This window comes from Siphateles boraxobius, unplaced genomic scaffold (assembly GCF_051911475.1).
Source record: "Siphateles boraxobius isolate OS27281-9 unplaced genomic scaffold, OSU_SipBor_1 3, whole genome shotgun sequence".
NCBI classification, from domain to species: Eukaryota; Metazoa; Chordata; class Actinopteri; order Cypriniformes; family Leuciscidae; genus Siphateles; species Siphateles boraxobius.
This window is the reverse complement of record NW_027508919.1, coordinates 13,366,664-13,510,842: the sequence shown is the minus strand read 5'-3', so window position 1 is coordinate 13,510,842 and position 144,179 is coordinate 13,366,664. Positions and strand designations below refer to the sequence as shown.

Below are 144,179 nucleotides of genomic sequence, written 5' to 3'. Positions count from 1 at the left end.
GCATTGCCATAACAATTTGGTCATTGCCAAAGTCGCTCAGGTCTTTTTCTCAGATTACTGCCCATTTCACCTGCATCCAGCACATTGATTATGATTACTAATTGTTTACTTACCATCTAATCTACCCATACCTTGATATGTGGCCTTGTTAGAAGATTATCAATGATATTTGCTTTACCTGTGACTGGTCATATATAAACACTCAATGACCACTTTATTAGGTACACCTGTTCAACTGCTTGTTAACACACATATCTAATCGGCCAATCCTCTGGCAGCGACTTGATGCATTTAGGCATGTAGACAGTGTCAAGACTATCTGCTGAAGTTCAAACTGAGCATCAGAATGGGAAGATAGGTGATTTAAGTGATCTTGGACTGGACATGGTTCTTGCTACCAGATGGGCTGGTCTGACTATTTCAGAAACTGCTGATCAACTGTGATTTTCACGTACAACCATCTCTAGGGTTTGCAGAGAATGGTCCGAAAAAGAGAAAATATCATGTGAGTGGCAGTTTTATGGACAAAAAATGCCTTGATGATGGCAGAGGTCAGAGGAAAATGGACAGACTGGTTGGAGCTGATATAAAGGCAATAGTAACTCAAATAACCACTCGTTGCAACCAAGTTTTGCAGAAGAGCATCTCTGGATGCATAACACGTCAAACCTTGAAGCATATGGGCTAAGGCAGCAGAAGACCACACCGGGGGACAGTCCTGTCAGCTAAGAACAGGAAACTAAGGCAACAATTCGCACAGGTTCACCAATATGAGACAAAAACAAAACAAAAAAAAAACACTATACTTCACTATACATAAATGCCTTCACAGTCACCAGATCACAATTCAATAGAGCACAATAGAATATGTGGTGGAACAGGAGATTCACATCATGGATGTGCAGCCGACAAATCTGCATAAACTGATGTTATCATGTCAATATAGAGCAGAATCGCTGAGGAAAGTTTCTAGTACCTTGTTGAATCTATGCCATGAAGAATTAAGGCGGTTTTGAAGGCTAGGAAGGCTTCTGTTGATCTAAAAATAGCTTGAATCATGTCACATTGCACATATGAGGACAGAGTTTAAAACAACTAAAAAATATTCAATACATTTTTTGATTCATTAAAAACGAAACCGAAAATAACAACAATTGCTAACTAAAAGTAAAGTCAAATTGGAAAGAGTAAATACTGAAATTAAATTAAAGACAATAGACTGTGATCATACATACCATAGCTTGAGAACCAATAACCTATAGCTTCATGTGAATTATCAATAATTTTGGATGTGAGCATGTTTGGTTTCAACACATCAACATAATCGCGACTTCAGGGCAAGTTCTGTTTTTATAGAGCTTTGCGTTTGAATGCAATTAGAATCAGAGCCCCAGGGACTGACAGTCAGTTGATAATGCATATTTGTGTTGAGCATGACATTTTTCATGCACATGTTAAAAGCATCTTAGACATTCACAAAGTGTGATGGACTTGTAATGGAATGAAAAGGTGTGACGGTTCTTCATGGTTCTCGTCAGCAAGCGTAGGTTGTGTTCTCACCTCCAGTGGAAGGTGGCGAATTTTCATTAGATGAGATCACAGATGAAAAGGCTCTCAAATGCATAGTTCATTTACACAGGCATCAGACATTATTCTCTAATGGAGTCCTGTGGTGTCAGGCAGTTTGCACACCCACAGACTGAGCTTTCTAAACTGCATAAAACATTTAAATTCAAGTTATACACCATACAACATTTCGAACATTCTAATATGTTAGCTTTAATACTGAGGGCTTATTAAGCAGCACACGCCTATAACATACAAGTACATTCAGCTCCAGTCTAAGTAACCCCTTTCAGTACCAAGGACAGCTCCTCTCATAGATATCTTTGCCACTTTGCAGATATAGCTTATAAACAGTTTGAAGTTAAATAAAATGCATACATACATACATGTAAACAAGTCAAACTGGCTGCTTACGCCAGTGATGCACTGAGCAGTACATCGATCGTGAGATGCAAATTTGTTTTACAGCCCTTTTTTAGTTGATTTGACAAAATGAGTATCAGATGAAGCCATTTTCTTGGGTTCTGTTTACATTATGGCTTTGCGTAATGGCAAACCAATTATAATGTGTAATCACTCTACGATAGTTTCCTGTATTGTGAAACTTTGCTCGCCCATTACCTTTTTACTGAACCATTCAGAATTGGTTTGATTTTCAATTTCAGATTAATTGCATTTTTCAAACAGCAAATTGTACTCTGTCATTATCCTAATAATGGCTAATTGCATTTTAAATATGCGATAGATTATAAATTCATATAATGAGGTCTGGCAGTTCATTTGCGCCATAAATCTTTGTCAAGGTAATTTGTGTTTGTAATAATACTTGAGCTTGTGGGCTACTAAATTAATTAAAATCGATTGGGCCAAAAACATAAATCAAACTAATATATTTTCTAATTACAGGTTGTCACCTTTTGTGTTTCAGGTAGCTATTTGTCAAGTGGTTGTTAAAGTGGTTTGTGTGTTTGTGTGCACTCGAATACTCAACGGGCTTTGAAAATGAATCAAAGGTAGTGACGGTCCTGCACTGTGCAGGCCGATTAGTGCTTCGAGAGTGTTGTTGTGAGCGTGCACAGAAACAGGTACGTTGTGCACTCTGTGAACAAATGGATATGACTATAAATTGATTTCCTACTGTTAATTGGTCAAATATCTAGCAGGAACGAGATGCACTTCCTCTAAAGATTGTGAGATCACTCATCCATTTACAGTTCGGGCTGCTCCACTGACCTGCTGTAATGTACAGGATGTGCGTTCATCTGAGAGCACTAGGACTCCGCTTGCTCCACCTAATCTGATTTGTGTAGCAGGATTGATTACAATGTAATGTCTGTTTCTCTGGGTTAATGTATTAATGTAGCCAGCTCTTTGACTGCCTCAGTGCCAGACAGACACTAGGGTATCGATTTATGCCTTTTCTTGTCTAATTACTAGGACGGAGAGCTGAACGACAGGCTGTTGGGAAACCTTACCAAACTGCACTCAGCCAAGCTTGAAAATTACATCCATAAATGCAACTCTTCTTACTTGGTTGTTTTCAGTGCACAAGTCATAATGGCTTTGCAATAATGAGGTTTAGCAAGACTAGGAGAAATTAAGAGCGATTTGTCTTCGGTAGGTTTCCACCTCTAATTGAGCTGTGCAATCTGTATTAAGGTTGCAATATTGAAACCATTATGCAACAAAGACAATAAACATATCTGCTTCTTTTTCCATGACAATGCAAAACGGATTTCATTTAATTCTTTACCTTTTTTGCCCTCGTACAGCGTAATAGCAGGAGACGGGACTAAAACAGGGCTTCAAATGAAGAGCTTATGTTTAGCAGGCGGAAGCTGAGGTAGCAGAGATAATATTTCCCAATATTGATCTTTCATGCTCTCAATCCAAACTCAGAAACGTACCTGAGGGATCAGAACACAGAGTTAACAGAGTCATTAAACAGCAGCTGGATTGCATAGGTCAAGCCTGTGTATTCGTTCCTCTGCTCAAATGGCCATGTATCACGGCTGATAATCCTCATAAAGCACCTATCCAAACTTCAGATTGCCCTTCACATCTGAAGGCTTCTGTTCTGTTCAGCAACTGTGTAGAAGAAAAAGTAACATAAGAGAGAGAGCACTGAAAAAGGGGACTGAAAAAGACAGAAACTTACCATGGAGACAGAGAGACCAGAGATTAAGACCCTGTCTGCAGTGCCATCTAGTGACCATGTTAATATTAAAAACTGGGAATTTGTGCTCCACAGAGCAGTATGATTCTCTTTCTTCCCTGCTATTCTTCCTTCTTTGCTTTTCCTCCAGCTGCATTGTTGAGACTTGTTGTGCAACTTGTCAAACTTCTACTCATTTTCTACCCAATTTCCCCAATGCCACTCTGAGGGACGGATGGGGCAAATCACAACAGACATAAAAGCCTCTCTCTCCCCTGTCCCTAGCCTTCTTCTCGGCAGGATTCCTGTGATTTCATCATCTACATGTTTCCACCAACCCTCCTGTGTTCGGATTATGCCTCTTCAGGGGACACCTGGGAACCGAGAACACGAGTTGGGAGATAAAGAAGGAAATAGAGCGAGAACAGACAGGGAGAGGCACGATTGCCACGGGAACAACAGGAAAAAACAGACGTGGCATGGTGAGGAGGTGATAATGTCCGATGGCCTCTTGGATCTCCTTAGATGCTGATAGACCCCGGAGCCTGTGGCAAGGCGCGTGATGCGTATCCCCTGGCACCGACTCACGGTGGCCCTCACTCGCTCTCTCCTTGGCAGCACCCAGAATCCTCCAGGATTAATCACACCCTGGTTGCATGGCATCTGTCGCCCCCAGCTTGGCCAACTTCACAGCATGACATGATTAAACGTCCCCAGGCATGGAGCTCGCGCGGCGGAGTGCAACTCTCCAGCCCCACCAGCCTCAGATTGCTCACTCAGGGCAGGGCAGGAGATACAGAGCAGCATAAGTCTCCATACTCCCCGATATACACCTACAGAACTTAAAAAGGAGTGAGATCATATCAGAGCCCTGAAGCTTGTGTTTGAACACTATACTAGTTCTCTTTTTTTTCTCTCTTTATGCCTTTTTTCTTATATTATCTGGATTTTGCACTTTGTTTTTCCCTGTCTTTGTCTTGTTTAATTAATTCATACAGTGGAATGCATGACGCCTCTTTTGACCATAATGCTTTTGATTTAGACCTTTAGTTACTGTCAGCACAGCCTACTAAAGAAGCATACAATATTTGTGCTCTTCTTTTATGGCTGCCTTTTAGTCTCCGTCTGCACTTCAAAAAGGGAATCAAAGCCGAACAGCAAAGCAAGGTTATCTGCTGCAATCTCGCCTGACCCTCACACCGACAGTGGCATGAAAAGAATATTTGAAGAAACAAATTGAATAGTTAGTTCAAATATAAGTGCTGCAATTATTTTGAATACAATGCTCAAATGGCTTTAATAAACTCTAATAATTAACTTTAAGCTCTAAACTTTTTCCTGTATTTTTATACAAGCACAGTGACTGGAAGCATTTCTTCATTCTCCTGCTTATGGCTGCAGAACCAGAGCACATATTAATAATTCAGCAAGTTTAAGTTCAGTTAAAATATGCATTCTAATTGGGCCTAAGTGTAAGCACTCGACACTAAGTAGGTCTGCTGCCATTTTTCCTACCCTGACACATTTGATAAACTTGATCCAGTTTTATCATGTTGAAAAATGTATCTTAACTGTACTGGTGATTAAAAAAAACTGCTATCAACAGGATTGTTTAATGACACATTTAATTTATTCATGGAGCCAGGGGGTAAAACTAAGATGGTTTATGAGTAATTCAGACTTGAGGCTCTATATGCAGATTTTGCTGTTGGGCTTCCAGACAGTAAGAATTACCTCATTAATTGTATGTGTTTTTATTTTTATTTTTTGCTGGCTATAAAGTAGGATTTGTGCTCATTTACTTCAGACTGAATTAACTTCAGTCCAAATCCTAGCTTGAAGTCCTACCAGAAGTAGAAGGCAACAGTTAAACTTTACACTACTGTACACTTTTTAAAAATTTGAGATGTTTTTAATGTTTTTGAAAGAAGTCCCATTTATTTGATCAAAAACAGTATATATATATAAATGTAATTCATTGGATGTCAAAGCTGAATTTTGAGCTGCCATTACTTATTGTGACATGATACTTCAGAAATCAAGAAACAGTTCTTATTATTATAATTGTAGAAAGCAGTTGTTATGCTTAATATCGTTGTTAAAACCATGATATGTCTGTCTTTGATGAATAGAAAGTTTAAAAGAACAACATTTATTGTAATAGAATTTATTTGTAAAAATGTCTTTACCGTCATTTTTTTTCTGTTTTGATAAATTCAATGCATCTTTGTTCTAAAAGTATGTATTTCTTATAACGTCCTGGTTGCGTATGCAACCCACCGTTCCCTGAAGGAGGGAACGGAGGACGTAGTCGACGGTCGACTGAATTGGGATCTCGCTAGAGAGCCTGTCTTCTTCGAGTACTATTGAACGAGCCAATGTGGTAATTGGTGTGCGTGATTCGCATCACACACTCCGCCCCCGCGGCGCGGGTATAAATACGGAAGTGGATGCACGCACTAGTTGCTTTTCGCTGAGGAGCCGAGAGTAACCCGGGGTCAGCGGTGGTCCAGCGGTAGTGGCAAGGGGACTACGTCCTCCGTTCCCTCCTTCAGGGAACGGTGGGTTGCATACGCAACCAGGACGTTCCCTTTCAGTCGAGAACGTCAGACGTAGTCGACGGTCGACTGAATTGGGATCACCCATTGAACACGCCACTAACGCTGCCACCTTCCAGTGCCTAAACCAAAGCCTCCTGATGCCCCCGCAAACTTAAGGCGGGGAAGGACAGGGCTTAGGCCAGGGAAGTCACTGCTGTTCCTACAGGACCACTGGGAAAGCGTTCCCCGTACGTTGGAAGGAAGGGACGCTGCGGAAGCCACATCCAACCCAGAGGGAGGTAATGTGGAGAATACACATATGAACTGGGCGGAAACCGGGCAGCCTAACATATGGAATGTCACTGGGGTGGCTCCAGCCTAAGACGGGGGGAGACACACCGGAAAGTGACGGCAGAGAGACTCTGCCGAGGGAAGACACGGGCTCACCGCCGGGAGCCGTATCGTGGAAGAATACACATATGGGGTCACCGAAGGGACCGCAACATATGGACCCAGCCTAACACAGGTTCCACACTGCTTACGAGTGGTAGGCCTAATACCAGACGTTCCGCACGTCCGACGTCGGAGGGGTGTGGAGGAACTCAACAGGGTTCAATTTTAAGGGAACTCAACTGGAGTAGAAAGGCGCACGTATCCAGTCCATAGGAGGGGAATGGCGCAGCAAGCCGACACTTGAACCGGGCTCACGGTGAAACTGGCTTCATGAGAAGGGAGCCCACGTGAGGCAGCGGTTAAACTAGGTGTCGTCCAGCCCCCAACTCTAGAATCTGTTTTAGCAAAGCATATCGTCAACGCCCAGGCGGAGCACTTTACACTCATCATAGAGGAGCTCAACACCTAAGTGGACATGTTGCATCTCGGACCTTTGCCGAAATGAAGGCAAGCACTAAGTGCAACTTGCATGGAAACAGCCTTCCCTCTCTGCTGAATTCCAACAGATATTTGAAGAGCTGGTCTGAGGTCTATGACTTGCATTCTGTACACGTCCAAGCGAACGGACAGAGAAGCCAGGGCTGGATCTGCCTCCTCCAGGGCAGCGCTTTCAGGCTCACCACCTGCTCCTATTACGGGAGAGGTAGGAACCTTGGGCACAATCCGAGCCGGGGTCTCAGCTTGTGAGAGTTAGCCGGCCCAGACTCCAGGCACAATACGTTGACCGAAAGCGAGCAAGTCCCTACCCTCTAGTAGAGACCACGCGAGCAGGAGAACTGATATAACAGAATTTTTAACTCACTGCCTGCAGTGGCTCAGGGGCGGTCTCTGCAGTGCAGTCGCACCAGGGACAAGGCCCAAGAGGATAAAGAGGGACACAAGGATTTACAAGACCTTGCTCCTCAGGAACCTGACGATCAGAACGTGCTTCTGCATACTTCTGCAACACGATGAGCGTCGTTTAAACACCGAGGCAACATCATTTTGAGGGTGAAGGAAAACAGCCTACTGCAACCCATTTTGCAGGAAAGAGAGCACTGAAGTGATCGAAAGCTTTCAGGATCTCCTCTGGAGAGAAGACGCACTCAACGACTAGGTTCCACTTCTAAAGGCGTAAGCACGCTACCCAATTCTAGGGGGTGCTCGCAGAAGTGATGGTAACTATCACATGTTCTTGTGATAGCCACCTGAACCTCCGCGTTCAGATGTAAGACCGCCCGGAATCTCCGGGGGAAGAACGCGTGTGCCATCGTGCCCCGTCCCCGAAAGAGTTTTCAGGGGAAGTCAGGAAGGCTGTTGAAGGGAACCAGGTCTAGTTGGGCCAATAAGGGGCAACTATGAAGACCTGTTCCTCTCCTGACTTGGCACGTAGGTGCAGGCGACGGGCGCAAAAGACAGGAGCATTGCTCAACACAACATGTGAAGATCACTGGGCTTCAGGAGCATTTTCTGCTCAGCACTTGGGTGTGACAAGTTCACTGAGCTTCAGGAGCATTCCTGCTCAACACCTGAGTGTGATAAACTCACCGAGCTTCAGGAGCATTTCTGCTCAACACTTGAGTGCGAAGAACTTCACTGAACGACAGGAGCATTTCTGCTCAGCACTTGAGTGTGACAAGTTCACTGAGCTTCAGGAGCATTACTGCTCAACACCTGAGTGTGATAAACTCACTGAGCTGCAGGAGCATTTCTGCTCAACACTTGAGTGCGAAGAACTTCACTGAGCACCAGGAGCATTTCTGCTCAGCACTGCGTGTGACGAATTCACTGAGCTACCTGTGATGAACTCACAGAGCTACAGGAGCATTGCTGCTCAACACCTGAGTGCGATGAACTTCACTGAGTTTCAGGAGCAATTCTGCTCAACATGAAGAGTGATGATTTCACTGACTTGCAGGCGCAAGGCGACCATGAGTCGCAGTCACTTTTAGAAGGCTCACTGGGGTTAAACGCATTTCTGCGGGCCCCTGGGGCAGCTGAGACCCAGTGTTTGTCCAAGGGTAGTCCGCTCGGTTTACCCAAACACTGGCGGAAAAATAAAGCCGGGGGGGCAACTGAGCGGCCCCGGAATGGTCATGACCCAGCCGGACCCAGGGGATGGAGTCTCCACTTGCCCTGGCTATAACTGTCGTGAGGCTCGATGGCGGCACGATTGAGTAAGCGGGAGGAGTGGAACAAGGCGCCCTCAGAAGCGTCTGACTCCAAGGAGGAGGTGACGGGTGAGTTTGTGACATGCAGGGGAAGCTTGCGCAACGGTCGCAATGTCTAACAACTCGAGGCACGAATGCCCGTGTAGTCGGGGGTCGCCCAGGCCCCCGTTAAAACACGCCCTTTGTACATGGCCCCTCTGTTGAAGAGGGTTTCGCAGCAGACCGGGATGAACTATAGTCACACAGGGTGAGCTGCTCTGCCACGGTCACCTCGGGACTCGATCGTGAAGCTAGCGCTGAAGCGGTCACATATGGAGGAAGCCAAAGGCTGCGACTACCATATACCCCAGGAGCCTCTAAAAGTTCTTTCAGTGGGACCCTTTCTCACTTCAACACCAGCTGAACACATTCTCATTGGAGAGACATGTTGGACCGAGTACCTCTCCAAAACTAAGAAAGAGATACTCAGCCCGTGGGCGAGACTACTCTCTTCCAGTTGACCTGACGACCCAACGGGCTCTGGAGCACTCGAGGGGAAGGACACTGTACTGATACTCCACCCTTAGACGCAACACACAGGATGGCCTGCGGTGCGGGAGGTAGAGATCTGAAGCACATGTCTTTCAGGTCAAAGCTGCAGACCAATCTTGGGCCAAGATGGTCACGACCCACCCCCTAGTAGCACGAAGAACGAGTTTACAACTGGCCTTCGTACCGGCTGGAGGAGCGGCTATATCAAATCCTTCGCCAGCAGGATAAGATAAGCACGCACAAGTCAGGAGCACTGCTCAACACTCGGTGTGATGAATATCACTGAATTTTCAGGAGCACGTCTGCTCAACACCTAATGTGATGACTATCACTGACTTGAGCGGGGTAGCCGAGCCTGAGGTGGGGCAGCAAAGTAGAGAGAGTGGTGTTAGTGTGCTGTGCAACACTTACCTGTCTCCACAAGCGGCAGGGGGCGCGTGAGAAGGCGGATGACCGGGTCCACGAACGCACCAAGCTGCCTGCTGGCGACCAAGGGGAAGCTGAGGGGTGTAAGGCTATACAGGGTCACACCCGCCAGACTGGCCCTCTTGGGACCCAGGAACAGATGAAATTGCTTTCTCTTTGAAGTGTGGGTACCGCTTGCTCCGCTTTTTTTTTTTTTTTTTTTAGGGAGCCAGCGGCGGAACAGACACACACACAAACAAAGGCTCCACCCGGCCCTCACCCGGGGGGAGGGAGTGATCGTGCCACTCCAAGAGCATCTCATCCATTCCTGGGCGGCCCGCTCCAGAATGCTTTCGCTGTCGCTTGCCACCTGGCTTGGCAGCGCCTGGAGCGGGCTGGGCGTCTCTACTGCGGCCGACTCCATGCTGAGGCCTGGGTGGAGGCTGCTGCGGAGGGCCGGCAGGAGCGGCGGCCGGAGAACGCCCACGGCGACGAGCAGGCGGAGGAGCTGCCACCGGCGGCGGGTGGAGGCAGTAGCTGGCCACTGGGGCAGGATGTGCCGGATGACCTCCGTCTGCGCTTGAGCGGCAGAGAACTGTTTGATGCAGCTCTCCACCGCGTCGCCGACCAGCCCAACCTGGGAAATTGGGGAGACCAGGAACCGAACCTTGTCCGCATCCGCCATATCAACCAGGCTGAGCCAACCAAGGCGCTACTGGACCACCAAGGTGGACATCGCCAGACCGATCACGCACGCTACGACACCCGTACCCCGGAGGGTGAGGTCGGATGCAGTGCGGTGCTCACCTATGAGCGCACGGTCTGGATTACCCTCGTGCATGCCATGGGTGCCCTAGCCTGCAGCAACGCCATGGCACGCAAGAGGAAGGGGCTTGCCCACAGGCTTTGTAAGCTCTGCCCGTCGGAACAGACGAAACTCACAGGCCTTAGGGGGGAGACGAGGATCCCCCCAAAAGGCAGCGGCCGCCGGACACAGGTGCACCTGTGTCGACAGACCGCTCCAATGGAGGGACACCTCGCAACCCTTCACCGTTCCTCCATCAAGGGTAATGAGGGGGAAAAGCTATTCAGGCAGTTTCTGGCAGAGAAAGATGCTGTTCACCACCTGATAAGCTCTCCATGCATTTCGGGAAAGAAAGGCACTGGGGCGGCGAGCTGAGAACCAGCGCGGCCCGCCCCAAGATACCAAACTCCAGATTCCAACCGAGACTGAACGGGACACGGTGGAGGTTCCACTCGAGCCCGGCAGCCTCGGCGGCCCGTTTCAGCATAGCTGATAATTCTGGATCCGGCTCGGGCAACATTGAACTCCCGGAGGGAGACGATGCAGCCGAGTCATCATCTCTAGAAGTCAGCTCACCCTCCGATGCTGCAATCGGCGTCCTGTCCTCCAAGGGAGCCCCGAGTGAAACCGCTGGCCCACCCATTACAGATGGACCAGCAGACAACACAGGAGGCTCCAGTGGTTGCAGTGGAAGGGAGGAGTGAGGAGCCCACAGGGAATGGTTACCGGGCGGGACATCCAACACTATCCTCCGGTCACCCATCCCACACAGCACCCGAGGGTGGGGCATGGTAATGGGGACTCGCTCTCCGCGAACGAAGGCGAGTCTCGCCCTCAACACTGCGACAGTCATGTTCCCACAGTGAAAACATGAGCTGTCCACAAAAGCTGTCTCAGCGTGCTGTAAGCCAAACACGTGACACAACAGTTGTGACCATCAGAGAGAGACAGGGAACGACCGCACCCAGAAACGCACGGGCGGAATGATATCTTGAAAAAGACGCAAACGCACCCGTGTTGCTCTTTCAGAAAATAGGACCGTCACCAGTGCCGGAGCACACAGGGGAATGACCGCGGCAACACTGAACAGAGAACTGAAACAGTGAAGCACTCACTTTTCCGCCCTCTAACCAGCCATCAACACACACAAACATTTAGAAATTTGTTGCTGTTAAAACAGCAGTTGAGAGCTCAAAGCTCGCGATCACCGCTGCACTCGCGCTGTAGAACACCAGCACTGGGAGAGTCTTCCTGAAGAACACCGACACACTCGCTCGTTGTAGACAACAGCACTCTCAGAGACATCAAACGATCGGCTCCGAAGCGAAAGGCAACTAGTGCGTGCATCCACTTCCGTATTTATACCCGCGCCGCGGGGGCGGAGTGTGTGATGCGAATCACGCACGCCAATTACCACATTGGCTCGTTCAATAGTACTCGAAGAAGACAGGCTCTCTAGCGAGATCCCAATTCAGTCGACCGTCGACTACGTCTGACGTTCTCGACTGAAAGGGAACTCTTAAACAGTAGTGTATATATAATATTTTTATAAAGAAATTGAATAGCCTATCACATGTAGTTTGTAGTAGGCCTTACGTCTGTGATGTTCATTGTGTTTGAACTGATTTTAAGTAGGGCACACTTGATTTACTCAAAGATCTTGCTGTAAATGCCCTCAAGCAAGAGTATATCTTTAGAGAGCTTATATTTGCAGAAAGTAACCAATGAGAGTTCAGGAGAGGTTGTGCAGAAGTCCTTAAATGGAGGTGGTTTGGGCATGTATTATGTTAATTATTAACTGTGCTTTTCACCTTATGTACCAACAGAAGTAAGCTATTTTTTGTGTTTGTTTGGGCACTTATGATTCATTAGCCACTCTAGTAAATAACTGTAAGAATAACAAAATGCAGTAAATGGTCAAATACTTTGTGCTATACAAACCAGTGTTTATGTTACAATAATTTTTGTAACAAATTACAGTTTTCAATATCAAGTAGCATAACGGACAGTTTTTGTACAGCTAAAGTAACTGGAAGTGGATGAGACTAAAAGCTTTGACACAATCAGGTTACAATGACCCACTCTTACGTTGAGAATAAGGTGAATTGCCTATAGATTCATCAACATTAGAAGGAGGGTAAGAACAAATGAATGTTCATGAATCTGTTATAAATCCGGTTGCATACTTTTCCATGCACAACTTGAATTCCAAATAGAGCAATGAGAGATAATAGATTGAGAAACTTGTGGACATGCATGTTTAATGGAAAAGGATTAGTATGAGACTCCACTGTCATGTCAGTGTGTAATGCATTCTCTTGCAGTGAGTGTCTGACTATTGGACTTCTTATTGATCAAAGAGCAGAGGGTCATAAGAATAAACAATATAGATCCTTATACTTTCTGTCTCCCTCTCTTCTTGCCTATTTCTGGTGTGACTGTTGAAGCTTAGCAACAGCACGCACACTTAAATACATGAACGGATGTGCTCAAGGGTGGAAACGGAAGTCCACAATTATACTGTGATGAATGACACACTATTGAATGGTTACTTGCGCATTCAATCAAACACACATATATACACACACCAGTGGCGGCTGCTGGTCTTTCAAAGAGGGGAAGCTCATTTTCGGCCTACATCATAAAAAAAAAATCATTTATTTATACTTATATATATATATATATATATACTTATATATATATATATATATACTGTATGAATGACTGAACAAACGATCTAAAAAGAAAGATATTAAACTCCACAGAGGACATGTGGGAATTAGCTTAAACTGAAACAAGGAATGTTGTGTATAATTGTGTAAAATGTATGATGAAACTTGCCTAGCAATTTCGCCAACCAAATACCAAGAAAATAGGTTGCAGTAGTTTGTCTTTCGACTACACTTGCAAAATCCGCGATGGAACTGCATTCAAATAGCTTCAGCATCAGCAACGTTTTATAGTACAAAATCGCACTCAATCAAAAGGAGATGCAGTGTTTGGACAGACCCTCCAATCATCACGCAGAAGCCCAGAGTCCAGGACATAATTGATGATTTATCCAATGACTGTTTAGTTTCGAAGTACAGAAAAAACTGTTTAAAGTCCATTGAAGTCAATGGACGCTGGGCTTCAACAGGGAAATGCACTGTGACGCTCCATGAATGATGAGAAGGAAATCGAGTCAGCCGATCTGCTATATGTAGCTGATTCTGAATGAACTCGTCTTCGAGATGAACGTGTTCTAACGCATTTTTAGTCAATAAAATGTTAACACAATGGTACATATTTGACCATAATTTTTTTGACATTATAGGGGAAGCTGAGCTTCCCTTGCAGTCTTAAAGAAATCCCCACTGACACACACACACACATTTACGTTGGCATGGTAGGTGTGGAGTGATGGTTGGTCTTTCTGGAGTGGTCTAGAAGCTTTGATCCCTCTGTCTTCAGTACATTTTTCTTCTCACGGCTCGCTGAAATAATACATAGCAGGCAGAACACCACAGCAACTGTGCTTTGTTGCCATGGCAATCGCAAAGAAACTAATTATTACCTGGCAGGGTGGAGATAAGGCTTAGGAACAGAGAGTGAGTGTGTGCATGTGTTTGAGAGGCACAGAGAAGTGATAGAATGTAAGCGAAAGAAAATGAGCAGATATAGAGGCGTCCAAGCAGAGGATGAGAACAGTATACAAAGAATAACTCATATCCGAATGGAAAGATTAAGGCAGCCCACTGCCTGCAGGGCACAGTGCCTCTGGCTTTGCCTCACCTGCTGAGAGAACACACCAGCAGATCAAGAGGAGCTGTAGACTCATGCTAAAGACCTAAACGGAAATGTGAGAGTGGGGGAACTGAAAGAGAGAGGCTACACTTAAGATTTCATCCATGGGCTCATAAAAAATAAAAATAAAACACCAGTCTATCAAAAGAAGCACATGGTCAAATTCAGCTCAGAAAACAAAGGTACTCCAAGGCACTCGAATTATGTTGAAAAAAGTTAAAATGCCTTTATTTATTCATGGCTTAAGCATTACAATTCGTGACAGGTACACCTATGCGTTGCGGCTTTACATGCCTTCGTCAGGGTGTGTGTAACAAACAAAGTCTCAAGTTTATTTTAAGCAGCAATTAATTAGTCAAATTACAAACACCTGGTCGCACTGTGTTATGCCTGGTTCAGATTACACGATTTTAGCCCGATTTTGGCACGATCCGTTTGACGTAGGGTGTCGTGGGGATTCGTAAACGACAACGGGTGTCGGGATGCAAGATTCGATCGTATCATCTCGTATACTGTGTCATAGTGGGCGACAACCTACGTCGCATCTGCGATGGTTCACGGCAAAAAGACTAGCATGTTTAATTTTTTTAACGGTCGTCCACGACGGGTTCCGTCACATGTATGAGGTTGACCAATAAGCTTTTCGGTACACAACTTTCAAAAATGGCGAAACGAAAGGTAGACGATGGTGCTACTAGGTGGAGTTATGACATGGAGGAAAGGTTCGTAAGAAAACAATATTTTACCTCAAGTTCTCTTTGGAGGATTGACAGCCCATACTGTCCTCTTCGAGCATTCCAGGAACGTGTCTATTGTCGGGTTTTCTTTCTTTTTTTAAAGTTTTTCTGAACACAGGACAGCCAATACAACACTCACCGCTTCATCCATTGTTTGTTTACGTTCGTTTCCGGAAGTCACTCGCTACTAGTTTCGCCTTCTCAATGACATCACGCGCGTCGTTAAAGACGGCACGCGATGACTGGTCAGGAAGCAACGTGTAGTCTGACATGTTTCTTGTCCACGACACGACAAGATTTTAGGAGTCAAAACCGCGTAATCTGACACAGTGACTATCGTAACAGACAAAACAAATCGTGTAATCTGAACCAGGCATAAGGCAACCTAAAGAGAGAAAAGTTCAAAGAATATAAAATAAAAAAAAGCTATCTCACACGATATAAAGTAAAAATCGAACACATACATTCATTTTTTTTTAAATATATACACATATGTATATATACACTATTGATAAACAATTAAACCGAAATATTAATGAGGTAAACAAGTCAGAATACACAAATCAATGTTGTATATATTCAATGAAAAAAAGTTTTTTAAAACAAATTGCACTGGTCGAAAATACACAAATCAAAAAAGGCATAGTATAACTTATTACTCGAAAAAAATAAAGTATATTACAAAATGGTACATAATCTAATTCTCCGTTTAAGCCTGGAAATGTAGTTGCTTTCAGTGTATAGATCCAGAAAGACTCTTTGTAAAAGCCTGTTAACCCTATCTCCTTCTCTTATTGACTTAGGGACATATTCAATGCCGATTATCTTCAATGAACTTGGGCTACCATGATTTGCACATGAAATTCTGAAGACACTGAAGTTTATTCAAGTACACTGAAGTTTTTGCTCCACCAACTACATAAAGACATATCAGTGAATTGCATGTCAACTGTCTGGAACATGCAAACACAGACACGGCGCTGTTATACTACAGTAAATATCAGCAATACCACTTGTCTAATCAAATTAGACCCAAAAGGACCCAAACAAACTGGTGTGTAATGGGGTTCATTGTTATGGGAAGAAGGAGGCGGGAACCAGCGAACAATCAAATACATTTAACGATAAAATTAAAGAAATACAAAAACAAAAGTATCCGCCAGCAGCCGCTCGCGGACGACTGCTGGCTACACAAAAGAGAAAGAAAAAACAACATAAAATCAGGCCTGTTCCTCTCTCAATCTTCACAGTCGTCGCTCCTCCCTTTATGCTTCCGCTCCTCCGTGAGAGATGCGGGGCTGTGCGTCTCACAGGTGTCATTCATCATCACTTACGTCACACCACCGGTCTCGCGCCGTTCTCTCACGTCCCTTGGCCTCGTCCTGCTCGCCACAATGTGTAATTGACTACGGACACACTTGATATGTATTTGTGTTCTTGTTATGACTGTCTTTTGCATATGTATGTAAAGTTCTCGAGAATAGGCTGTCTTATTTATCATCAAAGGTCCTAACGAACTAGGGTTGCAAAGGGGCGGAAAATTTCCGGTAAATTTCCATGGGAAGTTAAGCTGGGGAATTTTGGAAATATTCTATATTAGAAACTTGCCATGGTGATAATGGGAATTAATGGGAATTAATGGAAACTAACTGGGAATTCATTGTAATGTAATCGATCATTGTATCATATCCAATCATAAATATAAACAGAAGTCATAAGAAAACATCCATGCAAAATGTTTTCAAAAGATATTTCAACAGATTTATTTGTAAATAGAACAGAACAAGTTTTAATTATTTTACTGAACAATCACTTGTTTCATGGAAGAATTTATTATTTTCAGTTCACCGGCAACTTACTTTCACGTATTTCGGGAGAAACTGATGAATTCACGCGCTGTAATAACTTAAATCCAACAGACAGGAATATCTGAACTGCGGCCCAAACACGGCATCCATCTCACGTTACAGATCAAGATAACTTATAAAGGTTTTTTAAACTACAAAACAACCTCACTTACACATATTTGAGAATCGGAATAGAAGTATAGAATAGTTTATGACATGGTAAGCAAGTTTGTTAATATTAATAAATGAAAGCGCTACATCTATCATACAGCGCTAGTTTGGCTGTGGTGAATCACGTGCCAAGCATGACGCGTCATCATGGAGACCGGGGGGGGGGGGGGGGGGTCGCGATGTCGGCTAAACATCGTGATGTCTGTCAGCCTAGTATGAATACTAATGCAATGGCATGAACAGATACATAAATAGTAGGGCTAGCTAAACAACTGGAATGATCTTGAAAACATATTGCAGGAGGCAGAGAAAAACAGACACATGAGGTAGCTAGCATCTGCCTTATGTGGTAAATAAAGTTATGCTAGCTTATTTAGCATCTAAGTTATCAGCATTGCTAATAGATGAATTCATTTGTATGTGATATTTGCAATTTAAACATTTTTATATGTTTATAAAATATATGTCCCCATAATATAATCAAAATTTACTTCACCTTGTTTAGTGCACAGGCTCAAATGTGTGCCTTCAATAGTCTTGTGCTTTGGGCTTCTGTACATGTGATGGAGGCATGCACAGTGCCAGTAGGGTGTGTGGTCTCAATAGCCATGCAGTAACCAGTGTTCTAAGTGCATGTGATTGAGGATTGGCATGGCTATTCAAGTGTATTTGAATGACGTCTGTTTGTTTTAGTCAAGATTATGCTAAAATATACTTTACTCAACTATATTTAAGTTCCCTATGAAGAGCCAACCCTCAACTTTGAAAATTCCCACTTTATTCCCGTTTATTCCCATAAATTCCTGTTAATTCCCTTAAATTCCCATTAATTCCCATGGAAAGTTTCCATCTTTGAAAATTCCCAGAATTTTGCAACCCTATAACGAACACCTCATTTGCTTAATTTACTCCATATGTGCCTTTAACCTTTTTAAAACATTTCTTTAGCTTCAATTTAAAAAAAAAAAAAAGTCATTATTGAACCGGTTGTAGGATGTACATTTTTGTATTTCAAACCTAATACATCTTCAGAAATAGTTACATTTCCATCTTTTAACGTGAATGTTTTCATTATTGTTCCACTTGTAGGATGGTAATTTCCTGTTTGTATTTCAAACCTAATGCAACAAATGTTTAATGTTAACTGACTCCATGCTACCCAGTAGTCTGGTCCCAATAAACATTGATAAATCAGTTTAATATCTTATAATTAAATTGTTTCATTTGTCAAACTGCAGTGGATAAACTATTAGACACTTTTTCTTTTAATTTAAGGGTTCCGCACAAGAGCAGGTATATTTCCCTACCTTCACATTTGACTGCTAATCATATGGCAGCCATTTTGTAGGCGGCAGGCAGTGTGAAGTGTGGCAGCACAGGGCAGACAGGCCTTAAAAGTCTTGACCTGTTATAGAGCGGACCACAGAGCGTGGCAGAAGGAGACTGGTGTCCATTTTGGGGGGAATTGGGGAGTAATCCGCAGGCACTCAGAACAATAAACGCCCATGACCAGCATGATGGAGTCAATATCCAGTCCTCTGAGCTCATAAGCCCACAGACGCCAGTCCACTGTGCACCGGAGCACAGAGCGAATCTCCCAAAGCATACCGGCTGCTCTCCTACTCTGTCTCATACTGATACAGACACATACACAGATACACAACATGGTCAGTGAAGGGAAAAGATTTTTACACATTCTGAAACGTATTTGAGCAGCCCGCACACAAACAAAACCAAGATGTAAGAATACAAAATAAAAAATTGTTTTCAAAGTTGTTATTCAAGTTTTCACAATGTAGGCTAGTGTGATTCATTTTGCACTTGAAAATCAAAAGGCAAAATAATTCACCTCAGCCTTCAATGAGCTGCCTATATCCCAGACCTATATCCCGAAATATCAAATGGCAAATCCCACATGGAGTGTGTACTGTTATAACCAACACATGGAAAGTATCTAGTGGTATTTCCAAGAAATTATTCTAAAAGCATTGGTAGCCTTCTGGGGGGAAGAAATAATTTTAAAAAATTGGCATGTTAATAGAGATGATCATGAAAAATAGAGTACACAAAGTATGTTAGCAAAAACTCAATATTTACTTGTGTTGTTCCAAACTAGTTAAACCAACTTTCTTATTTATTTATTCTTGTTTCTTATGTTTTCTTGCTTCTTCGTTTTTGATTGATTGATAAAAACGAGACCTGTTTCTTGAGCAACACATCAGCATAATAAAATGATTTCTGAAGGATCATGTGACTGAAAACTGGATTAATGGCTGCTGAAAATTCAGCTTTACCATCACATGAATAAATTACATAAAATATATGTAAATATGTAAATTATTTGAATTTAACTTAATTTATATTTTCAGCATTTGATCAAATAAATGCAGCCTTGGTGAGCATAAGAGAATAAGAAAAAAATCTTGCCGACTTTTGAATGGTACATATGAAAGCTTGGCATATAAGGAACAGACTTATTTAATGATTTATCCACCCTAGCTCTCCATTAGAGAAGTTGATGTCAAATTTGCAAACAGATTGTGCTTTTGAGATTCAATTCACAAATTAGTCTGAATGATTCATTCATAAATCACACTGATTCAGTTCTCTAGTTACATACACATTTGTAACAACACGAGGGTGAGTAAATGATGACAGAGTTTTCATTTTCAGGTGAAAATGCTGTCAAAATTCAATCTAAAATGTTTACATGATCTTAGATGAGGATCAGTTCTTGAAGGATCCATTAAAGCTCCAGTAGGTAACTTTTGTAAACAAATATTTGTTAAAACTGACATTATGTCCTGACAGTAGAATATGAGACAGATAATCTGTGAAAAAATCAAGCTCCTCAGGCTCCTCCCTGTGGTCCTATTGCCATTTACAGAAATACACCGCTCCCGGTCAGAAACAACCAATCAGAGCCAGGAGGAATGTCTTAGCAGTGTCAATCACGCTCGTGTACGCGCTGATCACCCCTCTCTTGCACAGCGTGAGCGCGTACCGTCGTTCGTGACTCTCCTGTTCGAACTCGTTCATCCAAATGAACGAATCTTTTTTCGAGTCATTTCGTTCATTCAACGAACGAAATGACTCGAAAAAAGATTTGTTCCTTTTGAAAGAGTCTTTTTCGGAGTTATTTCGTTCATTCAACGAACGAAATGACTCGAAAAAAGATTTGTTCATTTTGATGAATGAGTTCAACAGGATCACGAACGTGCATCACAGAACAGAGCAAGGCGAGCATTTGTGCTTATAAAACTTAAAGTTTTTATTTATTTTTGAAATGACCGATCGTTTCGCTAGATAAGACCCTTATTCATCGTCTGGTATCGTTTAAAGCCCTCTGAAGCTGCACTGAAACTGTAATTTGGTCCTTGAAACGTTTGTGTCCTATTGAAGTCCATTATATGGAGAAAAAGCCTGGAATGTTTTTATCAAAAACCTTAATTTCTTTTCGACTGAAGAAAGAAAGACATGGACATCTTGGATGACATGGGGGTGAGTAAATTATCAGCAAATGTTTTTTTAAAAGTGAACTAATCCTTTAACGTTATCTTACTAGCTATTTATAACTTATAGGAAGAGTGCAACGTTATAAAGTTGCATGTATTGCAAAATACATAATGATTTGTGGACCAAGTTTGTAGTCAAAGTATGGGCAGGCCATAGTCAATGTAAAGCATATTGTTGATTTTTCGTCCCTATTAGTGAATTTTCCATAACTGTTTATAATCCGCCGTCATCGGTGGTCCTGCTTACTAGCCTGCGCGTTCACGGCAGGCTCCGCTGTGGAGGGAGGGCTGTAGCGCAGCAGAGAGCAAGGGGGTTGGACCTTTAAGTTGTGCTTGTTCAAATTTTCAGGCTAAGTCAACATTTTCTCAAAACTCCGTACTGCAGCTTTAAACAGAATCTGTGCTCGTCTGTGTGCATATTTCTTCCATAAAGAGAGAGCGATCAGTTCTTAGTTTGCACAGCTATTAAACTTTTAAAAAGACTATCGTTGAGGATGTTTTATACATGAAGCATTTACAGCTGTAAGCCTCGACCTAGGTATGGCACTTATCAGAGAGCATAAATCACTCATTTCAGATTAAGTAATGTGGGACCTGATACTGATGAGCCAGACAGGCCAGCATGACAGCTGCTCTTCCTCACCACAGGGCAGCTACTTCCCTTCAAATGTGTAAAGCTGTCTGTAATGACAGGAAAGAAGTGCACTTATTCTGGTAATGTGTCCGAGAAGTGCACTGATGAAAAGAGTTCTCTGCTCAGGGTCTGAAGCCGCACAAAGGAACAAGAGACGGCGAGAGTAAAATGTGTGCTTTCGCCGGGGCTATTTGCCCACCGTATCCAGACAGATTTATACACTCTCTGTATAAATTAACCTCCATTGAAAATGAGTTTGCTACTTCTGCATGTAGCTATCCAAATTCAATTTTCTGTGGATAATTCTAATGTGGTGCACACGTAGTGAGAATATATTTGCATGCATACACAAGGAGAGGAGAAAGATCTGAATTGAGAACTCCAGTCGAGCTTATTACCCTCATGCCAAGAATGTGCCGGCTAGCAATTAATCATATTTTCGCTTCGGGTTAGAAAACTGATTTTGATCTTTTGAGTGTGTGTGTGTGGGGGGGGGGGGGGGGGGGGGGGGGTGATTTTGGGGGGGGGACACAAAATTCTCAGAACACAAAATTCTCACTCTCAAGATAATGGCAGAAAATGTAGTATCTACCTGCACCTGTACACATGTCCAAATGGTCTCACGGCTTTGGTGAGATAAAGGCTAATTGGCTTGTTGTGAACACTCCCTCATTTGCTCCGTATGACATAGGTGTCAATGGTGGAGGGAATCAGTGAGAACCAATGATCCTGCCCTGTTTCTTGGGCTGTGTTAATATTAGACACAGAGTTGTATTCAAATTTGGGCTTGTTTTTTCAAGAAGTTGCTTATGTAATTGGGCAGTCACTGTTTTTTGGGGGGGGTAATTTCCAGAATACAGCTCGCGCATTTGGGATTGTTAGTGGTTGGCACTCACTGGACAAAAAGTATGACCGCTTTATCATTATTTAGAGTGTGATGATGTTTCTCTGTCTGTCACTGGCACTGCAATCGCTGCTCCATCTGTTTGAATGTGCACTGTGAGTGAGGTGTGTGTGAGCAAGTGAGTGCTCTCCCCTTTCACATCAAAATGGTTCTGTTATTTGTGCCAGAGCTGCCTGTGTTTTAAAACTACGTTACTGAACCTTTTTTAACAGTCTTACAAAAAGATATTTTGACATCTGAAGTAGATTCAGCATCTTTATGTCAACAAGCAGCTTTTGATGCAACAGAAATGCAAGAAATTACGTAAATAATAATAATATTCATCGCCATCAATGCACATGTACTGTATTATATTTGTAAATAATATTAGAAAGCTAGGGGAAATAAAGTTTATGTGTCTAGTTTTGAGGACCGCAAAATCCCCATTTTTCCCATTTGTTTTTTGTCATTTGGTCCTTGAATAATGTGCAGGAGTTGGAGGACTTTTTGACAGGGACAAGAAACGGTTCACAGAATGAAAACGAACAACTTTTTGGCAGAACACAATAGTAAACTGGAACAAAATTCCTTTCAATCATTCCAGAGTGAGTTTGTTATTTTAAAATAAGTAGGCCCTAATTAATAAAGTTATTATTTTGTTCTGATAAATTATCAAATGACATTGATATCAAAGAAACCAATATATATATATATATATATATGTATATATATATATTTTTTTTTTTATTTTTTTTTTTACTGTAAACATTCCACTTCTGTTTGTAGCTTGCTTTTATTACCCACTTGAATGCATGAGAGAAAGCGTTTATCTGTTGTTCTGTGTATCCTTCAATTGAAGGCACACCGGTTGGCACCCTCTGCAGACCCCTACCCACAAAACCAGGAGTCGCTTATTTTGGGATTGCTTTTCCAGACTGGTTTGCATAGTTTGGTTTTGCTTTGTCTGACCAGTTCGATTATTTCTCTAGCAAAACTTGGATACACTGATTAGATCTTGTATGAAGTCTGTGCATGTGCGAGTGTGTTCGATTCTGGTGTATCCTTCAATGAATAGACTGTGATAATCACTGTGTCAAGCAGATGGGCTTAGCTGTAATTAAAATGTTCAACTTCAAATGCGATAAGCATTGTGTTTTAATGGAAACTCTGAGGATCTCAGCATTTATAAATGATTCTCTCGGGGAGGATCTAATGTGTTCACATTAGGTCATTGTTACAATTACAGTTTCATGTCTAGCATGTTCTTTGCACTCGTTAGTTGGAAGTCTACTGTACGTACTGTAATTTTCTAAATATGGATCTTATTTCCACTTACTATTTCTAGCAGTATAATTATGGGGAGGAAGTTAAACCAATTTATTTGGCACACAATAATGGTCGCATTAGCTGGTATGCATGTAGTAATGGATTTTTATTAATGTTCATTACTGTACTGATGTGTTAAAAAAAAATTGTCAAAAGAATGGGATGCAATAATATTACATTTCCGGGCAATAAGACAATCATTATTTCATGTAACGGCTGATTGATGATAAATGGTTAATATTAAAATTCTATACTAATGAAACAATTGCAAAATTAACTGCTAAAAACAAAATGTAGCACTTAAATATCTAACATCGGTCAATACTGTGAAACTAAATAATTTTAGCCAGTAACCACTATTGTACTGATATATCATGCAATTTTAAATAGAATCTCTGCTCCATTATCATTCATCGTGCTAATCAATAATCAACATTTGAGCATGTTATTTATTTTCCCCTCTATTGTGATTCCTATGTATGCATGTTTATGCTAAATCTGTGTAGTAACTGCGAAACAGTGAATAAAAACCACATCAAAGCAGCAAATGAATACATAGTAAAGTTGCTCTAGGCCCACTGCACCCATCTTGTATTTGAAAATGTCCAACTATATCTCAGAGTGACCCTTTCGAAACTTCACTGGAAACAAATTCGGTAGGAGGTAGAACAAACCATGTTCAATATGCGCTTTTTTCTTTCCTTTTCTTTCTTTTCTATTTTCACCTCCTCCATCACTGCATACCAAAATCCCTCTCCACATTTCCACAAGACTTGTACATTTGATCACAACAGAGGTCAGATTGGTCTACACTTCAGATTTCCCTTTGAAGCCTGCTGATTTACACTCTCTATGAGTTCTGGATGAATTATACATGCCTCTATGCTGTCATAATTAAGCTTCAACACACCTTTCATTTTATCTTTTTCAGTTGAAAAGTTTCACTTGGTTTCTCTTTGTCTTTGTTTGTCTGTCTCTTTATATACAACCTAATTTCAAATCCTAATTTTCTGTTAATTTCTGACTTTGTTTGTTTGTTGTTGTGCCTTCCAGCCAAAAAAAAGTTCTTCATTTTCTCTATGGTCATTAATAAACCAAGTATAATTTTGGAATTTTATTCTAGTAAAATAAAATCAACTAAAACCAATCCCCCACTGTTTATCCTTTACAGCAGGAGGAGTTAATGACCAGGACTTGATATATACATTGTAAACCAGCCCTACTGTCTTGAATCTATTGCTCAAAGTTGTGAAACCAGGGCGAGTCAAATATCAAATCGAGGAGTCACCCTCTATGAAATTAGCTTGGAATGAAAGTGTTATTGTCCATGACAGGCAATCATGTTTAGCTCTGTGGGAGACTTAGACGGGGATGACTTCAGCTTTGATCGTTTATTTTTTTTTCTCTTCTTTTTCTTCTTCTTTATCTTCTTCTCTTGACTGTGTTCAGCATAAAAGGCATGCTCTTGTGAGATGGTGTAGGTGGACAGCTTTGCTTTTTTGAAGGTCTCTGAGAAAAGGTCTCTCACTTCGGTGCTACAACTTAAAAACTTGGCATACCGCTCAAGCTCAATGGAGTTCTTAGAAAATGTGAAATAAATGAAATTACAGATTTCAAACTAACGCTCAGTTGACTCTCATCCAGGTTATTTCAGTTCCCCAGGGGGAAAAAAGTTGCTTTATATAAGCACTTCATTCATATTGAGCTTTTTAAATTTTAAAGCACCTTGTTTTTCAGAAGATTATGAAAGATTAGAACTGAAATTTAAAACTTTTTCACACCAGTATCTCATAATCTATTGCAATTGCTGTAATTTCCTAAGGTGATTTGGAACAACATATTTGGCATACTGTAATTTCAACATATGATCTATATCATACAACATATATTGAATATAAATAAGATCTAATAAAACGAGACAAACTATGCCCTGTCTCGCCAAAACCACAACTTGCTGTTTGTGAAAATATATTTGATATTAAAATTCAATATTGCAGTACTATATCAATAGAATATGCATATTTGCATTTATTTGAAATATATATATATATATATATATATATATATATATATATATATATATATATATGATACCCCCATTGACACACTCAAGTATTAACATTTCCAAAAACAGACATAAGCTAGGTGGAAGAAACTGAAAATATTTGACCAGCTATTTGTGAGTGCAGGATAAAATGGAAGAAACTCTTCATTGTGTTTATCACACCACATAATTGAGTCTAATTATAAATCCATTTATCTTTCTTTCCATCTCTTTCATTGGATGACATTCAATCAGTGAGTTACAAGCAAGGCCTCCATACCTCTCGTCAGCTGAAGAAATTGAGGACTAGAATTAGGGTTGGATTAGGGTGGTGACTCCTCTGCCAGGGCCACAAGTGCTTTGATGACACCACGCAATTGTAATGGGCTTTTCACGGTACGCACACCTAATCATCCATATCAAAACCCTTTCAGAAAGGCAAAATGGAAAGCCAGAGCCTCCCTTATTTATTTGATTTCTTTCACATTAAATTATATGGGATTTAGAAAAGGGATTAAATTTTTACACTTGTAAGAAGCCTTAGCCTCTTAATTAAGACAGAAAAATAATACTGCAATTATTTTGCAGTCTCTACTTCTTGCATTGTGAGGGCAAATCCATACAGCCATTGAGCATTTAGCTAATTATAGAACAGAGCAAACTTTCACTTTGAATGAAATGGACTCTGAAATGTCTGTAAGAGCATAAACTAAGTTAAAGTATTTATTTGTGGATTCTATCCTTAATTTCTCATTAATCCAGAAGCTGTAAATGTAAATGGCTTTATTGAGTTTAAATTCTCTATTCAGGGACATCAAAACAAAAAATATGTATGTTTTCAGTCACTTCAGAAAAATGTAAAAGTGACTGGAATGTTGTCTTAAGGGTCATTAAAGGATCAAGCTGTATGGAGGAATCTGCAAGCAGATGTTTCTGTGGCTGGGGTGGAGTCATGATGCGAATGTAAGAGTGCAGCAGCCAATGGGAGAGAAGGTGCTGACACAACTTCCTCCTCCTTTTGCTGGACAGAGTTTCATTATCCAGGTGGACTGGTAAGAACTTCTAGAAAGAATTTCTCTCTATATTCTTTTCAGGCCTTTTTTACTTTTACTGAGAGCTGTGAGAAGAAAGACAAAACAAAATGGCTTCCTCTAATTTACACCTCACTTACTTTGCTTTTCTTAATACCGATAATGACGTTAAATGAAATGATGTTTGTCTCCTGTTTTACAAAGAAAGTAATGAGAAATTAAAAAATATTTCTGGAACATTTCTTTTTTTTTAAAAATCTTGTACAAACTTCTATAGCTGTAAAAAGGTGCAAAAAGGCTTGAGAGTAATTGATTGGGAGACCAGTCATATTTTATTTTGTAAATGAAATTTAAGGGGAAAATGATTGATGGCAAAAATATTTATCACTTTGTTTCTCATATGGTCAATGGTGCAGTCTACAAGCCTTCTTTTTTTAGTAGTAGTTACCTATTCCTTCACCTTCACCTATACCTTCACCCGCTGTAACCAACATACTATGAAATTATCTCTCTTATATTGTGTTGTTTTAGTAGCCATACTAAGGTTGTATTCAGTCAGAAAACCGTAGGGGTACTTCACACATGGTGTACAGTCAGCCTGTCATATAGGCTACAGAAAAGAGAGAGGACATTAGAAAAGAGAGAGGACATTAAAGGAGGAGGGGAACCATGTTCTCCTTAAGGGAATATGAAATGCAAAAGGAAAAGGTCAGGCGTCTCAGCCCTGGCAGCTGGTATTTGCAGCTAAGTCTTCACCCATGACTTCAGTGGCAGCTCAGTGTACAACCAGGTGAGCTGAAATGCTCAAACAAGTGCCGAAACCTTTCCGCAAGCCTAAATACAATGCAAATAACAGAAAAGTTATTAGGGACTATGTCAGTATCAAAAAGTTTTTCAATATCCAAGAGGGATTTTCAGTTTCCTCCAGAATTGAGATGATGATTAAAGTCTGATTGGCCAGGAATCACATTTGATGTGGAGGTTAGGTTGTTTTATTTATTTATTTATTTTCTTTCTTTCATGCATTTTTAAGAACACAATGTTAGGTTGGATGCATTTTAGTATATTTTCTGTTAACTGAAGGTTCAATCAATTATAATACCAAGTATTTAATTTAAAGGTACACTATTTTTTTGTTCAAAATTAACTACATTTAAATGAGTCAATACATCATCAATCCTTCAATTTTAGACCTGACTGGATGGTTTTCACAGGACATTGCGTACATGTGTCACTGGCACAGAAAGTCGCGTCTCTAAACATGCATTTAATTCTCTTTCACGTCTTATTGCGCTTGAATGGTCGAACACAAACACTATTCTGTCAAAATGCCCATGTGTGGAGTACTCATGTAAACACAGCCTGTAATGTCTTAAAGGGTCATGAAACCCTAAACCAAATTTTCTGAGATTGTAACAGAGGTATGTGTGTTGAACACCACTGAAGACAATGTTAGCATCTGTTAGATTTAATAGTAGGGTGAAAATGGTTACATTTTAGTTTCTTTCCGCTATTTTCGTCTTCCGGATTTAAAATCTTCAGCACAGGCTGTGACGTGGCAGAGCACTGTATAGTGCGTTGATGACTCATCGGTCTCTCATAATTATTAATGAGACTGAGTTTTCATTATCCTATGAGAAGACACTGTCTCTTAATTATTCATGACACCACGTGGATCTTTCCAATGACAGACATGTAAAACTGTGATATCGCGTAGTAGAGGAGAGAGACAATCATGGGATGCAAGTGTATATTTTCGTGGTGCAAAAGTCAAAGTGGGTTGAATATATTTCCCCGTGATGCTGCCAGGGCTAGACTCTGGCTCTGGGCGGTTGGTTGGCCATCAACCACGGACATATCTAATCTGTACGTGTGCCGCAAACATTTTACCCGAGAGAGCTTCGAGAACTGGAGAATGGTGGCCTTCGGCCTTGTTCATGACCAATGCAAGTTACGTCTTGCGAGTAATGCGGTACCAAGTCCCGAGGACTTTTCTATCCCTTCAGAGGTATGTGCATTTCTAAAATGTAACCCTGATCGTTTTACTTGCCTTTTGTTAAATAAGCACTCGTTATTAAAATGTGAAATATTTCGATAATACCTCAATTGTATGCTTAATTAGTGTAATTAAATGATGTTTTATTAACAAGTTTCGGGAGGAGCAGGTGCAGATAATTAACCCAATCAGCACAAGTGGAGCTCAATCAGTAATCAACTCAGGACAAGATAAATAATAGCAGAACCCACTTGTGTTTCTTGACGGTTTATCAGCATTTGGCCCCGCAGTAGCCTACCTTCCTATCATGTCCGAATCGAGCTCTTCCCGTTTGATGAAGAATCTTTCGTCCGTCAGAATCAGGAATATTTGCCGCAATCCTCTGGTGTTATCTCGCGGGCGTCAGGCCAAACAAACGGGTCCTCGCCACCGCGGGCGAAACATCCGCAATCTACTTCCGCGTATTTCTTTAAACCGGAGCTTTCAATAATTCCTGCCATAGAGAAATGGACAATAAGGCAATGCCGCCCTCTTCACACGAAGGAACGGGCCCTCCTCCAAGGCCAGGCCGCCGCAGCAGGCCCTAAGTAAGCCGCGCTGCAGATTCAGTCCCGACCAGTCCACACTCTCAACGTCTGCCGGGTCAACTCCGTGAGTGCTCAGCTCAAAACCTTTTCATTTCCATCCCCGGTTGAACTTCGCATCGCTTCAGTTGTTGAATCACGAGCCAGTTATGCTATCTGGATACTCATTTTTGATCGGGGAACACTCGCTTTAAATCATTTCTGTACAAATGATTTGCCGTCATTAACGCGATGCTTCCTCGTGGCATAAACTCACACGTAAACAGTAGGTCTCGCATTACGTGCATATTGCACACAGAATAATCAAGAACCTATCACTAACACTGTCCTGCAATGTATCTACAAAAATCGCTTAGAAACTTAAAGTTATAGCGTAAATGTATTTTTATTTAATTTTTTGAAGTAGCCTAATTTAAAACCACTGGTTCACTATTGTTTTTCTGATTCATAACGAACAAATCGGCAGGGAATGTGACCCATAGCCATAGAAATAATTAAAATAAACTCATGTTGACGTTCCTGTTTGATGATCATCCAACATCAAACAATGATTACTGAATCAAACCGATGGGTCAGAGGTGAATATATGCAGGTTCTAAAACGTTTTAGTCTTATGTAAGCAGTCTAAACTGTTCTGAACGCGGACTGCTATCTTTGCTCGGCCACTTAAACTTCAGATGCGCATAATCCTGCAAGGATTAATCTCTCACCTCCTCTTCCTCGCATCTTTGGTTAACATGCAAGAAGACGAGCATCGGTCTGCCAGGCCCCAATCTCCTCCTCCCTTCACTCAGCCTCACACCACAGGAGCTTAATTTCTCCAGGTAAGTTTCTCCACTGCCACAGCAGTGATGTCTCCTCTGCTCCCGCTGGAGCTCTGTTTCTCTGGCTAATTTTCTCCACTGCCCCAGCAGTGATGTCTCCTCTGCTCCCACAGGAGCTCTGTTTCTCTGGCTAATTTTCTCCACTGCCACAGCAGTGATGTCTCCTCTGCTCCCGCTGGAGCTCTGTTTCTCTGGCTAATTTTCTCCACTGCCGCAGCAGTGATTTCTCCTCTGCTCCCACAGGAGCTCTGTTTCTCTGGCTAATTTTCTCCACTGCCACAGCAGTGATGTCTCCTCTGTTCCCACAGGAGCTCTGTTTCTCTGGCTAATTTTCTCCACTGCCACAGCAGTGATGTCTCCTCTGCTCCAGCAGGAGCTCTGTTTCTCTGGCTAATTTTCTCCACTGCCACAGCAGTGATGTCTCCTCTGCCCCAGCAGGAGCTCTGTTTCTCTGGCTAATTTTCTGCACTGCCGCAGCAGTGATGTCTCCTCTGCTCCCACAGGAGCTCTGTTTCTCTGGCTAATTTTCTCCACTGCCACAGCAGTGATGTCTCCTCTGTTCCCACAGGAGCTCTGTTTCTCTGGCTAATTTTCTCCACTGCCACAGCAGTGATGTCTCCTCTGCTCCAGCAGGAGCTCTGTTTCTCTGGCTAATTTTCTCCACTGCCACAGCAGTGATGTCTCCTCTGCTCCCGCAGGAGCTCTGTTTCTCTGGCTAATTTTCTCCACTGCCACAGCAGTGATGTCTCCTCTGCTCCCGCAGGAGCTCTGTTTCTCTGACTAATTTTCTCCACTGCCACAGCAGTGATGTCTCCTCTGCTCCAGCAGGAGCTCTGTTTCTCTGGCTAATTTTCTCCACTGCCACAGCAGTGATGTCTCCTCTGCTCCAGCAGGAGCTCTGTTTCTCTGGCTAATTTTCTCCACTGCCACAGCAGTGATGTCTCCTCTGCTCCAGCAGGAGCTCTGTTTCTCTGGCTAATTTTCTCCACTGCCACAGCAGTGATGTCTCCTCTGCTCCCACAGGAGCTCAATTTCTCCATGTAAGTTTCTCCACTGCCACAGCAGTGATGTCTCCTCTGTTCCCACAGGAGCTCTGTTTCTCTGGCTAATTTTCTCCACTGCCACAGCAGTGATGTCTCCTCTGCTCCAGCAGGAGCTCTGTTTCTCTGGCTAATTTTCTCCACTGCCGCAGCAGTGATGTCTCCTCTGCTCCCACAGGAGCTCTGTTTCTCTGGCTAATTTTCTCCACTGCCACAGCAGTGATGTCTCCTCTGTTCCCACAGGAGCTCTGTTTCTCTGGCTAATTTTCTCCACTGCCACAGCAGTGATGTCTCCTCTGCTCCAGCAGGAGCTCTGTTTCTCTGGCTAATTTTCTCCACTGCCACAGCAGTGATGTCTCCTCTGCTCCCGCAGGAGCTCTGTTTCTCTGGCTAATTTTCTCCACTGCCACAGCAGTGATGTCTCCTCTGCTCCCGCAGGAGCTCTGTTTCTCTGACTAATTTTCTCCACTGCCACAGCAGTGATGTCTCCTCTGCTCCAGCAGGAGCTCTGTTTCTCTGGCTAATTTTCTCCACTGCCACAGCAGTGATGTCTCCTCTGCTCCCACAGGAGCTCAATTTCTCCAGGTAAGTTTCTCCACTGCCACAGCAGTGATGTCTCCTCTGCTCCCACAGGAGCTCTTTCTCTGGCTAATTTTCTCCACTGCCACAGCAGTGATGTCTCCTCTGCTCCCACAGGAGCTCAATTTCTCCAGGTAAGTTTCTCCACTGCCACAGCAGGGATGTCTCCTCTGCTCCCACAGGAGCTCTTTCTCTGGCTAATTTTCTCCACTGCCACAGCAGTGATGTCTCCTCTGCTCCCGCAGGAGCTCAATTTCTCCAGGTAAGTTTCTCCACTGCCACAGCAGTGATGTCTCCTCCGCTCCCGCAGGAGCTCTGTTTCTCTGGCTAATGTTCTCCACTGCCACAGCAGTGATGTCTCCTCTGCTCCCGCAGGAGCTCTGTTTCTCTGGCTAATTTTCTCGGGCAGGAGCCCTGTTCCTCTGGCTAATTTTCTCCCGCAGGAGCCCTGTTTCTCTGGCTAATTTTCTCCACTGCCACAGCAGTGATGTCTCCTCTGCTCCCGCAGGAGCTCAATTTCTGGCTAATTTTTCTCCACTGCCTCAGCAGTGATGTCTACTCTGCTCCCGCAGGAGCTCTATTTCTCTGGCTAATTTTCTCCCCTGCCGCAGCAGTGATGTCTCCTCTGCTCCCACAGGAGCTCTGTTTCTCTAGCTAATTTTCTCCACTGCCACAGCAGTGATGTCTCCTCTGCTCCCGCAGGAGCTCTGTTTCTCTAGCTAATTTTCTCCACTGCCCCAGCAGTGATGTCTTCTCTCCAGTACCTCACTATTCAGAATTGATATTCCGGTAAAAAAAAAAAAAACCTAATTGATGATTTTCTCTGTCCAGCGCGCATTGGTCTCCCAGCGGACATAGTATGCATCTGTTTCCTCTTTCTCCATCCAGCGAGCATTGGTCTCCCAGTGGATGTTGCATGCATCTGTTTCTTCTTTCTCTGTCCAGCAAGCATTGGTCTCCCAGCGGACGTAGCATGCATCTATCTCTACTCTTTTCCATCCAGCGAGCTTTGGTCTCCCAGTGAATGTATTATGTACTTGTGCTGCGTTCTATTATTTATGCGTGTCGGAGTTCCGATTAGGAAGACAGACGTTGACTAGCAACACGCCCCCTTTCCTCAGATTTCCCAGCTCGGTAGTCAGACAACCGTGAGGACACTGAGCAAGAATTCCGATACGGAATCCAAGATGGCTGCGCCCTGTGTGACTTGTATGAATTGTTTTCATTGTTTTGGACCGCTTTGGTTGTTTAAATTACGATCTTAATCACTCGTATTACTGCGATACCTTACTGCGTCGGTATCACTGCCTGTGGGTATGGGAATCGGCCTTGTTCTGAGTGCAATATTGAACGAAACCTTGTTTCAAACGGGTGTTACTAACGTGGCTAGCGTTGCTAACAGAAGATAACTAAAACATGAAATAAAGTGAGAATTTAGAAGTTCAAACGGCTGCGTTTTGATAAGCGCCTGGTACTCGGCCAGTGCTACCATAGCAACAGCTTTCTGGGTGGCGTCTATGTTTTTCTCCGACTCGGACGCGCAAAACATACCAGAATACTTGAAGCGTAGAAGTGACGTCATATACGAGGGCCGAATCGGTTAGTTGACAAAAAATCGGTTCGTTGACAAAAACCGGTTCGTTGACATAATAGAACGCAGTGTTATCTCTACTCTCTCCCGTCCAGCGAGCATGGGTCTCCCAGCGGACGTACTATGTACTGTAGGATTACAAATTTATTAAAATGTTAATTTAGGTTCCAATACTATAGTAAATAAACTGAGAAAGTTTATTAGTGTGAATTTTTATAACTAAGATAAATGTCACAAACCTGCCTGTTCCTGTCTGTCCTGATCTCTCTATTGTAAGTTAAATTGATCAGAGCACTGAGAATATCACCTTTTGTCGTTGAATGGTCTGGCTGATTAGATTAGTTTCTATGCATTCGAATCACACTGTTAATGCCGATGAGATCAGGGCTGGGGAGTTTCAGGTAGCAGGGCGGACTCCTGTGCCTCATTTACATTCCCCCTTGAAAGATATATAAACTACAATGTATTTTGCCTTAGTCAGATCTTGGACGAAGCAGACTACAGCAATAAAGAAACCTGCTTGAAATATATCCCAACGTCTCCTGGTCTTCGCATCTGAGTTCCTACACTTTAGAAGAAAGTTCACTACAGTACTTATCTCTACTCTATCCCGTCCAGCAAGCATGGGTCTCCCAGCAGACACTGCATATATCTATCTCTTCCCACTACCTCTGTCCAGCAAGCATTGGTCTCTCAGCGGACAGCATGTATCTTCCTTTTTCATATTTCTGTCCAGCGAGCATTGGTCTCTCAGCGGACTCGACACGTATCTATCTTTCCTGCCCAGCCAGCATTTTCAAATTCATTCCACCTCGCATGTGGCCGGTAGAGCCCAATATCCTGACGCCATCGAGCCGCTCACGTCAGAAGCTACATGGGCCCTCCCGGTCAGCCGATTTTCGATTCCCGCTTCACTCACCCATTAACGCCACGGAGATATACTTGATCAAGCGATCAAGCTTATTGAAAAGCCAGCCCGCCAAATTCGCTGCATCTTTGGGGGGTCTATAGTCTGGCGGCTGTCCTTTTGCTTTTTGGGGGGAGTACTCTGGGTTCGGGCAGAAATTCCGAGCTCGGAGCCCTCCACCCGGACAGCACGCCAAGTACGCATAACCTTTACCATAATAATTATATGTAGATGTGAACTCGTGAAATGATGTTTTATTAACAAGGTTCGGGAGGAGCAGGTGCAGATAATTAACCCAATCAGCACAAGTGGAGATCAATCAGTAATCGACTCAGGACAAGATAAATAACAGCAGAACCCACTTGTGTTTCTTGACGGTTTATCAGCATCCCACCTCCACCCCATCTCCTCACTTTTAGTTCCATCTCTAGTTCCATCCACTCTTACCATCCTCTTACATAATAATTATATGTAGATGTGAACTCGTGAAATATATGTCATTGGGGTTCAGGGGGCACGTAGATCTATAGGCTATGCACAGAACGTTTTTTTTTAAAGCTCCAGTAGGTAGCTTTTGTAAACAAATATTTGTTAAAACTGTCATTATGTCCTGAAAGTAGAATATGAGACAGATAATCTGTGAAAAAAATCAAGCTCCTCTGGCTCCTCCCTGTGGTCCTACTGCCATTTGCAGAAATACACCGCTCCCGGTCAGAAACAACCAATCAGAGCCAGGAGGAATGTCTTAGCAGTGTCAATCACGCTCGTGTACGCGCTGATCACCCCTCTCTTGTACAGCGCGAGCGCGTACCGTCGTCCGTGACTCTCCTGTTCAAACTCGTTCATCCAAATGAACTAATCTTTTTTCGAGTCATTTCGTTCATTCAACGAACAAAATGACTCGAAAAAAGATTTGTTCGTTTGGATGAACGAGTTCGAACAGGATCACGAACGTGCATCACAGAACAGAGCAAGGCGAGCATTTAGGCTTATAAAACTTAAAGTTTTTATTTATTTTTGAAATAACCGATCGTTTCACTAGATAAGACCCTTATTCATCGTCTGGTACCGTTTAAAGCCCTTTGAAGCTGCGCTGAAACTGTCATTTGGTCCTCGAAACGTTTGTGTCCTATTGAAGTCTATTATATGGAGAAAAAGCCTGGAATGTTTTCATCAAAAAACTTAATTTCTTTTCGACTGAAGAAAGAAAGACATGGACATCTTGGATGACATGGGGGTGAGTAAATTATCAGCAATAGTTTTTTTTTCAAAGTGAACTAATCCTTTAACGTTATCTTAGTAGCTATAACTTATAGAAAGAGTGCAACCTTATAAAGTTACATGTATTGCAAAATACATAATGATTTGAGGACCAAGTTTGTAGACAAAGTATGGGCAGGTCATAGTCAATGTAAAGCATATTGTTGATGTTTCGTCCCTATTAGTGAATGTTCCATAACTGTTTATAATCCGCCGTCATCGGTGGTCCTGTTTACTAGCCTGCGCGTTCACGGCAGGCTCCGCTGTGGGGGAGGAGCTTTGGAGGGAGGGCTGTAGCGCAGCAGAGAGCAAGGGGGTTGGACCTGTAAGTTGTGCTTGTTCAAATTTTCAGGCTAAGTCAACATTTTCTCAAAACTCCCTACTGCAACTTTAAGCGGAAAATTTATTATTTTCAAATATATGCATTTATAGTGTGTATATAAACAACTATATTTTATAATGACATTACAATTAGACATCTACATTAATATGTTTTAAATAGAATTGCGATTACTGTAGGCTTTGTAGCAGGGCATTCAGTTACTTTTGAAAGGACTATAATGAAGTGTCAGTGTATTTCATTAGACTTTAACTTTGCCAGCTATAAATAAATCTAGCATTTCCTCACGTTTTACCACTGATTTTTAGTGACAGTCGATATGCATGGGCCACTGGCTGATGACAGTTCCCCCCTCTCCCCTGCTGTGACACACCCGCTCCCTCTCTTCTCACAGCCATCCACAACCATTTAAGTTGCATTTTTCAAAAATATTGTGAGCTAGACTTGAGCTGAAAGAGGGGGGTTTCATGACCCTTTTAGTGAAAGTAAACAGTTGGGTATAAACTGGATGTGCATCAGTATAATGGATCAGTGTGTTTGGGCTTAAAGTGTCAGCAGCCTAAAATAGCTACCTGCTGCTCTGTGTCATTCATTTTAATCAAACAAAAGAAAAAAATACTTACTGCTCTTGCCTGAATAAATTTAGCTTTAATGAGAATAAATTTATATTTGATTCATGCAGTGAAGACTATGCAATATTTTATTTTTACATTTGATTATTCAATTTCTGTACTAATTCTAACTACATGTTTAATAAACCTATTGTACCTGAAAAACTTAATTTGTTTAATTCTTACCTATTAATTGCAATTTGCTTCTTTTTTTTACTTTTGATAACATAAATGAGATCAAATAACACAAAATAATAGTATTGTAATATATATCATTATTGTGAAATAAAATTTCCCATATTGTGAATTTGGAAAGAATTTGGTCAAATAGCCCACCTCTATAAACAGTAGGATAACCATATTCATCCACAGTCACGCAGAGCCAAAACACAACCAAAACAATGTTCTTATGTAAAATGCAGTTTTGATTTTTAACGACTAGAAAGCCAACAATTACATAATGTACCTTTAAGGCATAATTCAGTTATGTCTTAAAAAGTGTCAATACTGGAACATCGAAGGTAATGTGTGCCTTGAGAAAACAAGTGATGGTTTACTGTATGCAGTCATGATATATTTCATAATATAGCAATAGTCTCTTATGACGGTCATTTAAAGTAACAACAGGTAGTTTTTTTGCTCTCGGGCTCCCCCTACACTTGGGAAATAGTATTGTCCTCTACTACTGTCGTAAACTGTCATCCTACATGCACGTGCATTTGTTGACAACCGTGACAGCCCTGAACACTGTAGGAGGAGGTCACATGCAAGTGTTCTCGCGTGTGAATGTCTTCATCCCAGGTACAGTGGCATATATTTCAGCATGTCATATGAATATAATTTCATGTGTTTTATTTTTTTTATAACGACAAATGATCGCGATGATCACTTTTACAAGCCAGCGTCATTATAGTAGCCTAGTCTATTGGTTACCGTCTTTCTCAATCTATATGATACTTCAATGCAATCACACAGAAGTATTGCACAAGAACAACATGAGGGTGGAAATTAGTCATCCGAAAAAATTGCGACAAGAATCCCGTTTGCCTCTGTATCTAGCAATAATCGGAAATTACACAATCAAGTAACTTTACACATGTAACAAATGAGAAGCTATGAACTCAATGATAATATTATTATCTTCCTCCTTTGTTTGTACATGTTGAGTAGACTACACTTTTTAGGTCAAACATTTGCTATTTGCATTTCCTCGATTGCAAAGTTCCAATCAGAACGAGAATGCTAAAAGAACGAGAATAGCGTTTACTAGCTACCAGATTGATAATTCGCTACTCTACTATAATTACTTCATTCATGAAGATAAACGGAGGATAAAATAGCTTCCATAACATAATCAGGCAGCCAAAAAAACAAAGAGATAGTATGCACGCAATATACTTACTGGTCCAAAAGCATGACAGCCAAGTCAGCATCTGTCGGGAACCCCTCCTCCTCTTTCAGCTCACGCCAGCGAGAAAAAGCTGGCCCAATGTTGATCCTCGTTCTGCCTTTTTATGCGATCACTTTCTCTTTTTCTCTTTTTGCTTTCCTCCGACAAAACCTTTGCTTTCTTTTTTCTCTGTGCTGCTTCGGCCATGACTGTATAAAATTTAGCTCGCACGTCCGACTTTAAGGAAGTGGGGGTGGTGGTGGAAGTGAAGTATACGCCGTAAAGCAGTCGAATTATGTAGTTCTCTTTGTTCGCCGGTTACTACCAGAAACCCGAAGTTTAAAAGTACAATTAAAAACGCTACAGACCCCGTCAGGCTATGGAAGACGTGTCATTCAAACTATTGTAAGTCGATGTACCATCACAAGAGACTTGGAAATGTATTATGAAGGTTGAAAAGTTACCTGTTGTTACTTTAATGTGAGCTCATGAACATTAAAACATTATATTCCTAATTTCACATGTTTCTGCATCACACACTTCTCATTTGCACTTCTCTAGTATAGATATTATCCAATGCATTTTTGATACAGATAAAAAAGGGAGAATCATGCAGAAGCATGCTTGCAAATAAAGGTTTGGGTTTGAGTGCACTGCATGCATCTTCACAGGGGTTTAATTTTACTGAGCGTAGCTGGTCTTTTCTAACTTCCCTTTGACATTTAAAAAAACACAGCATATTCAAATTTAGTGTGCACAGAGTCTTAGTTTGAGTCCAATAAACATTTTAAATGGGCATCGCTGTGATTTGTGTTTTTTCCATTATGAGAAACCATTTCATTCATTAGAGGAAGGTGGTTGTGTATAGAAAAAGGCATGAATATTTGTTTTGGCAGGACTCAAGTTAAGTGCAGATCTATTTGTGAGTCAATCTGTCTACTTTCATCTCTTCCCAGGCTTACTGTGGGATAACCGATAACTGGCTATCTCAGGTAAACTAGACCAAGAGACAAGGCTATTGCTGACCAGGCCCCCCTCTCTCTCTCTCTCTCTCTCTCTCTCTCTCTCTCTCTCTCTCTCTCTCTCTCTCTCTCTCTCTTCATCTCTCTCTCTCTTCATCTCTCTCTCTCCTCATCTCTCTCTCTCCTCATCTCTCTCTCTCCTCATCTCTCTCTCTCCTCATCTCTCTCTCTCCTCATCTCTCTCTCTCCTCATCTCTCGCTCTCTCTCTCTCTCTACTCATCTGTTTAATGGGTATTTGCTTTACACAGCCTGACCTAATATAAAGCAGTGAGGCGTGGAGGTGTGGACTGTGCAGCTGTAGAGCTGAGCTCAGGGAATGGCAGGGATTACTGGTCCACTCTGTGTACACCAGCAGCCTTTAGAGGATTAAAATAAAAGCTTCAGTCAAGTTTTCACCAACTCACCCGTGATCAAACATAGTTACATGGGTCAGTTTGAGTGCCAGCATACCAAATGATGTGAACAGATTCTATTCCAGAGATGAAAGATGAAAACAAACAAATCCACTATATCTAATTCAATCTAATGTCCTAAAGCCAGCATTGCAATGTTTATGTTAGTGATTGTCTTTGCTATAAGCTTTTTGAATGCTTAAGTTCATCATGCCCTGCTCTTTTGTGTTAACAACACGTAAATGCAAGCCAAAGATTAGCATGAAACCAGCATAAACCAGTATGGACTAACATGTAAATTCATGCAAGAGTACTGTATATACACTACCCTATAAAAGTTTAGGGTTGGTAAGATTATTAAAAGTTGTATTATTTTATATATTTTAAAATGTAAATTATTCCTGTGATGGCAAAGCTGAATTTTTAGCATCATTACTGCAGTCTTCAATCACATGATCCTTCAGAAATATTATTTTTTTATTATCAATGTTGAAAACAGTTGTGCTGTTTAATAGTTTTGTGGAAACCAGGATTCTTTGTTAAACTGAAGGTTCAAAAGAACAGTATTTATTTAAAATAGAAATCTTTTGTAACAAATCGATGTCTTTACTTTCACTTTTGATCAATTTAATTGATCATTGCTTAATAAAAGTATTAATTTCTTTAAAAAAAAACTTTCCTCAAAGTTTTGAATGGTAGTATATATGTACTTTTTGAAATATATTTATTTATATTTTTAAATAGATTTCACTATATTTTCTGCTATTTTCTTCCTACTTCCCTCACAGAATTGCGTGCATCATCATTTTACTGAAATGCCATTGAGGCGACCATTATGATGTGTCATTGCAGGGCTGTGGTAAAGCTGTTAGCGTTCTCAGACTTATGGACACTGAATGACTGTTCTTATACTCGGTATGCTGTTACAAAAACCCATTTAACAGTGATGATACCTTTATACAAAACAGAAGCTTTCTAATGGATGCTTAATGGAAAAACATTACAAAAATGGCATTTAATGCAACACAAAATCTTCCTTTTCATGCTGCATCACATATAATCATGCTTCGTCAGGATTAAGCCTATGGTTCCATTTAAATCTCTTAAGATTAAATGTGACATTTGTATCGAGATTAGTTTTCATTATCACTTAAACAGCGAGAACTTGTACATACACAAATATTCAGGCCACAGGGGCAGATGAAGAGGGCATGAGCTTCCTGGTAATGACAAGAACACAACAAAGTCCCAGAGTTCTCATGTAAAACCTCTGCCATGGGCAGTTTAGGGCCTCTGTGTGCTTTGGACTCATTAGAGCTAGTTATTGTTCATTTTCCCTGTTCTCAACAGACATAAAAGAGCCCTGAAAGTAAGAGGTTCAAGCATCAACAGTATAATTTAATTTAATCAGATAGATTCTTGGGGTATTCACAATTACCTTTGACACTATCTCTTCAGGCACAATATATATATGCTCCTTTCAATGTTCTAGTATTTTAATAAATAAGATCAGCCAATTGAAACTTTGCAGATACCCTTGTACTAATTTCCTGGCCCCTTGTGAAAAATCGCAGCCTCTTTAATTGCAGATGCAAGTAATAAAATCTTCATCTGTGCATTTGATTAAAAATTAATTGCAATTTAAAACATAAACTGACAAGCTGATTGAACCTGAACTTGAAATGCAATTTCTCATGTCCCCTATTGTATTTTCTCAGTGGCCCATTCCAAACTAATTATGAGCTCTTTTAAGGCACATTTCGCTCCTATCCCTCAGGATCGGTGCATAAAACTAAAATGGCTTTGCTTTACTTAATCCTGCAGAAAGGAAGGTTTTCTCAAATCGGATCAAGACTTAACTTACTGTTACGAAGGTTTGCAGATTAATGTGACAACGTGCACAGACAAATCATCAAATCTCGGGAGTACCAATGGAATTTATGTGACGTTATCACATATTGACAACAAAGCAAGCTGATGTTCTCAGAAAAGTTTGAGGTAAGCTTGTCTGAAGTTATTGTTTATTAACTCAAATCCAAGACACTGCTGATCATGTGATCTCCATGACACCCACCATGAGGGGGCGCCATGCCTCATGTAGAATAAAATAACCATGGGTATATTTTCATTTCATGTTATTGTACGTAACTTTAAACATAGTTGGTAATGGTATTATTGCTTATTTTAGGCTGAAACTTTTGAAAGTTGAGAAGATTACTTTGGAGCAGATTGGGATTGAAGATTGAAGCTTTAGTTCATAAGGGACAGGATCAGAATCAGTGGGATTTTGTGATACTGAGACCTTCAGCTCAAGTCCTATCAAACAAACACAAGACAGAAGGACAACAATGTTTGTTTATCTACAGAATGACCCCAGCCAAGTGAAAATCTGCAAACATCTGCTGTCAGACCAACTCTGTGTAGTGATACGGTGGGAACAAAATGGGGAAACTTTCCCCCCTTTTTTCTGTTTCCCAAACTATAATTGGCATACTTCTGCATCTCAAGGGACATTGATATCCCCAGCATTACCAAGTTCATTCATTCAGGATTGGCACTGTTTTCCATGCACATTGTGACACTTTTTCTTGACCTGAGTGAAGGATGCTGGGAAATGTGTTTGTGACATGTCTTTCCCACACTGTATCTGGCTTAATATTCCCTACAGAGCACTTCTTTGTGGAGCTCTGGGGATTTTTGTCAGGATTGTTTTTTTCCTCTTTCCCAATATGTGAGCCTCGGCAGAGATAACATTTCATTTCTAAGGAAGGCTTCATAAATGTAAATGTTCACTATACCAAATGGGAAGAATGCCTTTGAATGCCTGCAGTGTTTTGTTGTCAAGTGCTAAAATTTGGTACTGGAGGTTGGGTGTTCATTTTATAGCACATTTTTCTGCTGCTTGCTTCTAGTAGTCTGTATGGGCATTAAGCCAAACCTGGACTGTAAACGAGACCTGAACCTGAACTGACCTGACCAGACTAACCCCAACCCATCTTCTCTTTTTATTTCCTCTAAGACTGGGTACACCTAGAGATGGACTCAGCATGCCAGAGTCTAACTCAAAGAGTATGTGTACTTGTGTTTGTAAAACCATTTGCATTGGAATTATAACATAAAATAGTTATAATAATTGTTTGTTTTCATTAAATGCAAACTGGAACACAACGTAAATCTGGAGTTTGTGAAGAAAAAATATTTACCGTAAAACCAACCAGAAATTGATTGTCTCATTGACCCCGGGTCAAGACAGGTTTTTTTCCATGCCAGCTTATTCTTGTCATACATTATATTTCATATAAACCCTTAATAGCACATAAAAGTGTGTTTTTTTTCCCTAAACAAGGTGCAGATTAGATTTATGCCAAAGTCAGAGGTCTTGATACACAAGAAACCTGAAAGAAAAATGGACTCAAAACTCAGCCTTTACTCAAATCGTTATCCAAAATAAGGGTTTTTACAGATAGCGTATAGGCCAGCTTTCCAAGTGAATTTATATCATGGTTGTGTAATGTAATGTGTACAGATCAGGTTTTGAAATGTGTGTGTTATTTTAAGCTAAGTATGTTTGTGCGTGCGTGCGTGTGCGCATGTTTGTGTGTGTGTGTGTGTGTGTGTGTGTTTGTGTGTGTGTGTGTGTGTGTGTGTGTGTGTGTGTGTGTGTGTGTGTGTGTGTGTGTGTGTGTGTGTGTGTGTGTGTGTGTGTGTGTGTGTGTGTGTGTGTGTGTGTGTGTGTGTGTGTGTGTGTGTGTGTGTAAAGTTCACTGCAATGGGAACTATTGCTGATTGATACTCTGACCCTCAGGCCAGCCTCCACACCGCCAACAGTGTGTTCAGCTGTTAAATGAGAACATGCCTGCCAACCCGATAAGCTATGAAAAGCGTCCTCCTCCGCCACACGTGCACACACGCTCTCAGTCATGATCTACACGCTCTGTAGATATGCATATTCGCGATTCAAATTATATAATTTTTTACCATTTCATTTTTAAAGCACTGGCAAGCCATTAACACAAAAAGTGACTGAAACGCACAAGTTTTGGGAACATATGATTGGGAACACACCAATACCCACATGCTACAAGTCACACTCCCACCCCATTTTTCAGTCACTGAAGCGACAGTTTCTTCCGCTCTCCGTCTCGCATTTAAAAAGCACTGATATTAGCGGAATCGCATTAATGACACCCCCTTAATGGCGTGCTAATGATAAATATCTAAATGCTTAATGCTACATGATCGCCTGTAACATTAGCAAAGCCGCAGCTGAAAAGATTTAATCTCTAATGGGGGATCATTGCCCAGCATGGGACAGTTTCACTATAGCACGCTCGCTCACTCATACACACACACTTCGTTAGACACACTCATGCGAAAGAGCATCACTCACATCTACTCACATCACCGTTAATGCGAAGAGAAGATTACAGACGAATAAAACAGCACGTTGGCCTCATCAAGAAGATTCATTCTTACTGCTGCTTTGAAGTTTTGATGCCATGGCAGACAAGTTGTCTTTTGCTTACAGTGGGCATCGATTTTAATGTTTTTGCAGACAAAGTAAAAGCGATTCAGGTTTTTGGGAAGATAATTATGGGAGTGAACCAAAGTCGGTGAGTTATGTCTTAGGCAAGCATTAAACATATCTCGGATGGTGGCAAAACAGCAGTTCTGTGTCTCATTATGAACAAAAACTTGCCTCTCGGAGGCATCCGTTTATACATTTGTCAATTTTCTCTCGCTAATTACAAGAGAACAGACAGATAGATTGAATGTCGCCGAAAGACATAGAACACAAACCCATTTCCTGCCGCCTTTGGCTGCAAGGCCTGTGTGCCTCCCATGTTTAGATGAAACCAAAACGGCTGGGAACTTTGCCCTCCGTGTGTGCAGTCTGCGAACAAATGAGAAACCGAGAGATGTTTTCCGTCTAATAGGAAAAGCACTTTGTTTTTCACTGTCGGGAGTGAATCACCACCAAACAGCAGAATACAGCATTTTCATCTGTGCATGTCATAAAGTTCACACTGTGAGGTGTTTATGAGTAATTTTCGGAGTCAGATGCGCAGACGTACACTCGTACACACGTGTTCAAACTCCCCCGTAGCCTCTGATCGATGCTGTCATTAGCCCCACACATTGAGATGAAGACTCTTTCGCTAAAGGCAGTTTGCTAAGCAGCATGTTGTCTTAAGGGAAGGGAAATCATGAAACCGCCTTTGAGACGATGGTGCCAACAGCATGTTTGTTGAGAGAACTCTGCAGCGACAGAATTCCCAAAGGAGTGATGGATCATTAGAGAATGTTTTCGGGCCATCTTTTTGCCCTCCTATTCTTTTTGCTCTCCTATTCGTTTTATGTCACTTCTTTTCTGTGTTGTTTTGCTCATGAGTAGATAGCATCTCCGCAGATGGCTACATTCTTAATTGGAAGTCAAGCGAAAATATGTTGGCTTAATGTTTGAAGTTAATATGAATAAAACAGAGATTATGTCTTGTAGGACATGTAAGGAACACATAATTGAATTAATTAAAACCAAAAACAGCTACTTCAACTGCTAATGCTTGCTAGAAACTGTTTAATTTGGTGGATTAAAACCAGGCGCCCATCGCTGACACCGATACCGGGAGATCTTTACAGCATTTCCCCTGGAGAAATTAACATCCGTGGTAAAGGGAATCGTTGCTGTCTTTGAGCAGATATGGCTGTTGGTTCTGGGACATCTAGCAACTAAGCTACATGATATAATGTTTAAGGTAAAGTATACTTTTTAATGAGCACATCATCAAACCAATCTCCTATAATTTTCCTTCTCTCACAATTTTTCTCCATACATAAAACATCTTCTTTATGAACGACCCAAGGGATGGAGTAATATTGCTTTTTATTTATTGGAGGAGCATACTATGTCATTTATAATATATTATCTACTCTGCCGGCATGGAAACAGAAACATTTAAATAGCTATCTGTTTTTTTTTTTTATCATTTGCTTACTTTAAAAAGTATTAATTATTAAAAGAAAAAAATATATATTTTACCATACATTATTACAAAAGATTTTGGTTTCAAAAAAAAATATTCTTTTTTTGTAATAAATTGTATTTATTCATCAAAGAATTCTGAAAAAAGTTTCATGAGATCCAAATAACCATATTAGAATGATTATCAGCATTATCAATTTTGCCAAATGACATTTCCAAATAGTAGTGTAATGCATAATGATGTATAATATAAATATGATACATAATAATGGCTGCTAAAAAAGCGCTGAAGTACCTAAATAGTTGAAGTATAGTTTTCTCATCATATGTGTTATTATATCCAGGATTGGTTACATAGAAAGTGTTGCTCAAATCTAGGCCACCTTGTCCATGTGTCACTTATAAGAAGCAGAATGAAGTTTTTAAAATATTTGACCCCTCCTTCTGTCTGTGCACTGACCTCTGATTGGCTGACGTGCAAGCTTACCTGCTCATGTCTGCAGGGCCACCTGTACGCACAGACGAGTCCATCATCACCACCTGCTCAAGACTTGGACCCAGCTGCCTCATCGCATTAAATCCAGTCACAGAGCTCCATCAGTGGACAGCCTGTGAGGGCAACCCCAAACATGACAGGCCCTTTTTTTGACCTCAGTATGGCCCAGCTAAGCATTCATGCTAAAATACATTCTCCAATTTGTCCTAATTGCTTTTTGACCCCATGGGAGGCATCGAGTCATGTGATTTAAATAGGTCCCACCATTTAATAATAATATTTTTTTTTAAAAAGAGATTTGTATTGCACTAGCTCAAACATTTTGGAATATCACATTGTCTCCGGATCACTGCTGGCATCTAAATAAATAATTTCTAATCTATGACATTTCTGTTGTAGAAAACCTGCCTTTTAAATGTCCTTTTTTTCACATGCCCAGAGGCAGAAACTTGGTACAGGGTATGCTTCTTTTGCGAATATAACGCATTTAGATTTATAAAAATTCTTTCATTTATGTCTCTGGAAAAAAAAGCAGCCATCAGAAAAGACTACTGTACGGCATCTTTGCAATCCTCTCTGCATCAACAGCCCAGTGATTACTAGAAAGGTCTCATATGATTCCCCATTTACCAATGGCAGGGTGAATGTGCAAAGATTTATCTGAGTTTACCAAGTCCCAGCAAAAGGTCATTGAAAGTAAATTCAGATGCCAGATCTCACTCAGAAAGAGGAACTGAGAATGGAGCACTTTACAGTAAGGTTCAATTTGTTAACATTATTAATGTATGAGGTATCATGAAGTAGCAATGATATTAAGAACATTTGTTAATCTGTTAATGTTCATTTCTAATTTTAAATGTATATTTATAAATATAATTGATATAAAAAAATTTAATTGTTAATGTCTGTTCTTAGTAAATTAATGTTAATTTATACGGCTTGAAAAAATGAATTAATATATGTGCAGATTATGATTAAACTAGATTAATGAATGTTGTGAAGGTATGTGTCATTATTAGTTCATGATACATAATGCATTGACTAATGTTAAAAAATGAAAGTGTTACTCTGAGAATACATTGTAACCTTACAATTTAAGTCCATGCATTCAAAAGCAACACTTGACCTGCGTAAGTAAATAAATGAAAAAATAAATAAGACAAGCAGTGCAAAGACATTAACTCCAGAACTTTGATTAAAGAAGTTGGAGAGACAAAAATCTAATATCTAGAAGATGGTCGTATTCTCGGCCCTTTGGGTGTTTCTGGCAGTGCTTGCAGTGATAGCTTCAATATTATACACTGTAATTCAGGCGAGGGGGAATAATTGACCTGTCAAATCTGAGATAGAAGGAGTCCCATCACTCAGAGGTGACAGCACAGAACCTGGCTAATAACAACCAGCCTCTAGCAAAAGGAATCTTGTTGTCTTTTAAATTGCTACATTTTCCCTGAAGAACTATTAAACTATAAGGTATGATATATTTTATCTGTTTTTTTACTTCTTTTTTTTTTTACCTCAGATTGTAGCAAATACAATGCCCATTTTATTAAGAGAACCAGTGTTGAATTTTAGATACTCTTAAATGCTTGTCTAAGGAGGAAAACATATTAATTAGACCAGGAAATATTAAGTAATTTTTTTCAATGCATTGAAAGAGACTGAGTACTGCACATGAATAACACCTATGCACAGACATACATGTATTAGCCATTTATTGTAATAAAGTAAAAGTATGAATCTAAAAGCTTATAAAGAGGCTTGAAGCAAGAATTTAATGACTCTTTCTCTCTGTGCCTTTCTTACGCTGTCTTTCTCTCTCTGAAATGCTTTTTCTTTGACTGTGCATTAGGCCTGTGACACATGTACTATAGTACAGTGCAGTTATTGCAAGAGAGGAGGGTGGTTGGCGTTCCCACAGCACTGCGTTCCCTAATCATCCCATGCTGAGTGATGGAGCGTACGGTCTGCTCCGGGCTCAATAAAAGCAGCTGAAATGTATTTCAGTCTCAAGGCCAGAATAATGATCTTGCTTTTGCTTTTGTACGGAAGGGTGCATGAGCAGCGTATGTCATTTTCATCAGGCTCATTGTAAATCTGCTGAGGGAAAGGGAAAAGAAGAATAGGCAACCGAATCAAGAAATGGTGGCAACGACAGGTGACCAACTTGACATTAAGATTATTACTTAGGTTCTCTTTTCAGGTTACAGAAGAAATTTCTTTCTTGGACTTACGGCTTTTCCGAGAAATTGATTTTCAGAAGCTTTTTGTTGAATGTAAGATTATTTTAAAATCGATGGCAGAGAACACATTGTGCCATGCACTTCATGGAATGGTGGAGGCACGGCACCCGCAGGCTATTGTTGTGCTTTGTTTTGTTTCTTTGTTGTGGTTTGCTTTGGTCTTAAGTCTCTTGTGGGCCTGTTCTTCAGTCATTCAAATGGTGTTCCGATTGAGTTGGGTTATCAAACATGCATCATCAAAGTTTGCTAGCCCACACAAAAATCTTGCTGGGATATCCCGGAAGTTTTCAGCCTGTAATATTCTAAACCGGACCATACGAATTTAATAATTAGTCTAACAGGCTTAAAGAAATCAAAATTAGTGATTATTTACTCCTTATATCATTTCAAACCTGTATTAATTTCTTTATTATTCTACATTTTATATGAATGTAGTTTGTTGTTCTCTTCCATAGAAATACAATGAATGATAACTGGAGTTTGCAAGCTTCCGAAAGCACCATGAAAGTATATTATGACAACATTATAATGCTTTTTATGTGTAATAGATTAAAATTTGTTATTCTGTGATACCAAAAACAGTGACTGCTGCTTTCATATTATTCAATCCAGATTCCAGCAGAGCTAATACTCTTTGCTAACAATCTCAAATTTAGCTACAACTGCAAAATCAAACTGAAAGTTTATTGTTTTGTTATTATGGTTGTTTGGTGACCCAGAGTTCAAGCTGTGAATCCCTTCAAAAAATCCACATCGTCCAATTACAGTAAAACACTAGGAGGAGACCAGTGTTGACAGAGCTCTTATTTTACTTTAATCCCTGTTTTCCTTTAGCTTTTGATATGAACCAATTTCAAGTTCCTTTACAAAATACTGACTGAAATACAAGTATGTGCTGTATTGAAAAAAATAAAGAGAGAGACTGCCATTGAAATGCACCCTTAAATCATTCATTTCCTTTATGAATCGCTCAGTCACATTTATTAGTAGACTTCAGGGCTCTGTACATACATGTCTGTGGCTGTATTACTGTGCTCAAAACTTCAAACTCTCTTGCACGCATATTGCTGTGTGCGCATTTTCCATGCCTCTTAAGTAAACAGTATTTGTGTCACAACATGTCATAGACCTTATGCACCAGAGAAATAAGCATGCAGTCATCTTTAAAGTATTGTGTTTGAACTGCTGTTTTTGCGATAGCTTTGTATATTTCTATGGCAATGCTGTCAAAGAGTAATTAGCTAGTGAAGTTGATTTACTAATTGTAGAGTTAACGAAAGTTAGCATGGGCAGTGTATTGTTTGAAGCGGATGTCATAACAGATGTAGGTAGATAAGGAAGATTATAAAAATGAGCACCTCATTCATAAATCCATAAGATCTTACCTTCATGCTGTCAAAATAAAAACTGGAAGACAACAAACACAATGAGCGTAAAGATAAAAATGGTGATTGAGAAAGTGATTTTATGGAGTGTGTATCTTACACTGGCCTTCTTGCCTAGCACACCGAATGCATATTAAAGCAATTGTCATGTTGCAATAGCTTGAAATGACTGGTCATTGCAAGTGATCACATCACAACCCACAAGGAGCGATCAATCATTGACTAACTAGCAGAGAACAGGCAGCCACCCTCTCATCCGCCCACTCTGAGTGTAAAGGTCAGCCGTGCTCAGTAGAGGAATAGTTAGGCACTGTCAAATACTTCCACTTTGCTGTGATAAGCACTAGAATTAGCATGCTTGTGTTTGTGTGTAGGTGTATGCATTTCTAATTCAGTGCATGTGTGAAAGTGTGTGTGCATGTGATTGGTGAGGGGGCAGCTGTCTGAAGTTATTGATACTGGCAGAAACTGATCAAACTCTTCTTCTCTTGCTCCTGTTCCTTTGCTTTGGCCTGCCACTTTTGATTAGCAGCCGAAGACACACTCATCAGGACCTCACACACACACACACACACACACAAATGCACACATCCACATTTGTCCTCGGAAATAACTATGAGTGACACGTGTTTATTAATTATTTTGTGTTGAGAGAGCTTCATGGACAAACAGGCATGACTAATGCAGTTCCACTGTCAGCAGTAAATGACAAATACATGGAGCAGCAATATTTGTTTAGAGTGTTCAGTAATTTGACAGAACTATCATGTACACTTTTATTAATATGTTAACAGCAGTGCAGCACAGATAACACTGTGCGCTAGGGATTGTGTATTTCAGCATTCCCTAATAAGGGTCATTACATGATAAAGTATTTCCACGGCTGCACAAACCAATTTTCTCAAGTAAAATACTCTCAAGTAATCAGACTTTTGCCTGTCGGCATGAAGTCTGGGCCTGTTTGGCCTGCTTATTTTCACCAAACTGCCCATTTGAACAAAAAACTTCAACACACTCTCATGGCAATTCATTTTGGCAAATTGGTGGTGACTTCATATTAATTTATTGGGTTGTGGGGCATTTGTAACCTGTGACCTGGTTAGAAAGTTGCACTTGTAACCCGAAGGTCACATGGGTTAAATTCTCAATAGCGACAGGAAACGACTGAGGTGTCCTTGATTGTGAGTGACTCCTAACCCCCAGTTGTAATGAACTTTCAATGTTTTTGTCTGTTTGCATTACTCCAGTCAAGAACAAAGTATTTAGCTTCTGCCTATTGACCACAGATGTATTAATTATAAATGAATAGCTACCTATGGAAATGACTGCCAATACTTTTGGAGGGAACATTGGACAATTTAAGTTATTTTTATCTAAATTGTGACCCTGGACCACAAAACAATGTATTATGGGTAATTTGTTTTTAATGAGATTGATGAGATACATTTAGAAAATCCACTGGATCCACTCACAAAAATATTTTTTTATATATTTAAGGTAGGAAATTTACTCTAATCTTCATGGATCATGATCTTTACTTAATAACCCCATTGATTTCTGGCATAAAAGAAAAATCGATAATTGCCACAAATCTACCCGTGTGACTTATGACTGGTTTTCTGGTCCAGTGTCACTCATTTCTTTAAGTATAATTGTCCATCGTTTTCAAGGGAGAGTTTTTGATAACGTCATAAAAACACATATTCACATTTTTTTTTTAAGTAAGTTAAAGTTGTAATGTTATATAAATATATTAAAAAAGATATATAAATAAATAGTAAATAAATTCTACTGCATCTGAAGCTCAAATTGATTCTGCCAATCCTGCATCTGCCCTCAAAATCTCTCACTGCATACATCCAGCATCTTGTGAATATTACTTTGTTTCCAGACAGACTGTTGCAACTTTCTATCAGATTGAAAATGACAATTTCAGCCAGTTCCTGTCATTTTGCACAATATGAATCAGATGGCCAGTGGGTTTGCTGTCTGAGTCTGACACTACATTTTACTGTTCACCTGAAAGAAGATTCAGACAGAAACTCAGCACATTTTCATGCCACAAGATTAATTTTTGTCCAGGTGTCCTTTTTTAACCCAAAAATATGCCTGAGCATTGACATCACTTGAAGCGGCTTGGTTCTTGTCACCATAGAAGCCAGGCTATCTGCCTACACAGAGGGGTGGACTGGACACTGATGAACATGGTGGAGGGTATTGCTGGTATGCCCCATTGTATTGGACCAGAAGGAGCTGATGGTGAGCCAGGTTGGCAGGCTTCTATGGCAGGGTCTAGTGTCTAGTTGTCTTTGCACAGGTGTCCTGAGTGCTTGGTCTGCACTCAGTCATGTTTAAGGAGAAGTTTTGAAGGCATATGGAGAGTCAGTTTGGACCACTGGCAGACCCGCATCCCACCTATTAGACTAATTAGATTAAGATGGAGGGAGAAAGACTTTCCTGTCCTAAACCCAGAAAATCTGTACACATTCACATAAATGCTTGTTTGGCTAGAAAACACATCATAAACATTATTTTTAATGACAGTTCGCTAGTATGCAGCTCCCTGAACTAAGTTTGTAACATTAAGATTAAAATGGCAGGGTAATAAATCAATACCTCGAATCACATTTTACTTTAGATGACAATTTACCGCCAAACTATACAATCTTGCATTTTAAGGTTTTATAATTGTTACATTAGTGAAATTTGCCTCAAATCACAAGAGACGCATGATTTAAGCTAGGCTATTCAGATCAGTCTTACACTGGCAGGTTTAGTGAGTAAACCATACATGGGCAACAGTATCTTGAAATGTTCAGCACTTCATTATGGTGATGGAGCAATTGTGAATCTCAGGGAAATAGAAGCATTTTGCTAAGTAAAAAAACTGACTTCAACATTTTGGACAGCATGTGTTACTCTTTCTCTTAATACAGGGAGGATTGTTTCATTGTGCAGACAGCATGAGTTACTGAGAGCCTCACACCCATTAAACATAATGAATTCTCTTTGAAGTTTTGGCAGGTTTTTTAACGTAGTATTTTATTGTCATTTTAAACATGGGTAGAAATTGACAAGGTTCGATATGTTAACATTAATTAATGAAATAATGAAATAATTATAAAAATAACTTTTATATATAGATATATAATTTATTACTGTTGGCCAATGTTCATTTATATGTATGAATTAGAACATTTCAAGTTATATAAAATAACAATTAATGTATTATAAGCAAACGTGGATTAACAATGAACAATATTTACAAATTAATATGAACTTAAATCAATAAATGTTGTAAAAGTATTGTTCATTGCTAGTTCATGAAACCAAATGCATTAACTAATGTTTAAAAAAAGTTATATTTTATACATTTTGCTCCATTGAAAAAAACTCTTTATCTTCCTACTTTCCTTCCTGGATCTGAAAGTCCAGGTTACTTCTGAAGCCTTTGCACTTGTGCAGTGGACTTCAACCTCTTTATTTCCATTACAGCTGTTATTGTTATTATTTCAGACACCGCTGAAAATGGAAAGTGAGGAGAGAAGCAAGCAATCAGCCATGATGGTGGGGGGCCGCAAATCAAATCTAATGGAGTGCAAGTTTACGGATATACGTTCCACAGAATATACACATTTTCAATAGATGTTTTCAATTTATTTTTAGATTTCTTTTACAGTAAATCAAAACATGTAAATGTGAAAATTTTGAAAAATGGTGGAGAAAAAAACACCTGAATCATTGGCAAAAATGAACTGGTCAGTTCTAAACAAAAGCCAGCATATTCTCTGTACAGCGTACATTTGGGCGTTCTGCTTGCCCTCCTCAAAGAACAAGCATTAAGGCTGTAATTGGATCAGTAAAAGCTGGAGAAAAGTTGTCTCCCACAGCACGCACAAAGCCCAGCCCTCTTGTAACCTAAATTGTTAATGGAGACAAATGTTCTAGTGCATCCTGGGAGATTTCACTAATGGGGGAAATAACAAGGGGTAAAGCAGGAAGACTTTTCAGAAGAGGCTGCTCTTTTGGGGCCCAGAGACAGCTGGGTACTCACTGCTGATGCCCGAACTCCCCACGTCCCAGCTCCTTTAATACGGTGACTTAATCTAACTGACAGAACATCATCCAACTCTCTCTCTCTCTCTCTTCCTAGCTTTTCCTCCCTGTCTACTTTTCAAGAGAGCTAAATCAACAGTGTAAAGATACCCTCAAACCCCACACCGTTCTTAAGAAGGAGAATTCTGCAAACCTGCACTTTCATCACAAAATATATATCTCAGCACAACACTGCATCATCTCAGCATGGAATTTAGGAAGTTCTGGAAAGTTCAAATGGGAGACTTCAGCAAATCTTTTCTAACTATGAAATGATCTTGTCAACAAAACATGAGCAATGGCCTAAAAAGGCCCCTAAAAAACAGGTTAAGCCCTGTTTTATCTTTCCTGGAAAGAAATGTGATGAGTTTGAGCTCAAGAAAATCCTAGTTTAAATAAAACTTGCTTTGCTAATATGAAGTTACTTCGTTTGATTTAATTTGCTGGTTTCTTATCACATAGAAAACATGCTGCTGCACACACAACAGTCTGAAAAAGAGCTTGTGTTATACCTTCCACTCTGTCTGCAAGCACAATCAATGAACTGTTGTATAAAGCAGATAAAACTGACCATGGATAATTTATTGCAAAAAAATAAATAAAATAACAAGTGTGGCTAAATGAGTGTTAAATCAAGTTAGTTGTGCAGTAGTTTTATTAATCAAATGTATTATTTCTACGGTGTCCGAATCAACGATTGTCCGAACTGCGTTTTTATTACACAATTTTATTAAATTGTGATTTTATTGTATTTTGTGCAGTATTTTGTTGTAAATTAAAATAAGAACGAAAGGTAAGGGTTTTGGGTTACTTTAAGCTAAAAAGAAAATCAGTGAAGAATAAAAACAACCTTTTTCTGCTTTATCTTAAAACTTTAGTCTCTTAATATTTTCTCACCCTAATTTCTTAATAAGCACAAACTGTAACCCCCCACCTCTCTCTTTATTTATTTAATTTTTATGTTTGATTTCCATATTTGGATTTCTACTCACCCCGGGATAACTGTTAACCTATAATGAAGAAATTAGTCTACCCGAAAATTAGATTTCTCCAGAAAACAGCAGTTCTCTTGTTGACATCAGTGTGACTGTCTGAGTCCAGGAGGTACTGATTACTCAACTCAACTGATCTTTGATTTTCTCTCTCTTTCACACTTTAAATTGAGAAATGCATTTTGTATTATTTTTGTACGCTCATATTAGATTTTCTTTCCTTTTTAAAGTTCCTTTATATATGCTCTTCAGAAAAAATAAACCAGGTTTATATGAATGTGTTGGTAAGACAATCAGATCTTTTAAACCCGTTTTGCCTTTATAAGCAAGTTGACGTGCATTTAAACTGAACGTGAAAGTTACCTATTTCACATGTTTCCACGTCATGTTTTGCTTGCTTTCTCACTCTCGGGAGAGTTGCTAAAATGTTTTTGATCTCTACAGCATGAGATGTCTTAATTTCACATCGCCCTCGTGACATCATCTCCCCCCGCTTCTGCCGCGTTGTAATCTCTGAGCATCAGCGCGAAGAGAAGAGCAGGTATTTTATAATCTTCTCAGCGTATGAATGACATGCCGTCAGATATATTTAAAGCCCACAGGGATAAAACTAGCACCTCACCTTGAATGGATAATGCTCTGCATATTGATATTCTCTTTCTTTTTCTCCTTTGCTCCCTCATTTTCTTTCTCAAGCTCCATTTCTTTTGTCGGCACTCAACTGGCATTATGGGAAATCTGCAATACAAAGTCAGAAACAATTCAGGGATACTAAGACAGAGCAGTCCCACAGTTAATTTATTTCAAATTCAGCTTTGCTCTACCTATAGACTGTGGCCCTTATTCGCAAACCATCTGAACTCCTCACCCGTTCCCGTGCCTCTCTTCTCATCCATATTAGACAGCATGGAATGAAAGCATTATTAGAGCTAACTTTTGAAAAGACTCCACTCAAGAGAGCTTCTGTACAACAGCTCTGATTTGAATACATTTTGAATGTCAGTGTCAGAGAATTTAGGCATGATTTGGAAACACGATTAGACAATAAAGTTTTGAAAAGTTTTTCTTCAAGGTGCTTCATTATTTTCAGAATGTAAAACCTGGAGGATAAATTATTCTTTTTTGGAACATCCTCCACAGCTCGCAGATATGTGTCTGTAGAGTTAGACAGTTATTCCAGCATTGAACATAGAAGTCAATGCTTCAACGTAGAACGCACATCAAACCTGGGACTTGAAGGCTCATGTTCTGCTTTGTTTGTACCGTGATGTCATGTTGCTCGGACTGCAGGAGAACAAGCGTGACGTGCCAATGCAACACTGTTTGAGCATTGTCACGGCGTCATCAGGATATTGTTGGAACAATGTCAGGATATCGCTGATTGAGTGGTTCAAGTCCAAAAAGATCTATAATTGAAAACGAGAAAAAGAGAAGATTGTAGCCTGTCAGGCATTCTGATATCTTTTTAATTACATTTCTTTTCCCCAGTGTCTATTGGGGGAAGTGATGGTTATGATGATAGGCACAGCTCAGCTGCAGAAAGCTGCCTTCATTAAAAAGCAGGATCTTCAAGAATGTACTGTAAGACTAATTAAAATGGAAAAAGGGAAAGCTAGAGAGGGTGAGAATAAGATGGAGGAAAAATCTGCTATGTCTAAATAATTACTTTTGCCCTTCATTTGAAGTTTTATTTTGCTAGGAAATTCAACCTTGAAATTAAAGGAAACCCATAAAGGCTGGAAAATGCTGCTGATGAACATATAATAATAAAAGGCTGTGAATGGATTGTGTACCTGACCACGATTCCATCTCACTCTCCTTCTCTCTTTTTCAAAGAGCTTTGGTGACATCTCCAATGCTAAATTGGCAAAAGTTGTGTTTTCAAATGGCAACATATAAGACTAAGCACGAGTGTGATTCCCTTCGAATCATCTAATTCATTAATTGTTATGCTTCAAAATGTTTGAAAACAGAATAAGGGCATGAGAAATAATTAGGAACCTACAGCATGAGCAAGATGATATTTTAAAATTCAGATTTCTTGTTTTTAACATCATTATCAGGACATTTCTTCTCTCTCCCAAGGCAAATCCGATAACAACAAATGCAATCTTCTCGACTATTTTTTAAAAAAAAATTTACTGGAATGTTTTTTATTAGTTTATTTTCTTTTAATTTATCTTTTATTTATTAGTGTTGATGTTACTTCCTGTAATGAGTGTCAAAGTCTGGCTGTAGTAGAAGTACTATCTGAAATGTGAGGACTTCATGATAAGATTTTATTTTTTGAATATCCTCTGGCCCTTAGGAAGTGCCGATCATCTGACACAATTAGGCCAGCATGGGCATTTAGCGAGCCTTTGATGATGATGTAGTCATTTGATGTAAGGTTGAGTGCACGTTTTGAATTGTTTCTGTGATAGTGTTGAGAGCTCACATCCCCTTTAGTTGCCCACAGCTTGCCTTTAAGCTGAAGTGCCATTAGTAGCTTTGATTATCACCATATGGTCACAACGCAGACAATATAGAAAATGACAGTATGTCTTTCTGAGACTAGTGGACCTGTTAATATATATATATATATATATATATATATATATATATATATATATATATATATATATATATATAGTGTATATAGAGAGAGAGACTAAAAGGACCATTACAGACATTAAAATGATACTAGACCTTAGTGGAATAAATCTATGAGCTACGCATCTGACATAAGGAGGCTCTGTGGTGTCCAGTATTAGCGAGGCGCATGATTAAGGCGGACACCGCGGCGCTAGCAGAGCTCAGCTTTGGGTATCCTGCAGGGTGTGAGTGGATCTCCTCCCCTGAGGTCAGTGTTGGTTCAGCCTGAATGAACGCCAGCTCAGTGAACAAACTATGTTCTGTAAAATCATGTAACCCATCAATGGTGGAGGGGTTGATAGTCATGGCGCAGGCCAGATGGTATGAGCAGACTTTTTTTGTATTCCTATTGCACTGCTTTTGATGGAAATTTAGCTGAACTGATGTAGGTAAAATGAGTTACAACACTCTTTTTGGTAGCCCAAAGCAAATTATTAATGGATTACTGAAAAAAAAATTTTTTTTTTTTTTAAATTACTGAAAAATGTCAAGTTCAGTATAAGTTCTGTCTCAGTATACCATCATTTCTGATGCTAAACATTTTTTTAATTTGTAAAAAAAATATATATATATTACGTTAAAAAATATTTGTATTGTAATTGTATCAATTATTTTGCCATTTAATATTTTGGATATTTTCTTAGGAGGACAACTACTGAGATAGAATTGCATCTTCCGGATTCCAATATTTCTGGATGTGCACTGCACCTGCACTGAGGAAAATGTTGCACACACACACACACACACATACTCTTGCACACAAAAATTATATATTTTTTCCTAGAAATGGATGAGATGGTGTCATTGCCTTCCCAAAACTCAGCAAGCCAGATGGATCCGATATCATCCCCCACCCCCCAACACTTGTCAGAAGAGTGCTTACAGTCTTCACAGACCAGTAATCTTGTGAAAGCGAGGCAGGTTACTGCTGGCATCATATGTCACTTTGGGTAAAGTTGCTGTTGATTTTCACCCATTTTTTTCTTTCCCCAGTCAGAGAAAGGCGTGTTACTGTCATCGCCAGCTGTGGTGGCTCAAAACTCTCAGCTGGGTGTGAGAGACATCTCGTCTAATGGCTGAGGATGTTGCTCTCTGAAGCCTGTTATTGTAGTCACAAAAGTGCTTAATAACTGAGATTTCATTTTGGACTCTTGTTTCCTTTCAGGCGATACGCTTGCATCCCAGAGGAAATACACCCTGATTACTGCAGTCATAAATTACATGTATTGAATTATAAAAATGCCCATATTTTTCTCTCTGGATGGGACTTTTTAGATTATTACTATAATGACTTTGAAATAGTGAGTAGTCAGAGATATTTCTTTCTCCCGCTGAAGTTGTGGCCCCAATTTTTCACTTTTCTCTCTTTAGTTCTGTGAAGAAAGCTGTGACCAGGCACTTGCAACTGCGAAATGTATAATGACATGTGGGACATATGAAATATGATTCCCAGTCACACAAAGAATTAAATGAGGGGCAAGGAGTTCACCGTTTCTTAATTAGTTTGCAGTATATGCGTAATTATGGCTGAATTTTAAAATGCACTTAAGGCATTCCTCTCTCTATTCAGATCTAGTTCAAGGATGTCCTGCAGTAACACTGTAGAATCAATCCAATGTTAATCGACTGCTATAATCTAATTACTCCTTGTATCCACACACAATGAATAGCCGTTTACAAGGCTCAGAGGTGCAGGCAGTGATTACACAAGTGTATATATAAAGGCTGACGCAACTTGTTCGAAAATGAGTACATGTGACGTTACTAAGGAATGATCAATAGATCTGCATGTGACATTACTAAGAAATGATCAATAGATGCATTGTGTGTAGTCTCTAGTGATACTATAGAGGCTTTAACTAAAAATCCTATGAAGCAAAGAATGGTTCCTCCCAATCCACCTTCCCCTGTGCCACTGGCTTTGAATGTCCAGTATCTATGAGCAAGTCCTTCTAAGTTTTTTTTTTTTTTTTCCCTGGAATGTTATAACAAATAACCAACTTAGAGATATACTTAATAATAGGATTCAATCCAATTTAATGCTTGTGCAGTTGGCTCACAGCCTGATGATGTAATCGCTTGCCCATTCTATTGCTAAATCTGGCAATAAATAAATAACCTGCCAGGGAGAATTTGGGAATTGTTGTTAGTTAGGCTCTGGTGATTCAGGTGGTTATTGGATGTACACGAGCGGATCAGTGCGTATTTCTCATCTGGTGAGGTGAGGAATAAATGCCTTTTCTTGGATACAGAAAAGGATTGGAAAGGAGGGAATGGAGAAGTTATTAAATCTGAACAAAATCAATGTTTTACTTCATGTTTTGAAGGGATAGTTCACCAAAAAATGTAATTCTGTCATCATTTAATCACCCTCAAGTAATTCCTTACTCCTATGACTTTATTTTTTCTTCTTAACACATCATTTATTACAATGTCTGAGCTGCTATTTTTCATACACTGTACATGAATGTTACCAGGAGCTATTAAGCTCCAAAAAGCACTGTGAAAGCATCATGACAGTCTAAACGACTTTTACACACCATTCAAAATTATTTTTTTTTGGTTGTTTTTTTATACCCAGCAATCATGGGCGTAGATTACGCGGGGGACGGCGTACTTTTTACCCCCCACTTTTTACACAATGTAAATTCGTCCCCCGCACTTTTTCATAGGGCAAGTGTGTCAACGACAAGCTGAGGTTTTCACGGGTGTGTATACATCGCTATTTAAAATCAAAAGAGTCAAGGATAGTCTATACGTGACTTTCACGTTTCCATGGTAATCAGTCACTTGTGCATTAGCTTACGTCACGCCCGCGCCGAATCCATCAGTTTCATAGAGTTCAAAATGGCAAAAAACTCTTCACTCCTTTTTCACGAAAAAGTCAAGCACTGTAAGTAAGTTGTCATGTAGTATCCGAATTGTGTTGCACAATGATGAATAACTCCGCCTATTTCTCTTGTTAAATAATTATCAGGTTTTGTTGTAAATTCACTACCCAAACAAACATGAAATATTTTCAATCTTTTTTTACTCGTAATGCATTTTATTTTTTTTATTTTCACAGATATGTTATCAAAGCCCTTCAAATTAGAATAAACATGGTGAATGTTATTGCGGAATTTGTATTTTCATGCATTAACAGCCACGATCTGCTTGAATCAGGCAGCGTTGTAACATGTGTACCTGATGTTTATCATAATTTGTTAACACTTTACAATTAGATAAAAAAAGTTTGTAAACAAACTTTAAGTTCTCTTGAAAAAGCCTAACTAGAAAGTTTGTAGTAGTTTTAAAAGCTTGAAGTTTGAAGGTTTTCAATTGGAAAGTTTTAGTTTAGTAAGACAGACTTTGTTTAGTAAGAAAATGTAATTTTGCCAAAAGAAGAACTTTTATAAGTAAATGTTATTTTTAAATCAGCTTCAGTGTGATATTTAACCATATTATCATGCTTAACACTGATAATTGGAATAATTGTAATGCGATGATCAGATATCTAAATCAGAGAATATCAGAATATCATATGTTTGGTCAGTTGGATTATTTATTTTTAACAGCGGATTCGGGGCACTCAAAGTGCACCAGATTAGTGAATGTATCTTTAAAATGTAACAAAAATTCTTTCAGGGGGGCATGCCCCCGGACCCCCCTAGAGGTACAGAGATCCACCTACGAAAATACTGTGGTAACACAGTAGACTATATGATGGTCTATGAAAAATACACATTTTATTATCTTATTAAAATACATGATCAGGATTTTACCACCTTCGCCTCATTTTAAGCCAGGAAAAACCCTGCATGTGTAATATAAAGTACTGGAGAACTTTCTTTCTTTTCTCTGCTTTATTGCTTTAAAATAAATAGCATATTAAGCCATTTAAGCAAAAATCTGTCAACAAAAGTCTGAAGAAAAATAAAACTGGTATTACACTTGACATTCTGTCCCCCTCACTTTTGAAATGATGGCTACGCCCCTGCCAGCAATGATGCATTAAATTGATCAAATGTGACAGTAAAGACTTTTACATTGTTACAAAAGTGTTCTATTTCAAATAAATGCTGTTCTTTCGTACTTTATATTTAAAGAATCCTTAAAAAAATGATCATGTTTTCCACAAAAATAGCTCAACTTTTTAACATTGATAATAATAAGAAATGTTTCCAGTTTGCCAATTTCATGTTTTGCCCATTTCAATTTCAATTTCAATTGGACTTTGTCACTTGATGAGCAACTTTTCGGACCCCTGTAGTGATTTATTTATTTATTTTTCTTCAAAAACAGCTTTATTCGACATTTGACTATATATTATATTAAAATTACAATATGTGAGGAGGGAAAAGACTGCCCCTGATAACTTTTTGGATGGCCTTGTCCCACCCTCTCCCCAACCATTTGTTCCCATTCTCTCCGCTGGCTCTGTCCATTCATCTGGACTTGTCTGCCTTGCTGGTGTCTCACAGCTCCTCAGTTCTGCCCGCGCTGCTGACTCCCTCCAGCTCTCCAACTCCACCTCGGGCCCCTTCACCACCAGCACGACTCTGTGAGGTGGATCCCCGGGCTACACCTCAGGCCTCCAGGCCCATGTCTCCACATCTGCCTGTCAATCCTTCAGCTCTGCTTTGGCTCTGTGTTCTCTCAGCTCCGCCTGGTCCACCATCACTCGGGCTCAACTGAGCTCCCTCACCCCTTCGGCTCCACCCTCGTCACTCGTCATCCCTGTTTCACTGAGGACTTCCAGGCCTCTGGCTGCACCTCGGCCCTCCACCCCTTCAGGTCCGTCAGGCTCTTCCTTCTCACTAGCCTCGCCGTTGTCCTCAGTACCTCCGGTTTTGCCCTGTTCTAACAGGCCCCAATCTCCACCTCATTTGCTCAAGCCGGCAACATCGCCTTGGACTTCCTGGCCGGCGATGTCACCCCAGGCCATCATCCTGTTAATTCCTCTGGGGTCTTCACCTGGTCAATGTGATTTATGTTCAATGTCATTGTGTTTTCATTCATGTGTCTGTGTTTCTGGTGTTTTCCTTTCAGCTTAGTTCAAGATTACCCCCTTGTTAGTTGCCTTAGTTACTAATTCGTTTCACCTGTGTCTAGTTTATTTGCCTTAGTTTGTACCCTGTATATATAGCCATGTGTTTCAGTTGTTTTCTGTCGGTTATTGTCATTATTTATGTGTGGATTATGTTATGTATTCTCCTGAAAAATTCTCCTGAGCATTTTGGTTGTGTATTAAAGAATATGTGTCTTATTCAGGGTCATTTGTCTTGGATTGCACCACACATGAAGAAATTACATTTGAAAATATATTCAAATGCAAAGCAGTTATTTTAAATTGTAATATTTCCCAATAACCCTGTTTATACAGCAGTTTTTATCAAATAAAGGTGAACATGAGACTTCTTTCAAAAGCCTTACTGACCTCAGTCTTTTGAGCTGTGGTGAATATTCTGAGTCTTCCAAAGCCATTTAATAACTGTTCAGAATAGACTGGATTTTAAGTTGTTGTTAAGTGAAAAGTTTGGTTGCCAAACATAGTTTTTATTTATTTTATTTATTTATTTCCTTTTTCATAGACATGCAATTTTATAAAACATCCCTTCAAGGTATAGTGAAACATTAGTTCAGAATGAATGAGTGAAACATCAATCCAGAGTAGTTCAGTTCAGAATTGTTCAGGGCTATATTTAAGGTATGTATGTATTCATTCTTCCTTTATTTTATTTTTGCTTTTTTATCTACATGCAATTTTATCACACAACCTCTCAAGGTATAAAAGTGAAACATCATTCATGTAATAATACAGAGCCTGTACTCTCAGCTGTCATTGGTATTCCTCAGACAGAGATGATGATGGAATATGTCTATCGCATATTAGACATGTGCCAGTCATATTGGACACAATCCAATTTGGAATCCATTCAGAGATTGTCTAAACCACAATCTGAGATTTGTGTTCTGTGTATTTGTTTTATTTATTTTTTGGAGTCTTGAATTTCACAACAATCACACAGTCACAGAGTCTGGCTTCTATGAGGTGAATGTAGCACATCTGTTTACTCTGTGGCAATGGATGATCTATAATAGCAATGAAAAAGGAAAATGTAACTTCCCCAGTGCCAGAGAAATTTCATAACCTTTGTAAATTTTTACCTTCTACCAAATTATCATTGCCAAGCATGCAAGTAATTAGCAGTTTGGGAATTGTCACGTCTCTTTGGGCATAATTGAAACGCAGGTCATAATTATGGCCCACTACTTACACACTGTGACATTGTGCCAGGCACCGCCACCATCTCACAGTTACACAAACATACGCTTGTCTGCTACTGTTATTATCACTCATTACCTAAGACTCAAATGTCTGAGTTAATTACAGATTGTCAACACGCAGAGGCCAGCCTTGCTGCTACACTGTGTCCATCACTCCAGCCCTTGGGGTCTATATCCGCATAATCCATGCTAAGACAGGAGCGTGTCCGTGGGCGTCTATCTAGGATGTCAGAGCATAAATGACAGCTGCATGCCTGTAAGATCTAGTGGGATCTAAACGGCTGACAGTTTAGAGTCCACTAAGAGCCATGACCGTGCCATTCATTTCTCCAACAGGGGGTTCCCTTTGCAGAAAGGTATGGTAATAGATCATTTAAACACGCATTCGGGTGCATATGCAAACTTTGGAGGATGAGGAAAAATAATTCTTAAAACGTAATATAGACACAATTTGTTCAGCAGGGTTGATGGATACAATCTCATAATGAGGAATTGATTGTGTTCTTTATGGATTTTGTATTTTGCTAGTCTGTTAAGTATAATAGGCAGGCACACAACAGTGAGACATACTGCTGTTTATCAGTAAATAATGGTGAAAGAGTTTCTTGAAGGCTCATTGATTTATAAATCTAGAAGGGATGTTTAACAAAAGTTATTAACACCTCTGCCTGGCACAGTATATAAATCCACCCGTTCTCCAAATGCTTGTGGGGGTGCTGGAGCCTATTGCAGTGTCTCAGGACATACTTTGGATGGATGACTAGTCCATCACAATCGTACAGTTTACAGTACCATTCAAGGTTGGGTCAGTAAGATATATTTTTTAAGAAATTAATACTTTTATTAGCAAGGATGCATTAAAAAAGATAATCAAAAGTGACGGTAAAGAGTTTCAAATTGTTACAAAAACATATTTCAAATAAATTGTTCTTTTGAACTTTCTATTCCTCAAAGAATCTAGCATATATCTATCATTTTCCACAAATATAATAAACAACTGTTTTCAGTATTGACAGTAATAAGAAATGTTCCTTAAAGGATTAATTCACCTCAAAATGAAAATTTCCTGATAATTTATTCACCCCAATGCCATCCAAGATATTCATGTCTTTCTTTCTTCAGTGGAAAAGAAATTAAGTTTTTTGAGGAAAACATTTCAGGATTTTTCTCCACAGAATGGATTTTACTGGTCACCAACATGTTGAAGTCCAAATCAATGCAGTTTCAAAGGGCTTTAAAGCGCTTCAAAGGTCTATGCCCGATCCCAGCTGAGGAATAGTGTCTTATCTAGCGAAATGATCGGTCATTTTCTAAAAAAAAAAAATATTGATATACCTTTTATCCACAATTGTTGGTCTTGTGCTGGTCTGTGACGTGCTCGGCATTACGTCATCACGTTGGAAAGGTCAAGTGGAAGTACCGCCCCATTGTTTTAAACATCCAGGATACGCACATGAAAGGACCATTTTAAACAATAAACTGACACAAAGACATAAATATGTCATTCAACATACAGTAAAATTTGAACGATCCTCCTTCTCAACACTTTTAAAACAATGAGGCGGTACTTCCACTTGACCTTTCCAACGTGATGACGTAATGCCGAGCGCGTCGCAGACCAGCACAAGACGAACAATTGTGGTTAAAAAGTATATCAATTTTTATTTTTTTTAGAAAATGGCTGATCGTTTCGCTAGATAAGACACTATTCCTCAGCTGGGATCGTGCAGAGACCTTTGAAGCACTTTAAAGCCCTTTGAAACTGCATTGATTTGGACTTCAACATGTTGGTGACCAGTAGGCCTAAAGTCCATTGTGTGGAGAAAAATCCTGAAATGTTTTCCTCAAAAAACGTAATTTCTTTTCCACTGGAGAAAGAAAGACATGAACATCTTGGATGGCATTCGGGTGAGTAAATTCTCAGAAAATTTTCATTTTGAGGTGAACTAATCCTTTAAGCACCAAATTGGCATATTAAAATGTTTCTAAAATGTTTTTCTAAAGCCTAAAGCTCATCCTGGGTCGACATTTCATTCAGTAACATTTGGCAGTTTTGATTTATGTGCTGTTTAATGTTAATCAGGTTATTTTACATATGCATGACTACATATGATATTGTTTGTTTCTGCATCATCTTCGCATGTGTTTTGATCAGGAGATTCAGTACTCTTTCAGAAGATGTGTAATTGTGCCCCCTAGCATATAACAGTGGAAAACAACATCTGTGGCAGTCTCAGCCTAATGGTTAGAAAGTCAGACTGGTAACCCGAAGGTTGCAGGTTTGATTCTCAGGAAATGACTGAGGTGTCCTTGAGTTGGCTCCTAACCCCAAATCGCTTCCTGGGCGTGGCAGTGAATGGCTGCCCAATGCTCCGGGTGTGTGAGTTCAATTATTTGCAGTGTGTGTGTCTGTCTACTACTCACTGCTCCTAATGTGTGTGCACCAACTTGCCAACTTGGATGGGTTAAGTGCAGAGGACAAATTCCCGAGTATGGATTTCCTTCACATCTCTCTCTCTCTCTCTCTCTCTCTCTCTCTCTCTCAAATCTCGTAATTCAGACTTTATAACTTACAATTGCAATTTCACAGCATATCCATCAATTGCAATTTCACAATTGCAAGAAATAAACTCAGTAGGGCGAGATAAAAATTCACCATTACTACATTTTTTATTTTATTATTATTCCATGGTGGAAACAAGCTTCAATGAATATGCTACTGTTTGTAAATAAACTTTTGTCATTTTTGCTTAAGAGAAGCAATGAACATTGTTAGTCTGCACACAATGTGCACCTGTCTGCGTTTAACCAGGCCTTACACTCTGGAAGTTTTAGGGCAAGGAGAATATGGCAGTGTTGGTTTTCTCCGAGGTGCCATATTTGTTTTCCTGTAATGGAAATATTGCTTTTATCTCTTGGGTTATTGAAGATGAGTGGTCATATTTTGGGGGCAGGAGCACGAGGACGGGCCTAAAGTGTGCAATACAGTCTCTTCTCACTGTGGACAATTTGCCACTAAATCACTTGATAGCTGTACCTCTAATAGGGTTCATGAATCTGAGGTCTCAGAAGTGCTCACTTAAGAGGAGGAACACTAGAAGTGGTAGATGGAGAGGAAGGAGAAATCCAACACAATGCCTTTAGCACTTTGTCCCATCTCCACATCGCTTACCTTGACAAATAATGTTCCTACCTCAGTCATATCAGCGATGTTGAGAAAATCACGATCAGAGGGAGGGAAAGAGAACAGCAATTGTTTTTATGTTTCGTTTTCCTCTGCACTCTCATGGTCTTTTTCATGTCCACTATTGATAGAGGAGCATAAAAATAAAAAACACTTTATCCTGTGCCGCTGGGGCTGGTATAGCGTGTTATAATCAAATCATTACATTTATTAATGTTCAGATGGCTTTTTAATAGATTTACTTTATTATGTCATTCCTTTCTCTCATCAGTTCTCGGTTGCCGTTTTGTTTTGTTTGTCATTAATTTTTCATATTGTCTGTGCTGTAAGCCCATAGGATATCTGTCCTAAGGAGAAAACATAGAGCACATGGGAAACATTGGTGATATTTCTGCCACCCCCTCCCCACATCCCTCTTCTTAATTTGTTTTCAAGACCAATGTTCTGCCCTGCCATATAATCTTGGTGATGTGGTTTTCTTGCTGCTCTTTCTGTACTCTCATTTCACACAATTCAGTTTTTCTATGTGCCTCTTTCAACAGCCAAAGGTAAAGCAGCTCTTACAATGCATACATTTTGAAGTAGTTCATATTTGCAGACGGCATCAATAGAAATCGAATAATTCAACAAAGCCTCAAATCGCACATTGCAAAGTATTATATTGCCCACTAAGAGATGGTTATGCTTTTTCGGTACAAGTCAACAAAGACTCTAGCAGTTAAAGCCTGGATTATGGGTGACATTTTCAAAGTTTTAAAGACCAGATGGAATCAAAATGAGAGTTTTGTGGCTTTTATTTGCCATTTATATATGCTAGTGTGCTTCTAAACATTTCCAGATTCATAGTCTTTGCTACATTATAAATTTTTTTCATGTCAACAAAGGAAGGAAAACTTAAATGTAGCAATTAGCATGCTTTGAAATTTGGAGATAAGTGTATTTGCTTGCTTACAAAAATATTAGCAATATGTAAAGGACAAGGAATAACACGTGCAAGGACATTCCATGAAATACAGCTTTCCTTGTAAACATTTGAAGAAATCTATCTACCTCCCACCTAGAAAGTCTGTTGATTTATATCTTCAGCCAAAAAGTTAGTTCACACTTTAGTTTATTTCATGGATATATTATTCTCATTATCTCCCAATCCATATGCCTTTTGTCCGAAAAAATATTAAAATTATAATTGGACACAGGGATGATTGTTGCAAACCCAACTCCTTAAGTGAAGTGGTTTGAGAAAGCAGCTGAAATGGCAGGTGGCAAAATACCAATTATATCACAAAAACGTGTTTTCCTTTAAAAGTATGTGTCACATTAGTGGAGAGAGGGGGTGACAAAGAAACAAAGTAATTAGTGTATGTTTCTCCTCTCCCCCGCATCACACTTGTTTTTAAAGAGCTCTTTTAACCAACTGCCTATTTTCCATACTATACTAAGGATAAAATACTTTGTACAATTACATATCAAGCATGTAGGCTCAGTTTTAGTTAGAGATAGTACACAGCTTGACTTTATATTTTAAACTACTCAGTGTTATTTATGTATGTATTTACTATAGTATTTATTTATATTTACTAATGAATATTACCTACTCTTATTAAAGTTTTTAGGCCTGGTTTTACTGACGGGGCTTAGATTAAGCCAGTATTCGGACATTTAAGTAGCTTTTATAAACGTGCCTTCGAATAAAAACGTCTCAGGTTACGACTGTAACCATAGTTTACTGAGATAGGGAACGAGACGATGCGTCAATGATGCTTTGGGAACACTTCCAGCGTGAATGGGTCTGAAGCATCTATGTCAACTAGTCCAATGGATGAAATGATCGCCACGGGCAGGTGACGTCATGACCAGGAAGAGATAAGAGTGCATCCGGTGAAACCGGCATTAACTTCGAAAATTGCCAAAGCAAGTCAATCATAGGGATGCAGGAAGTATGGCAGGGCGATGCATCGTCTCATTCCCTATCTCAGGGAACTATGGTTACAGTAACCTGAGACGTTCTATTTCGAGGGAACTCGCGATGCATCGATGACGCTTTGGAAATGAGAATACCCAAATCGCCAAACTTTCAAATGCCTGAGTGTCAGCCTGTGGTCATCACTACACTGAGCACTTAGCACCTGAGACCTCGGGGCAGCGTCCAGGTTCAGGCTAAAAATCTGACGAATGTGAGTGGTGAGGACCAGCCTGCCGCATAACAAACGTCTGTAGAGAAACTCCAGATAATAAAGCTTAGAAGCCATACTCCTAGTAGAATGAGCCCTGACCACCAAATGGTTGGCCAGAGGACTCACAAGTAAGAAAAATAGTTTTGACTATACAATTGCTTAAAGGGTAGTTTTTTTTCCACGGAAAAGTCCAATGAAAATAAGTGTCCAGTGCTCGCACTGGGCACAAGAGGTTCAGCTTTTCCTTGTCCAATAAAAGGGGGAGGACAGAAACCTGCAGCACAATAGGCCTCGGAATAACGGTAGGCACCTAGAAACATATCCATGTTTGGGGTAAGAATGCCTTGACCATCCCCGGTGCACTCAAGGCAGGTGGCGACCGAAAGGGCCTGAAGGTCTCCGACTCATTGAAGGACGAAATAGCTAGCAGCAAGTAGTCTAAAAACAAAGACAATTCCCTGAGACCAAATCTAAGGGCTCGATGGGAGTCCCAAATAGGCCTACTAGAACTAATGCAAGGTCCCAAGCCGGCACCCTAGTGCAAGTTGCAGGCATCAGCCTCAAAGTGCCACAAAGGAAACGAGTGATCAGGAGACCCAAAAATGTACCACCCACCAGGGCGTGGAAAGCCACAATGGCCGCCACGTATACCTTAAGCGTGGAAGGACATAGACCTGATGCAAAGCTTTCTTGCAAAACTCAAATACTGTGTTTACTGAACAGTTAACCGGATTCCACTGACGCTGGTAACACCAAGAAGTGAAAAAACTCTCCAAGTGATTATAGTTTCCTCGTAGCGGGAGCTCTGGAGCTTAGAATGGTCTCAACAACCTCGGTTGAGAGACCACTCTCTATGAGTTGGGCCCCCTCAGGGGCCAAACCCAGAGATTCCAAATCCCCTCCCAGGGATGCAATATTGCGCCCCCTGCCTGAGACGGAAGGTCTGTCCTGATCGGGATCTCAAGGGAGGGGCGTCGAGGAGAAGAATTAGGTCCGCAAACCAAATGCGGCTCGGCCAGCGTGGTGCTACTAGCAGTAGGCTTATTCCATCCTGGTGGATTCACTCCAGAACTCCTGGGAGCAGAGCAACAGGGGGAAATGCGTACAGACGGGGCCTCTGTCACATCTGCACCATAGCACCCAGCCCCAGGGGGGCTTGTTGAGTGAGGGAGAACCAAAGTGGACAGTGCGTAGTCACCAGTCCCCTGGCCTCAGCCCCTGCCTCGACAGGGTGTCTGCTCCAATATTCTTGACCCCTGGAATATACACTGCCCTCAGAGAGTGTATTTTCCTGAGGGACCAAAAATAAGTTTTAAGAACAACTGAGAACCAGTGTTTCCTCCTTATAACCAAGGCGCGGGGATACTGCCGCGTTATCTTCATCGTAAGGAGTGGGTATCCCCTCGGGGATATCCCTCTGGTCCTGAGCCACCACTGTAAAGGTCTCACGTCCAGCAGGTCAAAGGGTATCTCATTGGACGCTGCTGCTCTGAGGTCTAACAGTCACTGTTCCAGAGCAACACATGATGGACCCTCAGGTTTGGGAGGAGATGTCTCAACACATTGAAGACGACCATCATCTTTAGGCAATTCATGTGCCAAGAGAGATGATGACTCCTCCACAAGCCCTGAGCTGAGCGGCCGTCCAATACCGCTAGAATCAGCCAGTCGTCTATGCAATTCAGAATGCGTATGCACTGCAGCCTGATCGGGGCCAGAGCTGCATCTACACACTTCGTGAATGTGTGGGGTAATAGAGCTAGACCGAAAGGAAGTGCCTGTTACTGGTGTTCTTTGCCCCCGAAAGAAAACCTCAGGAACCTCCTGTGCTGAGGGAGGGTGGAGATATGGAAGTATACATCTTTCAGATCTATCGTGACAAACCAGTCCTGATTTGAGTCCCGATCTGTTTGAGTGTCAGCATCTTGGACTTGAGTTCCAGCACCACACACTCCAACAGACGAAGATCTAGTATGTGACGCAGTTCTCCATCCTTTTTTGGAACAATGAGATAACAACTGCAAAGTCCTGACGCAATGTTGTGTGAGTACACCTGCTCTATAGCTTTCTTTGCTAACAGGGCCTTTACCTCTTGCTCCATTACCAGAGCCTGCTCAGGGTGCATTAACGTGAGCAACACCCCGTTGTAGCCTGGAGGATGAGAACCAAATCTGCCTCTTACTAACTGAAGGACCCATAGAGATATATTTGGCAGTAGCTTCCGCGGTGCCAGAAAATCTACCAAGGAAACCAGCCCCTCATGGCTGGCCTCTGGTGTAATTGGTGGCAGGAACCACCCGAACTGACTGTTTTCAAACTCCCCTCAGAGGGCGCATGTCTGACGCAATGTCGAAGTGACGCTGCGCCAGAAGCTCGCTGGAGACTGCTGCGCCCCGAAGCACCAAGGGTGGCGGGGTTGGCAGAACGGTCCCCTGAGGGCACCGAGATGGAACGGGCACCGTATAATGAGGTGTACACCGCTCCACCCCGGTTGGGGCTACCCTCACCGGTCTGACGCCGGTGGCGCTGGACCTTTTATTTTGAGCCGAAGCCTTCTCAGCGTGAAGAATGGTCCTCAGATCCGGCTTCTGCTTCGAAGGCTTTGGCTGCTGTGCTGCGTATGAGAAACTAAACGGCTGGAGCCTGTTGGAAACTGGAAACTCTCGACGACCGAAACAATCGTGTCGCCGAAGAGACCAGAAGGAAGATAGGAGCATCAAGAAGGAAAGATGTATCATCTCCTTGATCTCCGCCAAATTGAGCCAGATGTATCTCTCAGTGGCCACAAGGGCTACCATAGACCGCCAAATTGCTCTGGCGGTCTCCTTAGTAGCCCTGAGAGATAAATCTGTGGCCTGACGAAGTTCTCAAACCCCATCAAGCCAAACTCCCTCACTCCAAATCCCCCCGTAGGTCAGCCTGATATGCTTGTAGCACTGCCATAGTCTACAAGCAGGCTCCGGCTTGACCCACTGCCATATATGCTTTGCCCACTAGGTTAGAAATAGTTTCCTTAAATGGTTTAGTGGGCAGAGCCGACACTTTCAGGGAAGATGCTGAACCGGGAGACAGATTGCTCGCAAACGTCTGTCCCCATAGCCATACTCTCTCAACCCCCTAATATCTGAATAAACATGAACCTGAGGGCTGAATAGTCGTGAAGAGTATGGTTTATTCCACGATCTAGACAGCTCGCTTTGCAGATCGGGAAAAAATGGAAGGCCCCGTAATGGAGGTGAAACAATAGAGGGAAGGAAGCGCCCCTTTTCTCTGCTGGCCATAAAATATTTAAATGATCTACAGCTTTAGTAATCACCTACACCAGCTCCTCATACACTTGGGAAAGAGATGGTGAATCCTTTTCCCCCATGATTGTGTCACTTTTGAATGCTCAACACATCTACCTCCTCGATGGTAGAGCACTGAACCATTGGTCTCTCTCCCCGGGCGGAAGAAACCGCGGTGCGGGCTTCCGATACCGGAGAGAGAGCAATGGATCCCTCGGGATAAAAGAAATCCATTTGCGATCCCCAGGAATGCATTATCCGTCTTGCCTCGACAGACGCGGGTCCTGCACCCTGAGAACCGCGAGCCTGGCCACTTTCCTCGAAAAGTGACAGGCGGGAGCGGAGCATGTGAAGCGAAAGCTTCTCACAATGCCGGCAATCAGCCCCGCATGCTCCACTCCCAAACAAATCACACAAAGCTTGTGTGTGTATCCACACGTTAAATAACACGAGCAGGGAGAAACACAGAGTTTGTACAATTGTTTCGCCATAGTGTATAGATATATATATATATATATATATATATATATATATATATATATATATATATATATATATATCAGACAGACAACAGTAAATATAACAGATAGTTTGACACAGATCGCTTGCTGAGGCAACAGAAGCTAATGCCGGTTTCACCGGATGCGCTCTTATATCTTCCTGGTCATGACGTCACCCGCCCGTGACGTTCATTCCATCCATTGGACTAGTTGACATAGATGCTTCAGACGCATTCACGCTGGAAGCGTTCCCAAAGCGTCATCGACGCATCGCGAGTTCCCTCGAAAGGGAACATTACTGGGGTGCATGTTAATAATTTTAAGATATTTCAGTGCAAGTTGCTTTCAGTTAAAACAGCTCAAACATGCATTTTAGTCTGCGACTAGTTGCCCCAGGGAGCTGTGTCTATAAATCCGGGGGTTATTTTGATATTTTCAGTTGTCATTTAAATTATCAGTAATTTTTGCAATGTCATTTTTATTAGTTTTTGAAATATTTCTATTTAGCTTTATAGTATTACAGTTTTAGTTTTATTAATTTTAGTACTTCGAGTACTTGTTTTCCAATTTATTTATTTTTTCAGTTAGTTGCCAAGACTGCATTTTTTAATTTTCATCATTTTTATTTCAGCTTTATTTCAATCAGAGAAATGTTTTAATTGTTTTAGTTAACAACAACAACACTAGAACTACTGAGTCAGTCAACTACTGTTGTCATAAAATTTGCTATCATTACAGTGAATGCTGTACGTCTATCTTTTCATATCCTTTCACGTCTATCAACAGTAGGCCCTACTTCTTCTTTTTCATGTTGTTGTTGTTTTTTAGTTCTTTATTATCACATTTTCGTGTTATTGATGATGATGTCATTTTATTCGCTGTGCGCTGTTTTTGTTATACACCAAACCTACCCTTTTTTGATACAGCACATTTCTTAGAGCTCCCACCTCGACCATCACATTTGAAACGTGCCCTTAGAGAGCCACTCACTCTGACCTTCTCACAACTAACATCATTTTGAAGCAGCTGACAGAATGTGACATAAAATGGCAGTCTGACCTCACAAGCCTATTAGAATTGTTTCTGTTTTTCATTCACTGAGCAAAATGGAGAGACCCAATGTGAAATTTGATGTCTGCTCAACATAAGAGGAAAGGTTGCATTTGAGTAGGTTGGCAAGTGAAATATTCCACAGTCTCATAGTGGTGCTCATTGTTCGGCTGTCTGTAAGACTGCATACCAAGACATAATGATTCAAAACTAAGTGGGGTGTCCCCGCGCAATACGACAATCGTAGCAGGAATAGGACATAATGAGATGTAATACTGTACGTTTCAAACCGCCGGGTTTGTTGATTCAAGACAAGCAACCTGTTTCTTATGCTGAGAGGATCGAGAGTCCGTGTCAAGTGTTTCGAAATTGCCTTCTTTCTCCAAACTTATTTTATAGTGCCATTAATGACCTGTGCGGCAGAAAGGGTGACCTGTCTCACTCTGTGACGCGTTTTCAAATAGCTGTATAATGAGCTCTGTCAACCGTCTGCTTTTGGGATCTGAAGATGACTGCTTTTGGCTCTTTCTCACTTCAAACCGTGGTGAAATAAGCCACCTCACTGCATAATGAGAGGACTGATTATCTTGGCATTATTGTTCGTGTCGTAGCACTATCTTTGAAGAGGAACGTCTGCTCCCAACACCTTAAGATGTCACCTATGGTGATTAAAACTGGGCTGAGACAGGGTTTGGGATTGTGTCTGCATGATGATAAAAAGCACATATGACTTCTTTAGCACCTCACTGGCACCTTTAGTCTGTTTTCCCCGAAGTCGCAGGCAGGGGATCGTATCTTTGAACTTTCTGAACGCCTTTTGAAAAGCTCTGAAAATTGCTTCCCAAATGCTTTTGGGCCATTGGTTATTCAGCTAGCTGCTGCATTTCTAACTATTCACATTCATATTGGAATGAAGAATAGAACATAAGCAGTATCACAATCTCCCGATACTGAGATCCGTAGTAATGCTAAAAAACCCCAATGACAATCCAGGTTCTCAAACTAATTTCTATGAATAGCAACAGACATAACTCTGTATCTATCGACCTTTCTTTCCTCGCGGCAGCTTACAAGCAAGCCAGAGCTTAAAATGTATTTTTAAGTGCTTGTATCATAACATCCTGCTCGTGTAGACATACATCATCACAAATATCCTATTCAAGAAAAAAATTTGACACACAGACAAATACAAATACCAGGCTTGTGGAGAAGGTAATAACCAACCTGTCATGTCACATACACTGTTCACTAGATTATGAAGTAATTGAATCACAGTTGGAACGGCAGGGACCATTATACCTGTGAGAGATGTGCAATGTGGTTAAGTCATCATATTTATTGCCCTCACTTAATCTCTTTTGCTCTCTTCCCTTCAATAGCGGTAACCTCCCTGCCCCCTCCTTAACAAGCTTAACCAAAGGCCGGGCAGCATCCTCTGTACAACCAAACATCTTCAGTTCCAGCCAAGGTTTCAAATGATTAGCAACCAAGCAACCACCCCTCAAGGCTTGGATCTGTAGCAATAATACCCAGGCAAACCTAATTACCTAAAGAGATCAACCTTCCCCTTCTACACACTCCACGCTCCCATATCAGGTAAATCTAATAGTAAGGTGCAATATCAGAGAACAATGGCACCATTATTTTTCATCAGTGTTTCTCTGAAACCAACACCTTCGAGCAGCATTTAGCTGAGAGCCTCCTTCTGTGCCACATTTAATCGTGGGTGCCTTTTCCAGATTTCCTTTTGGTCATGTTGCTGCAAGAGGATTGAATTATTGCCTCAAATTCATGAATATGAATTATTACATGGTTTTCACTATCAGTGCTGTGTAAACGGCAAAACAGATGGCTCTTCACTTTATCACAAGTGTTCAATGACTCTTTAAAACTTCTAAGAATCTTCATTGTGGTACACAGGTGTTCACTTAATATGATATTTTTTTTCCCCCCAGAAGAAATGCTAAGAGCACCTTTACATCTATTTTATTGGCCCTTTTCTCGCTATCAAGCAGTATCACACGAGCAATAGAGTTGATGTTTCTTAATATCTGCTTGTGACTTACTATGTGCTTTCAATACTATTTCGACTGTGATTGCTTTTACAACAGTATAATAAACAAGAAGTTAAAATGGTAACACTTTAGAATACGGTTCCTTCGTTAATGAATAACTACACAGAAACAAATGAGTAACACAATATTAACAATCTAGTAACTACTATTAACTAACAAGAAATTCTGATTAACGAATTAGTAAGTAATAGCACACAGATGAAAGTGGTAGTTCACTATTAACTAATCAATAACTACTATTGTTTTAATGCTTCCCAGAGAACTACTGTAAGAATCATGGTGACTAACTAGTAATGATTCAAGTGTTACTACATACTTCTAAAGGAATTACTAATTATTTGGATCCGTATTTCTAAAGTGAAGATCATGGTAACTAATTGGTAATGACTCAAGTGTTATACTTCTAAAGGAATTACTACTTATTTTAAGCTTTTGAGGTTTTTGGTGAAGTTTTAAATAGTAATTCCCATAGAAGTATGTAGTAACACTTTAGTCATTGCTAGTTAATTACCATGATCTTCACTTTAGTATACGGATCCAAATAATTAGTAATTCCTTTAGAAGTATGTAGTAACACTTCAGTCATTAATTGTTAGTTACCATGATATTCACTTTAGAATATGGATCCAAATAATTAGTAATTCCTTTAGAAGTATGTAGTAACACTTCAGTCATTACTAGTTAGTTACAGTAGTTACTGATGAAAAGCCAATCCTAAAGTGTAGAATCTTCTAATCCTTCACAAGATATTTTCACACACATATATGAGCTTTAACATACATAAAAACATATTTTTTGTGAGCTAGGTTAAATAATAAAATCACTGTATATGGTACTTGGATGGCTGATGAATCAATATGTGCCAGTCGTCACCATGACTCTAGTGATTCAATGCCAGTCCAGAGGAATCCTGGAAAATTGGCCACAGGACAAGTAAGGTCCAGACTACTGCCTTTAAAAATCCATTTCTTTAAAATTATTCATTTGATAAATAGTTTTCTAGGAAAGAGCATAGGCTAATTATTTCCCAAATCATCAAGTCTGCAATGCTATTACATATTGATAAACCTTGTGTATTTGTTTAAAGTAGCAGTTAAAATGTTAATGTAGTGCTAGTCATTTGTCCTGCATTAGTTATTGATTAGTTTTGCATGAATTATGAAACTTTTTCAGTAGTTCTCTGGGAAGCATTAAAAAATAGTAGTTTTTGATTAGTTAATATTGAACTACTACTTCCATCTGTGTGCTATTACTTACTAATTAGTTAATTAGAATTTCTTATTAGTTAATAGTAGTTACTAGATTGTTAATATTTTGTTACTCATTTGTTCCTGTGTAGTTATTCATTAACGAAGGACCGTATTCTAAAGTGTTACCGTTAAAATTTATAATGCAACTCCTCTTGACTGTGTTTGCAGATTGTGAAATGTCAGTTTTATAGTTATGGGGATTTCATTTAGTTACAAAGAAGTGACAGTCTATGAGTGAGGCACTGAATCAATCATTCAACCGATTAATTCAAAAATGCTGATTCATTCAGGTACGACACAAATGACTGGCTGCGTCCGAAATCACATACTCTCTTGAGTAGGTACTTATTTTGAATAAGTAATTACTTGGTAATTAAGTATATTCTATATAGTATGCATGTGTGTATATGGATGTCATTCAGACGTTATCATGTGACCTTCCAGCATCAGTTGTGTCGCTTCACTACCATTCACAATCTCTCCCGTGGCCTCCTGGGATAGTAAAGTGTCCATCGCATACACACCTCAGAATCTTGCAGGAAGTAGTAAGTCATCCGGATCCTTTTTGCCAACTCTTTTGGCAGTGAATTCGGACATACTGTACTTCTTTTGTCACATACTGTTTTTCACCTACTATATAGTATATAGTATATACGGATGCGAAGGATGCAGCCACTGTGTTTATGAGTGAGTCATTAAGTCATTCACTTAAATAATTAATTCAAAAACATGGATTCATCCAGAAACAAAATGCCACTATTGTGCGTTTAGGAGATGCACAATGATTGTAATTTTGTTGAAAAAGTAACTGGTGATATTGTGTCTAAAATGTAAGTTACTTAATATTAACTTTTTTATAAACTCTTGCTGTTTATCCAAATATCAGTTATAATTAACCCTTAAATGCACAAATGTTTTGCCAATCAATATTACATATTCAGATCTTTAGCGACCCGGATCTATATCTAACATGGATGAATCGCTACTGTACGTGTCGCGATAATATAAAATATCGTGATATTAGAACAACAATTACAGCAGAATAAAATAAAGCATATTTTGTTACCTTTTGGATCTGGCTCATATTTTGCGATCTCAAACATATTCTCTAAAAAACTATCATATTCAACATCTTCAATTCAAAATTTTGATCGCCAACAGCTTCTTCACCAGATACACCATCAAGTGATGGTGACACTAATATTTGATTGCGTTCAGTACTTGCTCTGCAGTAAATTGCTGAGCCATTTCACGTTTTGCTGATGATACTCCCTATTCGTTTTCTTTCTGCCTGCGGTGAGTGCATTGTGTATCAGAAATTGCCACCTTTTGGAATAAAGGTGAATGGCACTTATTTAGTCATCAAAGATTCAATTATTTTGTGCAGAAAAACTATACATGCACTGTTACACACCTCTGTTAGTGACCCTTTAAAAAAATTAAATTAAATGAATGGGAAAACAAGCATTCTTTAACAATTTAACAAAAATTTCCTTGTTATATTGTTTATAATGATTTGATTGAGGAATACTAAGAAGGTTGATGTCTAACTTCAAAAAATGAATGAAGAGAAAGGTAGAAAATGATATCCCCGGTCACTAAAGACACAAGGTATGCGTTTAAGGGTTAATATTCAGTTCATATTTTAAATGTATTCAGTCTATTTGAGTACAGACATTTACTAATATTTTAATATTGCATATCCTGCTGGTTAGTGGCCGTCGTAAATACGAGTTAAACATCATCTTTGTCTCGATATCAAGTGTAGTCTAGATTATTTTATTATTTTCATTACAGTCTTTTTAAGGGTATGTTTACACGGCAACAATATGCTTAAAACAGAGAAGTTTTCCTTTGAATTTTACGCATACTGACTACACCATTGTCAAAACGATCCCCATTCACATGGATTCGCAAAAACGACTAAAAACGCTGTATTCTGCTGCCAGGTCGTTAGATGGCGATGAAACACTATAGACTGAACACGTAAGACGCATGCGCATGATGTCATCGTCTTCAGAGATTCACGTTTTGGCTGTTTACACAGAGACCGTTTTCAAAAACGTGCACTTTTTAGACCCGTTTTCAAAAGTCTGTTTCCCAAAACGCTGTTGTCGTGTAAATGAACGGCCAACATGCATTAAAACTTTTACGTTTTGAAGACTTGAACAGAGGTCACTCTGAAACTACAGTGGGAACAGGTGAGATAACAATATGATTTTCACCTGACAGTAATGATAGTACGCTTAGTCTTCACAGAACAGACATGTTTTTTTGTTCAGTGATATTGTGGTTAAATGCAGCATATGATTAATATATATATATAAAAGAAACATGTGAAACCACCTGACTCAAATTGTTACCATATCTGAGCAGAAAGAGTTTATTATTTCTATATAAATATTTATATTTACAACTTTAAATCTGGGATTGATATGAATCCTAAATGAGTAAACACTGATGCACCGACTGATCAGTATATAAACAGAAAGCAAGAATGTGAAATTATCCTTCACATTATCTCTCTTTTATTCTAAGAGAAAGTGACATTGAAAAAAGAGACCTGCCACTTCCTATGCCCACCATAATTGGCAGTAATGCTTGTTTGGCAACTAGTCCATGGTTGCCCAGCAACTATGTTTAAGCTTTCAATTTACAAGCTAACCAGAAAATAGAATTTTTGTCATGGATGTTTACAGCAGATTGAAAACCGCCAACAGTGTGTTAATTTGTGTTTTATTTAGTTTGCTGACATTAGTCTGACCGGTAAAGCTAATTGAGGGGATTGAAGAAAACCGTCCCTCTGTTCTTTTACCTCTTGTCAGTTACTGATCTGGTCCAGTGCTACCACAAACTGTTACAGCATAGGGTTCAAAGATGGGTTTGCCTGACTTGTGTCTCTTTTTGGCAATTCTTCTACATTTTAAAAATAACGAGAGGGAAAAAATTACTTCATTGTTTTTCTGTGTCATGTGTGTAGGAGGAAAATACACATGTTGATGTTTATTGCCAAGGCATTGTTAAGCAAATTTCCAATTTATATCTGTCGTCTTTTATCTTATTACACCTGCAATTATAGCACTAGATCTAGTGCTAAACTGCTTTTAAAGGTTCCTAGAGTACGTTTTGAGATTGGTAAAACTGCCTTCTCTTCCTATGCTCCCTGGTTATGGAATGAGCTGCAGAGTATAATAATGATAGAAACACTCCCCTCTTTAAAAGTTTTTTAAAATCTCTTATCGACCAATTTAAAGGAAACGTGTGCATGTTTTGCTAAGTAGCTATTGTTGTCATTTTATGAGTTCTGGGTAAAATGTTATGTACGATTCTTAGCTGTATGTTTGTGTGTTGTTGTGAAACTTTTTGTGCTGCCATTTTGGCCAGGATTCCCTGGAGATGTTATATCTCAATGGGACTATCCTGGTAAAATAAAGGATAAATAAAATAAATGAAGGTTGGTGTTGACCAATAAACCTTTTTTGGACAAAAACAAAAGGTGCAACGTACTCTGGACTTTGTAAAGCTTGTCCAACTTTTCAGATACAATGTCTTGCTTTTGTGCATCTTTGGAACAATGCAAATATTATCAAAAACATTATTTTACACTTTTTGCCAGTTGCGTGCCTGAATATGTGTATTTATGTGCTTGAATATGAAAAAAACTCATCATGCATTATTCATCAACCTAATATGGGGTAGTCATCAGAATGAGAGGCACACTGTTGAATTATGAATATGGAACACATCACTGCATGATTATCATTCAAATGTGACTTTAAGAGGTTAAGTAGTTTAGTATCCACCTCTGAGGTGAATTGAACGTGATTGCATTGGTTTCCTGAAATGTGTGCTTTTTCTTGGGTTTACGAGTCAAAGAAGTTTTAACTTGGCCAGCCTGTCTCCAAATCCAGGCAAAACAAGACAAGTCAAAGTGCCAAAGCTGTACAACAACTTCAGCCTCAACGGTTGTGATATTAATAGTTCAACTCTTGCAAAAGGAAAAGCCAACTGTTAAAAGTTTGACTTTGCAGGTAAAGTTTGAGGTTTTGTTTTAAGAGGCAGATTTTATGAATAAAAGGAGAGTGTTGCACACTGAGAAGATGTCTAGATTTTTAAATAAAATTTCTTAATTATTTCTATGTGTATACTCAAGTGAAATAACTCTTTGATAAAAATATATTTAGCAACTGAAGACACAGATGTGTTTAAAAGATTTAGTTCTGCCACCAGATCTATTCTTATTAAATGTATAATACAAAAGGGGTCAGTTTGGTTGCGTAGCTTGGCTCTGTTAGTCCATTCTGGTGGATGCCAACTGTGCCATTCCATATATACTGTGTATGCATGTATATGTATGCATTTGTGTGAATAGGAACTCATGCAGATGCAGACAACAGTGGACACACCTTTCCAGCACTTTGCTGCATATACTTATGTTTTTGTGTCCACAATTCCCTGGCCTGATCAAAGTTCACTGCGAGCCCGCAGGCAAGTCACCAGAGCTCACACCATTCAATAAGTTATTAATACTTGATGCCAGCGGCCCCTGTGCATTATTTAACAATAAATGATAACGGCTGCTCTATTATAGATTAAAGGAGAAGGGCTGCCTTTTTTTAATCACACTTTTTCGAAAGGCCACAGGAAAAGAACTCCATCAGAGACAAAAAAGAACAGGAAGTGCTGTTCATGTCTGTGGAGTACTAGAGCCCGTTCTCATCCTTTGGCGGCATATGTGACGCCATATGACAAAACGGCGAAATACTACGCACATGGCAACCTTTAGCGTTAATATAACACGCGAACCCAAAGCGTCATAAAGTTGACAGGCATCCTTTAGCGTGAATATGAGACGCAGACCCTACCCCACACATAAACCTACCCATCACAGTGCGTATTACATTGACGATAAAGGGTGCCATGTGCGTAGTATTTCGCCGTTTTGTCATATGGCGTCACATATGCCGCCAAAGGATGAGAATGCGTTGGAGTACTAAGGCTGTCAGTTGAATCTACATGTAAGGATCAGTGACCTTTCACCTTTATGCAAGTGACCATTGAGCTAATTAGCAACAATAAGTGCATTGAATATGCTTTTTCTAGGTCTTCCTGCAAAGGCTTAAATGAATACAGGTCTCACAGTCATCCAGTAAGATCTTACATCTAAACAACAAAGGGAATAGATGTAAGATCAAACAGATCAGAGGCCTCTCTGATCATAATGTTCAGTGTTCAGAAAGCATGAGTGTATTCAATGTAATATTTACATGTGCTGATCTATTCAAGCAGACAATGTTCCTGGATTATTGTGGTCCTTGCTGATTGTGATCCCTTCATTAAGGGGTTACCAGAGATGTATAAAGTACTAGAGACACAGACTTGAGTAAAAGTGCAAGTGCTCTATCAAAAAAGTGACTTTAGTAGAAGTTGAAGTGCTCTTTAAGCACCATACTTCCACCAGTGGAAGTACTAAAGTATTCAAAATAAATTGTACTTAAGTATTGCAAGAAGGATTTTTTTTGTTTTTTGTTTTTAAATGTACTACTTAAGGACTGAAAGTAAAAGTACAAGTATTGTAGTAAAGCATCTCACCCTTCTCTTCCCTGCTTGTGCCTTTTTTCTCCACAGCTTATTGGTTATTTATCTGCATGTTACAGCGATATCTGAAAGCTAGTTGTTTATGTCAGGTAGGGATGGCTGACGCGAAACAGTCGTTCCGAAGCTTTGCGAGATCCCGAAACGCAGATGTTTCGAAACACTGATCCGAAGCGTGATTCAAAACACCCATGTCACGTGACTACGGCTAAATGAAGCTTCTGAGTGTTTCGACAGGTGGCGTGCTCCGCCGATTCAGCGTTCGATTGGCAGGGTCGGGAACGGACCACACAATCGTACATCTGTGTAAAAAGTGAAAGTCAACTCATCTTGACCACGTGGGTTTTTGTGAGAGGATTTTTTCAAAGACTGGAGAAATTATCTGTTAAAAAAAAGTAGGCTAAGTCCTTCCAAAGAGGAGAAATTAATATGTTTCATAAGAATCTCTAAACAAGTGAGACATGTGGCTTGATGTATTTTATTAATATTAATTTTTCAGGACCAAAATAACATTCTGCACAGTGAGGAGCCTACAGGTTACAAGCTACACATATTAGAAAAATAGCTACAATAATCAAAAAACACATTTTTTAATGGCTCGTTGTCAATGTTGTTTCAGATCAACACCTGCAAGTGACCACTAGGTGTCACCGTTGAGACGGGTGTCGAATTGATTCGAAGCCTCGACACAATATGGCACATTTGGTTCAACTGTTTCATTGCTTCACGAAGCCTCGATCTGCCCACTAATAATGTCAGGGAGTTCCTGGAATGTCACATATGGCTTATTCATGTGTTCCATACATGGACTAAATGTGCATACAGCGCCCCCAGGCTGCCAGTATGGATTGAAAATACAGTATATCAGAGTATCCAAAGCTCATAATGATTACATCGGCCCATTTTGGGTATAAATTCAATAAAAATTATTCCTCACTAAAGACATCTGACGTAAACCTATGAAAATCTATCAATATTTGTCAAAAACTGCACATGCTAAAAGCCTGAGGGACGTTGTTTGGTCAAGCGCTTTCATGACGAATACACAGGAGTTTTTTTTTTTTTTTAATGGGAGCGGCTGACGCTCATAATTCATATTAAAGGTATCGACTAATTTTTTCATTACTCCTGACACAAATTAAGAAATAACTGTCACTATAAGTTTCTCAGAATAAAATAGTGGTCAAATACTGAAACTTAACTTGAGTCTTATATCTTTTTAATGATGTATAGTTTGTCAAGGTAATAACATTAAATCTAGTAGTAACTTTTGAACTATTAAAAACAAAGAACGATTAAGTGCATCGGCGTCCTCGCACAGTCTATATGAATTATCTTTTATTCCGACAAATGAAAATATGGACTCTAAGTATAGGGTCAGGGGTCTCCTTCCTCACCGCCATGATCACTCGAAGTTGAAGGTGGTGTTTCTGGTTCTTCCATCTCGAAACAAACTAACAAATCTCAAGTGTTCTCAATGGAGGCAGGCAGCAGAGTGAAAGGCAGAGTGGGAGCACGCGGGGTTTTCTTGATCGCTTGATTCGCTCAATGATGAGCCAGCTTCATCAAACCTGGTGACAGAGCCATCTATCGCTCTGGCAGTGATTATTTGGGTTTGGAATGATTCGTAACATTTTTATAATTGTAACGAGTAACTATGCAGCACGTAAAAAAGTTATCGGAGTAAAAGTATTAAACTCATCGAAAATATGTACTGAAGTATAAGTGGAAGTAGGAGAAAAAAATAATACTCTTGTTAGTAGAGTACAGATACAGCCTTTTAGTACTTAAGTACAGTAGCAAAGTAGTTCTACTCAGTTACTATACATCTCTGGGGGTTAATGTTCTCACTCACATGATAGCATCACCTCACATTTATACAGCAGCCACAGCAAGTATTTGGATGCTTACACCAAACATAAACATGCCTAAATGTCGTTGTATTTAAATAACAGTATGAGGAGATAGCCTGTGTGCTATAAGAACTACATATCCCATTATTCACTGTAGCCACAGGAGAATGATAAGATACATAGATGAAACATCAATTACACAGCTAATATGCATAATTTGCTACATTATGTTGCACAGCACTAAAAAGTCCTGTTTTTGTCGGGAGATCAAAAAGAGAGAGAAACATGAAATTGTCCAATGAGCCCAACCAAAATCACTTAAACACATTGTAAATACAATTTTCAAAATTAATTATTCAGTTTCCTGTGAGTTTACACAGCTGTAGTACATCACATTAAAGGTACAATATGTAGGATTTTTGCAGTAAAATATCCAAAAACCACTAGGCCAATGTTATATATTTTGTTTAGTTGATTACTTACAATATCCCAAATGTTTCAAACTATTTGTAAATCGTGAGAAAATTGCGATTTTAACCAAGGAAACGGGAAGTGTGAGGAGGGGTGAGGAGTCGCCAGTCAATGGCGTGTTATCCGTGTTAGCCTCGGTTTCCAACAGGTTTGCGCTCGTACTGCCATAGTTACCATGGCGACAAACGTGGACAACTGAGTTATGCCCGTTATGCCTAGCAGGACGCTCACGCTGTTGTTGTTTTGTTCAAACATTATGGACCATGGCAAGCAGACTTTGAGACAAAAAGAGGACGAAAACGAAGATTAGCATCTTTCGAGATGCCGAGAGCTCCACGTCCGCGACTAACTTCGACTTGACAGAGATGCGAGTGTTGCATGTACTTTATTAGACAGGTGAGCAAATGTACATAAAACTATCAATGTTATTTAGTTCAACATGATGAAATGTTAGAATATGATCTGTATGTAATTCCAATGTTGATCTAGCTTAACGTACTTCGTCTCATACAGCCAACACACAACCTAACTAACAACATTCAACACACTCAAATGCCGTTTAGTGTGATAGTGTAACTTTTAGAGCAAGTGAAACAGTGCTGCGTTACCTCAAGTTTAATTCGTCAAATAAACTGACCTGTGTGAGTACTAATTCAGCACTTGTGTGTAGTTCGGTATAATGAAATGTCCTTATTCTTTTATATCCGTGGGACTCACGTTGTGTGTGGCACTGGTATACGTCTACCAATCGCGCCCTGCTTCACACCACAGCAAAGTCCACAGTCATGTTAAAAACATCAATGTATTCACTCATCCATAAAAGATCCATCAGCTTGACGACAAGATCCATAATTCAGCTTAATGTGGAATATATGTCATCAATATACGCCTTTGTTATTGTAAGAGGTTAGCGAAAAATCCTGCATATTGTACCTTTAACTATGGACATGTTCAACTAACATTTGACAACCTAGAAGTTTTCCAATAATTTGTCTTAAATTTAAACAGTGACAAATACAGTGACAAGTATAATTATAACAATTTAAACAATATTCTTTCTTTCAAATAAATACCACTTGGTTTGGTATTTTGTTATATAATGCAAGGGCATAAGTGTGGCTTCAGAGTCCAAGTACTTTCTGTGGACCATTGTAACTGCTGAGGTAATTATTTTATACATTCAGCAACTGATCATTTCCATTAAAAAGCCAAATATGAAAGAGATTCCATGAAAAGATAAACGATGACATTGATAGCTACCTCCAGGTTAGGTGTAAAGTTGAAGGTATAAACATCTTCAAAGATAATGATCTCTTTACAGGAGCCATGGACGTACAGAGCCTGGGTTTGCATTCAGAGTATTCATGTCTGGCCTGCTGCATTTTAAGTGTGAGACCAAAGACTCATTAGCTTGAGGGGTTGAAGGACTTGTAATAGTCTTGCACGCTTATTCTCAGAGAACGATCCAGATACAGTAAGTCTGCATTCTCCTACTTTTAAAGTAAGTCATTTCTTTGTTTGCTGAAAAGTCTGTCATTCCCTTTCTATATGGCCCTGAAGTAATGCCAAGGTAGTCTTTGTTCGAGAGTGTGTAATTGCTCTTCATGGGAGCGTGGTGCTGTTGTAACTGGAGGCTAATGCTGAACTGACCTGTTCCGTTTGCCATTTCGGAGACAGCTTCAAGTCGTGTTTGAGCTGAGAGGCGTGACACATTCACAGGCCTCTTTGAGGGCTGCTGCATTGCTCATTCAGGAGTGCTTGTCTGGGGGGCTGTGCTGACTCGTGAACTACCTGCTCCCAGCTTACATTTCAAATAAATACCAGAGGCTCTGAAAATATTAACCAAACTACACATGAGTGGTCAGATGAAAAAAAGTACTGCATTTTTGAGTAAACCTAAAATCATCATGGTCATCATTTAATCCTCATTTAATGATGCCTGTGACCCTGTATTATTTTCTTTAGATACACATTAACCAATGTGTATACATATTATATATACTGTATGTTTACAAAAAAATAAACTTCTCTGAAGACAGAAGGAAACAATGTAACAACTCAAAGCTTTGTTTACTTGTGTACATTTACTATACTATTTATCTGACAGATTAATGACATGAATATTTTTTTAGAGCCCCTGTTTCCCTCTGTTCGATGTATCAGATATCTAATTTATATTGTCTCACTATGGTTAGCAGCAAGATGGAAGCAAAGTAGCTAAGTATCTTGTGAATGGGTTTGCTATCTTTTCATGGCAGTTGTAACACATGTTCTATACAGTTTTAAAGAGGTTAGTTTCAGTATACAATAAAAATACATGATTTAAAGTAAATCACTGATGATCATATGCATACATCACGGCCTAATAATTCTGCTTGACTACAATAAATTCTCATATATTAATCACAGTTAATCTTAATTCATCATTTACTAAAACATTTCCAAAATCAAATGTATATATTAACTTATATGTACTAACATAAATAACGTCTCGGTTACTAATGTAACCCTCGTTCCCTGAAGGAGGGAACGGGAGACGTGACGTCGACGTGACGACGTAATTGGGATCACTTCAGGGAGCCCTATCAACTTTGAGTGTCTATAGAACGAGCCAATGAACGTTGGCGTGCGTAAACAGGAAGCGGGCGCACGCACTCATTGTTTTTCGCTGAGGAGCCGAGATTGTGACGGCCGTACAGCGATGTACGTGGCGGCGGGACGTCACGTCTCCCGTTCCCTCCTTCAGGGAATGAGGGTTACATTAGTAACCGAAACGTTCCCTTTCAGTCGCTCACGTTCGACGTGACGACGTAATAGGGATCCCATGGAAAACGTCGCTGTTGCTGCCACATCCAGCACCCTACGGAAGACTCAGACCCCCATCTGGCTGGGGCGGAAGACCTGCGTAGAGGGAGTTCACTGCTATTCCGTTATACCCCACACAGTGGAACTCTTGAATGACACTGGGAAAGCGTACCCTGAACATGGAAGGAAGGGACGCTGCGGAAGCCACATCCTGCCCGAAGGGAGGTAACGTGGAGAATACACATATGGACTGGCCGGAGGGCAGTGCAACATATGGAATGTCACTAGGGTGGCTCCAGCCTGAGAAGGGGGAGGCAACACCAGGCAGTGACAGCAGAACGGACTCTGCCAAGGAAAAGACACGGCTCACCGCAGGGAGCTGATCGTGGAAGAATACGCATATGGGATCTCCGCAGGGATCACCACATGAGGAACCCAGCCTAGCACAAGTACACAAGCATATGAGCACTAGGCCTGGCGTCAGACGCTCCGCAACGTCTGACTGCTGAAGGGGTGCGGAGGAACTCTACAGGGTTCGCCTGAGTGGGGAACTCGACTGGAGCATGAGCGCACGTATCCGCTACATGTGGAGGGCAGTGGCGCAGCAAGCCGACACTAGAGCGGGAACTTCGGTGTTACCGGCTGGATGAAGGGAGCACACAGGAAGAAACCGGCTCAACACATAACCTATAAAACCTAGCGAACGTGTTAGGTGTCGCCCAGCCCGCAGCTCTAAAGATGTCTGTCATCGAGGCGCTGTGTGCCAGCGCCCAAGAAGAAGCGACACCCCTAGTGGAGTGGGCTCTCAACCCGGGCGGGCAAGGCACACTTTGGGCTTCATAAGCCAAGGCAATGGCATCCACTATCCAGTGGGCCATCCCCTGCTTGGAGACAGCCTTTCCCTTCTGATGGCCTCCGTAACAGACGAAGAGCTGATTTGAGCTCCTGAGGCTTTGCGTTCTGTCCACGTACAGGCGCAGAGCCCGGACGGGACAGAGAAAAGCCAGGGCTGGGTCTGCCTCCTCCGAAGGCAGCGCTTGCAGGTTCACCACCTGGTCCCGGAAGTGAGTGGTGGGAACCTTGGGCACGTATCCGGGCCGGGGTCTCAGGATTATGTGAGAGTTAGCCGGGCCGAATTCCAGGCACGATTCGTCGACCGAAAATGCATGCAGGTCCCCTACCCTCTTGATAGAGGCCAATGCAACCAGGAGAACTGTTTTACAGGACAGAATTTTTAACTCTGCTGACTGCAAGGGCTCAAAGGGTGGTCTCTGAAGCGAATAGGACCAGAGACAAATCCAAAGAGGGTATAGAGAGTGGGCGAGGAGGATTTAGTCTCCTGGCCCCCCTCAGGAACCTGACAATCAGGTCGTGCTTCCCCAATGACTTACCTTCAACTGCATCATGATGTGCGGCAATCGCGGCAACATACACTTTAAGGGTGGAGGGAGACAGCCTTCGCTCCAGCCCATCTTGCAGGAAGGAAAGCACAGCTCTGATCGAGCAAGTTCGGGGGTTCTCCTCGTGAGAAGAACACCAGTCAACGAACAGGTTCCACTTCAACGCATAGAGGTGCCTCGTAGAGGGAGCTCTAGCGGAAGTGATGGTGTCAACTACCGCCGGGGGTAGGTCACCTTGAACCTCCGCGTCCTGTCCAGGGACCAGACATAGAGTTTCCAGAGGACTGGACGTGGGTGCCATAGGGTGCCCCGTCTCTGAGAGAGCAGGTCCTCTCTCAGAGGAATGGGCCAGGGAGGGGATGTCGTGAGGAGCACTAGTTCCGGGAACCAGGTCCGGTTGTGCCAATACGGCGCAACTAATAACACCTGCTCCTCGTCCTCCCTGCAGGTCTGTGCAAGAAGGCTCACTGGGGGAAACGCATACTTGCGTAGGCCCGGGGGCCTGCTGTGTGCCAGAGCATCCGTGCCGAGGGTCCCCTCGGTCAGGGAATAGAAAAACTGGCAGTGAGACGTGTCCGGGGCGGCAAACAGCCATGGCATGGAGGACGGGAGGCGTGGATTGCCCCGCCAGGAGAAAGCGGACGCCGGAGACAACTGCATCGCGATGGCACACTCCACTGGGGGGACATCCACATACCCCTTGCCCAGCGAGACCGACACATACACATACACAGATACACACAAACAATGCTGTAATGCTGGCGGCCACCGCTGATCGCGCCTTCACGCCAGCACTGGAACAGAGTATTTTCCTTTTGAAGCAGTCTTCAACGTTGCAGCAGTCAAAAGAAACTCAGAGTCAAAACGAAAGCTCGGCTACGAAGCGAAAGACAATGAGTGCGTGCGCCCGCTTCCTGTTTATACCCCGCGCTGCGGGGTGGGGCGCGTTACGCTTCTCACGCACGCCAACGTTCATTGGCTCATTCTATAGACACTCGAAGTTGATAGGGCTCCCTGAAGTGATCCCAATTACGTCGTCACGTCGACGTCACGTCGAACGTGAGCGACTGAAAGGGAACTGTATTTTACAAGAAAAGCCTGAAGCTGTCAAAAATGACTTTTGCTGACGGATAAACATGAATTTCTCGGTCCAAATAATACGAAGAATGAGTAAACATTGTTAATTTACATATACTATCGTCATCGTAACAATACAAAGGGGGTGGAATATCGGCGAAGTTACATTTTAATGCAATAACTAATGTTAAGAAATGAGAACGTATTGTAAAGTGTTATATAAGTAGCAATACAACTGCATGTGACATTCAACATTTACTAAAAAATAATAGATAGATACTACAATTACAAATGCCCAAATGCAATCAGTTTATGTGCTACTTTGATTTTTGTAAAGGCCTATAACAGAGTGACTTGGGGAAACGTAACTAGACGGATCTCACAGTAATTAGAATAGAGGAGATCCCACTGTCCCCTAAGTGCATTTGAAGAAGTGTTAGCAAACCACCCTCCTCCTGCTTTCACCCACATCCTCATGCCCTCTTGTGAGCTCTAACAGAAATGTATTTTAAAGGAAATGAGTTTTCAGCTTTAAACGACTTCCCAAATTCTAAAAAACTGTAAGACATCTGGGTCAATGGCATAACATGCATATTTTTGTGTTCAAGTGCATTGTTTCATTTTAAAATAATTTAATTAATGACATGAATGACTTTATTCTTTCAAACTTATTTAGTTTGAATTAAGTTTTAGAACATTCAAATAGTAAATGTTATTTTATGTTTTGGTATCGTAAACCCCCAATGTCAGGTGCAACAGACTAAGAAAACTATTTAATATGGTGTTTTAATAAGAAGAAATTCAAAATAAAATACTATGGTGATGCTAATAATATTTTGTCCGGCAATTTATATGTTCTCAAATGTCAGTGGCGCAACTGCAAACATGGGTCTATTGTTATTATGAATAACAGTAAGCATGATAATGCATCATCCAGAGGACCCCAGTTGACCCTTGGGGCAGGGTGAAACAATTCGTAGATCTCTCTCAAATACTGATTAAAATAGCTACTTTCAGGTATGGGTAGGTTGGTACACCCAGTGTAAGGTGGTACAACCAATGTAAAACTAGGAAAATGCTATTTTATCATAAACTTCTTACTTGTGTTATATATATATATATATATGTTGTTGTTTTGCAAAACATTTGTGCTACTATTGAGGTGGGATACGGGTTAGGGACAGGTTTGGTGGTATGGGTAGGGTTAATGGTGGGTGTAGGAGTTAAGGGGGAAGGGTCAACAGTGTAATTGTAGATGTCATTACAGAAATAACAAATGTAATATGCAAACTTTTTTAAATATAAGTACAATGTAAAACATGTAAATGTACACAGTAAGTGCATTCTATCAAATTATTCAGTATTCAGCATATAATAATGACATATAATATAATAATGACATTCCCTGTCATTATTAATGTTGTCATGTGGCACAACTGATATTCATCGGGTGGTGCAACCATGTAAATGCTTGATTTAAAACAACAAATAATAAGTCAAAGTAAACAAATGGCTGAAAACTAATTATATTAGATGCATTTACTGGTATACTTGTATGATTATTTTTCTGTCTTTAAAGGTAAAATTGGATCCTTAAAATACTAAATACCTGGCCACTAGAATGAAATAATTCTAAATTAAAATGAATAAAACACACAACCACAAAATAATAATGTGTTAGGCACTGTAATGTATAAAGCTTTATGACTTTAAATCCATACTCAGTCAGCGTCTTTTCTCTGAATAAGTTGTGAAGTGTGTATATTATTTCCTGATGTCTTTTTGTTGACCACTTCAGACTCTTAGAAATCTTGGAACCTGTTAAAAAGCCACAAGTCATGCCTTACAAAGCATTAATCTATATTTATAAATCATTGGGTGATCTGATATTCGCTACTGAAATGAAGATGAACATAACTTTTAATAAGGAGGGGAAAATCCTGACTTTAAACCAATAACGTTTAAACGTTTAGGCCATTTTCGTTGTAAGAATACAGGGAGACTTCAGATTTTTTTTTAAACTTACTCGTTAGGTAATGTTTTCTCCTTAAAATCAGATGATTTCCTAACAATTCAACAGAATGTGAGGGAATACGAGAAAATATCAATATGGTGGCGCAATGGCATCACTTTTTATGATGTCATGACTTGAGCAATCCAGTCACTTATATAGATTAGTGTTCCTCACTCAAAAATGCATTTGCATTTTTAATGCATTACAAGTGTAATGCATTACATCAATTTTTAAATGATTTTTTAAAAATTCCTTTTTTGAAGCTTTATTTGTCATTGATTCATCTACTGTAACAAACAAATATGGTACATAACAATAAGTAACCATACTGATTGTATGTTGTGTTATTGTGCTTAAAACAAATAACATTATATATGATACAGTGTGATATATGTGTCACAATGAACCTTTGAGAGAGAGACTCAATGTGCTCAAAAGAGTGTACCTCAAGTCTCAAAGAAAAGTTTTCATTTGAAATCAAATGAAAATAAATTAATAAACTGTTGCAATATTGTGAGAAAATTTTAAAATAAAGTTTTAAGTTACTATTCTAAATTTAAATTAATAATATTAATTAAAATTACTACAGTTTTATCCTTTTCAAGTTTATAAATGAAATTATGAAAACTTTATTTCATTTTGCATGTGTATTATTTATGTATATGTGGCTTCATATAATTTAGATGAAAATAAAAAAGTTTACAGCTTTTGTGCATCTCTGTTTTCCAAATTACAAAAGATAATGATTGATAATTATCACACAAAAAAACTACTAAACACTACAGAGATTGTCTTTCAGTTAAAATGAGATAATTAAGACAGTTCTGTGTCCCAGTAAGTCATTCGAAATGTAGATGTCATTGCAATAGCAATATAATGTGTGACAATTGTATTGTACGGTCATTTTTAATGATTATCCAATCAAATTGATATACTAGGGTGTTTGTCATCCCTCCACAGATGGTAGTTTACCATTCTTTGGAGATGTTGATTGAAGTGTCACTGCACAGTATGTCAATCCATGTTGAGTTTGAATGTTGTGCCTCAGGAGGACATTAGACAATACTGCAGCTTTAGCTCATTGAGATCTTCAGGCCACCCCATCACCACTGAGTCTTTGTCTCTGTGAAATTGAGATTATTTGATACAATTATCGCACAAAACAACAAGATTATCATCACAGTGGTAATAAAAGGTCTATTGCGCTGAAACAGTTGGACAGATGTGGTGGTTGAGACACCAGCGTGTGAACAGAGCCTGCATTATGCCAAGAGACAAACAGTGCCTTTGGATAATGGACTCTCATTTGATCCAGTTCAATTCAATACTGATTGAATCAGGCAAAACATTGCCCTTTCATTCTCTCTGAAATTGCATTCATCAAAATACTGCAGGGGGGGGGGGGGGTCGGGGGGGTTATGTGGAGGCAAATAAACAAATAGAGGGAATAATTTGTTGTGCAAGATTAAATGGCACTGGCTGGCCCATCGGCCTTGATTGTTGGAATCAGTGCACTTCATCCACTTCAACTCAGGAGAAAAACACATACGGGTACACAACATTAATGGAAATGGAAAACATATGACTAATCTCCACTGTGTAATGCACATCTATGGAAGTTATTACTACCCTTACCGTATCTTGACATTATCTAGAATAAGGTGTGTATGCTTCACTTCGACTGGATTTGTTTGTTTAGGAGCTGCAGAGATAATGTAGTTTTTGTTGGTCAAGGACATCTCCTCGTTCATTTTAAGTGTGATAAACCAATGAAGGTCGCTTGTATATTTTGTAGGTGTATTCATATAAATTAAAAGATTCAATTGTGAGCCTGCTGAAAAATCAAGCATTGCTGGTCACCAGCATAAGGTATGGGTTTGTTTCCAAGCAGGCTGTGGGGGAAATGAAGTAAATCCTGTAAGGAAGGAGTTACTAATGTTCAGAAATGTTCATGTGCAGAAAATGCAGTAGATATGATTAAAGAGCATAATTCAAGTGTTTGTGGGCTGTGAACCTGGGCGCTCTTTCCCTGAACCACTCTCTGCTCAGCTTGTCTTCAGCTTGGATTCTTTGATTTTTTTGAGATTTGCTTTTTAATGAATTTTCTTTAAATTCGTTGCTTTTTTAACAGATTCTTTCTTAAAGATTCTTTGTCAAAGTACACCTTTTTTAAAAGTGATTTCATGAAGTGACTGTGATTGTTGTTTTCCCATGCTGAATCCATGAAACCCAAGGGAGCTGGCCATTACGAACCAACAAGTGAAGAACTCAAACGGCTATAATTAAAGGGAACGGCATGGAGGAGGATAATATTTAATATTTCCAATACCTTATTTCATTTCATCACACTTGACATTTATGGTTCATTATCAATCTGCAACACAACAAACACAAGTCATTGTGTTCGTTATAAACCTCTCTCATTTGACAAATTCACATTTAATACACATTCTACCACCAAGACATACTTGACATGTTATGCTGTGTGTTTACAAAAACAAAACTGTTTCCCTGGCACCAGGGGACCATCTTCAGTCCCCTCTGTGATTTCTTTTTGTATTTCCTTTTATGGCCGTCTTTAAGCAACCAGCTGCAGAGAGCAAAGAAACAGCTGCAAAACAGAGATGTTAGACCCCCAGTGGTCTCTGCACTCAGGGCAATACACAAGGGGGGAGCACAACTATTTAAAAAAAAAAGGAAAAAACTAGGAATGATGCTCTGTGACCTTACATAAACATATTATTTATATAATTTATATCTGTGTCTCATTCTGTCTCCCACTTCTTAACCGCAAAAGGGAGACTTGCATATTACTAAAAACATACAACCCGGTCTCACGGGAAAGCATAACTATTTTGATGCGTTTACAAGATGATGATTTCCTATGAATTTGTACAATGTGAATTTGTCTATTTTAGTTTTTATTTTATTTAATTAATTTATTTATGTATTTATTTTTCATTTTTTTGGGGGGGGGGGTGAACATTTACAAGGTGGCGATTTGGTATGAATTTGCACGATGTGAATTTGTATGATTTTTAGAAGAAAAAAAAGTAAGCATAAGTATCCACCCCTACACGTTACTGACACTGGGGTGTAAGCACATCATAAGAAAATTTACGAAGGAGATCATACAATTTAATATGAGTTAGCCACCAATTAACCAAAAGGTAACATACATGTAGTTACGAATTGTCATAAGATTGTGTTTAAATATATATTGCAATAATTTGATACCATTCATCAACCAGGGCCTGCTTTGCTTACAGTCACCAGTGTTGCAGGTTAGGACTCTCTCTCTCTCTCTCTCTCTCTCTCTCTCTCTCTCTCTCTCTCTCTCTCTCTCTCTCTCTCTCTATGTGTGTGTGTGTGTGTGCGACTGGTGCGGGTGAGTGAGCGTGTTTCTGAGAGTGTTTGGTGAGTGTTTGCGATCTTTGCTAAATCTTTTCTTATTTGATGTTTATATAGTTTTTTGTTGGTGATTTAGAAAAGCACAGGTAGTGGGGTGGTGGAAGTTACTGGTGGAAGTTAAGTTACAGTTTAGAGGAAAATTGCGTTCAGTCGGTTGACGCGCCGGCATGGCGTTAAGGTCCCGGTTGGTGTGGAATGCTCCGTTGAGTTATGTAGCCTCGCAGTTGGAGATATTGTTGGGCATAGTTGCATTAAGTCGGCGTCGAGAATGAAAAGTGAAATTGTATTGTTTTTGGAGTCAATTGAAAACTTAATTAAGTTGTTGAACAAGGGATTGTAATCAAAGACGAACATATTGGTATTTTCCCTCTTGTTAATCCGGCAAAAAAAGTTGTGATTTCAAATGCACCGCTGTTTATTAGTGACGAGATTTTAGAATGTGAATCGGCAAGACATGGGCAAATAGTTTCGGCAGTAAAAAAAGATTCCACTTGGTTGCAAATCCCCACTTTTGAAACACGGTGTGTCTTTTCGTAAACAACTTTTCATGATTCTGAAGGGGGATGCAGAAGAATTAAATATAGCTCTGAAGTTTAAAGTAGAGGGATTTGACTATGGGATTTTTGCCACACTGAGACGATGAAGTGTTTCAGGTGTGGGGAGGTAGGACATCAAGTTCATTTTTGTCCAGAGCAAAACAATGCTCCCCAAAGTGATGTAAATAAACAAAATGTGATTCAGGCTGTAAAAGAAGCAGAGCCAACCTTAGGTAAACAAAAGTCTAGTGAAAGGGCAAACACTGATAAAGAAAAAAGTACTGATGGTAAGAAAAAGAGTAATGAGATTGATCCAAAGGTACTGGATGGTGAAATGATAAAAGACATGATATAAGCTACAATAGATGAGGAAAGTATAATGATGGAGGATGAAGAATTAGTATTTAAAATCCCTGTAGTGAAAAGGAAATCAAGACAAAGTGAAGGGGGCCAAAATTAAAGAAACAACTAAAGAATAGCCAAGAGTCAATAAAAGATGGGCAAGTTAATAGTTCAGCTGACACTTCTGATGACTCATGTACTGATGCTTCTTTGACCAGTTTTTGTGAAAAAGAGCCCTCAGATACTATGGTGTCTATGAATGAGAGTCAAGAGCCTAGCGGGTACAGTCTCGAAAAGGGACAGCGGTTTTTGAAGATTACAAAAAGGCAAACGGAATGTGTGTTTTTTTCCGGATCGTAACATTTTTATTGAGTCGGCACGTTTTTTAATGAGAGAAAGAAGGGAAGGAGGACTAGTACAGTAAGTCAAGATTTCCACAGATTGAAGAAAATTGTAAAAAAAATGCGCGCAGATCAAATTTAACTGAAATGAAAAGAAGAACTTATACTAGTTTTTTTTTGTTGTTGTTGTTGTTGTTTTGCAATTTATGATTGGATGTCTTTACATTTTATTTATAATTGATTTGAAGTTTGCAACTTTAAATCTGAATGGAGCAAGAGATATTAAGAAAAGGAGTCAATTATTTCAATTAATGAAAATGAAACATGTAGATATATTTTTTTGCTCAAGAAACCCATAGTGACATAATAAATTAAGTGAATTTGAAAAGAGAATGGGAGGGTATGACTATGTTTAGTCACAAAAACAGTACAAGGGCTGGTGTAGGAGTCTTCTTTGCAAACATTTGTTTTGCCAATTTCGTATGAGGTGAAGAAATTGTGGAAGGAAGACTTTTAAAAGTTAATGCAAATTTTGATGTTGCACCGTTTGTTTTAATTAATGTGTATGCTCCAGTTATGGCAGCTGAGAGATTGCTGTTTTTAGAAACATTGCACTGTACAAAATTGTGATCCTGACCATTGTCTCCTGATTGCAGGGGACTTTAACTGTACTGCGATGGATATAGATAGAAACCATCTAGAATCTCATACAGCTTACAGGTTCTCGTTGAATCGTTTTATTAAAACTAATGATCTACTGGATGTGTGGAGAAACTTGAAGAGAAAAACTAAACAAGTACAAATTGTAAAAACATGTTGTATTAGTCCTGTGTGTTTTTCTGACCATTCCATGGTGATAGCAAGTGTATTCATAAAGTGTTTGAAATTAAAAAGTGCGTGTTGGATTTGGATTTTTAGTAGTCCTTTGTTGCAAGATTTGCATTTTAAGAATTGTTTTGAGTTTTTTGGAAGGAATGGAAGGATAAAAAGGCAATGTTTTGTACGTGTACAACAGTGGTGGGATTTGGGAAAGAAACAAATACAAACAAATACAACAACTATGTGAACAATACAATATAAATGTCACTCACAATGCATCTAAAAAAGAGTTCTGGAAAATGATATTTTAGTGCTTCAAAAGGTATCTGATTCTACAGGAAATCAAGTGAATTCTGTCATTGGGAAAAAAGCAGAATTAAGAGATCTGCTCACTAGTAAAGCACAGGGGGCACTGATCAGGTCTCGTTTCAGAATTTTTCTGAAATGGATGCCCCATCCAAGTTTTTTTTTTTTTTTTAGCTTGGAAAAGAAAAATGGCCAAAGTAGAATCATTCATTGTTTTCGGTCAACCAATGGGCAAGAGCTCACTGAAACTGCTGATGTTCGCAGGAGGGCTGCTGACTTTTACAAGGTCTTGTTCAAATGTGAATACACAGAGGACCAAGAGCTAGTACAAGATTTTTTTAGAGGCCTACCTCAAGTGCAGGAGGAGGCAAAAGAAAAGTTAGTGAAACAACTAACTCTGGGAGAACTGCGTACAGCTTTAATGAGCATGGAAAATGGTCGGGCTCCAGGGTTAGATGGTCTAACGGTTGATTTCTATAAAGCTTTCTGGGATTTGGTGGGCAATGACTTGTTGGAAGTTTTCTGTGATAGCATTGGCAGAGGACAGCTGCCTTTGAGCTGCAGGAGGGCAGTTTTGACCCTTTTACCTAAGAAAGGAGCTCTCAAAAAAATCAAAAACTGGAGGTCCGTGTCTTTGCTTTGTGCTGATTTTAAGATTTTATCGAAGACTTTGGCCAACAGGTTGAGAAAAATTATGGAGCAAATCATACATGCGGATCAGTCGTACTGGCAGATAGATTACAGAAAACATTGGTTTAATTAGAGATATTTTTGATATAGCAAAAATTACAGGCCTAAAATTTGGCATGATTTCATTAGACCAAGAAAAGACCTTTGACCGAATAGAACACCATTATTTATGGATTGTGCTTGTTTTTTGGGGGGTTTCCTCCAATTTTTATTGCAATGGTTAAAGTATTGTATGGTGACATTGAAAGTGTAGTGAAGGTCAATGGTTGCTTGAGTGCCCCTTTGAAAGTTAAAAGGGGAATTAGGCGAGGTTGTTCAATGTCAGGAATGTTATATGCAATAGCAATTGAGCCTTTTTATGAAAAACCAAATTTATCAGGCGGACTGTCATGGGTTACAGGGGGCGTTAAATATTTGGGAGTCTATTTGGGTGATGATCAAACTATGATGAAAAATTGGGATGGTGTTATAGAGATGGTTGAAGGAAAACTTAAAAAATGGAAGTGGCTATTGCCACTAATGTCATATAGAGGATGCTCCTTAATTATTAACAATTTGGTAGCAGCAACATTATGGCATCGTGTAGCAGTACTTGAGCAAACTGCAGGTCTTCTGTCAAGAATCCAGGCTTTAATTGTTTTTTTTTTGTTTTGTTTTTATAAGAAGATGCATTGGGTACCACAATGTGTGTTATATCTAACAAGGGATGATGGTGGACAAGGTCTTCTGCATCTAGAAAGCCGTAAAACAGTGTTTAGATTACAGTTTATTAAAAAAAAATGTGTATGGTCAAAGTAATGTATGCGAAGCAGGAATACATTTTATTTTGGAAAAAGTAGGAGGTTTGGGGTTAAATAAAAATCCTTTTTTGGATTAACTGTGAAGCGGTAGACATAAAACTCATTCCCTTATACTATTGTAGTGTTCTAAAAGCATTGTCATTCGTAAGAACTGCAAGGACTATGCCTATGTCATCTCTTCATTGGCTTCTAGAAGATCCTTTAGTTAAAGGTGCAAAACTGGATGTTGCTAGACAATTAATGCCTGCAATGATAAAAATATTAGTAGCAAAAATGAAACTACTCGAGGTTATTGGAAATTACTTTGATAACGGGAATGCGTGGCACAATGTTTGGGACTCCGGTCACAGAGAGTGGTGGATCGTTTTTTGGACAATGTTAAGAAAACTCTGAATGATGAAGACAAGCTTTTAATTATGAAATTTGACAGTGGACAATCTGTACCAGAAGTAAATTACATTTTTCCAATCACCAAAGTTTACTGAAGAGGAAAGTTTTCATCATTTGCTTGGGACTAAAAGATTAGAAAGGTTGGATTTTTGCTCTGTGAATGGAAAAAAGTTGTATGAATTGTGTGTTAAATGTTAAACAAGGAAAAATTTAAAGTGCGGGTTGAAACGCCAAGGGCTGTTCATTTTGGTGTTGAAAACGATTGTAAACCTGTGTGGAGAAGTATGTACAAGCCACCGTTGACCAAAGCAAATGGGGATTTACAGTGGATACTGTATGGTATTGTTGCTGTAAATGCGTTTGTTAGCATAATTAATTCAGCAATTGATAGCAAATGTCCATTTTGTAATCGGAGGGAAACTATTTTTCACTGTTTTGTACATTGTGACTGGCTTAAAAACGTATTTTTGCTGCTTAATTTCTTGCTTGTGGATTTTAAAGTAATATTTTCAAAGGTTGGTTTAATTTTTGGTTTCAAGTTTTGGAAAAAAAAAAGGAAAAAAGGGCCACTTGTTAACTTTGTTATTCGAAAAGCGAAAACGGCTATTTATCTGACAAGAAAGGAAAAAATAGATGGTGAAGTTGGTCGAGATGAAGTACAAGTTTTTAAGTGTTTAATAAAAGTAAGAATTAAATTTGATTTTTTATTTTTGTAAAACTATGAAGAATGTAGAGGAATTTGAAAATGTATGGAATTATTTAAGAAAATTAGTAAGAAATGTTGTGCTTTGTTAGAGATGGTGAATTAATTTTTATACCCTGAGATTAGGATCAGATAAAAGTCTGATACTTTAGTCCCAGTGCAACATTCTTTGATTTAAACGTAATTTCAGTGCTTCCTTCTAGCTGTCAGTGCCTTGTGACGGATTGCATCCAGAGTTCAATAAGTGTTTTCATTTATAATCTGTGTCTACAGCCTGCTCTCATTTCAAACATTTCCCAAATAACAAGAGACGCTCTTCTGACAAACAGCCCCCAAAAGAAAAATATAAAGCATTCTGACAGCTCCGCAGCTCCGACACAGCAGCTCTTAGGTGAGTTTAGGAAGAGGTGGGTGTATCTTAGACAAATTGTAGTTATAATAGAGCCCTAAAGTCACGTTTGAAGATGGTTTATCTACAGGGCATATCTATAATTGAACAGACTAGAATTAACTGTTTCTTTGAACCTGGAAATGAAGTGGTGAATAGTAACCTCTATGTGTGGGGTTAAAATTACGAAGATAAAGTACATAAAAGAAACCTTGTAATCTGCCGCACTTTTTGACATTTGTGAACATGCAGCATATATCTGAAATCAAGGCTCTGATTTAAGATTTGTGTGTATAAAAACACATGTACACTGATGGTAAGGTGCCTTTCTGTACACAGTGTACACTCACTCGCATACCTACATATCATATGCATTTCAATATAAATTTTAATATATAAATATAAATATAAAATATAAAAATAAATATTATTTCTAAATAATTAATAGTAATCATATGTCGGCATTTCCATTGTGTTGTGTCTTTTCTGTGGCTTATTATTTATGTATGTACTTGCTGTGGCTTATTTTCATTGTGTGGTAAATTCGGTTGTGCTGAAAATGGTTGATTTGTAAATTCGGCTGCTGAGCACTTTGGGGTTAAGGGAAATCTTTGTAAATTCACTGTAAATTGCTTTGGGTAAAAGTGTCTGCCAAAAGAGTGAATAACACTTCTACATATGAATGTTTTGAATACAAATGTGTATTTATTTTTAAAAAGGTCATATTATTGTATCTATACGATACATTATAGAAATAGTCTTAACTATATTTAGAGAAAGAGCTTAGGAAGTGAGCTGTTTCTTAAAATATGGGGGTATCCATTTTGCATGTCTATTTGTGCAATCATTTTTTAGTAATCACAAGAAAAATATTAACAATGCACACACGCAGGATCAGATTAAAGAGATATTGACTAAAACCGTCCACTTACCCAAGGTTGAGCAGAATGTTCTTATCTAAGAAAAGCTTTGTTTTAATTTGACGTTGATGTGAGTGTACGCCTGTTTACGTGTTGTGAGTGCTTCCTGACCGTACCTGTGGTTCTGTGGGTTTATTCAGAGTGTTGCAGCATTCGATTCTCCAAAAAAGGAAATAATTAGGAAAAAACCTTTTTCAGCAGAAGATGCTAAAACCTACTGCTGCTCTTATCTCCTTCTCACGCCTAGGTATTTACCTCTGCTGGGAGAGAAGCCATCCGAACGCTAACTCCGGATTAGCGGTGGGGCACTGTCAGCCCTGCTTCACCCAGTTGCACATCAACACTTATTTGGCACAGTCAGAGTGAAGACCAGAGGAGGCATCTCCTCTCTCCACACTCTCTATCGCTCTATGCTGGCATAAACTAAATGACAAGCGTCTTTGCTAAGCAAGAGTAAAGTATCTCAGAGGTGTGCTCTGAAGTGAGGGCTGTGTCAGCCAGGAGGATTCCACTGGTCACACAGCATCAATTTATGCTCTTAAGTGGCTCACGATGAGAAAGAAATCCTTTAATGCCAGGAATAAAACACGGTATTTTTATATTTGCATTAGGAAGCATTTAAATCCACTAAACTAAAAGCAGAGTTTACTGAACCTAAACCTTGCATAATCCATGAAAGAGGGGTTTATATCATTAAAGGAGGTGTGACCTCTCAGTTGTTCTTGGTAATTGCATGTCTCAATTAAATGGTTGAAAGTGAGGTTTGTCTTTGTAACAAAGTCTTGTGTCTGTTGTACCATAGGGTAAATGGCAGAACAGTGTGTGTGGTAGTGAATCTTGTACTCCCAGCCTAGCCCACAAAATGTATCTTTCTCTGGCCCTCAGTTAGGAACCAGAAAGGCTTATGACTGTCTGAAGAGGAAATCATGCATTTCTGATGTCCTCCCCATGCTTTCAAAGATCTTTTGATTGCAAGCGAAGGTCTTTTGAGTGTTTTCATAATCAGTGTTTTTATGTCAGACAGACTAAGAAGGTATTTATGAACTGCTGGGCTGGAGTGCTCTATAACATTTAGCTAGAAGAAAGTGTCTTGATATGATTCACATGTATCCTCGCTGAGGGAATACAGTCTATGACAACCATTTCGTATCTATGTAAAGGAATTAAGACAAGCCGTAGAGGGATAATTAGAGGCACTCTTGTCTATTTTTGAAGTATAGTATCAATGCTGTTCACAACCAGACAGCATTTTACTGTCAATTTACATCATAAATTTCCTTCCCACAGAATCCATGATAAATCCATTAAGAAATTCCAAGAAAGTCATGCTTTTATGACTGCATACACCAAAATGAATACTTATTTATCTCTTTTTATACCAATGGTTCCCAGTTTGTTTTGTAGAAAAAACTTGTGCACCCCCTAGTTGCATCATTTAAATGTATTAATTTACTCTGATACTGTCATGCTGATCTCAAATCAAACTGTAACTATGGTAACAAACAGGCAGGGAATGGAGGATGACAGAACTAATTGACCCAGGAAATTTGGGAGTTTGATTGACAGGCGATCTGACCAATGATAATCCGCCGAATCCACCATTTTTGTCTGACAAAGCAGTCAGGACAGTTAGTAGATTTACGTTGGAGGATTTGAACTTGAAAAACAGAGAGTACTGATGTCTTTCCGTGGTTAAAACAACATTCCTTCTTATGTTCATTTATGTTTATTTGATGTTATAAATTAACTAGAAGGAACAGTTGATCAGTTCACAGGCAGCTTTAACTGAGGCTCTACAGCAATCTGTCAGACACATTAAAGAGCCACAAAATGGTATTTGTTGTTTAAATTTCTTTTAAAAAAATGACCAAATTTGAAAGGTGAGACTTTGTTTCATATGAAAAGTAAGCTGGTCTGTCCTGTCTGTCAGCACGTTGTCAGTCCGTTGTCATTGTCCTCATTGTTCCGCGATGTATATTTCACTGTGTGAGAACATGGTGTGTTGCGTGAGAGCGGCGTGGCTTGTCGGACATAGCAACAGTAACTAAAGGGGGCGGGTCTTTGCGAACGGTCAATTAACAAACTAGAAGCAAAAAAAAACAAACTCAAAACATGACAGATACTTATAAATAAATGTACTCTTTCAGCTTACACTGTTTTGTTGAATGATTGAAAAGTTACGCTCCTTATTGGAAAACAAATTTAACTGAATTAACTTTTTGTCCAGTAGGGCTACATTGTTCTGTTTTTTTTTTTGTAAACTTTTTGTTGCAAACATACTGCAGGCCTACACACAAAAAAATAATTTAATTATAAAAAAAGCCTGTACAACATCTCAAAATAAATAAAAAAGAGAGACTTTTTTGCAAAAGAAATATGAGAGGAATGAAAATCCTGTCATTTACCGACCCTCATGTCGCTCCAAACCCATATGACTTTTTCATCCGTGAAACACAAGTATGAGGGATGAGAGGAGGGTGATTGTAACTGTCAAGCTCCAAAAACCACATAAAAGTATCATAACAGTAGTCCATTTGATTTGTGTGCTATATTCCAAGCCATTCGACCGCTTTGTGTGAAAAACAGAAAAAGAAAAATGTAGCTGTTATTCACTCAAAATCTTGCCCTCTCTTCTATAGGCAGCGAATTGACCGCACACTTGACACCATATAAGGAAAAGGGGTGGAAGAGAAGGAACTACACACATTCGGGACCTACACAGAGTTCTCCTCTGGTCAACGAATGAACACGGTGTGATTATTATCCAGGCTGCACCACAAGTCAGAATTCAGATTGGGATAGGTAGCATTCAAATATTCATCCAGTTCCTCTTGCTTGAAGATCTGATTCATCACGCCGGTATTGAGCCGAAGCTGGTCATAGGTCTTTGAGGTGGAGGACCTGTCTAGTTCTTGTGCTCTTTGCTGAGGATCTGTGCCAATGGCTGTCATGTCGACAAGGCCTTCACAGGGGATTTTCTTGTAAAGTGGTTTTCATACTGGGGTACGTGAGGTGACACGGGGTACACGAACATGTGTACATGTATTCATCTACCTTAAAATAACATTAAAACTGAGCATGTACAGTATTTCTAGCACTTAAAATGCCGTAAATACATGACATCCAATCAAATTACCTAATATTTCAGGTTCAAAACTGACTGCATCCACACAAGCCAGCAAACCGCGCTATACATTTCTGCCATTCTCGAAAAATTTACCTTTGTAAAAGTGCAAAGTGGGGATTTAGCACTTACTAGCAGGAAGGAAAAATGCTGTATAGACATAGACTGCGCATGGAGATCGTTTTAAGATTCAAACTCTCTTCAATACAGAAACACTCTGAGTGACTTCTTGTATTAATGTTAATCATATATTATACGAGCAAGAATGCAATCACATTATTGTCAGTATTTTTGCAACAAAATAATAGTTCCAACTTCCAACGAAAGCCACAGAAGAACTGCAGCACACATCAGTGTTTGTGAACGAATGTACAGCTTTGAACGAATCGTGAGAGTCAATGGTTCAATGACCCATTCATAAATACAGCCACTTGCTTTGTTACTAAGTGAACGAATTAATGAATGAATGAATGAATGAATCGATGAATCACTCATAAAGACAGTGACACACTTACTGGCTGTTAAATTAATATTTAAACGTTTTCACCATCATTGCATATGTCTCTATTGAACATTTTATTTAAAGCTTTAATTATTTTATAAAGGTATTTATAAAGGTGAAAAATGCACTGAAAAAATCGATTTAAGGAGGCAAATATTGCCCTGAATGAAAAAGGTGCGACTGCAGAAGAGAGTGGGTACGCAGAAGGATGTTAAATGCCTCGGGTGGAACACCACTCTAAAGAGTCCGAGAACCACTAGTCTAGTAGGTCCAGTCTTTGCTGACCTTCTGGGCTTCATTGTGGTCATGTCTGGTTATGGACCAGACACTGCTGTAAAACACATTCATGTAACAAAATTATGACATTAATTCCTGATCTTGAACCTTATTTATAAGCAAACTCTCATGTTTTGTAAGTCGCCTCAGAGATCTAAAAGCTCTTTCTAAATTTTAAAATTGATAACATGCTTCAAATTTCCTCCATAAAAAAATCCATTGCTTATCTCAGTGACCCAAAAATGCTTTAATTTTATGAGAAAATTATCAAACTGTTCATGATTTGACTAAAAAAACTGTTAAAAGTCTGAATACATTTTTATTAGGTCGAGGGGACCTATTAAAATATATTTGTGTGTGTGTGTGTGTGTATATGTATATATATATATATATATATATATATATATATATATATATATATATGTATTGCTTATATATGTATTGCTTGTTGCTTGCACTACAAAGTATCCAGAAAACCGATCCACATGTAGTGCTATAGTTTAAAAATGTCTTTGCCTGGCTCTTTCCTTCGGTGCACAAATGGCAATTTTGTGGTCAGAGGATGAGTAAGAATGTCTCAATTCGTGGGAGGATTACTCGTGCTTTGCTCCATTTATCATTCTTCCTCTTTCCTATATTGGAACGAGGACTTTTGTAAGGATTTGTTAAACTCCACAGTAGGACAGGACCACTAGATAGAGCCCCACTAAGCATCTTTGGCAAGGGAACTTAAGTAGAAAAGAAAGAAGGAAAGTGTGTGTGTGGGGGGGGGGGAGTTGAGCTTGGCTTTGAAGACCAAGCAGAGGGCTTGTCTAATCCTGCAGGCAGATTTAAGCACAAAGAGGAAACTAGCACAGTCACAATGGTGAAAAGAGAGAGAGAATAGAAGAATCTTGTGCTATAGGCTTCCACAAAGCATTTCTCCCCATACCTTGTCTCTTTGTTCACTTTTTTCATCTTTTACACCACACCCTCCATCTTTTGCTCATGCACTTTCTTTCTTTCCCATTTCTTTTTATTCTGGTAATCTTGCTTGCTTTCAGCTCTCTCCGTATGTCAGGAAGTGAGAATCTAAGTGCTCCGTGTTCCAAGCATCTACATGTCTCCCAGGCTGAGTGACATTAATGGTCTCTTTCTCTTTTTCCCTTCCTTGACGTGCCTCAATGGTTGGCAAGCAAAGCTGCGGCCCATCTGGAGAATGAGAAAAGGGACATGGGAGGGGGCATATCAGAGGTAAAAGTGCTGGAGGTTCATATGCCATTCCCTCAGTACTTGGATCCGGGCTTAATGAATCATACTGCCTCTTATAGCAGCATATCCTCAAATGATGAGTTCTAGCAACGGGAGCTCTCCGAGGCTCCAGCCACATTCCACCAATCCCGGGGCCCGCCTCAACGAGGACTCGAGTGGCCCCGGCACTGCCCGCAGGAGGACGTCTGGGCTCTAATGCAGCTCAGACCATGCAGGATATGACAGGAGGGAGATGAGGAGGAGGCCATTTGACAGAGCTTGGTTTGCCTCCAGCGCTCATTACCACAAACATTAATGCCTAATGGACAGCATAAGGAAGTGAAAACACATTACCCATACGTGTTTTGTTCAAGTGCCTTCATTTTGTATTTGATTTTAAAGACCCGTAAGAGCACACTGTAAAAGCAAACACTTTAAAGTCTTTTTCATTTGGTACATTGTTCCATTGCTAAATATTGAAACAAACATTGCAATGCCCCTCCCAGTTAACATACTATTTACAGCTTGCAAACAGCATCTGTGCGCACTTATGAATTAGCATCCCTCTTTTGTCGCCGAGCATTTTGGTCCCTTTTTCTGTAGCCATAATGGAACTCATTAATGCAAAACATGATGGACACCCAACAAATGATGAGCCCTGACACCGGAGCTGTGCAGGACGCTTCCAATTTTTTTAGACCCCGTCCAAAGAGCTAGCAGAATATCAACCTCGATAAATCTGTGTCATTAAATTAGGCCGAGATAAATAAATGAAAGAACTTGGCCGAGTGCCAAACCTTCTAGGGGCACTTGTGTGCTTACTTTTTCAGATAAGATATCTGCCACTGTGCTTATAGTATTTAAAACGTATGCAGCTCTTCTAATCATCTGTTAACTTTATGCGTCACTTTTGAACAATAAATGGTTATGAATAATTTCATGATTTATGTCTTAAATATTGTATAGGCCTACCAGGCATTCGGGAATATGCTTAATATAAATGTATTCATTACTTTTTGATTATTTACATGGCAAGAATTAACAGTAACCTAACAATATTTCAATTAATAGCTAAAGTTGATCAGTAGGGGATTGATAGTTAGCTTACATGAGGGTATCATCTTGAAGTTTATTTTTGATTATTTTTTTATTTTTTAAAATATTGATATCTTACTTCATATCTTCATTGCTAATACTTGCCTGTTTTTTCCCAAAAAATGAGGCTACTTCCTGGAAGATATTGTAAATAAAGGCTGACATTTGTTAGACAAAAGGATTTTATAAAAGATTAAAAGGAGTAAACGTGAAACTGGGGACACACAACAAACCTATAAAGAAAATAATTCAGGCATTTGGATTAGATAAAGTGGAGGAAAATGTATATTATGAAATATTAAATATTTCTTTATATATATTGTCAGTATTTCATTTTAGAAGTTATTGCTGAGAACCTGTGGGCCAAAATGGCAACATGCATTCAAAGCAAAGACACAAACTTATTTAAAAGTATAAAATTACATAAATTGTGATATTGTGTTAAAATAAAACTGATTTTTATCAGGAATTTTATTTTAGTCTTTGGTTTAATGTAGCTTTTGTCAACATAGGTATTTTTTTCTCTATTATCTGTGTTTTAGTGTGTTTATATTGGTATGTCTGTGTGGGAATGGGTGGGTGCATAAGTGTCGATTCAGTGTCAAAAAGCCGTCTTTTACAGATGATGTTTTTATATATATTCTCACAGTTTCTATGGGAACTCTATTCACTCCGCAGGTGTATATTCATTAAACGCAAAGAAGCAGTCTCCAACTTTAAAAAGAGATATATAATAAGCCAATCAGGGTGTGTGCAGTTTATAAAAACAGAAAAAAATGAAAAAGCAGATGAAAGTAATAAAACAAAGTACAACCGAGTAAGGTGGGAACGAAAGCTCAGTGAATGACGCATTCAGTGCGTTTCTGCTTGATTTGATTCAGCCTTGTCCACAACAACCTTGGGCTTTAGTTATGCAGCATAGAGATCGTACTCAATTGGATCAGATGATTTAAGAGTGACATCACAACATTAGCATATTCTCTCATAATGTGAGGAAGGAAAAGTGGAAATAGTTGAGGAGCATGAGGTCTCCTATATGAAGAGAATTAAAGCCTATAGGTCTGAACTATTGAGCTGTTTTTATATCATTGTAAAATATGAAAATACTTACTGGAAGTCTGGGGGCTCCCTCTCCTTCTGTCAGTCTATCTCAGTTCCATCAGTGGAGAGAGACGTTTATGACTACATCTCAGGTTATGATGGGAGGGGCAAGGGGTACCAAAACCAGGCAGATTTCCCTTGTGAGATTAATGGCACGGTGAATCATTGCTGGTTCCGTTGAGGGGCGACAGGCTGGCGTTCCCCCTGGCTGCGGCTCATTTAAAAGCGGTAGAATCCCGAGCGGCATTGACGGCATGTATCCGCAACCCAACCCCGGCACTGACAGCTGCATTAGGAACTGCCACACTCGCTTCTCTTTAAGAAGTATTCCTCCTCCTCCCTTTTTTGTCTCTCCAATATGACCCTCTATTTTCTGACCAAATCATTTTTCTTTTACCAACTCTCTATAAGTCCTCCTAAATGAGCCAATTTCATTTCTTGTTTTCATATCAGCTTTTTAATTTAACTTTCTTGGCTTTTGCTTTTCGTCCGGCTTTTGTTTTGTTTTCGATGGCACAATTATGCACTGTCAGAAAAAAAACTGTTCAAATTTTGACCCTTAAGGTACTACTATGAATGTTTACAGTTAAAGTGACACTGTCACACTCCCCAGAATATTGATTAGACTCACCTGAAGACAATTATCAATGCACTCTGTTCACGCTCTTAAGACCTTCCGTTTCATTCCGTCATTGTCTGGTCTCGTAAATGGTTCCTAGACTGTGTTCTTGTGAATATTCCTCTCGTTGTGAAGTCTACTTACCTGTTTCCTTGGGAAAAGATTTTGTGCAAAGTCTTTTTCAAGGAAAGTCTGTTCAATCAGTGGCCGTATTTGCGATGCCTCTCCGCAGCTATCGGGCATCCAAGACAAAGTCCTATCTATTTAAATGAGGGAATCCTGAAATCTCAAAAACTGCTTGACGAACTCACAATTAAATAACATATTTCAAATCAGCAACAAAATCTGACATGAACTGTACCATAAATGTTGTTTCTCATGCTCAAATAGCTTTTAAAAATCTTACTTTTCAGGCTAGACCACCCAATGCACATGTGCAGTCCTAAGCATGAGTCTCAGGTTAGGAGACCGATGCTTCTAACGGCAGCTGCAGTGATGCAATGACTTAACCAATTGGCGATTGGCTCTTTAATTTAGAAGGCAGGATTTATTCCGCCATATTGCGCGTTGTAGTTTCTCCCATTCATAAGTTATAGAAGTGCACTGTCTTTGTATATCTATAGACTTTGAGTTAACTCCCTTATCATCCTTTTGTTTGCAAGTGCGTCAAGGAAGCCATTTATTTATACTGGACTCTATGGGATTCTATACACTGTTTAGTGATAGCGTTTAATGTTAATTTTGATTGCTCATGCAGCGTTTGATGAAGTACTTGAAAATATCTGTCTGAGTTTGATTCTGTGTTTTACCTGTGTTGAAATAAACTCCCGCACCTGAGTCCATATTACTCTCTTGTGTTTGGTATACCATTTCAGAAAGTATACGGAGCTGTCTGCTCTCTAATCACTCTGGCGGTACTTTGATGTTTTACACCGATCAGTGCACAACGCAGCTTCAAGTCGAACACACCTAAAGCGGTTTATAATCATGTGATTCAACAGGTGGTCATATGAAGAAATACACTACCGTTTAAAAGTTTGAGTTCGGTAAGATTTTTTAAAAGAAATTATTTATTTATTTTAGCTAGGACACATTTAATTAATTAAAATTGACAGAAAATAAATTTACATTGTTATAAAACAAATCTATATAAAATAAATGCTGTAATTTTTAGATTTGTGTATTCTGAAGAAAAAATATATTGTAAAAATATAAAACAACACAACAATATTGCATGGTATGAAATAATATTTCAAAATTTTAATATTTTTACTGTATTGTTTATCAAATAAATACAGCATTGTTGAGCATAAGTGACTTCTTTCAAAAATATCAAAAAATCTTACCAATCTTTCTGAATGATGCAAAGTGTTTTATGTTATAAGCACAAATTATTATGCTTCATTTTCTGATTGAAAGTATTTAGAGCATAATAATAAATAATAGCTGAAGTTTAGATCAGATTCTTCCTTGCAACATTTATACATTTAGAATGATAAATACCTGGAAATGAGCTTCAATCAGAACTTAACCTCAAAATATCACTAAACTAACAAAACTGCAGGATATGTCTATTGCAGCAGAACCAGAAAACCTCAGGTAGGAGCATCTCTCAGAAAGAGAGAAGTTGTGAGATATTTTCATGGTCTCTACCTGACTAAACAACTCTCCAAGTCTTCTCTCCATCAGCACCATTTTCCAAGCCTGAGGAAATGTGCCTCCCTTTGAGAGATGAGAGATGTGACAGGCTCCGTTAAAATGAGTCTGAGTTCCCTGGCGGTCTATCCCTCTGCGCCTTTATGTCTCTCTAATGTGCCTCAGCGTATCTCTCTCTTTTCTGTCTTTTAATTGTCTCTTTATCACCTGAGTTCTCCATTCCTTTTAATTCTCTTTTCATTTTCCCCTTGTTTTTTTTTCTCCTCTTCACTCTCATCTTTTCACCAGCCATTCTAACGCTCGTTCCTTGTACCTCCCCCTCTCTTTCTTTTTCCATCTCTGTCATTCATAGCCACAGGCCCCTGTTCTGAGCATTCGCTCATTTTGCTGTGCAGGTGTGCATCTGCGATATCCAAATGTTTCACTCACTCCTTTTGCGAAATGTATGAAACAAGCTTATGAGGGTTTGCCGCCAACACTTTGCTTCCCTCCCTCTGCTCTGGCTTTCAGTCAGTATCTAAACCTTTCCAGAGCTTTGGCTCCCAACCACTCCCTGCACTGATTGACAGGTAATATGTTCTCTGAAATAATGTTTTATTCTCCATGTCAGGATTTTCTTTGTGATTTACTGTTGGGCTTCCAAGCTAATCTTGTAATTTGTTCACCCCCCCAGTGCCTCATGGAAGAGGTCATCTAGAGTGCTTCTGTCCATGACTGAAAGATGGTTACTGTGGTCTCCTAAAAGCACCATCATTGTTCGAAGTAGCAACGCATTGTTAACACAATATGCACAGATAATCTTGAGTTAAAGTATGACTCATGAAGAACTATATCATTCATTTCAGAAATTTTTTAACAACCAGCCATGTAGCGTGAAAAACACTACTACATCGCTTTTTTTTTTTTTTTGTTTAATTGCGCACACAGCCCAGCGAGATAAGACTATAATCAATTGTTTTCTGCTAAACTGTCCTCTGTCATAATTTTTGGAAAGTCTGGATTCATTCTGGTGAATCGCTTCATTCATATTGTTCACGTAAATTAACCAACTCACATATTCAAGCAGTCTTAGCATTTGGAAAATATTTAGATACTGTTGTTTTTGACTGTTGTATAAAAAATTGTAAATTGTGTATAATAAAAATGATCTAATCAAGTTACAAGTTTGGGGTTGGTAAGATTATTAAATGTTTTTGAAAGGGAAATGCTCACCAAGGCTGTATTTATTTAATAAAAAATCTCCTAGAGCCCTTTTCATTTTTGAACAATTTAATGCGTCCTTGCTGAATAAAAGTATTATATAAGTATTTCTTTAAGGGGACCATGTTTTACTGGCCCCAAACATTTGTAGTATTTGCTGTCAAGGTGTCACATATGCTGTGTAGATGATCAACACGAACAAGATGATATAAAGGAAAGTCTATCTTTAGTTAATCCACACATAAATCCAAAACAGAGAGAGAGCTATGAACACACGTAACATAGATAATACCCGACAATGAACACAAACTGAATTTAAAGGGATAGTTCAACCAAAAATGAAAATTACCCAATGATTTACTCACCCTCAAGCCAATCTAGGTGTATATGACATCTTTCAGACGAATACAATTGAAGTTATATAAACAAAAATGTCTTGGCTCTTCCAAGCTTTATAATGGCAGTGAATGGCCGTCTATGTTTTGAAGTACATCAAAGTGCATCCATCCATCATAAAAATGCTCTAAGCAGCTCTGGGGGGTTAATAAAGGCCTTCTGTAACGAATTTAAAACTTTATCGACTAAAATATCTAGCTTCCCGCAGACGGACATAAGCATCGGAAGCTAGTTATTTTAGTCGATAAAGTTTTAAATTCGTTTCAGAAGGCCTTTATTAAGCCCCCAGAGCTGCGTTGAGCATTTTTATGATGGATGGATGCACTTTGATGGACTTCAAAACATAAACGGCCATTCACTGCCATGATAAAGCTTGGAAGAGCCAGGACATTTTTTAAATAACTCCGACTGTATTGTCTGAAAGAAGAATGTCATATACACCTAGGATGGCTTGAGGGTAAGTAAATCATGGGGTAATTTTCATTTTTGGGTGAACTATCCCTTTAAGTACATGTGATAAAGAGGTATATAATGAGTGCGCAGCTGAACATTATGAGTGACAAAGATAATAAACAACTAACTCAGGCAGAAAGTGGTGAAACACAAGAAGTCCAAACTAACAGAACTGTGATACAACAGATTTGGGTATAACTGTTACTGTGTTCTAATTACTTTTCGTGGTAACGCAGTAATGTAAGTCATTACATTTTAAATTTATGTAATTTGATTACAGTTACTGATGTCAATAAAATTAAGTTACTTGCGTTACAAATGTATTGTTAAATGTTAAGAAAAAAATATTTAGTAAAATGCATTTCTAATCACGTTTGGCCGGCTGCGTCAGCATGAGCTTTAATGAATTCCAGGAGAACGCGCTTCCGAAGGCATACACACACACACACGCACGCAGCGCTACACGGTTTGGAGCACAGTCTGACTGTTTCTCAATAGAAGTAGTCTACGGAAACTTCGGACTTGCGTGCTTGGTCGTTCAGACTGCCAAGTTTGACTCAGGAGAACAAACTCCCGAGGACGAGAGGACGCGAGTCCGGTTATTCTGCAAAGGGAACCGCGGCGTTCTTGATCGCGTCACTCAGCACGCTCTGGCTACTCCTGTTATCTCTTTATGTAGCTATATTGTTGATTATATATGTTGATTATCTTCACTGCATATATTTATAACAACACGATATATAAAACACAACCCTGCTTCTTTTTGTTTTCATTTTAAAAATATGAAACATTTTTGATCATTAAAACTGACATTTAACCGAGATTTTATTATACATGTGCATACAGTGAAGAGAATGTATAGTAAAATAAATATAAAAAATATTCTATATATTTTAAAATATATAAAATAAAATTACACAACCCTGTCTCTTTTTGTTAAATGCTAGTTTTAATGCTCAATAATATCCAGTAGAAAAGTATAAGTAGCCTAAAAGGTATAAGAAGCTGTACAATTAGAAATAAAGCAAACAGTTCAGTCAAACATAAGTCAGCTCTCTAATAGGCTACAAAGTTAAAGTCACCTCTCGATGTATCCTGGGTAAAAGGGGCGGATCAGGAACACATCAGGGGTCTTGAACTGGACTTGGCTAGATGTGAACTTTGAATTAGAACAGTACTTGGGCAGCGACTGATGACGTTTCACAAGTCCACAAGAACATATTGAGAAACAGCCCTCTCTTCTGTCTCGCATGCGCGCTCTTTATCGCTCGCTCTAGATTCCGGAAGATTTGAACTAATCTGCGGGCATCAGGGTGCCGCTATCATCATGCAGGAGACTCCCGCAACTTCCAGGAGACTTGGGATGTCTGTATTCTGCAATATTAAATTACGGAAAGAACTGAGTTTCACTTTGTAGTGTATTCTTGTAGTTTTAATAGGTTTTCAAAGTAACTTCAAAGTAAAGTAATTAGTAATCTGATTACTTTTTACAAGCAGTAATCAGTAATGTAATCAAATTACAATTTTAAAGTAGTAATTACTAATTTGTATGGATTACTTTTTTTGAGTAACTTACCCAACACTGGATACAAGGAAGATAAATTCTTTCAAAAACTCTCAATGTCATTGTGCCAGAAAAATATTACTCTTATTAAAATATATAATCATTTGTACATTGATCGTTATCTCAAAATGTTTTTTTTTTTTTTTTTTTTAGCTAGCTACTATTTCTTAAGACTAGTTTGAAAGTACTGACTTTAAATAGCAAATTTTAAAGAAACCCGGCCATAAACCACTCATGGAAAAAAAAATGTTTTTGTTTTGTTTTCAGGATTTTACTTTAAAGATACTGTTATCCTCCCTATCATGGGTTTATCAATAATTACTATCCTTGAAAACAGTAGATTGTTGTTTAATTTGTACCACTTTTATTGAGCACAATGGTCTGGCCTCTTTATTGTGAAGTCCTGTAACTTAAGTGTACTTTAATTCCAAATTGATTGCTTTCTAAACATTGCTGTCACTACAACACTCAACCAATCTCTCTCTCTCTCTCTCTCTCTCTCTCTCTCTTTCTCTTTCTCTTTCTCTTTCTCTTTCTCTTTCTCTTTCTCTTTCTCTTTCTCTCTCTCTCTCTTTCTCTTTCTCTTTCTCTCTCTCTCTCTCTCTCTCTCTCTCTCTCTCTCTCTCTCTCTCTCTCTCTCTCTCTCTCTCTCTCTCTCTCTCTCTCTCTCTCTCTCTCTCTCTCTCTCTCTCTCTCTCTCTCTCTCCCCTACTCATTCTCTGTTCCTTTCATTTCCAAATAAAGAGACTGTCTCTTTTGTTACAGAGTGCTACAATTCATTACTGTGAACAGCTGTGCACATGCACTGAAGCAATTAAAACAATGAGCCGTTCTCCTTCAGAAGATTTCAACAGTATGAAGCGACACATGAAGGTTACTACATTTAGGCGAAAACTGTCAGCAGAAATATTCTCATGGAGTAAAAAGTTTTTAAATCCTATTCTATACTTGTTTGCCTTTCATTTCGCTGCTCGGACTCATTACTTTTAGCTAGCATATTCTGTCAACTATAAGAATAAAATTAATCATTAGGAATCCCCTTTAAGAGTCACAAAAAGTTTTTTTAAATTTCATTATGTTCACCTCTCAAAACAGTTCAAACTAATATAGGATTGTCACCTTTTGTGACTTTTATGACAAGGATGGATCTCCCTTTTGAAATAAGCTTCAGCAAAAAAAAAAAAAACTTACTGCCTGTGGGGGGTATCTAATTTTTCCTTTGTTCAAATAATGTTTTGCTCTCCCGGTTTAGACTTTTGTGCTACAAAAACAACTAATCACTGTCAATCTTTTTAGCCTACATTCAAAAGCCATTATTATTATTTTCTAATGTGCAACGTGCACAGCGGATGCTAGTGACATTATTTGATTCAGCAGGATGCCATTTTCTCACCAATTTTCTCGCAAATTGCTCTACCATCAACAAAACCATTGTTGCATTGAACACACGGTATGTAATCCAGTTTAACATTTAAATATCATTTAGGCAGTGGCCTGTCTGCAATATTACAAGCTGATGTTTAATTTATGACATCTAAACTTTTAATTAAAACTGTGTTGATACTGTTTACCCCCCCTGCCTCCTAAAAAAAGAGAATGATATTTGTGATATTTCAAATAGCTTGCGATGAATTATTCATATTCAGTTCCATGTTTTCCCTCTTTGCTCTTTAATCCTTTTTGGCCACAGTGTGATACCAGAGAGCTTTGTGGGTGGGAGGAAAAGTGGGTGTGCCAATGAAGGAAGGGGAGGGGCATGAGTGGCCCATTGATGGGATACCCAGATGGCAAGCAGCAGATGGTACAGAGAGGCAAAAATGTACCCTAAACACCGGTCCAGGTATTGTTCGGCTGGCACATAAAATATACATTTTTTGGATAGAACACATAAATTCTAAGGCTTCTAAATGAAATCAACAGTAGTGTCGAATATTTATAAATATTGGTAACACTTTACAATAAAGTTTTTTTGAGTTGGGTATGTTATTAACTTCCTGTCGTCTACGGAGCCTCTTTCGCTCACAAGAAGTGGTTAAAGCAGTGCAGCCAATCATTTAAACCCATGGAGGAGCAAAGTTGGGACAAAAATGCTTAGATTCTCAGAAATCCACTTCATCAGTGGGGACAAGCTTGGTGTCTGAGCTCCTAGAGATCCACACACTCATTAAAAAGATCCAATTAATGCTCAGGCATGGATGTGAATTCTCCAGAGAGGGGGAAATCTCCAGTCCTTGCCTCGCTGGAGGAGGATGTTGGTCACAGAGTCAATTACTACAATCCTTACTGGAATACAGCCTTCAGTTCCCAGCACTGGGACACAAGACTACACAAAAACATGAACAAGTGATAGGCAGCTAGTCTTGCATGAACTTTTTACACTGTTATCCATGTTTCCACATTCATTTAAGCAATATTATCTTTACAACACTGTTCTGGTGTTTTATTATCTTTACAATACTGTTCAGAAATCAAACATTATGGGGGTTTGGAGTATAGCATGAAAACACAAGTACCTGCAAAATATTTTTTTTAAAAAGAAGCCATTTCACATGAAAAGATTGTTAACATTTATAAAATGTTATTTGTGAACTTCAGGTCATCATATATTATATAAGCTGTTATATTTTATAATTTTTTATATGAGGCTTATAATTATAAAAAAAAGAATTGTCCTTAAACTGTTTAAACCTCTGATTTCTTTGTTTTTATTTTGCAAATTATATATTAAATAATGCAAATGCTAAATTAAATATAAAAATGTTTATGTATTTTACGTATTCCACTCGTGTTCACAAACCCATGACGTTGGATTACTCGACTATCGTGGAGTTTAATGAGCACAGGTCCATGCCTTGGGTAAATTAGACATTTTGGGGGTATCTCTCTCCCGTATCAGCATTGTCATTGAAGAGGCCTTGCCTTTCAGGTTCTGCAGACTTACATCTTCTCTATTTGGGAAGGACTACAAGGCAGCGGGTCAGGGAGGTGGGTCCCTGCTAGGGGTTGCACGACTACTGATTTTTGCTAGTCGATTTCTTATCAAAACAATACTCGAGTTACTTGACTGCTCGTGGTTCATGCTACTGTAAATGAAAAGACATAAAATAGTTCTTATCAATAAATGTTTATTAATTCATAATGCAACAATTACATAAGCAAACTCTAAAAACATTATAATTATGACATTACATATTTTAATGTCCATGTAACTGAGTAGCTAAAGCCAAATAAATAGCCGTTCTTGCCTTTCATTACAGACGCAATGTCCGCTTTTTTCACATATCGCTTCTTTTGCGAGCTCAAGTTTGTTATTTCAAATGAGGCTCATAATGGAAGCGACGCGGTCGCGACGCGCATGTGGTGCGGCGCGCTCGTTTTTCCAGGCGTGCATATGCCTCGGCGAGATGAAAACATCTCAACTTTTCAGAATGCCGCAAGTGCGCCAGAGGTTATGTGACAAAAACCAACCTATAAGCTTGCATTTCTGTAACAACATCGAAAGCTCGGCCGAACAGATCATAGCTGTTCACTGCGGGTTTTTATTTCTCATCTCCATAAATATATCTAGTAGTAAAGCTAATGCAAGGGCTTGAAATCATTAATCCTTTGCTGATACTTCCTCGTCATCATTGAGAGCGCAGTTCATGGTTGGATAGCAACGACTGACGCCATGGGAGAGCGCAAGCGCTTGTGGAAAGAAGGAGAGCATTTTTAGGCGCAATATGTGAACGGTCCCTTACAGGGTTGGCAAATTACGATATTTCTGTTATCCTTGATGAAATACTTCCACACATCTGATGTGTGGTGTCTGTTGGTGACGTTCGCCATTTTGAATTAATTTATAGTTAATGGCATAGAGGTTAATGGGCGCACGAGTAGTCGATTGTTTCCAACAGTGCCGATTAGTGGTTGAAGTAGTCGATCTCTCGACTACTCGACTAGTCTTTGCAAGCCCTAGTCACTGCACACCATGGCGGTGTTATTGGCCTACTAAGCTGTCTTGCTTAAAGAACTGGACACCGACGAGGGCTTAAGCCCCGATGCGTTTAAAAACTGCGCAGAGCCACAGACCTGTCCGTGCCATCAGCCATTATATGGCTAGTTTGGTTGCTATGGAGAGGCACCTGTGGCTCAACCTATCGGGGATAAAAGAAAGAGAAAAATGCCTTTCTGCTGGATGCCCCGGTCTCGCCGGGTCAGAGGCATTCCAGCAGTTTATCCCTCGCTGGGTCCAGCAGACTGGCCCTTCTACCTCCCGTCCTGTGCCCAGCTCCAGGAGGGAGGAACAGAAGGATAATGTGGCTGCCCAAGTCCCGCTCATAAAGGATTGGAGGTCTGGGCACCGCACCTAGTCCCTGCCTACAGGGGGCAAACCAGACCTGAATGATGGTCAATTCTGCTCATAAAAAGAAGTTGTCATGATGCCAGGTGCACCCTAGGGAGAGAGAGGGTGGTAGTTTTCCATTAAGCCTCCTATCTCTCCCATTCCCTTCCAGGACCTCTGGTGTTTTAGGGAGCGGCAGTTCCTGGCAGGGTTTTCGCCCCATCTCCACTCATACACATTGTTCATTCAACTTGGTTCCTCTTCCAAAGAGTTTGGCAGCATGAAAACTTCTGTTCAATGGCTCTCCGTGGGTTATTCGAACAATAGAGAGTGGTTATTGAATTCCATTCAAATGTTGTCCTCTGCATTTCAGCAGCATGCTCCCCACTACAGTGAAGACAGAGCAAGTTCTGTTGCTCACACAGAAATTAGAGTCTCTCCTGGGAAAAGCGTTGAGCAACAGACTCAGGATTTTACAACCGGTACTTTTTGGTACCCAAAAAAGACAGGGAGGTGTTGTGTCCTACTCTCGACCTTTGTCTTTTAAACTGTACTCTGCTGACTTACAGGTTCAAGATGTTGACACTAAAGTTTATCATGTCTCAAATTCAATCCAAGGATTGGTTTATCGATAAACTTGAAAGACGCATATTTTCCCATAAAGATTTTACCCATACACAGGAAGTTCCCAGAAGTGTAAAGTCCAGGTTCAGAAAGTAAGGACGCTTTCACACTTGGTTCGATTGCCTGTTCCGAAGCCAGGTTCGATTGCTCCCCCCTCCACCTGACCCCGATGGACTCTGTTCACATTATATTATTTGTATCCGAACCGTGGTACGCTTGCATCATCAGGCTGCAGCTGGCATAATAGTGTTGCTTGGTAATTGCTAATTGAAAAGGCGTCAAAATGGATAGACTTGCTCGGTTCACATTTGTTCTTCTTTTTTTGAACCTTTGGTTTTGTTTTCAACATCAAGATACAGAAACACGCTTGCGTCTGTCTGCCGCAAAAATACTGAAATCGTTCCAAATCGATTGACGACTGTCCTGACTACCACATTATACGTCATCAATAGCGGTCCACTTCCGCAGTTTGGTTCGATTGCGTTCATATCAGCAGTGAATCGTACCCGAGTTCACATGAAACGTACCCCAGACCACCCTTTTAAAGCGGTTGGTTGATTTTGCTAATTTGGTTGGTTGGTTGGTTGGTTGGAGCTAATTGAGGTTTGTAGTTATTGATCAATTTAGTTATATTTTGTCAGTTTGTTTCCAATTGATTTATTTTCCAATAAGTTTTTTTCAAGGCTATCGCTGTGAATCTAAAGGCCTTCAGCTGAAATGTCTGTGATTTTTTTTGTTACTTCTATGAATTCGTTGTGGATCTAGTGTAAACAGGCCAGTGTGATGTCCTTGAGTACTATATGAGAGCTACAGAGTCAGTGTTATCACCCCTCCACCTCAACCATTTCCCCCAGCTGATGCCTTTGATAGCAACAGACATAAGACCAAGTCTCCATGCACTTCTTCTTCATACCTGTCACCTTACATCTCCGGTCCCTGAAATTCTCTTCTCTGATCTTATGGTACTGTCAACAGAATATGCAGCATGTGGGAAAGAGAGGTAGAAAGCAGTCAGATGCTGTGTGTATACACGTGTCAAGGTGGGAATAAAACCGTAAAAGTATAAAAAATGGCATACAAATGAATTAATACAGATGTGACTGCGGGCCATCAGCTCTGCTCACCCTAAACTGATAGATTTGTCCTTTATACATGCTTCACTATGAGTAAGATTTAGTGTGTGTACAATGTTACCATGCAAAATTACAGACAAGCACAAACAAGACGTGTAAACTTAGAAAAAAATAACTGCATTTGAAGGTGAGCTGCAGTTGGTATATCAAAGCAGCTGTCAGCAGTGCAGTAAGTTGGATCTGCCAAAGCATTTGAATTAGCTTGGTTACCAAGAGTCGTGGACCATGGAAATAGCAGGATACAGAGGACAGCAGAAACAGTTAAAATTGTCTCACACCTTTCTGATTCCTCAATTTGCCCAAATATTTGGAAACCATGGCAACCACATTACCTTGTAATACCAGACGGTGGACCTGAAATTCCCAGTCTGGAATTTATTTATTTATTTTTTCATCATGGCAAGCCATACAGTATTTGTTGGAGGCTCAGAGAAATGAAATGGTGAAATGTGGTGTTTGGTCTTTTTAAATGGGCTACAGCTTTGATCTGATCACAAGATAGAAAGAGAGACGTGGCATTTTGACATGCATTTTAAATACCTCTATTGTGTAGGAGCACCATCATGTATCAAAACAGGCATCCAGGAAATCCTTTTATTTGCCGTCAGACATATCATGCACATAGTGTCATGTTACACTGCCGCCAGCTCGCCCACCCTGCAAATTATTATTTGCCCATAAGTAATTCTCTCTCCTTCACATGAGATTGAGGAGTCTCAGTTTAATGTTTTGCTACACACAACCCAGATGTTTTGCACAAATATCTAAAGTATGTGCATGTTAAAGGTGTTTTCATGGTACATCCTTTTGAGAAATACAAAAAAAATGACTCATCATTTACACTGATAAATTACTTTGAGAATATATTTTTTTTATTTATGTGTACTTTAATTTGAGGATATCAATGTATGAATATTTATTTAAAAGTACACTATTTAAATGTTTGCCAGCTAGGAGTCAAAAATCAAAACTGCGTGCATTTTGCGGAAGAACATTGTTTTGGTTGTGCTTCGGCTCTGTGTGACTTTGCAGATGAATATGGATATGAATATCCTACTGCTCATTAAAAAAATCACTACTAGGCTTAAGATGTTGAAATGGAAAGGATCTGAAGCTGACTAGCTGAAGACTTAACTGTAGCTAGCTATACCCATTAATAGACACGGTACTTAGGCTGGTAAAAATTCCAGCCCATTATGAATTGACATAATAACCCCCACGAAATAGATAATTATTTAAAATTAAATCTGTTAGAGAGCTACATTTGGCAATTTATCTGTTCAATAGAATACCCTACTCATATGTTGAGTGATCAAATATATCTATCTGCGTCGCCTTTACAACATTTCAAATCCCTCAGTTCTCACCATCTCCGAAAAGCCAAGCATCTTGATTCTCATTGTGTTACGAACTCTGTCTCGTTCTCTTTTTGCCAGCAGACTCTCCTCTATTCAAAGTTGTTTTAAAACAGGTGATTCTCCGGAGGTTCAAGAAATAGTGTGCTTTATGTCAACCTTTCTTGCTAACTAACCTATGCCACTCCCACACCATACACGCATCCAAGTAGCCAGAGCAACTTTTCTATATTTACGGATATGACAAAGCTGATTTGAAACAATATATTTATTGTACAATAATAACTTAACTTTTTCATTCGAAAAAAATATGAAACTTATTAAGTCTAGTTAATTCTCTCAAATCTACAATAATTGCTGATAAAATCACGAGCAGCTTGTGTGAAACTTACAGCCAACACTACGGATCGAATCAAAGCCTCAGCAGTCTGATGGTGTTGATAAGCACTGCTCACTCCAGAATACCTGCTCTCGGTGGGCAGCATGTGTCTTCAAGAGGTCCTCTTATTCAACACATGGGAATACTAAATTCTCTCTGGAGCCATGGTGCTTAAAAAACATGAGGCATAAACTATACATGTGTGTGCCATCTAGTTAAGTGAAGGCTGTGCATGCCCTCTTTTCTAGTGCCAAGCACCTGTGGTGGAGCTTTTCACCATGACAGAGAGGAGAATAGACTCTTTCCTGCCTGCCTGTTTCATATGTGGAAATATGTGGCAAGAAAATGAAGTAAATAAATAGCAATAGAAAAAAGTAAACCCAAAGTTCATAAAAACTGTAAAAGCTGAGTAGCAGGAAAAATAACAGAAGATCATCTAATGTGTTGAGTTTGATATCAGTTTGTAGATTTCTAAATGGAATTTTAGGAGGTGCTTGTTCATCTAGTCCTGGCTAGTTATAAAAATCCTCTTAAATGTAAACAGTAAAAAATATTGAGCTTCACAAAACAGTGAAAGTGTTTATCACTTTATTTTGATAGTCCCTTTAACACATTCTGTTTACTATAAATAACATTGCATCTGGTAAAACTTTGTTTACCAACAGGGTACACATGTCACAAGTGATTGATTGGCCCATCGCGAAGAAGATGGATGGGATTTAATATGGCATAAAAGTCCTGTAGGATATATGAGAAAAATACAAATAAAATATGTAAGTATTACATCTATCTATCTATCTCACTCAAAAAAATGATTTGTTGAACTTACATAAAAAAAGAGTGTCAAGTGGTTCCACGTAAGTGTGTTAAGTAGTTTCTACAAGTAACAATTCAGTTGAATGAAGAAAATAAATTCTGGTAAAGTTGACAAAACATTTTTTAGTACATACAACATTTTAGTTATATGTATATTTTACTTAGTAATGTTATGTTACAATTATGAACTTTAAATACGTAAGGTGAACTTTTTTTAAATTAATTTTATTAACTTTGTATTTGCTCTACAAGTGTAAAACTTAATCAAGCATATTTTTAGAAACAAAATGAATTTATTTTTTTTGTAGGGTTTTGCAATATACAACTGCTAAAAACTGTAAAACAACTTCAATTTCACAGTTCCTTTGAAACAAATACAATACAAGATCAATAATTTAACAGTAAACATTCGAAGGTCTTTTAAAGTGCAACTGGCTTCAAGAATTTGTAAGTCTTGCTTATAAAAATATTACATAAATGGAATGTCTGTTGAAATTAAGCAGCATGCCCTAAAATACTGCTAAACTCGAGTTGTGATCTTTATAATCAACAGTAAAAGTAACATTAAAACTGACCTCTATTTTTGTAAACCACAAACAGCTTAAATAACTGTATAAAAAACAAAAAGAAAAAAAACGTGTCAATAGTCAACATTCCTACAATGTTCAACTGCCTGTAATGCAATTTAACTTCAAGTTTTTTTTTTCCAAGACAGGCAGCCTATCACAAAATGCTACAGTGCTCAATTTTGATATTTCAAATCATTTAAGCCATTGGTAAAGAACATTTTAAAACTGACCTCTATTTTTGTAAACCACAAACAGCTTAAATAACAGAGTTTGTTTTAAAAAAAAAAGTAAAAGAACAACATTTTTGTCAATAGCAAACATTCTTGAAATGTGCAACTTCCTTGAAATATTGTAATAAAGTTTAACTTAGAAAAATAAAAGCAAAGTTTGTTCAAGACAGGCAGCATGTCACAAAATGCTACAGTGCTCAATTTTTGATATTTCAAATCGTTTGAGGTATTGGTAAAGAAAAGATTGAAACTGGCTTCTAAATTTTTGTTAACAACCGCAAACAAGTTTAACTTCAGTTCTTACAAACAATAAACAGTCTTCTCAAGCAAGCCAGCATGCCTCAAAATGCTGCAGAACTCGATTTAAAATTTTGGTGCCATCAACAAAGATAACATTAAAACTGGCCCCTAATTTTAAAACCAGAAACAATTTAAGTCACAGCTCTTCACAAAAAAAATAAATCGTATCTTCATTCTGGACAAATGAAAGAAATCAAGATGTACTGATTCAACCAACAAGTTTGTTCTTGAGAACCTGTATTTTGTGTGACAGTTTCTGTGCGTCAAGTCCCAGCAACACTTTCTAGAAAAACTCAAAAGTATACTTCAGGTCTGAAGGATAACTGAGATTCAAGCAGTATATGAGTCACAAAAGAAGAGCACAAGCCTTGGTGATGTCGCCAAGATCCTGAAGAACTTTCACTCCTTCAACAATCAGTCCAACATCCAATGGTGGGTCACAGGCTTCTGCATCTTCAGGTTTGATGATGTAAATTCCAATTACAGTATTGGCCATGTCTCTCTCGGAATTCTCAAAGTCTGTGTCCTACAAAACACAAAAACAGTAACACTATTCAGTCACTTTAACTGCATCAAATGCAGGTTGTAAATTTAACACCACTTAGTAATACATCTAGAAAAAGCAAATAATCTGAGAATTCTGTATCAACTGTCCATTCCTTAATGCTTCACATAACTGACTTGCAGTGACTTACAAGACTACTCTACCATGTTTGTTAGGGTTGTCAAAAGTACAGGCTTCGGTACTCAAATTTAAAATGTGACGAAACCAGCATTTTCCGCAAGAAAATCACTACCGGTTATTGGCCATAGTGTTCATGTGCTCAACAGATATGACGGAGATGCTCTTCACAAAGCGCTCGCACATTAGCACAACGAGAGTTAAAACCGCATCAATCAGCGGATCAGTCAGTGGTTCCTTAATATATCTGCTTAGACGAATCTGCTGAGACACGGCTTTCAAATGCTTCCATGTGTGAGCGTAATCTGTGCAAGCACTCGGTGAAGAGTGTGAAGCAAAGATCATTGTAGCCAATCACAGTCATCTGTCAAGCATGTGAACCAAAGTCAGTACTTTTGACAACGCCAAGTTAAATATATTTTGTGTATTTAGATTTCTTGACTATATTATGTGGATTTCGCCCATATATGACCCCTGTATTGTATCGTCTAGTGATTGGGTGGGTACTCTAAATATTCACAAAAGACTGCCTGAGAACACTTACTGCATACTCCTTCATGAGGTTTTCATAGTCTTCACACAGAAAGTGCTCGGAGAATGCAAGCTCTCCGAGTTGAGATGGTATCATTCTGTAGAATAGTAGAGACATTAAGTATAGAAAATGGCAAAACACCGTACCAAAGTGGACATTATTTACAAGCATCATAAATACAGATAACAAACCTCGTCAATGGTAGCCATCAGTTTCCACATTTTTTGTCCTGCAATTCTTCCTTTTCTCCGGTAGATGCTGGCCAGCTTGCTTGTGTAACCATCCAGTTTAGACATAAATGTTTGAATTAGTGGGACAGTAGTGATTCGAGTGAACTCAGCAGCAATCTGCAGATTTAAGACACGTAAGATTATAGTAAGGATAGCTTTCATGTTTAAAAATATATTCAGGGTCATTTATTGACATCTGAACACAAAAGCATTTAGGCTAACTCTGCATGGACATGAGTATCTAAAGCACAATTAGACATAAGGGAAATTAATTACCATTTGTTTCACCACTTAAAACTATTAAAGAAATAAATAGTTATACCATCATATTTACTTCATGTTCACAAAACAGCGCTGGCCATCTACTTTTGAAGTCAACAATGAAGGGCATCTCTTCAATTACTTCATGTCTTCTGTAGACAAAGGTTTTCTCCATTTTGTGTTTAATAATTTGATGATTGTCCCTTTTCTGAACCTCAGACAGCAATGCCAGTCGCTCTTCCTCTAGGCTTTGTTTGTTCTCTCCAGCTGGATAATCAGGATAGAAATTGACTTCAGCCTTCTTTGGCTTTTTGACTTGGTTTGGACTTGTATTTTCACCATGTTTGTGTGTTAAAGAATTTAGCTTTACTTCAGAACAGCCAGCTGCTCGTAGTGTACGCCGATAATTCGCCATCTTCCACTGTAGACTGATTTTCCAGCCATAGAACCCACCAACCGATCCTTTTTCCTGTAGGCATGGATGCGCTGTAATCAGCGCTTTCGCAACCTCTTCATATTATTCAACCCTAGGGTACACTTTGTACTTCACTACTTCTGCAGCCAAGGATTTCAGAATTTCTGATTTTAGTTTAGGCTTTGAGTCCATGTTAAGTAAAGTACCATCATTCAAGAACTCTTCGTGGGCTTTCTGCAGTTCCAGCTCTACCTCATAGGGAAACTTAGGGATCGGAAAGTTAGTTGGCCAGGTTTCATTCCTCAGCGTTGTGGATGAAGACAGCTCAGAAGTTGAGGGAGAAGCAACATTTGATGTTGTTTGAGAAACTGACAGGCAAGATGGTGACGGAGATGAAGTTGATGAGCGTATATCAGTGTCCGCAGAAGAGAGAGAACAGACATCATATGCACTTTGTGCTAACACTTTAACTGTTCCTTTGTCCTGGAGATCCAAAGTTGAGGTAAGATTCAAGAAATCATCAAAGTCAGTATCAAGATACTGCAGGCTGAAATCTCCTGTGACACCACATTGTTTCCTAATCTCAGATTTAAACTCTTCAATAGATTTGGGTATTCCAGAGGGCAGCGTCAATTTCAATGAATTACTATCGCCTAGAACAATCTTTAATTTTGCTGGATCAGTCATTTTCTGTTTGATCAATCACTCTGAAAGAGAAAAAAGAAAACTGGTCAAGCAGCATGTATGTACCTTTTCAAGGTAACCATACGGATAGCACCAACTTTATAGTCACAGAGAGGATAACGGTCTGCCAATTAACCCAGCTCTATAAACGAAACATCTCTTGGACGTGGTTCCAATTCAAAGGATTGATAGTGTTCATTGTACCAGGAATCTAACTTTCTTGCTATAAAAGCAATTCCATCTTTCAAAACACAAATCTGAACAATTTCTGCAAAATCAGGCAACCCACTGATTGTTCCATGCACAATGATCATACCCTTTGTGTACTTTATGCCATTAGAAAATACTGTCTGAGCTATATTAACAGAAGTGTTCGGGTATCTTTGATTAAAGGTGTAAGCAACGGCTTCATGAAGCACATCGACAGGGACAGTTGAAATGCGTGTAACCTCTACAGACAATTCATCACACCGGCCTGACTGCATAAATTGACCAACCATGAGTTGATGTTTCCTGGCCAAAGTCTTGGTGATATTTTTGAAACAGTTAGTGTGCCTAGCTACTCGTTTAAAAAAAACTGTGCTGGGCTTCGAATCTCATTGTCCAGAATGAAACAGGTGGACCAAAGAGACGGATCATCACTGAATAATGTTCCAGAAAGTGATGTTTTGGCAAAAGCTTTCTTTCTGGAAAAAGTACTTGGAACAGATTGCGGTGTTCAGATATTTTGCTCTCCAAGTATGCAACAGACTCAGTAGTATGCACAGGACACACAACAAGTTCAACAATGTCTTTCAGGAGAAGGAGTTCCCAAGCAGGTTCATCCTGAGGTATACGTTTTCCAACAATTAATGGTATTAGCCGCAGCAAACACCAATTCTCATGTGCATTTCCCCCAATAGTTTTTTTCCTTGAAAAAGTGAGTGGAAGCACATGAGGGCGATTGGTTTTATCTCCCCACTTGAATGGGAATTCCTGAATCAGCTTATTAAGTTGATCAAAGGTGAAATATTTCTTCTTTGTAAATATTTCAAAGCATCCAGCCAACTCAACAGGCACTATACCTTCTAGGAGATCATGGGCCACATCTGGCGGAAAACCTGCAGTAACTCTAAAGTATGAGAGGTTCTCAGATAAAGGACAAGCATTTTTTACACCACAACATGCTACTCCTTTCTTACATGCATCTGCTACATGTTCATCATGCTGCTCTTCATATCTGAGAGGAAAAACACCATCTCTGACCTCCTTTGACTGAGTTTCTGTGCGTGTAGCAGTGCAAAACCTACAAAAATATTCCCCTGAAAAATTCTCAACAAAACCTGCTAATGCATGTGCATCAAGACTGTCTGCAACCACATACTGAACTGTGCCTCTGATAAATGTATTCAAGTGATTGACAAACATACCCTGTTGCTCTAAAGTGATGAGATCGTTCACAAGAGGCTCAAAAATTTTTCTATAGCCATAAGCCTTCACATCATCACTTTTACATAGCAGCGCGAGATGAATTGAGGACAACGATGAACTACAGCCTGGTGGTAAGTTCCCTAAGATCCAATAAACCGCACAGATCTTATGCTTTTTGCGTGACGTTCCTAATGGATTACACAGCTCAAAGTCATCTATGTACAGACACAAGGAGAGTCTGAGCTCAGTCCCTGAGAGAAACTCATTATCTTTAAAGTGCTGACCATCTTTGAAAGATCTGTAAGATCCATCATTTATGATTTGCAGCCCTGTATGAGCACCAACAACTTTATCAAGTATGTCTTTCTGATTAAGCAGTTGTTGTAATGATTTTAGGATGGGCATGTATTGGAAAGATCTATTTTTTTCAGACTGAAGAATCATTTCAACAGGTTCAATTATTTCAAAATGTTCCCTGTAATATTTCATTCGCTTGAAAGCAGTGGCTAAAGGACCATCTTTTGAAGTAGCGCTCAACAGAGGATTGGATGATGACAAAGAACTGATAAGCTCTTTTATGACCAGCTGATCTACATGAAGATCATGTTTCTGAAAGGTATCAAGAATAACTTGCGTCGATACGGATCCTGATGCAGAACTAATCAAGTACTGCAAATCTGTGATAAGTTCATCAATAGCATTACTAGGAACATGAAAATAATTTTCAAGTTTTAACAAAATGGATGCAAATTTTATCTCTATGGTTTTGGACAAATCTTGTCCTCCTGTGACCATTTCAACACTACCTGAAACATCTACATTTTCCTCTTCAGCTGGCAATGGATCTTCACTGAATTCCTGAGTACCACTTTCTCTAACGACCCCTGTTTTTAAGTCCTGAAGAGAATAAGGATTGTGCTTCCTATTCTTATGCGACTTAAACGTGCCATACACATTTGTCTGAAAAGAACAGTGCTCAAACATACAAGGCACCGTCTCACTGTTTTTTAGGTGGTTATGGATGTGACTAAAATACTCTCGTTCTGACGCTATATCGCGGCAAGAACACACATGGCAATTGAACGTGGCTACACTTGCAGGTAACCCAGTGTTCTCCTTTGCATGGTTACGACTGAGATGGCTGTGTAGCGCATTCCAGGTTTTAAAACTACAGGCACACTCAGAATAAATGCACGGAAAACGATTACCATGACCATAATGTCTATGCACTAATCTATAGTGTTTCAACAACTGTGATCTAGTCGAGACTGTTATTTTGCAGTCCTTGCACTGCCACATGCTTGCCTTGAGAAACACGAGTTTGTATAACTGCCTAAAAAAAAAGCTAAAACTCAGAAGACTGATAAATTAACATAACTCCGTGAACAGCTACATCACTTTTTCCTGGCGGTATTTAACTGGATGGTAAAGAATTATAAAATATTTATACCTGAAAAAGTCGCAACCTTCTCCTCAATGTGGTGCGAGCTTCGCGCTTTCGTCTGTCTTCTGTTCTGTTGCTCTGCCTCCCAGTGAGCAGCTACGGTATCCACAAAGATCAATTTTATAGGGGTTTGCGTTTTATTCAACAATGTTATGTTGGCCGATCAAACAGTCATTTTCTTTGTCTGAACCATCACTCTGAAAGATAGGGGGGGAAAAAACAGGTTACACACCACATATTTACACACACACACATATATATATATATATATATATATATATATATATATATATATATATATATATATATTAGGGCTGGGAATCAATTAAGAAAAACAAACTAATTAATTGCACAATTTGCTGTAAATAATTGCAATGAATTGCATTTCACCCAAGCTTGTAATCATCAATATTTAAACTTAGAATAACCTAATTAATAGCCCTGTATTAAAATAATTATTTTTCAATAATCAATCAACATAATTTTTTCTAATTATCAAAATAAAATGTAGTCCTACAAAGCTATTATTACCAGAGCATGTGATCAGAGCAGGTCATTTTAACATTGTTGCCCAGCATGACTATACCAGCTCAGTAGGGCTATTGCAAACAGAAGTCTAACTGAGAAATTTCACGTTATTCGAGCGGACTTTGCTTTTCCAGTACGTGATCGGTACATAATTGCGTTTGGGCCGTTAACGATAGAGCAGAACGCGCAGCGCAAACACGGAGTGGCGCAGCAGCACGCCGCCGACACACACACACACACACACACACACACGCGGTACGGAGAGCGCGGCGCGGAAAAGACCCGCTCATGAAAGCTGCTCGAGAATGAAACCTGATCGCCGAACACGGAGGAGCGGGACGGCATATTTTCGGCCTTTTCAATAGCAGCCGCAACAGGAAGTCATTAAAACGAGGCAAAAAAGTGCTGCGTTAATTGCGTTATTTTTTTAACACCTTAAGCATTTCAAATTAATCGCAAATATTAACGTCCCCCAGCCCTAATATATATACAAACTTTATAATCACAGAGAGGATAACGCCAAATCCACCCAGCTCTAAACATGCCTTGGAAACGAATCCAATTCCAAAGATCGATAGTGTTCTTTGTACATAAAACTTAACTTTTTGCTATAAAAGCGCGCATTGTATTATTTCTTTCTATATATAGTGTTTCAACAACTGTGATCTAATCAAGACTGTTATTTTGCAGTCCTTGCACTGCCACATATGCTTTCCTTATGTTTAACACGTGTTATAACTGCCAAAAAAAATACAAAATAAAACTCTAAATTAACAACTATGTGAACACACACATCACTTTTTCCTGGAGATATTTAACAGGATGGTAAAGGATGGATTATTAAACATTCATACCTAACAAAGTCACCATATTCTTCTCCTCCTCGTTCGTGCTTGGCGCTTTCGTCTGTCTTCCGTTCTGTTGCTCCGCCTCCAAGTGAGCAGCTACGGTATCCGCAAAGATCTAATTTTATGGGGTTTTGCGTTTTACTCAACAATGTTAAGTTGGCCAATCAAACCCTCATTAAGTAAAGTCTACAGTACTATTTTTTTGTAGAAATTACATAGTTAACTTGTGTTAATTTAGTTACTTTAATGTTTTATGTACTGTGAACAAGGGTGGGTGTAGTAAAACTAACAATAGTTAAAGTTCATTTTTTTGAGTCTATCTATCTATCTATCTATCTATCTATCTATCTATCTATCTATCTATCTATCTATCTATCTATCTATCTATCTATCTACCTATCTATCACACACTCACACAGGCAATCACATACAGGCAATTTTTAACGTAACCTGCATGTCTTTGGACTGTGGGGAAAATCAGAGTACCCGGAGGAATGCAAATTCCACACAGAATAGACTCCTGCATAAGCCAGGGCTTGAACCGGGGACCACCGCACACAGTAAAAAATAAAACATTGTGTTATTGTTCCTGTGAGAACAATTTTTTGTCAAAAGTATTTGATTAGTCTAGTATTAAAATAGCTTGTATGGGAGAATAGATGATTCTATATCGTTGTATGCAAAAATATTCATGAAGCTTTTAGTGGGCAGGAGTTAGACACATTAACGATAAAGGAACATGGATGGATGAGTAATAAAGAGTGGGACGTGCTTGATGTTAAAAGAAGCTATTAAAATTGCAATATGCCGCAAAAGAGAACTCATTTTCAGTTTTCGAACTGACATGCAGCTTTCTTTTCACGGCTCAACGGTCACAAAAATATGTAAATATCTGAGTATTCATGTAAACACAGTCGGTTTATGTCTTTAGTGAAGGTAAACAGATGGGAGAATCGGATGTGTATCAATACATTGGGTCCGTGCATTAGCTCTTAAAGTGCCAGCAGCTTAATAAACCTTCTGCTGTCTGTGTCATTAATGTTAATCAAACAACAAAAGACAAAGAGAAAATCATTCACTACTCTTGACTAAATAACTTTTGTAGCTGTAATAAATTCAGTGTGTATTTAATTCATACAGTGAAGACTATATGCAGTGTTTTAATTCACATTTGATTACTTGATTCGATTTCTGTATTATTTCTTACTTCTGTTCAATTTGAGCCTTTTATTGTATCTATTTGTGCTATTGCTTGTCGTTTGTTTTTGTCAACGGTTTACTTGTCTTCAATAATTGCTTGAGAACTTTTTACTTACATTAGTTAGCCTTGTATTAGTTTTTGCTGTACTGTTGAAATTGGTATTGAAAATAGTGTAATTTCATGGTATTACTTATTTCCTTATTTCCAGCCCCCCAAAAAAACAAATGATATATATGTTACTGTGAAATTTACTCATATTGTGATATAAGATTTTTGGTCATATCACCCATCCCCACTCCTTGCTAGATAGTGGAAAAGTTACCACAGATTTACATGTGATTTATGTAGGCTCTGTCCCAAATTAATGGCACACTTCATGTGCACTTTTGGTCTTGTGGAATTACAATGGACTTTCAATCGCAGCAGATTTCTAGCCTCAAATACACATGTTGTTTGGCTTTATAACATGGCTTAAGGCCAAAGCGGGCATTATGTCACAAAAGTGTGGACTCAGAGGCAGACTGTGAGGGGTTAGGCTTCCATTTAATTGGGACAGGGCCTTAGTAGTGTTCACCACAAGTAATAGGCAGCAGTGTATTCAGAATAGGTCCAGACAGATTACAGCCTAATAGTGATACTTCACTGAATGGCAATTTTTTTACATGTATTTTGTCTATTTTAAAAATACAAAATACTGTATTTGTATTAATATAAATAAAAAATTGCACACAGTATTTTATTTTTATAAATTTAAACTGAGGTATTTTTATTTTAAATACATTTTCGTTTATTTATGCCCATCTCTGCTGCCATGGATTCACTTTGCTGCTTTGTTTTCTTTGGCCGATTTAAAACTTTGAGCACAGCAGAATTCAAAACATAATATTTGTTGGTGACCAGGCTGTTCTTTTCCAGCAGGGGAGATGGATGGGTTTAATGGGTAGAACAAAAAGAGAGATGTGAAACAGCATTTGTTTTTCCCTTGAGCTATTTTTGATATTTCAGTCAAGCTTTCATTCATTTTATTCTGAGTAACAATTTACAAACCAACTTTGTTTTAGGTCAATAATTTTTATTTCCCACTCAGCATGTTGCATGCTTGTGAATGTGTGACCAAGGCTGGATATTGATGTTTATTTGCAGGCTTAGACCCGATGCTGGGTTTATGGGTTTTTGGTAATATTCATTCAATGCACACTTACTGAGCAAGAGTAGAGAATGAAAAAACATGCTATATAAGTGATTATATTTTTTAAGGCTTTTAGTAGACACCAGTACATTGCATGTGACGTAAAGAAGTATTTTTCTCAATTTTATTTCTTGAATGGAAGGACTGAACAGTATGCCCAGGGCAATATGTTCTAAAATTCAAGATGAAGATGAAACTAGTACTGAAATGTGCTTAATAGATATTCTTTGTAAAAACATGAGTTAAAGAAAAAGGAAAGACAAAATGTTCTGTTAAACTCAGACTTTTTTGGTATGATGTAAAAAAAAGTTCTTCCAAAGTAGGCATTCGAAGGTTAAGCTATAGCCTCATGTAAACAGGAAAGTAATGACATGGAAGCAAATTCTTCTGAAAAAAACAACCAGGACGTTACTACATGAAGAAGGTTGAGCTCATAAATATTAATTAGCTGGTGCTGATATTGCTGATATTCCACATTCACTTGGCATTGAGAAGCGACATCAGGACAGTTTTATGTTTGCTCATGTACAGTATTTTACATAATTTGCATCATGTTTGTAGATCTTTACACCTGCCTGAATAAACAAACTCAAAAGCAAGTTTTCCGTTTTCAGTATTACTCTCTAGAAAAGAGCAATCTGACTATCCAGTTATTAATTTAATTGAAAAAAAATTGTTGACTAAAAATGACAGCTAAATTATTTTTTGATATAATCCACAAGTCTTAAGGTACAGTATGTACTCTGCCATCAGCGTAACATAATGAACTGCATGTTTGAAAACAAGCAACATCTAGTTAGATAGACTCTACACAGGCTTGAACCTCATTCCCAAAAGTTTTACAGAGAGAATATTGTGGTCGGTGGTGCGCAGTACTGCACTAACAAATGTTCAAGGAAAAAGACACTACAATATCAGAGGGTGATAAAGATTGACTATCTAGAAGAACATCTCACATATGTCATTTCTGTGCACGAATGAGCACAACTGGAGAGAAACAGAATTGTTCAGTACCTTGAAGATAAAATGAAAGTTTAAAATTGGGTAATAATTTGCCAAATCACACTGATCAACATTTCGTTTCTTAATTAGCGAATTAATGACTCCCCTTTTAAGAGTTCTTCGCATGTGACCAAGTAGAAGCGACAAGTTAATTAGCTTTAACAAATAGTTTTTCTTAAATAGGTTCAATTTTCTCATGAAGCAGTTTCTTGAAATCATTACTGCGTCTGAAGAAATGTGGAGCTCAGTTACTGCCAGGATCCTAGTCTGTTTGGTCACTGAGTTGAAAAGGAATCTAATGTTACTCCTATTTTCAATTTCAATGTAAAAGTATATAAGTGTTTGTTAATCCATCTAAGCAGGGGCTGTTTACATGACACCGTTTTCAACTAAAAATGCGGGTCTTTGTATGGGTTTTGGCTGTTCGTTTACACAACAACCTCATTTCGGTGGCCTGAAAAACGGGTTTTTGGAAAACGGTCTCTGTGTAAACAACAAAAACACGAATCTCTGAAGACAATGACGTCATGCAAATGCATATTACATGTTCAGTTTATAGTGTTTCATCGCTATCTAATGGCCTGGCAGCAGAACACAGCGTTTTTAGTCGTTTTCACGGATCCCAGTGAATGTGGATCGTTTTGACAATGGTGTCGTCTGTACGCAGGAAAGTCAAAGGCAAAACTTTTCCATTTTAAGCATATCATTGTCATGTAAACATCCCCTAAGTCTGTAATTAGAAAGACAATCTTTTCTCAGTCAATTTGAAAACCCTTAATTTCGTTTAGGACAATCTCTGCACTAGCTTGGTTTAGCACATTGCTAATTTTGCTTTGTAGTCATTTTCTGTGTAGTTGGAGGGTCTGCATATATATCAAGCTTTTTCTAATTATTTACTCAAGTTTTTAAGTTTAAGTAATGATAAATAAGCCAGTAAAGTCTAATAAAAGACAAGTGAATTGAACTGGTGATTTTTTAATCTGTGGAGAACCTACATGTATGATTTAAAAAAAAAAATATATATATATATATATATATATATATATATATATAAAATGGACAACTATGTTCAGGTTCTTGCCCACATACCATAATAAATAAAACATTTTTTACTGATATTTAACTTTGATGTATTATGATATACTATATATACTACATAAACTCTAAAAAGACCAGAAAATAAACGCAGTCAAACAGTCAAAAAAATGCACAGATGAGAGAGAAGAGCCGAGGCTAAACCTCTGATCATTTACAACTCTCGCTCTTAACTAGAGCGAAAAATCTTTGTTGTAAAATTGAAGCACAATAACATGGTTAGATAAAATCTTGCCTGTTTCTTTAGGGGATTAAATCTTTTTGAATCACTCACTTCAAATGTTACGTGGTTGTGCTTAAAGTTTGCAGAGGTTTGATAATTGAAGTGTGAAGCATTCTGGGGCCCTTAGAAAATGTCAGGTTTATGAAGTGTGAAGAACCACTCAGGTGTCAGGAACCATGTGTTAATTTTTCAACTGCTAAAGTTTGAATTTCAAAACTATTTATTTCATAATTGCAAAAACCAAAACTAAAGGAACACTCTCCCTCATAATTTTTTCTCTTTTCCATTTCTGTTTCGTCTTGTTTTCATTGAGTTGGGGAAAGTGTTAAATACCTATGAAAATGCCACATTGCATAAAAGACAAGAAAGGTTATTTCCAATCATTCAAAGGCTAAAACTGACTGAATAGTTTGTTGTTGTTGTTGTTGTTGTTGTTGTTGTTGTTGTTGTTGTTGTTGTTGTTGTTGTTGTTGTTGTTGTTGTTGTTGTTGTTGTTGTTGTTGTTGTTGTTGTTGTTGTCTGGACAATATTTCACAAATTATCTCTTAAATTTCTCCTACATAAATTGCAGAGCAAAGACATTCACATTGCATCAATAACCAAATAAGCCACTGTTCAAAGAAATTCTGTTCCGTCTTTAGTTGAAGCCTCACTTTAGCTCCATCAACTTCACATAACTCACGGCCAAAGTCATTTGGTTGGTTTGCAACCTTCAGCCCTTAAATGAGACTCTGTTCTGCCTTAAAGCCTCTCCTGGTGCATACAGCCAATTAGATGAAAATGTCAAGTGTTTTGTGATAGAGGCCTACAGCAAGTGTTTCTGTTGTTCTATTATTGAAACGGTCAATTTTGTGTTATGTCAGCTGACGGATCATGTCTTTTGTGTGTGTATCTGTAACAATGCAGTCTGTCTCTCTGTCAAGGTTATGTTTTGTTTTGTCTCAGTTTTCATTGTGTTCAATTTCTATTTTCCTTTGACCCAGTTTCCCCGTTCGTCTCATTGATTCATCTCATTCACCTGTACCTCATTAATAAACTCGTTAGCTTCTTTGTTTGCCCTCTGTACTTAAGCCCTCAGTTTCATTCTGTTTCTTGTCCTGTATTGTTTGATATCAATGTGTTCCTGGTTGCGTTTTCTCCAAGTTATTCTCCTGTTTATTTTGATTCTTGGATTAAAGATCTGTTTGATTCTTGTTAGAGATCTTCCTTGTTGTGCGCTTCTCTACAGCCACCCACATGACACTCTCTAAATATTAAAACATATATTAGTTTTTAAGGAATTTAGGAGTGTTTTAGGCATATTACAGAGCAAATCAAATCCTGTATTTGCTTTTAGAAAATATATTATATTAAATTATATAATAATAAAATTATACTGTATAAAAATATATTACAGCCATACATGTTTTTCTACACATTTAGAATGTTACAAAAGATTTATATTTCAGATAAATGCTGTTCTTTGAACTCTATTCATCAAAGAATCCTGAAAAAAATTATCATGGTGTCCACACAAATATTGTGCAGCACAACTGTTTTTAAAATAACATTGATGATAATAAGCTACAAATCAAAAATGCAGCTTTGCCATCATAGGAATAAATTGCATTTTAAAATATATGAAAATAGAAAACAGTTCATTTAAAGCTCCAGTATGTAACTTTTGTAACCAGATATTTGTTAAAACTGTCATTATGTCCTGACAGTAGAATATGAGACAGATAATCTGTGAAAAAATCAAGCTCCTCTGGCTCCTCCCTGTGGTCCTATTGCCATTTGCAGAAATACACCGCTCCCGGTCAGAAACAACCAATCAGAGCCAGGAGGAATGTCTTAGCAGTGTCAATCACGCTCGTGTACGCGCTGATCACCCCTCTCTTGCACAGCGCGAGCGCGTACCGTCGTTCGTGACTCTCCTGTTCGAACTAGTTCATCCAAATGAGCAAATCTTTTTTCGAGTCATTTCGTTCATTCAACGAACGAAATGACTCGAAAAAAGGATTCGTTCATTTTGAACGAGCCTTTTTCGGAGTCATTTCGTTCATGAACGAGCATCACAGACGTGCATCACAGAACAGAGCAAGGCGAGCATTTGTGCTTATAAAACTTAAAGTTTTTTATTTATTTTTGGAATGACCGATCGTTTCGCTAGATAAGACCCTTATTCATCGTCTGGTACCGTTTAAAGCCCTTTGAAGCTGCACTGAAACTGTCATTTGGTCCTTGAAACGTTTGTGTCCTATTGAAGTCCATTATATGGAGAAAAAGCCTGGAATGTTTTCATCAAAAACCTTAATTTCTTTCGACTGAAGAAAGAAAGACATGGACATCTTGGATGGCATGGGGGTGAGTAAATTATCAGCATAAGTTTTTTTTAAAAGTGAACTAATCCTTTAACGTTATCTTACTAGCTATTTATAACTTATAGAAAGAGTGCAACCTTATAAAGTTACATGTATTGCAAAATACATAATTTGAGGACCAAGTTTGTAGTCAAAGTATGGGCAGGCCATAGTCAATGTAAAGCATATTGTTGATGTTTCGTCCCTATTAGTGAATGTTCCATAACTGTTTATAATCCGCCGTCATCGGTCAGTCCTGCTTACTAGCCTGCGCGTTCACGGCAGGCTCCGCTGTGGAGGGAGGGCTGTAGCGCAGCAGAGAGCAAGGGGGTTGGACCTGTAAGTTGTGCTTGTTCAAATTTTCAGGCTAAGTCAACATTTTCTCAAAACTCCCTACTGCAGCTTTAAATTAAATTTCACATTATTACTGTTTCACTGTATTTTTAGTCAAATAAATGCTCCCTTGGAGAGACTTCCTTCAAAACATACTTTTAAAAAAGTCTTACTGATCTTTTTCGCCTTTTGAACAGTAGGTCATTTTATGACAGAAGGAGGGCTGTGTTGACCAATCAGAAGCAAGGGCTGAGATTATCTTTGGATATTAGTAGTGTACTAATGGATCATTTTCATTGTGTAAGGAATGGGAGAGAAAGCACAACTCCAAGGTGGTCCTATTCCTATCAGTTTATTCCTCAGTATTTCTGATCATAGGAAAACCAGACTGACTGAGGGGGGCTTCTGTTAACTCAGCAAATCTAGACCTTCACAATGTGGTTAAATGTTGTAGGCATGTCTGATAACACTTGTAATACCTTCAAAGAAACCCATGGGTTTCTCTTTCACACTCAGCTGTGCATGCATCACTATACACCAAAGCATTTCAATGTATTTGAACTCTTTAGTGGCCATGTCATAGGGCTGGATTATACGCAAGAGTGCCATAAATCTTGCAGCACTACAGAAATTGTGAGTGTTTATGTGCAGGGGGCTTTTCAAGCTGACAACACGCTTATATTATTCTTTGTTATGTGTGGGTGAGTTGTTGCATTCCTTGTCTGTAAAGAGATAGTTCACTCAAAAATTAAAATTCTTTTGACATTTCACTCACCTCATGTTTTTCAAAATCTCTATGACTTTCTTTCTTCTGTGAAGCACAAAAGGAATTTTAAAAAATATATATATATCCTGGACACTCTTTCTCATAAAATGAAAGTAAGAACTAGGGCTGTAAAAAAAATCTTTATAAAAACATGATTTGTGCTCTTTTTTCATAAGTCTTCTGAAGCCATGCAAGAGCTTTGTGTGAGAATCAATTAAATTTAAGTCATTATTACTTGATAATATTCTCTGTAAAAAAAAGTGCTCACACTTGTAGTTCGGTTATCTTGGTTTCTTTTGGTTCAGACCAATAAAGAAAGAGATACATTTTGTCGTGGCTCGCTTAGCGTTCACTTTGTCATTTTTAACACCTAATCAAAAGATACAAAAAAGCAGCTTTTATGATGCAACAGAACTTAATACCAAACATGGAAAACAATGCTGTGTGCTGGGTTAACTGTGCTCGTTGTATGTGCGTACATATGATGGTATTTTTACCAGCTGAGAACTCATGAAGAGCTTATAAAATGTGTAAAGGAGTCAAAACAGTGCCAAGAATTCCTCCGTTACACACAAATGAAGATCTGCTTCAAGTAAATGCAGTTCCGACGCCTGTACCGAACAGTAATGGACAACGTTTGATCCTGATAATGAATATCTGGACACACAAGGAACTCTTTATTATGTATCCAGCACAATTTTTTGACATATTTTTGTCTGTATTTGGCACCCAGGCAAACACACAGAACATCTCTCTTCACAAAAATGAATCAAACTCATTGCCAGACACGAGCCAGTGACCCTTATTTGTTAAGATGTGCACTGAAGCCGCAAGGCACCCATCATGCGAGCAGTGATATGGAAGAGGACCATATTGCCTTTTCACAAGAGAGGAGTCTACCATGACAACAGCGCAGCCATAGCTCATCCAGAAAGACATTATGTTCATCTCATTCAAATTCTTCTGTTTCTGCCTGAATAAGTTCTTAGCACTGTCCAGACTTTGTGGCAGAAGCTTACAAGCCAATGACGGCACTGGTGAAGTGTGTCAGATGTACACTGGAATGAAAACACTGAGAAATTAACCAGGAGATATTATTTCCAACACCTAAATTAAAGTGCTTATTTTTTCAACAAAAGTGTGACATGCTTCGAAAGGTCATTCTGACGTGTCTGTATTAATTTGGACTAGAAATAGCAACCAGATCTTGCAAGGAAAAGGAAACATGGTCTGATAGCCACTAGTCACCCAATGTTCAGACATCTTGGACTGTGAAGCTTTAATCTATATTTAATACCGGTCTGGGAATTCTGCCATGACTGAATAAATCACAAATGTATTAATTGGTCTGTTCTGTTTCCATCTTAAAGTTTGTATATGTACAGTCTGTTTATGTAAGACCCTGTTGACATAAAGTGACTGAAATTAACTTGCATCATGTGCTGCATATCATGTGTCTACCTAAAATTTTTCATTAAATATTTATTTACTTATTGACATCCCTATTGCTCTATATATTTCAATATTATATTAAATACACTCAGCTACCTTTGCATTACACACAAATGTGCAAGCATTCAGGTACTGTTTATTTCATGAGATAAACTCATCAAAATTCATTAGCTTTAAACTAATTCTGCTCCCGCTATCTGCCAAAAGGTTAACAACAAGCCTCCTACAAATTATGCTTTAATGGCAGTTAAACTCAACAGATTTAGAATATATCTGAACGCTTGTGAGGGCATAACATTGGAGGGGGGGCTCGGGTGAGCTCTGAATGAGTTAAACATGGTCTGATATCATAAGTGCATGGTGGAAACACACAATAGCTCAAATATTGAACAGTATTGTTGAAGAGTAATTAATCCTCTCAGGCCTGATTAGTCAGCTACTCAAATTGTTCCTTTAATGACTTGACCTTGTGAAGACTTTGATTTGCAATAGCAAATAGCATATCACACCACTGCACCAAACAAGCACCTGAACACAGCACCTTCTTAAGAGAGGTTAAGCATTGTTTTGCAACAATGTTGCAATATTGTTTGATGTTTCGCATATTGTGATTTTACCACCAGTGAGGCACCAGTTTTGAATTAGATTTAATTACATGTCACTTAAGGTGTGTGTGTGTGTGTGTGTGTGTGTGTGTGTGTGTGTGTGTGTGTGTGTGTGTGTGTGTGTGTGTGTGTGTGTGTGTGTGTGTGTGTGTGTGTGTGTGTGTGTGTGTGTGTGTGTGTGTGTGTGTGTGTGTGTGCGTGTGCGTGTGTGTGAGAGAGAGAGAGTGACTGACTGACTAACTGACTGATTGAAACACTATTATGTTCTTTCTTGCAGAAGCGGGTCGATTCTGTTTTGGCTTTGTTTGGAATTATTATTTATGTTGATGCAGCATATACAAAATTACTGTTATTTTAGTAGTATTTACATACTATTGTAGTATTTATTCATATTTTGAATGAGTTTTTATTTTTATATTTTCACTTTCATTTTAGATTAAGTTTTATTAAGTGTATTGAATACATTTTTGAAAAGCTTTAATTTATTGAATTTTTTTATTTCAGTTTTAGTTTTTAGTCATTGTAGTTTAACTTATTTTATTTAAGTTGTCTGCCAAGGCAACATTTCTAATTTGAAGTTTAGTTAACAAAAACAAAACTGCTTGTGTGAATAACTATAGGTAGAACAAAAAATGGATACAAAAAAAATAGGATGAGGGAAGATGCCTCCCTTAAGAACAATATGGATTTACTTTTAAATTATAACATATAAGTTTAGCATGTGCAGGATGATGATGCATCAGTCAATGTGTGATTATAGGAAATAAAGGAAATATAGTTCTTATTAATATTTATATATATATTTTTTAAAGTGACATTAATGTAATAAACTGACAATTTAGTCGATAATCATTGAATAACCAATGAAAGACAAATACCAGAATATAGTAAAAGAGATTTATCGGAAAGGTAAAGTTATTATATGATTATTATATTATATTGTATACAGGCATATGTGTATTTACTTTTTTAATTGCCCATAAATAATTGAAGATATGTCATAATAGAAACACTGTGAAATCCAATTTAATGATTTCAAATAGGTTTTAATGAAAGCAAAGATGTCTGAAATTTACATCTAATTCATGTAAATACTAGAGACACAAAATGAGATAAACTAACCTCAAAACTGTTTGGATTGACTAAATCTTACAAATGTTGATGAAAAAAAATTTGTGGCCATTCATCAAAAGTGCTGAGATGAGATTTCGTGCCATCTATGGTCAGGAGAATAAAGGTGGGGGGTCTTACCCCAACTTACTCCTATCTGATCTAAGATTTATGGTCTGGGGTATAGAGAATCTATAAATTATGACAAAAAAAAAAATGACTTGCAGTTCTTCTTATATATAAATCACTTGTGAAATTTCGCTGTGCATGGAGATCGTAATGTGATACAATTTAATGCAAAATACTGGAAACTATAAATCTTAAATGTTTTCAGAATGTGCACTTGATCAGGCACTTCTATCTTGAATTTTAATCAGATTTCTAGACGAGAAAGAGGCAGGTAGTGTATCCTGATTTCAACAGAGCCAATCCTACTGAACTAAAACATTCAATACAGGGCTGAACTCTTTGCCTTAGCCAGCCAGCACTCCAACTATGTGTGTTTAATTATAACGATTCAACATTTCCAACTTCACTTCTCCTTGGTTTACAGTTGTGAGAAATGGTTACAAAAACATCCACTTAAGCATTTTCGGTCGGAAATGCAGTGAAATTGCACAATAATTCCATTAATACATGGAAAACTGAAAGTGCTAAAGTATGCTGTTGCATAAGTTATTCAGACTTAAGTTTTTGTAGACTTCAGGACAAAAGGTCCTGAATGGGAAAATCTTTATAATCTTATTTCAAAGGTTATCCAAGTGCATTTTCTGGTAATTGTGATATAACGATAAATACTTTGAGTTTTGGCAAGATACATTACTTTCCTAATAAAGAAATGTAAAGTCTACCCTAAAGAAACACCCATACTCTATCAGAACAATATTTTAGCATATTGCCTTATTTCCTCCATGTCCTCAGTATTTTAGCTTGTTTCCTTTCAAAATAATCTTATGACACCCTTGACGGCAAAGGAAAAAGGTCTCCGTCTCCATGCTCCTGACACAATAACATATTTGTTTGCCAAAGCTTTGAAACTACTCCAAACTGTCAAATGACCCACATCAGTAAAAATGAAAACAAACGACAGGGTAAATAACTTCAAATATGAAATACTCTGGCCATATATCTTGGCAGTGAGAGCCCCAATAGCTCAGGTGTGACATTCCGTGGCTGCCAAATGTGAATAATGGCAAACAGAGGAGAATGAACCCTTGATGTATTTGCAGTTCCGCCAGGCCTAGCATGGCACTTTTATTGCCTTCATATTCTCTTCTTTCTGCACA

The 144,179-nt window shown here is 39.0% G+C and overlaps 1 long non-coding RNA gene across 1 annotated transcript; it reads right to left on the bottom strand.

Annotated features, from left to right (window-relative positions):
• Positions 1-54,784: 54,784 nt before the first annotated feature.
• LOC143756987 (uncharacterized) lies at positions 54,785-108,954 on the bottom strand. The gene is made up of 3 exons (XR_013210365.1): positions 108,934-108,954; positions 54,933-55,048; positions 54,785-54,823 (listed from the first exon to the last, which is right to left on the bottom strand). It is a non-coding gene; the product is annotated as an uncharacterized LOC143756987 (long non-coding RNA).
• Positions 108,955-144,179: the final 35,225 nt, after the last annotated feature.